General features: G+C 46.9%; 2 protein-coding genes and 2 non-coding genes across 4 annotated transcripts; 3 read left to right on the top strand and 1 right to left on the bottom strand.

Moving 5' to 3' along the window:
- Positions 1-14,211: 14,211 nt before the first annotated feature.
- On the top strand, positions 14,212-65,296 carry eif3s10 (eukaryotic translation initiation factor 3, subunit 10 (theta)). Its single transcript, XM_072479503.1, has 22 exons — positions 14,212-14,380; positions 19,916-20,106; positions 20,776-20,912; positions 26,265-26,428; positions 27,709-27,908; positions 29,260-29,468; positions 31,766-31,937; positions 33,622-33,726; positions 34,566-34,664; positions 39,622-39,738; positions 40,928-41,113; positions 41,672-42,019; positions 42,853-42,957; positions 43,702-43,815; positions 43,999-44,121; positions 44,349-44,502; positions 44,594-44,778; positions 52,089-52,189; positions 60,137-60,375; positions 60,765-60,891; positions 61,827-62,026; positions 64,312-65,296. Exons 1-22 carry the CDS (start codon positions 14,332-14,334, stop codon positions 64,503-64,505), a joined length of 3,519 nt encoding a protein of 1,172 aa, XP_072335604.1. The 5' UTR covers positions 14,212-14,331; the 3' UTR covers positions 64,506-65,296.
- LOC140393440 (small nucleolar RNA SNORA19) lies at positions 32,466-32,601 on the top strand. Its single transcript, XR_011935621.1, has one exon. It is a non-coding gene; the product is annotated as a small nucleolar RNA SNORA19 (small nucleolar RNA).
- On the top strand, positions 34,170-34,302 carry LOC140393439 (small nucleolar RNA SNORA19). The gene has a single exon (XR_011935620.1). It is a non-coding gene; the product is annotated as a small nucleolar RNA SNORA19 (small nucleolar RNA).
- Positions 65,297-70,920: 5,624 nt separating the features above from the next.
- LOC140393243 (nanos homolog 1-like) lies at positions 70,921-72,425 on the bottom strand. The gene has a single exon (XM_072479501.1). It carries the CDS (start codon positions 72,195-72,197, stop codon positions 71,442-71,444), a length of 756 nt encoding a protein of 251 aa, XP_072335602.1. The 5' UTR covers positions 72,198-72,425; the 3' UTR covers positions 70,921-71,441.
- Positions 72,426-135,018: the final 62,593 nt, after the last annotated feature.

Here is a 135,018-nt window from a genome sequence, read left to right as displayed (position 1 = left end):
ATCTCCTGTCCATGAAAATCCCAAGACCAGATAGCTCTCATTATACTGTCGCTGAACATTTCTTCCTTTTTCTCTTGGGGTTCAGATATTTCATCAATAACTCAATAAGCGGAGGAATCAAACATCCATTTCTTCTTAGATCAGGGAATGTAAAATAGATCCAGCAAAGAAATGTAGATACGGTCAATTTTGCTGCATCTGCCAGCTTGATTATAGAATCATAGAATTTTACAGTGCAGAAGGAGGCCATTCGGCCCATCGAGACTGCACCAGTCCTTGGAATGAGCACCCTACTTAAGTCCACACCTCCACCCTATGCCCATAACCCAGTAACCCTTTTGGAGACTAAGGGGCAATTTAGCATGACCAATCCACCTAACATGCACATCTTTGAGGAGCACCCAGAGGAACCCACGCAGACACGAGGAGAAAGTGCAAACTCCACACAGACAGTCATCCCAGGCCAGAATTGAACCAGGAACCCTGGAGCTGAGAGGAAGCAGTTCTAACCACTGTGATGCCCCATGTTTTGTCGTGTTTTACTATCAATAAAAATGCGCACAAACGCCATTACTTGGCTTCTATGGTGACTAGTAAAAACTATCACGTGATCTCAATTTCACCCTTTGGTTACCTGCATTTAGAATGTTCACGTTTTAGAATCGTAAGTTTGATAACTCATCTTTAAAGTATTTGATGATTAATATTCACGTGTTTTATGAGTTGTAATTTTGGTTGGATTGAATATTGTTTATGTTTTTTTACATACATAACTTTTGTACAAAATTTCAAAAGTTTTCATGGCACAACCGGTTGAAAACCACTGATATCGAAGGACAGGGGCAGCAGACTAATGGGAACACCACCACCAGGAAATTCCCCTCCAAACTACTCACCATCCTGATTTGGAAAATATATCAGCGTTCCTTCACCATCACTGGGTCAAAATCATGGAACTCCCTCCCTAACAGCACGGTGGATGTACCCACAGCACATGGACTGCAACGGTTCAAGAAGGCAGCTCACCACCATCTTCTCAAGGGCAATTAAAGATGAGCAATTGATGCTCCCTTGCCACCAATGTCCACATCTCATGAATTAATTTTAAAAGACATTAATATCATAATTTATTATTTACTGCCGAAAATCCTCATAGATAGTTCGAGATGTTTTGCTGTAATATTTGAGTATGTCCCCAGTGTGGGAATTACTTATGAACCAAGCAACAACAGTCTCTTGTGTATCTATTCCCTCTGAATCAAACTTTAACTAGTAGTGGCTAAAAGTACAGAAATCACATGTTATTTTAAAAAATGCAACAAAATTGCAATCCAAAATTAAAGACCTACTTCATACTACTCTGATAAAATTATTTAATATTGATACTATTTAAATTCAAGTCATAGATCATAATTTGAGAAAACAAACTACTGCACCTGTTGAAAATTGAAGCAATATATTACTGAAAATAAATATTTTGCAAATTTCTCTGCATTAAAAAAGATTTCTCATAATGTACATGACATTAACATTTATTGGCCAGTTACTCTGAAAGCTGGTGGTGTGGCTCTGTGAAACACTTAAGTCCATGTGGCATTCTTTATAGTTTGATACAGCTGAGTGCTTTACTAAACCACCTGTGCAGGTGAGACTGGAGTCATCTTTCTGCTAAATCAGGTAGGGACAGCAGGTGTCGTCACTGCCTACCCCTCCTCCCACAAAAAACATTGGTAAAACACAGTCCATATGGCCACCTTTGCTGAAACCAGCCTTTTATTTCCAAAGATAAAAAAATAAATTGAACTCATATTTCCACAGAGCCATGGCAGCATTTTAACCCATTCTCCAGGTTATCATTTCAGTAACATAACAAATGTTATATGGAATGGAACGAAACATTATTATTATTTGCCTGTGATGTCAAACATGATAAAATTATTTTATGCTCTTTTGTGATGTCCCTTAGCTATAAATCTAAAGTTTAAAATTATAACTTCAATAATTTGCGTGCAAGCTTTATTGATTTTTAATCCATAGTACTTTTCTGAATTTAAAATATATTTTGGTGTAAACAATTATATGCATAGGTCTGTTGCTTCAACGCACAAATGACGTGCAATGTCAGCTTTGATTCAGATGGTAGAATTCTTGCCTCATAACCTAGCCTGCACATAATAATAATAATCTTTATTGCCACAAGTAGGCTTAAATTACAATGAAGTTACTGTGAAAAGCCCCTAGTTGCCACATTCCGGCACCTGTTCGGGTACAGAGGGAGAATTCAGAATGTCCAAATTACTTAATAGCACGTCTTTCTGGACTTGTTGGAGGAAACCAGAGCCCTCAGAGGAAACCCACGCAGACACGGGTAGACCGTGAGTGACCCAGCCAGGAATCGAACCTGAAACCCTGGCGCTGTGAAGCCACGGTGCTAACCATTGTGCTGCCCTGAACACTAAGGGGCAATTTAGCATGATCAGTTCATCTTCATTTTCACCGACCCTCAAAAGAGCAACCTACCTAGGTCCAATCCCTATGCTGTAACCCCTCCTGGGGCAATTTAGCATGACCAATCCACCTAACCTGCACATCTTTGGGCTGTGAGAGGAAACCGGAGCACCCGGAGGAAACCCACGCAGACCCGGGGAGAATGTGCAGACTGCACAGCGACCCAAGCTCGGAATCGGACCCAGCTCCCTGGCGCTGTGAGGCAGCAGTGCAAACCACTGTGCTACCGTGCTGCCCCATCATAAACATCATATTTTTAAAAATCTGGCGATTATCTCCTTGCTGTTAATGATAGCTTGTTTCATAATTCCTGCCATTGGCTGTGTAGTGTTATTGACCCTGGGGTAACACGGACTGCAACAGGATGCAGTAAGACTGGAAAAGAGACACCAAACATAGACGTTGGTTCAATACGATTTATTGAACTTCTGCAACAAGGCACACAGCTTGCTGTGGGTTGATACTCTACTTCTCTATTATGCTAACTCTAACTAACTCAACCAGGCTATCCCTGAGCCACGTGTAGAATGTGCTAAATAATATATACACCCTGACAGTCACTACAGTTGTCACCACTGGAAAGAGGCGGAGGGCTGATGCCTCCTGTGTTTTATAGTAGGAAGCCCCCCTTTAGTGTTCTGTCTAGTGATTGGTTGTGTTCTGTCCTGTGTGTTGATTGGCTAACCTGTGTGTCTATCACTGCCTATCTTTACCTCATGATGTGCATGAGTGCATATTATGACATCCCCCCCTTTTTAAAAAAAATGTTGTTGGTTGCTTAGAGCATATATGACATATGTACATATATAACTATTTACAGCGAGTGAATGGATATGTACATGTAAGGTGTCTAGCATGCATATACAGAACAATATGTCCAAAAGAAATGTCTATAAGTCCAATCTCTGGGGCTGGCGCCGGATCCGTGTCGATCGCCGGAGTGGTGGAGGTGGGGACGACGGCGCCTTGACAGGCGGGATTGCAACCAGAGTGGTGGTCTCGTGGAGCGAGGTGTCCGGAAAAGGCATAACAACAGCTGGAAAAGTGAGGTTCGGTGATGGGCAGGCAAGTTTGCGTAGTGCCCTTCTGTTGCGCCTGACAATTGAGCCATCAGCCATGCGAACCACGAATGACCTGGGAGCAGCCTGTCGAACAACAACAGCTGGAGCTGACCAGCCTCCATCAGGTAACTTGATGCGAACAGAATCTTCCGGAGAGAGCACAGGCAAATCAGTAGCATGAGCATCGTATGTCAGCTTTTGCCGGTTTCCGAGTTGCTGCACTTTTTGCAGCACTGGGAGGTGATCCAGGTCTGTGATGCGCAATCAATTGCACAAAGACGCAGATTGGGTACAACTGTGGCTTTATTGCTGTCAGATGCGTGGCCTCCTGCTGCAGCTGGCGAAATGGCAGGGCAATGGAGGTCATGCATATTTATACAGTTCTTAGTGGGCGGAGCCAGCCGGCAGGGGCAACCGGTGAACCTGTAGTGCAGGTCCAACCTTACATCCCCTATTACAGTGGTTCACCCCCTGTTAAAAATGAGTCCGGCGGGGGTGATGTGAAACTATATACAAATAGTGCAATTATGTACAGAAGAACAAAAAGAAAAAGTCCATGTTGACAGTCCGGAGTCCGTCAAAGGTTCAGCCGGTCCGGTGCTTTGGTGCTTCATTGGGAGTGGTGTAACGGTGGCGGCGAAGTCGGTGCTGGAGATGGCACCGATGGCGGTGGTCGTGGTGCTGATGCTGGCCAGTCATCGGGGAACTCCGGGAGCGTGCCGAAGTCCTCTTCGTCCTCTAGCACGGAAAGGGGGGGGGTGTCCGGTGGGGTCAGTGTTGGCGGTGCGCTGGGAGGGGGGGGGGCGCATGGGTGGGGGAGTGTGTTGGGGTGGAACCTGACGGTGCCAGGTCCCTGAGTGAGACAGTATCTTGGCTGCCGTCGGGGAACTCAACATAGGCATATTGAGGGTTGGCGTGGAGCAGGTGAACCCTGTCCACCAAGGGGTCCGCCTTGTGGAGTCGGACGTGCCTACGGAGAAGGACCGGTCCTGGAGCAGCGAGCCAAGTCGGGATCGACACCCTGGATGTGGACTTCCTAGGGAATGTAAAAACACGCTCATGGGGTGTGTTATTAGTGGCGGTGCACAATAGTGACCGGATGGAATGCAGAGCGTCAGGGAGGACCTCCTGCCAGCGAGAGGCTGGGAGGTTCCTGGACCGTAGGTCCAGCTGGACGGCCCTCCAAACAGTCCCATTCTCCCGTTCTACTTGCCCGTTTCCCCGGAGGTTATAGCTGGTCGTCCTGCTGGAGGCGATACCCCTGCTGAGCAGGAACTGACGCAGCTCATCGCTCATGAATGAGGATCCCCTGTCACTGTGGATGTAAGCGGGAAAACCGAACAGAGCGAAGATGGTGTTGAGGGCTTCGATGACGGTGGCAGACGTCATATCAGGGCATGGGATGGCGAAGGGGAATCTGGAGTACTCATCGACCACTGAGGATGTACGTGTTACGGTCGGTGGAGGGGGGGGGCCCTTTGAAATCCACGCTGAGGCGTTCAAAGGGGCGGGAAGCCTTCACCAGGCGCGCACGGTCCGACCGGTAGAAGTGCGGCTTGCACTCCGCTCAGACCTGGCAGTCCCTGGTGACTGTCCTTACTTCCTCGACGGAGTAGGGCAGATTGCGAGCTTTGACTAGATGGTACAATTGAGTGACCCTCGGGTGACATAGGCTGTCGTGTAGGGCCCGGAGTTGGTCCACTTGTGCGCTGGCACATGTACCTCGGGAGAGGGCGTCTGTGGGCTCGTTGAGTTTACCGGGTCGATACAAAATCTCGTAATTATAGGTGGAGAGCTCGATCCTCCACCGCAAGATTTTATCATTTTTGATCTTTTGCCGCTGTGTGTTATTGAACATGAAGGCTACCGGCCGTTGGTCAGTGAGGAGAGTGAATCTCTTACCGGCCAGGTAATGCCTCCAATGCCGCACAGCTCAAACGCTAGCTCGGGCCTCCTTTTCGATGGATGAGTGTCGAATTTCAGAGGCATGAAGGGTGCGGGTAAAGAATGCCACGGGTCTGCCTGCCTGGTTTAGAGTGGCGGCAAGGGTGACGTCTGAAGCGTCGCTTTCTATTTGAAAAGGCAGTGACTCGTCCACTGCACGCATCCCGGCCTTGGCGATGTCTGCTCTGATGCGGGCGAAAGCGTGTTGTGCCTCGGTCGCGAGAGGGAATTGGGTGGACTGAATAAGTGGGCGGGCCTTGTCCGCATAGTTTTGGACCCACTTGGCATAGTAGGAAAAGAACCCCAGGCAGCGTTTGAGGGCCTTGGGGCAGTGAGGGAGGGGAAGTTCCATGCGTTTGGGGTCGGGCCCGAGAAGTCCGTTTTGGACTACATAGCCGAGAATGGCTAACCGGGTCGTGCTGAACACACGCTTCTCTTTGTTATAGGTGAGGTTGAGAAGAGTGGCAGTGCGGAGGAATTTATCGAGGTTGGCATCGTGGTCCTGCTTGTCATTGCCGCAGATGGTGACATTATCTAAGTACGGAAATGTGGCCCGCAAACCGTACTGGTCGACCATTCGGTTCATCTCCCTTTGGTAGACCGAGACCCCATTTGTGACGCTGAAATGGACACTAAGGATGTGGTAGAGGCGACCGTCCGCCTCGAAGGCCGTGTATGGACGGTCCGACTTCCGGATGGGGGGCTGGTGGTAGGCGGATTTCAGGTCAATTGTTGAGAAGACCCAGTACTGCGCAATCTGATTGACCATATCAGATATGCGTGGGAGGGTGTACGCGTTGAGCTGCGTGGACCGATTGATGGTCTGGCTGTAGTCCAGGACCATCCTGTGTTTCTCCCCAGTTTTAAACACTACCACTTGGGCTCTCCAGGGGCTGTTGCTGGCCTCGATAATACCCTCCTTAAGCAGCCGCTGGACTTCGGACCTGATGAAGGTCTTGTCCTGGGTGCTGTACAATCTGCTCCTGGTGGCAACGGGCTTGCAATCTGCAGTTAGATTGGCAAAAAGGGAGGGGGGATCGACCTTGAGGGTCGCGAGGCCGCAAACGGTAAGGGGGGGTAAGGGCCCGCCGAATTTGAGGGTGAGGCTCTGCGAGATTGCACTGGAAGTCCAGGCCCAACAGGAGTGCAGCGCAGAGATTAGGAAGGACATAAAGGCGGAAGTTACTAAATTCTATGCCCTGGACAGTGAGGGTGACTGTACAGAAGCCTCGGATCGGGATGGAGTGGGATCCGGAGGCTAGGGAGATCCTTTGATTGGCAGGATTGACCGCGAGGGAGCAGCGCCTTACCGTATCTGGGTGTACGAAGCTTTCGGTGCTCCCGGAGTCCAGCAGGCACGAGGTCACGTGACCGTTGATTTTCACCGTCGTCGACGCGGTGGCCAGGTTGTGCGGGCGAAATTGGTCCAGCGTCATCGAAGCGAGCTGCGGGTAGTCGTCGGTTGCTTCGGGTGGCGAGAGTGTGCGGTTTCGATCTCGGGATGTCTGGAGACCCTGTGGGGGACAAGATGGCGGCGCCCATTGTGCGCACCTTGCGGGGTCGGGACAAGATGGCGGCGCCCATGGTGCGCACATTGCGGGGCCGGGACAAGATGGCGGCGCCCATGGGGCACACGTGGCTGAAGGGGGACAAGATGGCGGCGCCCATTGGTCGCACATGGCCCTGGGAGGAGAAGATGGCGGCTCCCATTGTGCGTTTGGGAGGGGGCGATAGCGGGCGCGATCGCAGCGACTGCGCGGGCCTGGTACACAGTGCTGCTAACGTTTGGTTGGCTCTTAAAATGTTGCTCGTTGTGTCAATACTTAATTTGCTCTGTTTCTATAATCTTTGCTCTAGGGTCACCAGGTATCTTTATGATACCACCACGAGGTTCAAGTCCAAGTGCTGATCAATAACTCAATACACCAGTTAGTACGTTTCAAATCAAAACACATTTGTTTATACACAGTCAATCACTAGTCATGTATAAAACTCTACTTACTAGACTATCTCTAACACTAAAAGGCCTATACTTAGCTTTGGAACTGGCCCACCAGGTCAGGGGAACAAATGGCCTATCGTTCGATTCTGAGTCTGCAGGCTTCAAAGCTGGTATAGACTGGTAGCTAGGAGCACCTATCTCGTAGCGTGTGTTGACTGGAGACTTACTTGGTTGGTGCAGCTACTAGGCAGGTCACTGTCAAGGGTTGTTTCGAGCTGTTGAGAGAAGGACAAATTGAACTTGGGGACTCTATTTTATAGACCCCAGGGGCTTTGCACCCTTTTGGGCGGACCCCGTACCTGGTTCCAAGTGATTGGACTAAGTTCTGATCACTTGGATCGATTTCTCCAATACTGGAGCTGTTCCCTGATCGCTGGACGGTTCCTAAGTGTCCGTTGGCCTTCCTTTGTCTTGGCTCCTGTTGGCGCCGAGGAATCTGGCTTGGCTTTGTTTACCTTAACTGTTTCCAATTGTTCATGGGGATCGCTCATCGATATGTAGATGGTTGTTAGTTTCAGTGCTGTCTGGGTTCCTGCAAGTTCTAATACACAGGAAACTTTGCACTTGCTTGTTTTCCTGCGTTGGCTGAATTTCCCTGCATTCTTAGCGGATCTTCATTTTAAGTCGGGAAGTGGCCAACCCAGGTGGCTACAACAGCCACAAAGTATCCCTTCTTACTACAGGATTTACAAACGGCAGTGCGGGCCAGGCTGTTTTGGCAGGGGTGCTTCTGCTGACCGCAGAAGGAGCAGCGAGGACCCCCCGGGGTGCGCGGATCAGCGGGCGGTCCAGGCATATTGGGAAGGCATGGCACCAGCTGAGGAGGTCGTCGGCGGGGTCCAGGAAGGGTAGGAAGGGGTAGAAGGGTGGGCAGCGCGGCGGGGGGGGGGGGGGGGGGGTGTAAGATTGTACATTACGGGATGCGACCGTCATGGAGAGCGCCAAGGTTTTTGTCTCCGCCAGTTTGAGTGTGGCCCCTTCCAGTAATCGTTCTCGGATGCGGTCCGACACAATCCCCATCACGAAAGCATCGCGAATGAGGTGTTCAGCGGCCGTAATGGCCTGACAGTCAAATGCCCGGACGAGTGGAATTACGGCACGCGAGAAGTCTTCGATGGACTCACCAGATAGTTGTGAGCGGGTGGCGAGTACATGCCTGGTGAAGAGCGTGTTCGCCTTCTGAGCATAGTGTTCTTTAAGGAGTTCCATTGCTTTTGCGTAATTCGTGGCGTCTTGGATCAACGGAAACACGCTGGAGCTCAGTCTGGAGTACAGGACGCTTATCTTCTGAGCCTCCGTTGGTGCGGGGTCTGCAGCGTTGATGTAGGCCTCAAAACATGCTAGCCAGTGAGTAAAGTCTTTTCTGGAGTCGGGCGAGTCCGGATCCAGCTGCAGGCGATTGGGTTTGATTCTGATATCCATTCTGTGGAAAAATCTGACTGCAATAAATTGATGCGCAATCAAAGAACAAGAACAAAGAACAAAGAAATGTACAGCACAGGAACAGGCCCTTCGGCCCTCCAAGCCCGTGCCGACCATGCTGCCCGACTAAACTACAATCTTCTATACTTCCTGGGTCCGTATCCCTCTATTCCCATCCTATTCATGTATTTGTCAAGATGCCCCTTAAATGTCACTATCGTCCCTGCTTCCACCACCTCCTCCGGTAGCGAGTTCCAGGCACCCACTACCATCTGCGTAAAAAACTTGCCTCGTACATCTCCTCTAAACCTTGCCCCTCGCACCTTAAACCTATGCCCCCTAGTAATTGACCCCTCTACCCTGGGGAAAAGCCTCTGACTATCCATTGCACAATCAATTGCACAAAGACGCAGATTGGGTACAACTGTGGCTTTATTACAGTCAGATGAGTGGCCTCCTGCTGCAGCTGGCGAAATGGCAGGGCAATGGAGGTCATGCATATTTATACAGTTCTTAGTGGGCGGAGCCAGCCGACAGGGGCTACCGGCGAACCTGTAGTGCAGGTCCTACCTTACATCCCCTAATACAGTGGTTCACCAGTCTGGTAAATGAATGGCCGGAACAGTCGTCCGCAGGTCTCGATTCATAAGGAGTTGTGCTGGAGACATACCGGTGGACAGAGACGTTGCCCTGTACGCCAACAGCGCAAGGTTAAAGTCATACGCTGAGTCCGCAGCCTTGCAGAGCAATTGCTTCATGATATGGACCCTTTTTCGACCTTCCCGCTAGATTGCGGGTAATGCGGGCTGGAGGTAATATGCTGGAACTGATACAGCTTTGCGAAGTTGGACCACTCTTGGCTGTGGAAGCAGGAACCGTTGTCGCTCACGACAGTGAGCGGAGTACAATGCCTGGCAAATGTCTCCTTGCAGGCCTTGATGACTATCCTTGATGTGAGGTCGGACAGTTTCACCACTTCCGGGTAGCTCGAAAAGTAATCGATGATGAGCACCTAGTCACACCCATTGGTTTGAAAAAGGTCGATTCCCACCTTAGACCACGGAGAGGTCACAATTTTGTGTTGCTGGAGTGTTTCTTTGGGCTGAGCAGGCTGGAAACATTGGCAAGTTGCACAATTGAGGACCATGTTGGATATGTCCTGGTTGATTCCAGGCCAATAGACATACTTCCGGGCCCTACGCCTGCATTTCTCGACACCGAGGTATCCCTCTTGCATCTGTTTGAGCACTAAGCTCTGGAGGCTACGAGGAATAACGATACGATCTAGCTTGAGGAGGATCCCCTCGACAACTGTTAGATCGTCCTTGACACTAAAGAACTGGGGGCATTGTCCTTTCTGCCAATCATTTGCAAGGTGATGCATGACCCGTTGCAGAAGAGGGTCCTTGGCAGTCTCTTCTTGAATGTTGACCACTCTTGCGTCTGAGGCTGGGAGGTTGCTGGCACACAGTTGCACCTGTGCTTCAATTTGGCGGATGAAGTCAATCTGTTCACAGGGCGAGATGATGGCGCGCAACCGGGTGTCCGCAATGATTAGCTCCTTGCCCGGTGTGTAAACCAACTTGAAATCATACCTGCGAAGATGAAGAAGAATGCGCTGAAGCCTGGGAGTCATGTCATTCAAGTCCTTATGAATGATATGGACTAGGGGTCTGCGGTCAGTCTCTACTGTGAAGGTTGGTAGACCGTAGACGTAGTCATGGAACTTTACAATGCCAGTTAGGAGGCCAAGGCACTCTTTCTCTATCTGAGCATACCTCTGCTCAGTGGGAGTCATGGCCCTTAACGCATCGGCCACTGGCGCCCAGGACGAGGAGTCATCCTTCTGGAGGAGCACCGCACCAATGCCGTCCCGGCTGGCATCCGTGGAGATTTTTGTCTCCCTCTCCGGGTCAAAGAACGCTAGTACCGGAGTAGTGGTGAGCTTTGCCTTTAACTCGAGCCACTCTGCTTGATATGTGGGTAGCCATGGAAGGCCGTTGACTTCTTCACCAGATGCCTGAGAGCCGTGGTGTTAGATGCGAGGGTGGGAATGAACTTTCCCAAAAAGTTAACCATACTGAGGAAGTAGTACCGCCTTCTTGTCTTCCGGGGTCTTCATGGTGTTGGTGGCCTTGACTTTGTCCGATTCTGGTTGCACACCCTGCTGGGATATTTGATCGCCCGGTAACGTGATTAATGACATGCCAAAGGAGCACTTGGCCTTGTCTAACTTGAGGCCCTTGGCATGGATGCATTGAAAGACTTGTTTGAGACGCGATGTGTGTTCCTCGGGGGTCGTGGACCATATGATTACATCATCTACGTCGATCCGCACACCCTCAATGCCCTCCAGCATCTGTTCCATGATCCTGTGAAAGATTTCAGAGGCTGAAACAATACCGAACGGCATGCGGTTGTAATAGTACCTTCCGAAAGGTGTATTAAACGTGCAGAGCTTCCTGCTGGACTCGTCCAGTTGTATCTGCCAGAAACCACGCGATGCATCTAGCTTTGTAAAAATTTGGCATGTGCCATCTCACTGGTTAGCTCCTCCTGCTTTGGGATCGGGTAGTGTCCCCGCATTATGTTCCGGTTAAGATCTTTGGGATCTATACATATGCGCAACTCTCCTGAGGGCTTCTTCACACAGACCATCGAGCTGACCCAGTCAGTTGGTCCCGTCACTTTAGAGATTATACCCTGGTCTTGGAGTTCCTGCAGCTGCGCCTTTAAACGTTCCTTCAGAGGAGCCGGCACCCGGCGTGGTGCATGGATCACAGGCGTGGCATCAGGCCTGAATAAGATTTTATAGTGGTACAGCAGTGTACCCATCCCACTGAACACATTCGGTTATTGTGACAGGATTTCGTCAATGTCAGCCTGAAGATTCACATTGGCAGAGGACATGGCATGGATGCGCTGCACAAGATTGAGTAGCTTGCATGCATGGGCACCAAGCAGGGAAGCCTTGTCAGGCTTGACGATTTCGAATCGCAGTGTGGCATTGATGGTCTTGTTGGAGACATGCAGGTGACAAGACCCTATCGCAGTAATGGCATTGCCATTATAATCAAGCAGCTGGCAGGCCGGCGGAAGAATTTTTGGTCGCCTTTTGATGCGATCAAGATCTGCTTGTGATATGAGATTGTCTGAAGCACCAGTGTCCAGCTTGAACCGGATGCTGCATTGGTTAACGTGAACGACAGCACGCCATTTGTCCGCAGAATCCACGTTGAGGATAGATAGGCGTGTTGCTAAATTTGAGGAGGCCTTGTCACATGTAGTAATGATGCCCGCACGATATGGGGACTCCAGGCAGTCGTCCTCTGGATCCGTGGTGCTACCAGGATCAGAATCCAGCAGCCCGTGCAGCACACATCTAACGCGTTTGCATTGGAACTGGGATCTCCGGGCCTCAACCGGTGGTGCAGACCTGCACAAGGCTGCATAATGTCCAGGCTTTCCACAATTTAAACATCGTCTGCCTCTTGCAGGGCATTGCCGCTTTAAGTGGACGGTGCCGCTGTTTGGGCACGTCATGACGTTGACGTCATCATGCTCTGTGCGTCGTCGCACATGCGCACTGCGGTCAGTCACCGTTCGCACCTGCGCAGTGTGGTCTTCGGCCGCTTCGTTCTCCCGTCCGTGGTGCACATGCGTGGGACTCCGGGAAAAGCGTGCAAAATGGCCGCCTTCATCGATGCTAAGGCGCCGCATCCGGGCGATGGCCTGTACACTCTCTGCCTCGTGGGAGGCAAGTTGGTCCTGGTCTGCCGACTTAAGGCGGGAGTAACAACTTTTCGCCTGTTCATGCACTTTGCACGTCTCGATAGTGACTGGCAGGGTCATGTTCTTTATTTTTAGTAGCTGCTCCCACAGGTCGTTGGAGTGGACCCCAAACACGATCTGATCCCTGATGAGGGAATCAGCAGTGTCACCATAGTTGCAGGACTGCGCTAATATGCGGAGATGAGTTAGAAAGGATTGGAAAGGCTCATCCTTACCCTGAAGACATTGCTGGAAGACATAGTGCTCAAAACTCTCGTTCGTTTTGACTTCACAGTGACTGTCGGATTTGGCTAGAACAGTCTTGAACTTGGTCTTGTCCTCGCAGTCGGCAAAAGTAAGTGAGTTGAAGATTTGGATGGCTTGGTCCCCCGCAGTCGATAGGAGCAGCGCAATCTTTCTGGCATCGGACGCATCCTCGAGGCCTGAGGCCCCAATGTAGAGACTGAACTTCTGCTTGAAGACCCGTCAGTTGGCGCCAAGATTGCCAGAGATCTGGAGCTGTGGAGGGGCCTGGATCTTCTCCATACCGCTGGAAGGCACTTGCTGACCGAATCTGAATTATTCAAGGTAAATTACTTAGATGAAATAAGCACTCCTGGTATCATGTCGTGTTATTGACCCTGGGGTAACACGGGCTGCAACAGGATGCAGTAAGACTGGAAAAGAGACACCAAACTTAGACGTTGGTTCAATACCATTTATTGAACTTTTGTAACAAGGCACACAGCTTGCTGTGGGTTGACACTTTACTACTACAAGCATGCTAATTCTAACTAACTTGACCAGGCTAGCCCTGAGCCACGTGTAGAAGGTGCTAACTAATATATACACCCTGACTGTCACTACAGTTGTCACCACTGGAAAGAGGCGGAGTGCTGATGCCTCCTGTGTTTTATAGTAGGAAGCCCTTTTTAGCGTTCTGTCTAGTGATTGGTTGTGTTCTGTCCTGTGTGTTGATTGGCTAACCTGGGTGTCTATCACTGCCTGTCTTTACCTCATGATGTCTGAGTGCATATTATGACAGGCTGATGCTTCCTAAATGTCAGTGATTAAACTTCAAAAGTACTTCATTGACTGTCAAGCACTTTGGGACGTTCTGAGGTCGTGAAAGGCGGTACAGAAATGCAGGTTTTATTTCATTAACTCCCTCATTACACAGGGTGCTCAGGAGTAGGAGCAGCTGAGCTGAGCATGCGCCCAGCTGCAGCCTGGTCGGAGTGTTCCTGCGCCGGAGCCAGGTCGGAACTTGTGTGCGTCAGATCCGGCGGGGTCAGCGCCGGGCAGGGGAGTCGGAGTGCGCGTGCGCCTAATCTGGGCCCTTTGGGTCGGAGTGCGCAAGCGCCGAATCGAGGCATTGTGGGTGGGAGTGCGCGTGCGACGGAACCGGCGGGGCAGGACGCCGGGCAGCGCGGTCGGAGTGCGCATGCGCCAAACCAGGCGGGGCAGGACGCCGGGCAGCGATGTCGGAGTGCGCGTGCGCGGGATCCGGCGGGCGCCGGGGCGGGTCACGTGGCACCGGTCTCCATTTTGAAGGGTCTGTCGAGCGCCGAGTAGCTCCGCTGGGGGAGGCCAGGTTGCGGCGGGAGTCCGGAGCCTGAAACCATGCCGGCGTATTTCCAGAGACCGGAGAACGCCCTTAAAAGGGCCAACGGTGAGCGAGTCGGTTGAAGGGAAAGATCCGGCTTGAGCTACGGGGCCCCCTCTGCCATATGGCTGAGGTGGCGCTGGCCTGGCAAAGGGAGAGGCTGCAGCCTCTCACCAGGCCTGTAGCCTGCACATGTTGTTAGATCTCTTAACTTAATGGCGGCTCCTCATTTTTGTAATACAAATATAACTTGGCAAATGAAGACAGTCGCCAAATAAACTCTGCTGAAGGCATCTGGTTTGGAGCGAGAATTCTGTCCCTCCTTAATCGGGAGCTTAAATTATATTTTTTGATTTAAATCTAGATTCAGGCATCAGCAAATTAGGTGGAACATATGTTGGCAATTTTTAAATATTTGATCCTGTCTTTGTAATTTTTTTTCCGATTTAATTCGAAAAGCTGATTCTTGGTGCTTGAATCTTTAACCCTTATTCCTAGTCCTCCGACCCAAAATGTAGTTTCCTTCGATGCGCACATCCCTTTTTCTAAATTAGTTTTTTAAAGTAACTATTTTTGTTCATCAATCTGATGTGTTTAAAATATATTCTACTTCAGTCTCACCCATCTATTCTGTGGAAATTTTGCTGGGAGATATTTTGTCAATGATAAGTCATAGTGTACATCGGCTGTGTGTAGTGCACCTTTAGTTTGAGATACGTATTTTAAGCAGGTCTTGTTAATAGAGTTGAAAATTTGAAGGATTATTGAAATAAGTAAAACCAAATGTTCATTAAGGATAACTGGGACTGTGAAGAGGGCTTGTAACCAGTATAGGGGGGGGGGGGGGGGGAGAGCAGGAGATTCTTTGTGGCAATAATGTAAAAGGGGGGGGGGGGGGGGAAAGAGGAGAATTGATAAAGATTGCATAAAGGTTATCGGGGGTGGCAGGGGACACAGTTTCAGTTTAACAACAGTCCTGGTAAAGTTCTGATGTCTATAGTGGGGCCAATGTGAATAAGCACAATGACCTGTGTAAACTTGTCAATGTGAATCAGCATGAATCTGTCAAGGGGAGATATGCCTGACTTACCCAGTTGAAATTTTTAAGCAGGTCTTTACTTCAAGAGAGCATTTGCTGAGATTCTGCAGAGCAGATTATTAGCTAAATGGAGTGCATGGGATTGGAGTTAACCTTTTAATAGATATAAGATAGTTCTGAATAAATCCATTTGGGACAGATTTTCTTTTACCTAGAAATGGAGCCTGGTATGACAGGAACTGGATTACAGTGAATATCTTGGATGTTTTCTGAGGGGAAACTATACAAGTACATGGGTGAAAAATCAATTAAAATGTGGGTTGAAAGGCTGTTGTGAGGCATCGAGTGTAAAGAGTAGCACAGACTAATTGGACTGAGTGGCCTACTCATGTGGTGCATATTCAATATCACTCAATATAAAGTTGTAAGGAGGTTGGAGGCCGAGTAGAACTAAAGGGAATGTACTCTAGTGCTACAGGCTATGTAGTGTTGGTTTTTAATCTGTACCTGGGCTTCAGCTCTTAACCATGTCAGTGAAAAAGGGAATGTGGAGTTGAGTATCTTGAGCTTGGAAGGCACAATAAGTTGTTTAGGTAAGAACCGTATACAAAGGGTCATAGACAGATTTCATGGTTGTAATTATAGCAAATGCTCTTCAATATGGAAAAGTGGTGAGGTCATCCACTCTGGATCCAAGATTGACAATCTGAAAATTTGCCCAATGCTGAAACCTGAAGAGTGGCAGCGGAAAGTAATTTGAGTGTTGGTGTATACAAAACAATCTGAAAGGAAATCAAAACGGTTATTGGAATCTTGGCACTGGTATACCAAGGGAAGGAAGTTCTGCTTCATTGTACTGAACCTTGGTCAGATTCTCGGGCACACTGCTTTCAGTTTTGAGCACTAGACTTTGGGAAGAGACTGATGACAAACTTTCAGAATGATACTGGAGCTTTATGGTTGCATAAACTGGCTTGAGTTTCGATGGCTGCGGGTTTGATTTAACTGAGGTGTTTAAAATAAGAGAAATGGTAGGGTAGCTACACGGGAACTATTTCCCCTGCTGGAATTAATCTAAAACAAGGGCACAATCTTCAAATTAGAGCAAGACCACTAACGAATGATATCGGAAAGCACAGTTCTCACTGTTAATATTTTCAAAACTGCGAGACCAATGTGTGTGGGAGAACCTTATAGGACTGCAGGGATCAATAATTGCTGTCCAGTAATCCATGATTGTAGTCTAGGAGTTTTTAGATGCTGGATCTCAAATACTCTTCCTCAGTCAGCTGAAGGCTGATTGGATGCATCGGAGGAACTGATGAATTTTGACGTAGGTGGATATAGGATGACAACAGGAGAACCCAAGATACAGAAAAAGGTTTACAATTTTCAGTGTCTCACCGGAGGGGAAAGATATTCTGTTATTGGAGTTAGTTAGAAAAGGACCTTAGTTTTCTTCGTGTTTCATGAAAGGCCCATTTTCCTGTGTGCTTTGGAGGAGTCGTCCGTGACCCAGAGCTGTTTGAGTGAGTACACACCAGTGTCTTCTGCGGACTGAGGCTGTAGGACTGAGGTTGCAGTGGTTTTGTCATTAATTGAAGGTGGCATAGGTCGAACAGTTTTCCATCTGTGTAGGTTATCTCTACATCTGTGGGTAATTTAATGGAGGTAGTGTGCAGTATTGCAATGAGGAAGATTGTGGTTAAAATGACACATCCTTCTTTGACCCCAGTTTTCACTGAAAGAGGGTCTATGGTGATTCTGTTGGTCAGATTTATGGTCTGCAAGTCATGTTCAGTGGGCAGAGGATGGGTGAGAAATTTAAACGCAACCAAATTTGAAGAGGGCACTCTGTTAGCCATCACCATTGACAGAATCAAAGGCTTTTTTAAAGAGGCTTAAAGAGGTGATTTATGTTGGTTGGTATTGTTCCTTGCATTTTTTCTTGAATTTCCTGTTTACTGGGCAGCAGTGATCTCTACACTCATACGTGTTGTAGACTTGCACAATCTATAGCAGGCATCTCAAAGCACTGAAGAAGTAGCACCAGCAGTACCTTCACAAAATCCTCCAAATCCAATGGCAACAATGGTCGTCCAACAGCAGTGTCCTCTCCTTCCCCAGCATCAAGGCACTAATCACTCAAAACCAGCTTCAATGGGCAGGACATGTCGTTTATATGCATGGCACCAGATTACCAAAACAACTGCTCTACATGGAACTTAGTCACGGCAGGGCACTCCCAAGAGGACAGTGGAAATGCTTCAGGGATGTCGTCAATCATCGCTGAGGAGGTCAACCCTATCAACCAATTCTTGGGAGACCCTGGCTTGTGACCAGCCAAAATGGAGAAGGTTAATTTGGGATGGCACCGAGCACAAAGAGATACTTAGTCAGAAACGTGCAAAGGCAAGGCTTCGGCGGGAGCGCAGAAATCTCTAAACAACCCATCCACCAACTCTTCAAACACCACTTGCCCCACGTGTGGCAGAGCCTCCAGGTCGTGCATTGGTCTTCTCAGCCATTTCAGAACACACTGAATTGGAGTGGAAGCGAGTCATCCTCTATCCTGGGGCATGGCTAAGAAGAAGATTAGCCGAACAGTCTTGGGGTGCTGAATGACCTACTTGTGCACCAATGTCCATTCAAGTGTTGTTAGAAGTAAATCACTAAATATTTTTGATAAAGCTAAAATATATTTGAATTGTGCTAAATACACACTAGTTGGAAGTGCTGGTAATGCATGACATGATATAGACAATGAATTGGCTTCTACAACAGAAATGTGACATTGTTTAACCTACGCTACTTTTGACAATGTTCTTTTCATTCATTACACTGAACATTCCACATTAATTTTCTCATTTGCTTTCCCTTCCCCTCTTTCCCCCTCACCCCCCACCAGCCCACAATTAACATGGTGACCAGTTATGAGCAAAGGTCACCAATGGCAGTCCTTTTCTGTTTCTTGGCCAGGAGGACATCATTATGTACCAACACACTGATTGGATGTCCAAAAAATCCAGTGCTCAGCTGATGACCTTGTCAACTTTACAACAAGTTTATTTATATTATAATGGACCTACCTACAATAATATTTGTATCACATTAAAACACCAAGCCCCTGAGTTGATTATTGATTTAGTGTATGCAGGTTGATACATGTGTATCATCTGGAAGTGTCTTTTTTGGGAGGGAAACATCTCTTGTGCATATGTTCCATTCCTAGTTTGTATTTTGGCACCCACCTATGAGGCCTGATGAACTGATAGGCTTACCGTTACAATTAACACAGTACTGCAGCCACAAATGGTAATGGACTTGTTATATGTTGAAACAACTTCTAAGATATAATCTTCTGTTGGCTTTAGAAGTGTACAATTGACAGTAACATTAAAGGGAATATTGATTTATGACAAAAAGCTTGAGAGGTGGGATTTAAGACGAGTCTTGAAGGAAGAAATTAGGGATTTAAAGAGAATTTGAGCATATTGCCTGAAGGAATGGCCACCAATGATGCGCAGATGGGGGTACCACTAAGTCCGAGTTGAAGCAACTGAAAGAGTCTGGGAATAATGGAAAGTTAGCCAAGAGAACATTGTAGCATCAGAGTCTGGAAATAACAAATGCATGGACGAAGATTTCTGCTGTAAATGGGTTGAGTCAGTGAAAGCTGGTGGTCTTTGAGGGGCAACCTGAGATGGGGGTGAGAATCACTCAGTGCAGAGGGTAAGGGGAAATGTCTGGATGAGAAACAAGAGTTGCAGTTTGGGACAGTCGGTGGTATGGATTTTAAATAAGATAGGATGGGGCTGGAGATTGAGGTGCTTAAAACGTGAGAATCTGCCAGAGGAGTAATGGGCGCAACTCAAGATGTGACTTAGTAATGTGGAACACAATGATGTGATGATTTCGGGGAAACAGATGATGGAATGTCTACCCAAAGGGAGTCTTCAATAAGGTACCGGTTGCTGCCACCATTAAGTCGAGGCCCAGTCAAAGCCTGGATGCCAGTGCAGTGATGCAGAATAAAGTTGTGATAGCAGGGTCTTAATCACAGGTAAGGACACTCTAGAGAGAGATGCTGACAACAGTGGTGACGTATCTGGCAGAATCGAAAGATGTAGGTGGAATGAACAGGATAGGGAAAGTGGTGACGTTTGCCACAGTAGATACGATGGGCAGCAACCTCTGGAGGCGAATGTGGCTGTCACGATTTTTGATTGCAAGGAGCCAGTAATATCGGGTTTATTTTAAGGGACACAGAGTAGCGACATATTGGAAATGAGGTCCAAGTTATTTCAGTGGGGAAAGAGTTTGATTTTGCTACAAGTAATTTAGACAATTATGATATTTGGGGAAAATGCTGATCTTTTTGTTAGAATAAAAACTGTAGTTGAACTCATCCACAATTGGTGTGTTGAGTAAGTCAGAATGGGAGGATTCTGTTGTCTTGCATTATTGCTTGGTTACACAACTGTTTAAAATTTGTGGTGTTTTTATGTCAAATGTGCAGTTTGAGCATCCTTTGAATTAACAACGTGCCTGTTTAATTGCAGAGTTCTTGGAAGTTGGCAAGAAGCAACCTGCTCTTGATGTGTTGTACGATGTTATTAAAAGCAAAAAGCATCGAACATGGCAGAAAATACACGAGCCTATTATGCTCAAATACCTAGAGCTATGTGTGGATCTTCGTAAAAGCCACCTAGCAAAGGAAGGATTGTATCAGTACAAGAACATCTGCCAGCAGGTATGTTGAACTTTGCTTGTTGGCTTATTTCTATCAATAAATGACCACATCCATTGTGTTGACAAACTATTGATTGTTGCTTGGCAGGGAGTGTAGCAGCTCCACCCTCTTCAACTACAAGATATAAAACAAAAACCCAGGCAGGTAAACCGGGCTCATGCAAAAGCTGCAAAGACTGCAAATATAAAAAGTATGCAATGAGGCAGTCAACGGTTGGAGTGCAGGAGAGAATAGTCAAAAATTCTGTTTAAATCAAGTAAGGCACATAGTGTGGAGAAGTGCAGCATACATGCCGTTGTACAATTAAAAACTGTATGCTGTATTGTATGCTGTATTGTTAATCAGTACAATTCTTATGATACAAAAAAAACAGATCAAAGTTTACAAATGCAGGTACATCTAGACTGCCTGTAACAAAGAAGCACATGGACTCATTAAACAAAGACGACTAGTCCTCACATTCCAATTTAGATTCCGTTATTATTTTTCCGCACCTTCCTATGCTAAGCTCAAACTAATCATTTCCAAATCCCAATTTATATACTTTGATGGATGAAAAGATTCTTAAATGTGACATTGATGTATTTTCTGATAGGCCTGTATTGTAGTAGATTAGAGTTTGGCTTTGTCGCTGCAAGAATACCGTATGTTGCCTTTTTTTTTAAACAGGTAAATATCAAATCCTTGGAGGATGTGGTTAGGGCTTACCTTAAGTTAGCTGAGGAAAAGACTGAGTCTGCTAAAGGAGAGTCTCATCAAATGGTTCTTGATATTGAAGACTTGGACAATATTCAAACTCCAGAAAGGTAAGCTGTCATTGAGGGCTTTGGTTCCAATCTCTTGTGTATTTGGAGCCTGAAAGAATTTACATTTCTCACAATTTTCTACATGTAGGTAAATTGGGTGGTGTACTGTGAGCAAATGTAGTTTACCATGTAATGTATCTATTATTAATCATGTATACATATTATTAATCTGCCATGGTGGTGTTTTGATAAGGCCAGAAAATAGTATTGCGATAAATAAGGACAACAACCTGAGGTCATTGAGTTTTTACTTGATCAAGAAATGTGGAAATTTGAATGTGCTGGTCAGTTGTATGCTCTAGGTGGGAAGTGAATGTATTTAAGATTATTTCACATTTGTTCGTGTAATTTCTGAACCATACTCTAAATTATAAATTTCTTTGATCAAATAAAGGTTTAAAAAGTGAATGGTCTGAGGCTCTGGTGACTTAGTTTTGTGGCCTTAAGTGACCTTCACTGTCCCAACAAAATTATATGTTGTGTATTGATTGGCATGACAGATTACAAGTGGTTCTTTATATTAAAAAATAGTTTTGCACAGCTGTACTGTTTCAACGCATGGTTGTTTTGCCAATTCTGTTTTTAAAAAATATTAAAGTAGTACATTGCGCACACACCAGACATCCATCGAATGAATTGTATCGTATTCTAGTGCCACATTTTTGTTACAGGTGTGACATAATCTCACTAGTCTGACCTATTAACCACTAGTTTCTTTTGCAATTAGACTTTGTAACTTTTCGGGGACATGGCTCCACTGTGCCAGAATAATGCATTATGGTAGAATGGTTACAGCACAGAGCTATTCAGCCCGCCAAATCTGTGCTGGCTGTCTGTAAGAACAATCTAGCTAGTCCCACTCTGTGCCTTTCCCCATAATTTCTCTCCACATACTTATCCAAATTCCCTTTTGCCAGTCACAGGAGTTTGCCATCCTTTCCGCCAGTGCATTCCAGATCATGTCACATCATATAATGTGATAAATTACATGATGCAATACATTTTCTTATTTTGAGCCTGAATGTATATTTAATGCTGATGAAATTCTCAAATTTTGTTGTAGAAGTTGGTTTAATCATTCCATTGGGGGAAGGAAGAATGTTTGGAAATTGGGGCGTGTGTGGCAAATTCTGGAGCAGTGAACATTTTTGAGGACATGATTACTGGCAGCAAGATAAAGCTCATGTAGTTTGAATCCAAGTCAGTGAGAAGGAAGTCCAGATATGCAAGTTTGCTGATGCTGTGGGAGAATACTGTTAATCGAATAAGGAAGAAACCCAATTCAACAGAAGCAAAAGAGCCAGTCCCCACTCACTTTGTGCAGTTGCTGAGAAAATGACTAAAATGGTTACTAAGCCAGATATCCTGATGAAACTGTTTTTTGTGCATAGTACTTGTTTTTGCCAGTAATTACTTTCCCACCTCAGTATTTTTTTGCAAGATGACTTTTAATGTAAGGAGCTTGACAAACAAGGCAGATAAATTGAGGACACAAATTAAAACATGTCATTGCTGTCACTGAGACATGGTTGATCGAGGGGCAGATTGGCAGCTCAATATTCCAGGATCTTTAGGCAAGGTAGGGGAGGAGCGAGTGTTGCAGTTTTGATCAGAGAATCGACTACAGCAGTAAGGAGGGACAACATCTTGGGTTCTTCAACTGAAGCTATCTGGAGCGATCTTAAATACCAAAAAGGACGAATCACATTGCTGGGAGTGCTCTATAGGCCCTCTAACAGTCCGAGAGAAATAGAAGAGCAGACATGTAGGCAAATTTTCGCAAAGTGTAAAAGTAATAGGATTGCGGTAATGGGGTGTTCAACTTCCCCAACATTAACTGGGGTAGCCATAGTGTAAAAGGTTTAGAGGGAGTGCAGTTCTTAAAATGCATCCAGGAGAACTTTTTAAGCCTGTGCGTAGAATATCCAATAAGAGAGGTCCTGGACTTACTAAAGAACAGAACAAAGAAAAGTACAGCACAGGAACAGGCCCTTCGGCCCTCCAAGCCCGTGCCGACCATGCTGCCCTTCTAAACTAAAATCTTCTACACTTCCTGGGTCCGCATCCCTCTATTCCCATCCTATTCATGTAAAACTTTCAACCACTTGCCTGTAAAATTACCAGTGGGGGAGAATTTTGCAGACCGTGATCGTAACTCCGTTAAATTCAAGATTGTTCTGGAAAAGGACAAGGGTGGGCCTGAGATCAAAATTCTAAACTAGGACAAGGCTGATTTATAAAAAAAAAAAGATCAGATATAATTTGGCCAGTGTGGACTAGGAGTAAATTTTTGAGAAAATCTGAGACAGAAAAGTGGGACGCATTCAAGAAGGCAAACGGGAAAGTACATGTTAGAATCAAGAAAAAGGGCAGGACCACCAAATCCAGTGAACCCTGGATATCGAGGGATATACAGCATTGGATAAGGAGAATATGGGAGGTTTTTGCAGATATCGAGGGCTCAAAACAGCAGAAGCCCGAAATGTGTATAAAATGTGCGAAATGGAACTTATAAAGGAAATTAGGAGAGCGAGAAGGGAGCGTGAAAGGTTATTGGCAGGTAAAATAACAGAAGTTATTTTACAAGTACATTAAGGGTAAAAGGATAACTAGGGAAAGAGTAGGGCCCATTTAAGGACCACTCTGGTAATTTGTGTGTGGAGCCGGAGGACCTAGGCAGGTTCTGAATGAATAATTAAAGAGATTAACATAGACAGAGAGGAGGTTCTGAGTGGTTTAGCAGGTTTAAAGGTAAACAAATCTTTAGGGCCAGATGAAATGTATCCCAGATTGTTGAGTGAGGCAAGGGAGGAAATAGGGGTGCTGGTAATTTTAAATTCCCCTCTGCCGGAGAACTGGAGGATAACCATTATGGTACCATCATTCAAGAAGGGAGGAAAGGATAAACCAGGAAACGACAAGCCAGTCAGTTTAACCTCAGTGGTGGGGAAACTATTAGAAGCCATTCTGACAGAAATAATCTGCATTTGGAGAGATGGGGATTAATTGAGAACAGTCAGCATGATTTTGTTAAGGGGAGATCATGTCTGACTAACTTGATTGAATTTTTCAAAGAGTTGACCAGGTGTGTAGATGAGGGCAATGCATTTAATGTAGTCTACTTGGACTTCGGCAAGACTTTTGACACATGGGAGATTGAGTCTCCCAAGAGTCCCTGGGATCCAAGGAAATTTGGCAAATTGGATCCAGAATTGGCTGAATGGCAGGAGGTAGAGGGTGATAGTTGAGGGTATTTTTCTGCCTGGAAGCCTGTGAACAGTGGGGTCATACAGGGATCAGTGTCGAGGCCTTGTTGGTTGTGGTTTATATAAATGATTTAGACATGAATGTAAGAGAGTTGATCAATAAGTTCACGGATGATACGAAAATTGGTGGGGTGGTAAATAGTGAGGCAGGCAGCCTTCGATTACAGAAGGATACAGATGGGCTGATCAGTGTCAAATTGAAGTCAATCCAGATAAGTGTGAAGTGATGCACTTAGGCAGGACAACAAGGCAAGAGAATACATGATAAACGGCAGGACCGTGGAAGTACCACGGATCAGATCGATCTTGGTGTGCATGTGCACCAATCCTTTGAGGTAACACAGCAGGTGGATACAGTGTTTAAGAAGGCATATGGTATACCTGCCTTTATGAAATGAAAAATGAAATGAAAATCGCTTATTGTCACAATGTTACAAAGCCTCTGCCTCCACTACCCTTTCAGGCAGCGAGTTCCAAACTCCCGCCATCCTCTGGGTGAAAAGGTTTTTCCACACATCTGCTCTAAACCTCCTGCCCCTTATCTTAAATCTTTGTCTCCTGATCATTGATCCCTCCACCAAGGGGAAAGGTTTCTTCCCGTTTACTCTATTTATGCCCCTCAGAATTTTATACATCTCAATCATGTTCCCCCAGTCGTCTCTGCTCCAAGGAAAACAATCCCAGTCTTTCAAATCTCTCTTCATAACTAAAACTCTACAGCCCAGGCAACATTCTGGTAAATCTCCTCTGCATCCTTCCCAGTGCTATCATATCCCTCCTACAATGTGGATTCCAGAACTGCACACGATACATAGTTTTGGCCTAACCAATGCTTTATACAGTTCCAGCATAACCTCCCTGATCTTAAACTGATCTTCCCTGATCAAATGAAGTTACTGTGAAAATCCCCTAGTCGCCACATTCCGGCGCCTGTTCGGGGAGGCTGATCCGGGAATTGAACCGTGCTGCTGGCCTGCCTTGGTCTGCTTTCAAAGCCAGCGATTTAGCCCTGTGTTAAACAGCCCCTTATTAGCTGAGGCATAGAGTTTAAGATCAGATCCCCTTATATATAAGATATATATATAAGATCCCCTTATTTTGAGGCTATGCCCCCTAGTTCTGCTTTCCCCGACCAGTGGAAACAACCTGCCCGCATCTATCCTATCTACTCCCTTCATAATTTTATATGTCTCAATAAGATCCCCCCGCATCCTTCTAAACTCCAATGAGTACAGTCCCAGTCTACTCAACCTCTCGTCATAATCTAATCCCCTCAACTCTGGGATCAACCTAGTGAATCTCCTCTGCACTCCCTCCAGTGCCAATATCTCCTTTCTCAGGTAAGGAGACCAAAACTGACACAATGACTGAACTTTGTATATTTTTAAATATAAATTTAGAGTATCCAATTAAGGGGCAATTTAGCATGGCCAATCCCCTACCCTGGACATCTTTTGGGTTGTGGGGGTGAAACCCATGCAGACACGGGAGAATGTGAAACTCCACACCGACAGTGACCCACAGCCGGGATCAAACCTGGGACCTTGGCGCCGTGAGGCAGCAGCGCTAGCCACTATGCAGCCCATGACAACTCTGTATTGAGCTTGTACAGCACTCCAGCATTGAATCACAGACATGGCATAAATTGCACTGATGAGTTGTGGTATGTTTTGTGTTCTCTGCAGTGTTTTGCTGTGCTGTTTTCTTATTAATTCTGTGCAGGTCGGTGTGGAAGGGGGTTCATCTAAATGATCTGGAATTAGGCTTTATAGTAATAATAATATTTATTGTCACAAGTAGGCTTACATTAACACTACAATTAAGTTACTGTGAAAATCCCCTAGTCACCACATTCCGGCGCATGTTCAGGTACACTGAGGAAGAATTCAGAATGTTAGTTGCTTCCATAATAAAAGTTTGTTCAGGTTTTCTATATTACACTAATTTTAGACTTTTTAGAAGGTGATGCAGTGCCACCGTCCTCTGCATCATTAAATGTTGTTGAAGTTGCACAGAAGCTTTTGGATTGGATAAACTTGAGGCAGAAAAAAAATGTATTTAAGCTTTTTATGTTGAATATTTGCAGTGTGCTGCTTAGTGCTGTTAGTGGTGAGGATACACAAGATCGTACAGATCGTCTGCTGCTAACTCCATGGGTTAAATTTCTTTGGGAGTCGTACAGACAATGTTTGGATCTATTGCGTAACAACTCTAAAGTGGAGCGCCTTTATCATGACATTGCTCAGCAAGGTAGAGTTTCTTTGGTGAACTTGATTTCCTATCGAACCTGTTTCCCCCCCCCCCCACCCCTCCCTGTTTCCCTTTTCTTTAACTATCTTCTTAAATGGTGACATGATTTTGGCTTCAATTGTGAATTGCATAGTGCTTTCCACTGATTCAACCCCGTTGAAGTTTCTTCTGATTTTTGTCCTAAGTCTTGTGAACTTAATGTTACGCCTATATCCCCTCATTCTAAATCCATCACTGAATTTTTAAATCTACCTTGCCTGATCCCATTTATAGCGTAAAACCCAAAAGTGCATAGTATTCGAACTATGGTCTGAATAAAGTTGTATATTCAGGTTACCATTGCATTTGGGGTTTGATATTTTACATCTACTATTAGCTTATTTTATGCCAATCAGTTTGAGGTAGTTTTGATAACCATGACATCCAAAATATGCTATCCACTTTTCGCCCATTTCGGCGTTTTATCAATGTCTCATTGCAACTTTCTTTGAATTTTCAGAACAATTTATTATGCTTCCTGTTTTAGTATTGTCTGAATTTTGATATTTCCTGTTGGAATATACAAATTGTTGATGTACGTAGTGAACGGAAGCAGTCCCACCAGTCTGTGGGGCATTACTATCCCCGTCCAATCACCGAGAAACTGCCCTTAATGCCACTGTTTCCTCCCTTTCAACCTAAGAGGTTGGGAAAGGGTGCTATGAATAAACGTATAGCCACCTTGTTAAGTAAATAGTATTTGTGAACTGTGATCAATTTTTTTGTAATTTTACTTGCGCAGTTTTCTTGCTACCACCGTGGTACACCTGTTTTTTTTTAGTAGTTTTTCTTTGAAGGATTCCACAATTGAATGGATCCTTGAGAACACTCTAGGCACAATGGCACAGTGCCTCACAGCGCCAGGGAACCGGGTTTCAATTCTGGACTTGGGTGACTGCGTGGAGTTTGCATTTTCTCCGGGTGCTCCAGTTTCCTCCCACAGTCCAAAGATGTACAGGTTAGGTGGATTGGCCATGCTAAATTGCTCTTTAGTGCCCAAGGATGTGCAGGTTGGGTATGTTTATGGGGATGGGGCCTGGGTAGAGTGCTCACGGTGCAGATTTGATGGGACGAATGGCCTCCGACACCGTAGGGATTCTATGATTCTAACTGTCCCATTCTCATTTGTGGGCGACCCCTAATGCTATTTATTGCTATTTTTGTTCAGCCATTGAAGTATAATCTGTTCCTTTTTGGTGTTGGAAAATTACGTCGATATTATCAATTTGTCTTTTTTGCAGCTTTTAAGTTCTGCCTGCAGTATACTCGTAAGGCTGAATTCCGCAAATTATGTGACAACCTGCGTATGCACTTGGGACAAATCCAGCGTCACCATAACCAAAGCACTGCGATCAACCTTAATAATCCTGAGAGCCAATCCATGCATCTGGAGACTCGCCTTGTACAATTAGACAGTGCAATTAGTATGGAGCTTTGGCAGGTAATACTTGAACTTTATTAAGTACAATTGGCTTGTCCATAATGCGTTGTTGCCTAAGGCATAGCTTATAAACTTGCTGCTTAGAGTTAAACAGTACCGTTATTCAAATTGCTGTTACTCTGTTGGGACCCATAATAATAAAAGGAGTCAGGTTGCGACAGGCTCATTCCCCACTTAACTTCTATCTCTTGCATGAAGTACTACAGAATGAACATACCACGTCACAAAGGACATTCTAGATGACCACTTGATATATCCTATTTTACAGCTGATACTCTGGACTGATTTTGGATGGGGGTGTATTTTGTGTTCTGTCTTGTTGGTGTCAGATCCTTGCCCATTGGCCATGTGCTGCTGAAGGCAAACCTGGAAGAGAAGAATATTCTTGAGTTTTGAGTGACTGAACCACTCTTTACTGGCTGTGTTGATATATTTCTTTCCTGACTCTATCCATAATCACCGGCCAAATGTGCAGAATGATTTACAGACTATGGTTATTTTAGGGGAACCATTAGGAAGCTAATACTATAATTGCTTTATTATGTGGATTTAAAGAGAGAAAGTGTCCTAATTCTTAAAAAATCTCATTAAAAAAGACACATTTTGCTAACATTTGACTGTAGAACTAGGTGTTCTGTCTGCTTCAGGTCAGAGGTCAGTAACTTACTTTATTCTTCATTTTGAAATAATTTCAGAACCTTTACGTTTCAGTTTATGTAAAACTGAGGAGGTTAGTCAATCAATCTTGCAGTCGTAGCATAGCGGTCAGCTTTCCAACACTTAGCATTGGAGTTCGAATAAAGTGTTCATCATTTGAAAGAGTGCATGTTGACACATGAACCATAGTATGTCCTCTGCTCACCAATGCAAAGTGCATTTAAACTTGAAGGCACTGGCTGTTTCAAGATAAAATGCCTAGATTAGAGTTTTTCAAAGTGCAGCACCCAAGAGATCTAAAAGAATGATTTGATACCAAAAGCAGCTGACACCTATTAGTTTTATTGATCAGCTATGTTGAAACTAATTTCAGTATTTATTTAGAACAGTTTATTTGCTACTGACCTTAGTTTGCAGTAATTGTCTGCCGTGTGGGCACATGTAATAAGTGGAGCTAACTTTAGATCTAATTGCCAGTTCCAACAACATGGATGGATCCATAAAGAGATTGTCAAACTTGCCTAGTAAGGAACACTTGGTTGAAATATGGACTAGAATAATATCTCCTAATTCCAATCCATTAGTCTTTTAACCTACTCCTAAAAATATTTAACTGTGGGAATTAAAATTTTACATACGTTTTTGGATTAATGAGGATTCTGCTGTTTGTTTATAAAGCATATTTATTTTATAGGAAGCTTTCAAGGCAGTAGAAGACATTCATGGGCTGTTCTCTTTGTCGAAGAAGCCTCCCAAACCCCAGCTGATGGCTAACTACTACAATAAAGTATCCACAGTATTCTGGAAATCAGGAAACGCTCTGTTTCATGCATCCACTCTTCACCGGCTGTACCATTTGTCCAGGGAGATGAGAAAAAATCTTTCTCAAGAGGAGATGCAGAGGTGCAAAAATATTTAATTGCATAACTAGTGATGAACACTGAAGTGTTTTAGATTATAATAAAACACTAGGGAGAAGACACATACTGATTGGGTGGAGCGCAGCCAATTTGGTACACTAATACCCTGCGCCATAGACTGGCAAGTAGTAGGTTCCAGTTTCCCCTTGAGGGTGTGAATACTTGATCACGAGGTCCTGATCTCAACTTGCTTCCCAGTGTTCAAGCGAGACGAATAACCTGGAGATTCCAGGTCAGTCACACCTGGTAGTTGCAGATGAGGCTACCTGTTCAGGTTTTTGAAGGCGGTGTTATGTAGAAATAATTGGAGAAAGACTATAAGAGAAAGGTGACCTTAATGACAAAAGCAACGTTCTAAGGATGCTGGAAATTGAAGAATAAGATGCTGAATACACTTAGTAGGTCAGGCAGTAGAGTTTATGGGCCGTAATGTCCGGGTTCCATAGCATCGAATTGGGATGGTATTTCAAAGATACGCTGGGGAATCCTGCTGAGGTTCCGTATTCTTGAGGTTTTAGGGCAGCACGATAGCACAAGTGGATAGCACTGGCTTCACAGCACCAGGGTCCCAGGTTCAATTCCCGCTGGGTCACTGTCTGTGCGGAGTCTGCCCGATCTCCCCGTGTCTGTGTGGGTTTCCTCCGGGGGTGCTCCCACAGTCCAAAGACGTGCAGGTTAGGTGGATTGGCCATGATAAATTGACCTTAATGACCATAAAAGGTTAGATGGGGTTGCGGGGATAGGGTGGAAGTGAGGGCTTAAGTGGGTCTGCAGACTCGATGGGCCGAATGGCCCCCTGCACTGTATGTTCTATGTTCCCAGGTAAGCATTTGCATAGCAATTGTCGAGGCATGCTAGCTTTCTCTGGTGCTGGGAACCATCTGAAAAAATGATTTAAATTGCTAACTTCATTGTTTCACCAGGGGTATGCTGATGGTTACTCACGAAAACGTTAGAAGAAATAAAATCTCTTCTAACTTCTGCGTAATTACTTTAAAGGCACAGACTGATCCCCACATGTGATTCTCATTGGATTTCCTGCCACTCCACACACTCACCCAAACTTGAGCCCAACTTGCCAGCTCCCCGCCCCCAATCTTCTTCACCCACCGCAGAAGCCTACTGTCTCCTTGGCATGTCAGTTTTAATGGGACCTTTAAACTTAACTGCTATAAGGCAGCTAGAGCAGTAAAAAAGAGGCCTGTCCTCCACCCCAACTCTGTTAGACTTAGATGCTGAGCCCCGGTGAAAGCCGCGCTGCCTGGACTGTGCCTGCCTGAGTCAGGAAGGTCAGGCAAACGGGCACGGAAGAAATCTGATGCAGCTAAGTGGGTACGGGGTAAGAATCCAAAACTGATTGTCAATCCGCGGAAGTTACAATCCACTGTTTCAGGTGGAACTGGACAGGGTTAAAGGAATGACAGGTTTTAAACAAGTGGGAGAAAGTGAAGAACAAAAGAGAAGGTCTGTTATATGGTGGGAGGCAGGAGACATTAGATGACAAAAGGATCTAGTAATGAGACAAGGACAGGAAATAAAGATGGCCTAAGGGGAGGTAAGCTGCATCAAAAAGGGAAAACATGGGGTCAGAGGTTCTCTGAAATTGAACTCCATAAATATTGAGTCTGAAAGGCAGTAATAGTACTTCATCCTACGTTTGAGATGCTGGTCTTTGTGCTTAAATTGAGCTTCATTGGAACGATTATAGGAGGCCGTGGAATGGAGAATTAAAATGAAACATTAATTCTCTGGTGAGAGGAAAGGGAATTTTTAAAACACTGTTTAACTTAGAATTTTAAATGATAAGTTAAATAAACAATCATGATGGGCAGTGTAGATGCATTCTAGAATGCATTTAATGGTATCAATTGATATGGAGGCAATTCTTGCCTATTTAGATTGTAAGCTAGCAGGTCTAACCGTATCCAGAGTTTCCAATTTTATTCTTTTATGTAAAAAATAACAGTTACATTAGCAATGTTTTATGAGTTTGCTATTTCTTCAGAAATGAAGACGAGCTGTTATTTGTGAAACAAAACTAGAGTATGCCGAATGCAACTATTGCATGTGTGTAAAACCAGTTATACTGAAATATTTTGCAGTCACAACATGTATTACCCAGTGCATTGAATTTATAGTTAAAATCGTTTTTGTTTAAATAACTGCACTGCCTGCCATTAATAACGTGTTTTGACAACAGTCACATTAAATGTGTGTTTATTTTTATTATAGCAAGGGCTCTCTGGTTTCATGCAACCATTTGTTTTACTATATTCACAGGATGTCTACCAGAGTGCTTTTGGCTACTTTATCAATTCCTATTACTCCTGAAAGGACAGACATTGCCCGATTGCTCGACATGGATGGCATTATTGTCGAGAAGCACCGACGGCTGGCTACGCTGTTAGGATTACAGGCACCTCCAACTAGACAAAGTCTAATTAATGACATGGTATGATTTGTAGGGTACCCAAATTGTCATTCCAATGAGCAAACCTTAATTTTCACAAGTTTTGTTATTCGTTCTCTAGATATGACACGAGCAAAGGCCAGCATTTATTGCCCCACTGGTGTTGCATATATAGACAGACCAGATGAGATAAACACTGTAGGTTTCCCTCCGTAAAGGATGTCAGTGACGCGGGTGTTGGGAAAATACAACCACTTTCTAATTTTTTTTCCAACCATCCTTTATTTCCCGATCTTGTTAATTGAAGTTCAGTTCTGAGTACCATGGTGGGATTTGAACTTGCATTCTATAAAAATAACCATTATTATACTGGGGTGCCCCATTCGAGTGTAAAAAATTGATAATAAGTAGAGGGCTGGGGAATTGGAGAGAGTCTGTCCTTTCTTCATGTCATGGTAGAAATGCATTCATTGTCCAGAATACATTTTATTTTCTAAAGCATTTTCACTCAAGCTGAAAGTTGTTAATGTGCAGATTTACCATTATGGCAGAGTGGAATGAGTTGTAATAAAGCATGTTTCATTATCTCATTCTCAACCTTCGTGAGCTTTGTGATATTTCTTACGTGCCAGAGAAAAAGTTGAAGGTTAATTAGCAGCATGACCAATTCAGACGTATCATTGCTGCCAGTCACCTTCAGACAAGATGGATTATATAGGGAATCCTAGCTGTTTGTAAAATACAGCAGGCCAGCTTTATTAACATTCAAAATTAGGTTGATGGAGTGCGTAATAATTAATAAATGGTCTCTACAGTAAGTTATTTCCATGAATTAAATTACATCTTTAGGATGCATTTTATTTTAATTGTTTTTCTGATTTAGCATTGGCAAGGTGTTTATGGATATGTCGCAGAAAAACCTGTGTAGTAAATCGACTGCAGATATGTACGATGGTCTCCTAAGAATTAATTTCATCATCTGCTGACCAGAATCTTCACTATCAGCTTCAGAGAAATCTGTTATACTTTCAAGATGAGAAGGCAGTGGTATTGTTGTAGGGCTAGTAATCCAAAGGTCCAGAATAATGCTCTGGGGACCTAATCCCGCCATGGTAGGTGGTGACATTTGATTCAATAAAATGTGGAATTAAAAGTCCAACGGTGACCATGAAACCTGTGTTGATTGTCATAAAAACCCATCTGGTTCATAAATGCCCTTTAGGGAAGGAAATCTGTCGTCTTTGCCTGGTTGGGCATACATGTGACTCCAGATCCACAACAATATGGTTGACTCTTAAATGCCCTCGGGGATGGGCAGTAAATACTGGCCCATCGCATGAATTAATTTTTTTAAAAATGTGACAAATATTCAGGCAGTGCTGGTAGCTCTGTATTTTGCAGAGATCTGTTGAAAATCTTAGGATTTCATATGGCTAATAACATTCAATGCGACTTGAACAAAATCGGATTAAGCTTCAGTTATCCCAGTTAAATGAGATATCTTCTGGATTCTTGGTATAATGAGGTCCTTCAATGTCTACAAGGTGTGGTACATTCACATTAAAGTAGGAATATGAAAAAAATTATCAATTAAAGCTGAACTTTCAGCCATTTTTTGTTCATCGACCTTGTAGATAAATTGTTCAGAGACTGTTAAATACCTTTGAGAATGATTATAACTCCAGTCTCCTTGCTGAGCCATTATTTCTTTTTTTTTAAAAAACAGGTCCGATTCAATGTGATGCAGTACGCTGTGCCTGAAGTGAAGGGTGTGTATAATTGGTTAGAAATGGAGTTCCATCCACTCAAGCTTTGTGGGCGTGTTACTAAGGTAACAAATTACATTTGGCTTCCATGTTCTGTAGTTGAACAGTTTTACAGGGATAAATCGAATGTCTAAGATGTACTATTTGTATTACAAGATTTGCCAGGGTTTAAGAAGTTGGGGGCGATCTAATCCAGGAAACACAGATAAACAAATGCTACAGGGGAGAAGCCTTTTGGCAGGTGAATTCAGAACAAGGCCTAGGCTTCAATTTTCAGATTGAGATCTGGAAGCATTTTTGTACTTGGGTGATTGAAGTTTTCAAGGTGGAGGCCAAGATTTTTATTGGAAAGAGTATAAAAGGATATGGAACAATGACAGGAAAATGGAATTCAGGTATGATTTGATAAAATGGTGGAACCGATATGGGGGGAGGGGGCAAGAGAGTAGTGGCCTGCTCTCTTCTATCTTCCTGTTTTTAGCCTTGTAAATTTCTGTAATGTTGCTGTCAGCACCTTTCATTGTCTTGTTCTCTGTTGTCCGGAGATCAATGATATTTCTAATGTGCTAGAGTAAAACTGGAGGTTAATTAGCAGATGGTCTAACCAAGTAACCACAGCTGCCAGTCCCCTCCACACATTTTGCTTAGTACAGTCTCAAGTTTTATTTCCCATATTGTAATGAGATGATATCCTGATACATGCTTAGGTCATATACAGATTTTCTTGTTAAGTACCTACCAAAAATCAGTCAGCCCTTTATTGCTGGAAATTGCATTATTTTGTATACTTTTTCAATCATTGTATTATGTATAACAGCCAAATCATACATGGATAAACTCTTCAAATGCTTACTGAGTTGACATTGTGTCAGCCATAAATTTGCCTTTCTCAATTCTCTTTAAGGTTCTCAATTGGATCCGAGATCAATCAGAAAAGGAACCTGACCTTCAGCATTACGTGCCTCATTTGCAGAATAACACTATCCTTCGACTCCTACAGCAGGTGAGTACATATTTGAAGGATCAATGGTAGAAATTCAGTTCATTTTTGAATAATCTAATGCAAAGACCTAGGCTTCAAACTTAACTGGTGTGGCGCTGTCATTTTAAAAATGGTCATTCCTGCCACCTTGGACAGCAGAATGTTGCTGCTCCTCAGTTTGTGCCTTTATTCTCAAGAATCCTACATTTATTTTTGTTGTTCCTACTCTCATCTATTTGCTTTTCATTCAGGAACCCTTAATCAAGATTTACATCAGTAGCATGCAACTAAGGGACTAGATGTACGCTGCAGTGCTAGATGATTGCAATTTACAAGATCTATATGCTAAAATGTCGATCTTATCACTTATATTCATTTCACAATCGAATTTGATACTCATCCGTTTTCTTTTTTTTGTTTTATGCCCAACGTAAACCATTATAAACTGAAGGTAATGAGCATATTTTTAGCCTTTGGTAAAGTATTATCAGCACTTTTCTTTAGATGCATTTTTTAAGAACCCGAACAAGTGCCGGAATGTGGCGACTAGGGACTTTTCACAATAACTCATTGCAGTGTTAATGTAAGCCTACTTGTGACAATAAAGATTAGTATTATTATTTTTTTAAATAAATGTTTTATTAAAGTTTTCCAATCAGCGTTTTTAACATAACAAAAATAGAAATACAGTTAGTAATAAAAAATAACAATATAAACAGCCTAAAGCTTACAATGAAACTACTTACAAAACAGATTAAAATTTTTTTTTAAAAACAGAACAAGGTGGGTTTTGTCTCCATGCCCAACTCACATTATATCAACAGTACCCCCCCCCCCCCCCCCCCCCCAAAAAAATGCTGCTGCTGCTGACACCTACTGCTCCCCTAGAAAGTCCAGGAAAGGTTGCCACCGCCGGGAGAACCCCATCAAGGACCCCCTCAAGACAAATTTTATTCGCTCCAGGCTGAGGAACCCCGCCATATCGCTAACCCAGGTCTCCACGCTCGGGGGTTTCGAGTCCCTCCACATTAACAAGATCCGTCTCCGGGCTACCAGGGAGGCAAAGGCCAGTACCTTGGCCTCTTTTGCTTCCTGCACTCGCGGATCCTCCGCCACCCCAAATATCGCTACCGCTGGACTCGCCTTCACCCGAGCGTCCAAAACCCTGGACATCACCCTTGCAAACCCCTGCCAGGATACTTTAAGCGCCGGGCATGCCCAAAACATATGGGCGTGATTCGCCGGACTCCCCGCACACCTCGGGCACCTGTCCTCCACCCCAAAAAACCTACTCATTCTTGCTGCCGTTATATGCGCCCGATGCACCACCTTAAACTGGATTAACCCGAGCCTGGCACATGAGGAGTTCACCCTGCCCAGGGCATCGGCCCACAGGCCCTCATCCAGATCCCCGCCCAGCTCCTCCTCCCACTTATCATTCAACTCCCCCACTGAGGCTTCCTCTACCTCCTGCAGCTCCTGATATACGTCCAACATCTTCCCCATCCCTACCCAGACGCCAGACACCACCGTATCCTGGATCCTACGTGGGGCAGCCGCGGGAATGTCCCCACCTGTTTTCTAAGGAAGTCCCGAACCTGAAGGTACCTGAATGCATTCCCGGGGGGCAGGTCGAACCTCTCCTCCATGCGCCTGCATGCTGGGGAAAACCCCGTCTATAAACGGGTCCCCCATCCTCCTAATACCTGCCCTATACCAGCCTTGGTATCCCCCATCCAACCTACCCGGAGCAAATCTGTGGTTATTCCATATTGGGGTCCACACCGAGGCCCCCTCCTCTCCCCGGTGTCTCCTCCACTGCCCCCAGATCCTCAGTGCCGCCGTCACCACCGGACTAGTGGTGCATCGCGCCGGCGAGAACGGCAGCGGTGCCCCTAGACTGGTGCCTCTAAGCGACGCGCGCACCACCCCCCCCTTTGCTACGCTCCAAGAATACCCTTTTGATTCGCGGGGTTTTATTCACCCACACAAATCCCGTAACAATCCTATTCACCCGCTTAAGGAAGGACTTGGGGATGAAAATGGGGAGGCACTGAAATACGAAGAGGAACCTGGAGAGAATCGTCATCTTCACAGTCTGCACCCGTCCCGCCAAGGAAAGCGGGAGCATATCCCACCTTTTAAACTCTCCCTCCATCTGCTCCACTAGCCGGGTTAAATTGAGCCTGTGCAGGGCATCCCAGTTCCTGGCCACTTGTATCCCCAAGTACCGAAAGCTCCTCTCCACTATCCTGAGTGGCAGCTCCCTCAGTCTCTCCTCCTGGCCCCTACCGTGGACCACGAACAGCTCACTCTTCCCCACGTTCAACTTATACCCCGAGTACCTCCTGAAGTCCCCCAGGATCCGCATGACCTCCCCCATCCCCTCTAACCGGTCCGAAATATACAACAGCAGGTCATCCGCGTAGAGGGAGACCCGGTGCTCCTCCCCTCTGCGCACCAGCCCCCTCCAATCCCCCGAAGTCCTGAGCGCAATGGCCAACGGCTCAATTGCCAGGGCAAACCGCAACGGGGACAGCGGACACCCCTGTCTCGTCCCCCAGTGCAGCTGAAATATTCCTACCTTAGTCGGTTTGTGGACACACTCGCTACAGGGGCCTGATACAGCAGCTTGACCCACCCTATAAACCCCTCCCCAAATCCAAACCTGCCTAGCACCTCCCACAGATACTCCCACTCCACCCTGTCAAAGGCCTTCTCCGTGTCCATCGCAGCCACCCCCCCCCCCAGGGCATCATGATAATATGATAATATTCAGGAGCCTCCTCACGTTCGTGTTCAGCTGCCTGCCCTTAATAAAACCCGTCTGGTCCTCCCCAATCACTCCCGGGACACAATCCTCTATTCTGGTGGCCAGAATTTTTGCCAACAGCTTGGCATCCACATTCAGGAGTGATATCGGCCTGTAGGACCCACACTGGAGCGGATCCTTCTTCTTCAGGATAAGCGAGATCAATGCCTGCAACATTGTCGTAGGGAGGGTCCCTTCCTCCCTTGCGGGCTCAGCAACTCCGAGAACTTCTTATAAAATTCTACGGGGAAGCCGTCCGGGCCCAGGGCCTTACACGTCTGCATGCCTGCCAGCCCCCTGACTACCTCTTCCAACTCAATCGGGGCCCCCAGTCCCTCCACCCGCTCTGCTTCCACCCGTGGGAACCTCAACTGGTCCATGAACCGCCTCATCCCTTCCCCCTCCCTGGGGGGTTCCGACTCGTATAACCTCCCGTAGAACTCCCTGAAGACTTCATTAACCCTCTTTGTGTTGAGTAGGGCGTTAATCCCGAGGGGGTAGAATACTCCGCCATTGCGGTCTCGGACCCATTGTCAGGTGACTTATCTCCAAGTCCAGGATCCTACCCAACATGCGGCTCATAAAATCCGCATCGTCCCAGTTTGGGGCATATACATTCACTAACACCACCCGGGCCCCCTGCAGCTTGCCACTCACCATTATATACCTGCCCCCCCTTGTCTGCCACGATGCACCCCGCCTCAAACGCCACTCGTTTACTGACCAAAATGGCCACCCCTCTAACCCCGAGTGAAACACCTGTCCCACCCATCCTTTCCTCAGCCTCGTCTGGTCCGCGAGCTTTAAGTACGTCTCTTGCAACATGACCACGTCCGCCTTCAACCCCATCAAATGCGAGAACACGCGGGACCGCTTGACCGGCCCATTCAGGCCTCACATTCCACGTGATCAGCCTGGTCGGGGGGTTGACCCCACCCCCCCATCCCGCCGACTAGCCATCTCCCTTTTTTGGCCAGCCGCATGCCCCCGGCGGCCCCCCCGCCCGACTCTCCATCCATACCCCTCACCTGGCTCCCCTTCAGTCAGCAAAGCAGCACCACCCGCCCCCGCCAAGCATCCAAGATTAGTATTATTGTGCTAGGGCAGTTAGCTAGTGAAGGCTAGTTAGCAAAATGACAGCACAAGTAGCCACTATTGCCAATCTTCTACCGAAATGTATGAATTAAACCAGGCTACATTATTCCAAACTAGTCTCCAATTTTATTGTGACACCAAGCATTTATAGGAAAACTTGGGGTTTTAAAATTCCTAAATCTCTGCCAGTTTTGAATTTGAGTTTATTTTGCAATATTCGTTTTTACTATCTGCATGCCTTTACGTTTGGGAGTACCAATTATTAATAGACACTAATTATGCTAGGTGTAAACAATGATCATATCCTAAGAAATAACACCAGAAAAATTACTAGGTTATAAATGTTAAAATTCAATTTTTGTATGGATTCACAGGATGAGGGTATAGTTGGCAAGATCAACATTTACTGCCCTTCCTTAATTACCCTTGTGGAGATGGTGGTGAACCACCTTCACTAACTGCTGCAATCTGTGAGATATAGGTGCTCCGATGGTGAAATTATTTAGGGAGCGCCAGGATTTTGACCCAGTGGCAATTAAGGAGCATAGATGTATTTCCATTTTCGATACTGTACCACTGATTCTCCCCTGCACTTGCCTCCGTTGTCTTTCTAGGCAACCGAGGCCTGAGTTTATTGTGCATCTTGTAAATGGTGCACACTGTAACCATAGTGTGATGGAGGGATTGAATGAAATGTATCCTCATTTGACATTTTTTTTGCTACAAGATTGTTACAAATTTTGGGTCTGGCTTTGATATTTTCTCAGGGACAGTGGTGCTAGCCAATTCCACGACTGATCTGAACTTGCATCCTAAAATTATTCCAGCATCAGTTCAAATTTGTTCTGATGTTTTAGCTTTCAGCCTCTGGAAGGGAACTATATGCTTGAATGCATATTAGCAAATGATGTAGGCATCAATTATCTGGTTAGTTTACTCTGGAGCACAAAGTCAATAGCCACAACCAGTTAAAATCTGGAGCATAAATATAAATCGGGTCTCTGAAAAGCGTGCAAAATAAAGCACTTGATCTAATCCGTAATTTATTTTATACCACTTTTATTTGCACAGGTGGCCCAGATTTATCAAAGTATAGAGTTTACCCGCTTGGCTTCCTTGGTTCCCTTTGTTGATGCCTTTCAACTGGAGCGTGCCATTGTTGATGCTGCCAGGCACTGTGATTTGCAGGTAATGCCAATAATCACAGATATTGATCCATGTGGTGATGTCAAAATTCTATTAGATTTCAAATACTGAGCTTAGTTATTGGGTTAAAGTTTAATAAATCAGTCTTAAATCATTAGTTTGTATTGGGAACAGATAGTTTTCTTACATCAAATGCAATCAGCTGAAATTACCCCTCCAAGACTCTGTAGGAACATAGGAGTAGGTTATTTGACTCTGAACCTGCTCCACCATTCAATAAGATCATGGATGATCTGGTTGTGGTCACAATTCCACTTTCCTGTCTGCCGGCCAGAACTCCTAACCCCCTTGCCTAATAAAAATCTTTACTCTTATCTTGAATAAATTTGAAGACCCAGCCTCCATTACATTCTAGGGAAGAGAATGCTACACACCAGCCACTCTCTTAACCTGTATATCCCTTTGCAGACGCTGCTTCCTCTTAACTTACTATGTATCCCTTTGCAGACCCTGCTTCCTCTTAACTTACTGTCCTACCTATATTAGTGTAATTGGCAAATTTGGCTGCCATACATTCGGTCCCTTTGACCAAGTATTGATATAGATTGGAAATAGTTGAGGACCCAGCACTGATCCATGTGGCACTCTATTACTAGTTACAGCTTGTCAATCTGAAAAAGCTGCATTTATCCCAACAAACTGATCGACAGCATGTATTCTTGACTCTGAATTTGACTGCTGAATTGTAGATAGGTCACAGAAGAGGAGAATTTTTGTCGGGTGTTCTCATTTTTAATTGGAAGGTCCAAAGTCTTTTGCTCATCATCAGTGCAGTTTTTCCATGGATTCTACCAATTCTTGTCCTGAAAATAACAAGATTACAAGAGCTCCCGTAAAAATTCTGCGTTGTCTTTAAAATTGTACATAGAATATTGGAGACCATTAAGCAAAAATTTTGGTACTACTGAATGCAAGCAGTAATTTCTACTAAATTTTAAACCGCGTTTTCTGGTAGCCTTATGGGAACTTTAATCCTGCCTCAACTAAGAGGTGGGCATTTGAAGCACAGGTCAAATATATTCATGTAAAATGTGGACATTTGACGGATCAACGATACTTCTCTTGGTTCCATATACGATTAGAGATTAATTTGGATAGTTTTGCACTTGATTGTTAATCATTTCAAATGGGAACAATGTATTGCTTACTGATTTTGTTGACTTTGTTTTAGGTTCGCATGGATCATTCTTCTCGTACTTTACGTTTTGGCTCAGACCTTAACTATTCTCCACGGGAAGATTCACCAGTGGGTCCTTACTTGCAGCCAATGCCTTCAGAGCAAATCAGAAGTCAGCTGACTGCTATGTCTACTGCATTAGCTAAGGCTATCCAAGTTGTCAAGCCAACACACTTGCTTGTAAGTTTTATACTGTAAAGATAAATATTTACCTTAAGTAAATAACCTTGAGTCAGTGCCCTAATGGGTACAGTGATCCCAAGTGGAGAAGCAATAGAAGTATTAGCAGTATGGTATGCTGGTGAACTATGTTAAACCTCAGCCTCGAACAGAGAATGTTGTCACACCATGACTTGTTGCCAACCTGTAACAAGGTTTTCTCAGCTAGTTAAAGTGGGTTGTATTCTTAAATGTGGATGATGCAGCCTTATCAAGCTTTCTCATTATTTGATGGTGAGTTTAAAAAAACGTTTTCATACAAGTAATATGCTCGCTGATATTTTATAAAGGAATGGCTAAACTCAGCAGAACTGTCTCGATAATCAGTCTCTACAGTTGCGCAAGGACTGAAAATTAACAAGGACCTGGCCCCTTGTGGCTCAGTTGTGTATAGCCTCAATTATCTGAGCTATGAGCGGAGCCCTACATATACATGAATTTAAATATGAGGAGATCCTGTTTTTTGAGAAGTTCACATTCATGAATACCTCCCTATGTTTCCCATATTTAATGCTTTAGAATGAGAAAGAAGAGCAGCACAAGCAAGCTGTCAATGCTTATTTGAAAAATGCCAGGAAGGAACACCAACGAATCCTTGCCCGTCGCCAGACTATTGAGGAGAGAAAGGAACGTCTGGAAAGCCTGAACGTTCAACGGGAGAAAGAAGAAATGGAGTTGCGAGAGGCAGAGCTTCAGAAGGTTCGCAAAGCTGAAGAGGAGCGTTTACGTCAAGAGGCACAGGAGAGGGAGAAAGAACGTCTTATGCAAGAGCATGAAAACATCAAACGGAAACATGTGCGAGAACGTCTGGAGCAGATCAAAAAAACTGAACTGGGAGCGAAGGCATTTCGGGATATTGATATTGAAGTAAGATACAGACAGTCCTGCGTACCTTTATTTGAAAGTTCATACCTATAAAATGCTTTCTTTTTTTGATAAGCAAATGATATTGCCATCAAATTTACAACAGGCGGGCCCATTCAGCCCACCTGTTTATGCCGTGTACAAGCCGTCTCCTATCCTTCCTCATCTAACTATCAGCACAAGCCTTTTTCCCAAACTTATCCTGCAGTAAGGGGTTGCATATTCTCACCAATTTTGGGGTAAAGTTTTGTCAAAGTTCTTCTTGATTTCTTGATAACCAGAGGCCATCCGTACAAGATCGGTTTGGTCTTCCCCACAAATGGAAATGGTTATCTACTCCATAAAACCTTTTTATAATTTTGAAGACGTCTTAGGTTATCTTCAGTAGCCCTGTTGTTCAGTAGCGTTTCTTTAAATCCAATAATCAAACAAGAATTGTGGTTAGCACCTTCTTTATCCAAAACCTTAAGTACTGAATCCTCACTACCTCATTTTAATCCTACATCAAATAAAACCTGTTTCTTCAGATCTCTGCATTGCTGTTGTACAGGGGTTTGGCCGACAATATGACTTCATGCTCGCATGTGCTCTGTAACTACCTTTTAAGTACATTTTTTAACATTATCTTCCCTACACTTGCTTTGCTGAGATGAGAGGACTTGATGCATTGGGTTTGAGGGCAAGAATTTGAACCACCATGTAAAGTGAGAACTTGATTCTTGTACAAGCTATGCCATATAAATTGAAAGAGGATACTGCATTTTTAGTTGTGGAAATTGCACAAACTTTGTTCTGGTGCACACTATTTGATTATGAACCTATGATATTTTTCAAAGAACCTTGAAGAACTGGATCCAGATTTTATCATGGCGAAGCAGGTTGAGCAATTGGAGAAAGAAAAGAGGGAACTTCAAGAACGTTTGAAAAATCAGGAAAAGAAGGTGAGCAGAGGGGTCATTCGATGAACCACGATCATAATGAAATAAAGTGGTGACATCTGCTTCTTGGTAAGATATGAAGCAGGAGTGTTGGTACTGATGTGATAACTAGATTAAAATGAGTAAAGATTCATTGAGACAAGTTGGCTGTGTGATATGGAGTCTGGTAACAATGGCAGTGCTAGTAAGAACACATTTCAAGCCAAGCGCTTTTCTATTTTAGAGTGAAGGACAGAATGAGCAGTAGAATCGCTAGTGGCTGTTCTATACACCATGTCCAATCTCCTGCCAGCCTTTGGTTTTTAGTCGATCAAGATTGGGCAGGTGGTGGATAATACATTAAAAATGCAGAATATTAATTACATTCCAGGGGAAGAGTAAACTCGAACAATATTTTGCCCATATTTTTGAGACAATCAGTGAGAAAGTAGCCTTTACCAAGACATGGATTAATTTGTCGTTTCCCTGTGCTTTCATTTTTGTATTAGTTTCTACTCCAACCAAAATATTTGAACTTGCTAGATTCTGTTCTTGTAACAGATTAAAAGCAGCACGCTGCATGCAATCAGGAGTAAGTTTCTGCCAAAGCTAACACCTAGAAGAAGTAACTAGCTTATTGAAATCTGCCATGACCGTGTACACGATTTAAAATCTACCAAATTTCTCTCGAACATTGTATAACATGGATTTGTTTTAAAGTAAGTGCTACTGGTAATTCTCCTTACTGTTGGTTGTTTCTTTGTGCAGATTGACTTTTACGAAAGAGCCAAGCGATTGGAAGAAATACCTTTGCTCAAAACTGCATTTGAAGAACAGAGAATAAAAGATATGGAATTGTGGGAGCTTCAAGAGGAGGAAAGGGTGAGTGATATAGTTTGTATACCGCTTTTCAGATCCGTTCTTTGCTTTCTGCTTAATGCAATCATTTCGAACATTGTTCTCAACGTCTCTTGATGTCGCAACCTGTATTAAGTTCTTTGATTTAAAATGGGGTTAAATTATATCTGTCTGTGAAGTTGAAGATTGTGACTTTCTTTTTTGCAGATCACTAATATGAAAGTCGAGCGTGAGAAGGCCCTGGAGCACAAGAATCGAATGTCTAGGATGATGGAGGATCAAGACCAGTTCCTAACCAAGCTGATGGCTTCACGACGTACTGTTTATGAGGTCTGCAATTTATTAAATAGCTTGTTAATAGTATCTTGGCGTGAAGATATTCTTAAACCATTGTTTCGGAAATCGCCCAGTATTTTTAGTTTCCATAAGATCAGTAGTTTGTCCATATAAATATTGCTCTGGTAGCAAGTTGGTTAAATCACCTCAGGGCAGCAGAGCTTGGCATAGGGGATATGGTTCTTTTTATTAAGTTGTCTTCTGTTTTGTTCTGAGAAAAGGAAAAACTGAAGAATTTCCAAGAGAGACTCAGTGAAGAACGGAAGATGCATTTAGACGAACGTAAGAAGCAACGCAAGGAGGAAAGACGCAGAATCTACTACATAGAAAAAGAGGAGGAAACTCAGCGATTGGAGGAAGAGAAGCTTAAGAAAGGTTTGACTGCAGTTGCTGCATTTTCAGAATAAAATAGACGCGTGAACAGTTGCAGTGCAAGGATTCTTATTTTTGGGGTTTCTTGGTGCAGAGCGCGAAGAGAAGGAACGCGGTGAACGTGAAAAACGGGAAGCTGAGGAGCGCGAGTACCAGGAAAAACTGAGGAAATTGGAAGAAATTGAAAAGAAACGACGCCAACGAGAGATGGAAATTGAAGAACGAGAACGTCGTAAAGAAGAAGAAAGGAAATCTGCTGACGACCAGTTTCGTAGAACGGTAATTTCTTTTTTGGTATCTTTTCTTCATTGTTATGCTTCAAATGGCCAAAGCATCAAATTTCTTTAAAAAAAAAAAAAAAAATTTTTATTAAAGTTGTTCATAAAATATCAACAACAAAATGAGATCATCTCAGCAAAGCAAAGAACCCAACAGGGTTAAGTACAAAACACAATCCAGAAAAGCAATCCCCCATACCCCTCCCCCCTGTACATTAATAATAAATTAACATTAACACCCCGACTTAACACAACTGGTATATACATCCCCCCCCATGACCCTCCAGTGCAAATAACAAAAACAGAAATAGAAATAAAGTAAACCCCCCCCCTGAGTTGCTGCTGCCATTGACCAATGTCTACCGTTCTGCCAGGAAGTCTAAGAACGGTTGCCACCGCCTGAAGAACCCTTGTACCGACCCTCTCAAGGCGAATTTCACCCTCTCCAATTTAATGAACCCCGCCATATCGTTGATCCAGGATTCCAAGCTTGGGGCCTCGCATCCTTCCACTGAAGAAGAATCCTTCGCCGGGCTACCAGGGACGCAAAGGCCAGAATACCGGCCTCTTTCGTCTCCTGCACTCCCGGCTCCTCTGCCACCCCAAATATTGCGAGCCCCCAGCCCAGTTTGACCCTGGATCCTACCACCCTCGACACCGTCCTCGCTACGCCCTTCCAAAATTCCTCCAGCACTGGGCATGCCCAGAACATATGGGTGTGATTTGCTGAGCTCCCTGAGCACCTAACACACCTGTCCTCCCCCCGCCCCCCCAACTGACTCATCCTTGTCCCGGTCATATGTGCCCTGTGCAGCACCTTAAACTGCCTGAGGCTGAGCCTCTCGCACGATGAGGAAGAGTTCACCCTCCCCAAGGCACCTGCCCACGTCCCTTCCTCAATTTCCTCTCCTAACTCCTCCTCCCACTTACCATTTACCTCCACCACCGAGGCCTCCTCCTGCATCACCTGGTAGGTTTCCGAGATCTTCCCCATTCCCACCCCCCCGAGAGCACCCTGTCCTGTACTGTGTGTGGCAGTAGCCGCGGGAATTCCGCCACTTGCCGTCTGGCACACGCCCTTACCTGTAAATACCTGAAGGTGTTCCCCGGGGGGAGCCCGTACTTCTCCTCCAGCTCACCCAAGCTTGCGAACTTCCCATCTACAAACAGGTCCCCCAACTTTCGTATCCCTGCCCCGTGCCACCCCGAAAACCCTCCACCTGTTTTTCCTGGGGTGAACCGGTGGTTTCCCCCGTATTGGGGTCCACGCCGAGGCCCCAACTTTCTCTCTCCCCCCCCCCCCCCCCCCCCCCCCCCCATGTCGCCTCCACTGCCCCCAAATTTTGAGGGCAGCCACCACCACCGGGCTCGTGGTATATCTCTTTGGAGGGAGCGGCGCCGTTGCCAGCGCCCTCAGACTCATACCCACACAAGACGCCGTCTCCAGCCTCTTTCTTGCAGCCCCCTCCATCACCCACTTGCGCACCATCGTCGCATTAGCGGCCCAGTAATACCGACAGAGGTTGGGCTGCGCCAATCCCCCCCTGTCTCTACTTCGCTCCAGGAACACCCTTCTCACCCTCGGAGTCCCTCGCGCCCACCCAAACCCCATTATACTCCTGTTTACCCGCCTGAAAAAAAGCCTTCGGGATAAACACGGGGAGGCACTGGAACAGGAACAAAATCCTTGGGAGCACCGTCATTTTAATTGACTGCACCCTACCCGCCAAGGACAGCGGCAACGCGTCCCACCTCTTGAACTCCTCCTCCATTTACTCCACCAGCCTTGTAAAGTTAAGCCTATGCAGAGCCCCTCAGCTCCTGGCCACCTGGACCCCCAAATACCTGAAGCTCCTCTCCGCCCTTTTTAGTGGGAGCTCGCCAATCCCCCTCTCCTGGTCCCCTGAATGAACTACGAACAGCTCGCTCTTCCCCATATTGAGCTTGTACCCCGAAAGGTCCCCGAATTCCCTAAGGATCCTCATTACCCCTGGCATTCGTCCCACCGGGTCCGCCACATACAGCAGCAGGTCGTCCGGATAAAGCGACACCCTATGCTCCTCCCCATCCCGCACCAACCCCCTCCAGTCCCTTGACTCCCTCAGTGCCATAGCCAGGGGTTCAATCGCCAGTGCAAAGAGCAGGGGGGACAGGGGACACCCCTGTCTCGTCCCTCGGTGCAACTAAAAGTACTCTGACCTCCTCCTGTTTGTGGCCACACTTGCCATCGGGACCTCATACAACAGCCTAACCCACCTGACAAACCCCTCCCCAAACCCGAACCTCTTCAGCACCTCCCACAGGTACCCCCACTCTACCCTGTCAAAGGCTTTCTCAGCATCCATCGCCACCAGTATCTCCGCCTCCCCCTCCTTCTCCGGCACCATGATAACGTTCAAAAGCCTCCGCACATTCGCGTTCAACTGTCTCCCCTTCACAAACCCCGTCTGGTCCTCATGGATGATCTGTGGCACACAATCCTCAATCCTCATGGCTAAGACCTTAGCCAGCACCTTAGCATCTACATTTAACAAGGAAATCGGTCTGTAAGATCCACATTGCAGGGGATCCTTGTCTTGCTTCAGGATCAAGGAGATCAGTGCCCGGGACATTGTCGGGGGCAAAGCCCCCCCCCCTCCCATGCCTCATTAAAGGTCCTGACTAGCAGCAGGCCCAACAGGTCCATATATTTTTTATAGAATTCGACCGGGAAACCGTCGGGCCCGGTGCCTTCCCCGCCTGCATGCTTCCTATCCCTTTAATCAGCTCCTCCAGCCCAATCGGGGCCCCCAATCCCGCCACCAGTCCCTCTTCCACCTTTCGAAACCTCAATTGGTCCAGGAAGTGGCCCATTCCTCCCTCCTCACGTGGGGGCTCGGATCGGTACAATTCCTCGTAAAAGTCCCTGAAGACCCCATTGATGCCAACCCCACTCCGCACCACTCTCCCTCCCCTGTCCTTTACTCCCCCGATCTCCCTAGCTGCGTCCCGCTTCCGAAGCTGATGTGCCAGCATCCGGCTTGCCTTTTCCCCATACTCGTAGATCGCCCCCTGGGCCTTCCTCCACTGCGCCTCCGCCTTTCTGGTGGTCACCAGGTCGAATTCGGCCTGGAGGCTACGCCTCTTCCTCAACAATCCTTCCTCAGGCTCCTCCGCAACCTGCTGTCTACCCTCACCATCTCCCACACCAGCCTCTCCCGCTCCCTCTGCTCCTTGTGGGCCCTAATGGAGATCAGCTCTCCCCTCACCACCGCCTTCAGTGCCTCCCATACCATCCCCACTCGGACATCCCCGTTATCGTTGGTCTCCAAATACCTCTCTATACTTCCTCGGACCCGCTCGCTCACCTCCTCGTCCGCCAACAGCCCCACCTCCAAGCGCCACAGCGGGCGCTGGTCCCTCTCCTCCCCATCTCCCAAGTCCACCCAATGTGGGGCGTGGTCCGAAATGGCTATTGCTGAATACTCAGTATCCTCTACACTCGCTATCAGCGCCCTACTCAAAATGAAAAAGTCGATTCGGGAATAAGCCTTATGGACATGTGAGAAGAATGAAAATTCCCTAGCCCCCGGCCTTGCAAATCTCCAAGGGTCCACCCCTCCCATCTGGTCCATAAACCCCCTCAGCACTCTAGCTGCCGCCGGCTTCCTACCCATCCTAGACCTGGAGCGATCCAGTGCCGGATCTAGCACCGTGTTAAAGTCTCCCCCCATTATCAGGCCCCCCACTTCCAAGTCTGGGATCCGACCCAACATACGCTGCATAAAACCTGCATCGTCCCAGTTCGGGACATACACATTGACCAGTACCACCCTCTCTCCCTGCAACTTACCACTTACCATTATGTACCTACCGCCATTATCTGCCACAATGCTCGACGCCTCGAATGGTACCTTCTTTCCCACCAAGATCGCCACCGCTCGATTTTTGGCATCCAGCTCCGAGTGGAACACCTGACCTACCCATCCTTTCCTCAATCTTACCTGGTCTGCCACCTTCAGGTGTGTCTCCTGGAGCATAACCACATTCGCCTTGAGCCCCTTCAGGTGCGCGAACACGTGGGCCCGTTCGGTCCCCTTACATTCCAGGTTATCAGCGGGATCAGGGGGTTACCCCCCCCTGATTTACTCCCCCCATTGCACTTACGCAACTGACTCCTGCTGACCCCGGCCACTCCCGCCTCTCCTTCGACTCCTCCCATTGTGTGGCACACCCTCCTCTCCCGTCCCCATCCATCGGCTCTCCCCCTTCCATTCTAAGCGTGGGAAACAACCCTCGCTTTTCCGCCCCCTCCAGTCTTCAGCGCGGGGAAAAGGCCGCGCTTTCCACCTACTAGGCCCCACTACCTCTGCCTCAGCTCCTTTTACAGGCCCAGTCCCCTCACCCCCGACTCGGGGCCCCATCCACCCTCACCTACCCGAAAGAGAAAAACACAGAGAAAAAGGAAACCTGGAGCAATACAAAGGCCCCCCCCCTCGAAGAAAAATAAACATAAACATAACATATCAACCGCAGTCCCCAATCGCCCATCCCGACCCTCAATCTGTGTCCAACTTCTCGGCCTGAGCAAAGGCCCACGCCTCCTCCGGAGACTCAAAATAATGGTGCCGGTCCTTGTAGGTGACCCACTGTCGCGCCGGCTGCAACATGCCAAACCCCCCCCCTTCCTGTGCAGCACTGCCTTCGCTTGATTGTACCCGGCCCCCCTCTTCGCCACCTCCGCACTCCAGTCCTGGTATATTCAAACCTCCGCGTTCTCCCACCCGCTGCTCCTCTCCTTCTTGGCCCACCTGAGCACACACTCCCGATCGACAAACCGGTGGACCTCACCAGCACCGCCCGCGGAGGCTCGTTAGCCTTGAGCCTCCTCGCTAGCACTCTATGGGCCCCTTCCAGCTCCAGGGGCCCCTGGAAGGACCCCGCTCCCATCAGCGAGTTCAACATGGTGACCACATAGGCCCCCACGTCTGGCCCCTCCAGACCCTCCGGGAGGCCCAGAATTTGCAGATTCTTCCGCCTCGACCAATTCTCCATCTCGAACCGCTCCTGCCATTTCTTGTGGAGCACCTTGTGCGCCTCCACCTTTACCGCCAGGCCTAAAATTTCGTCCTCATTATCAGAGATCTTTTGTCGAGTCTCACGGATCGCCACCCCCTGGGCCGTCTGTGTCTCCAGCAGCTTATCAATAGAAGCCTTCATCGGCTCTAGCAGGTCCGTTTTAATCTCTCTGAAGCAGCGCTGGATAACCTCCTGCTGCTCCTCCGCCCACTGCATCCACGCTGCCTGGTCTCCACCCACCGCCATTTTGGTCTTCTTCCCTCGCACCTTCTTCGGGTCCACCACCACCTTTTTTGTCGCCCCGCTCCTAGTTGAAGCCATATACTGACGGGGAGCTGTTATAAACTCCTTCCCACACCGGGAAACGTCGATAAAGTGCCGTTGGGGGCCCTAAAAAGAGCCCAAAAGTCCGTTTTTGCAGGAGCCGCCGAATGTGCGACTTAGCTCCGCATAGCCGCAACCGGAAGTCCAGCATCAAATTTCTTGATGATTCTGATCAGCACTCTGATATCACAGCAAAAAAATTGAAGTCAAATAAGTCATGATGGGTGATATCCATTTTCCACCTTCACAATTGAATGCCTTGCTTCTATGCAATGATTTGCTGTACAATTCCAAAAGAAGGCAAAACATAATCTTACCGGAAGTGCATATTTTTGATGGGATAGGCTGCTTTGAGTAAGCGATAAATGTCATCCTCTGGACTGAAGAGGCTATTTTCACTGTTCATGTCCGAAAGCGCTGATACCGCCTCCAGGGTTCCGTAAAGAACGAGGTGGATATTAAACTTTCATACTAGGGTGGCATGAGGCGCAGTGGTTAGCACTGGCACTGGCGCTAAGGACCTAGGTTTGAATCCTGGCCCTGGGTCACTGTCCGTGTGGAGTTTGCATATTCTCCCCGTGTCAGCGTGGGTTTCACCCCCACAACCCAAATATGTGCAGGTTAGGTGGATTGGCCATGCTAAATTGCCCCTTAATTGGGAAAAAAAAAATTTTGGTATTCTAAAATTGGCCCTTAATTGGAGAAAAAAAAATAATTGGGTATTCTAAAATTTAAAAAAAAAAAAACTTTCTCACTGTTGTCCACTTAAACTGAGGAAATGAGTTGAGTAGTATGATTGTAGTAAGCAGCAACTTGAGTCGAGCAACAAATGAGAAGTGCACAAAAGCTATTGACAGCGAAATTTGTTATCAAACTGTTCCCAGTGACATCAGAAAGTCAAAATTTTTAAAGTTAACTGTCATGTGTTTATTGAATTCGACTGTTTTTTGCAAAAAAAAATTGTACTAGTACATGCGGCAATATTCATTTTAAGGTCCAGGAAGAGTAGCATGATGGATGATTTTTTAAAAAAGTATCTTTCTCCGGCATAATAATTTATAAATTTATAGAATTTACAGTGCTGAAGGGAGGCCATTCGGTCCTTGGAAAGAGCACCCACCCAAGCCCACACCTCCATCCTGTCCCAGTAAGCCAGGAACCCCACCTTTTGAAATGAAAAATGAAATGAAAATCACTTATTGTCACAAGTAGGCTTCAAATGAAGTTACTGTGCAAAAGCCCCTAGTCGCCACATTCCGGCGCCTGTTCGGGGAGGCTGGTACGGGCATTGAACCGTGCTGCTGGCCTGCCTTGGTCTGCTTTCAAAGCCAGTGATTTAGCCTTGTGCTAAACCAGCCCTGATTTGTTTTTGGACAATGGACATTTAGCGGGGCCAATCCACCTGGCCTGTGGGAGGAAACCGGAGCACCCGGAGGAAACCCACGCAGACATGGGGAAAACGTGCAGACTCCGCACAGACAGTGACCCAAGCCGGGAATCGAACCTGGGACCCTGGAACTGTGAAGCAACTGTGCTACCGTGCTGCCCCTTTTGTATTTAATGTTGCCACTTCAATTGTTTTTCACTGAAGTGTCTGCTAATTGGAAAAGTAAATTTTGTGTAATTCAATCTCATTGCAAACTGAATAAGGCCAAAAAGTAAAGTGAAAACTTTCCCTTTTCTCAGCTCGGGGAAGCTTTGCCAAATTAATCATTAGGTGAGTTTGTGTTTTGGGTAGATTGACCCGCAATTTTAAAAACTTGAAGAATTGTTTGAAGTTACTTTTGAGCTTACTTTGGGTTAATATTTGTATACAATAGGATTCATTTTATGGAAGAGTTACCGTTGAATTGTATTTGGATGTGAATTAAAAAGGAACAACTACATCAGCATTGACAGTTACATATTTAAATTTGTTTTCCTTGGCAGGACACTCCGCGCTGGAATGACAGAGACACTGATCGAGATGGTTGGAGGGATTCCCGTATTATAGAAAGGGATTCAGAATGGAGACGTGGTGGAACTGATGCGTATGTAGTTACAGTAAAATAGTGGTTAAATCTAAGTTAATGATTGTAAAATCAAATAGCACAATTTCAGGCCATATGGCCTAATTAATGTGTTGGTGCTTTGAAAGAGCTATGCAAGTATTCACACTCTTTCCCTGTAACCCTACGTGTTGTCCCTTTAAGTATATCTCCATCCCTTTTTGAAAATTGATAATTGAATCTGCTACTACAAACATAGAGTCATAAGAGTTTTTACAGCACAGAAAGAGGCCCTTCGGCCATTGTGCCCACACCAACCCTCAAGCACCTATCTTCCAGCACTTGATCGGTTGCCTTGTGTGCAATGGCAATTGTGAGGGTTCCCCCCTCTACCACCCTTGAGGCAGTGAGTTCCAGATTCCCACCACCCTCTGGGTGAAAAAGCTTTTCCTCACATCTCTAAACCTCCTGCCCATTACCGGAAATCTTTACCCCTGGTTTTTTGCCCCTCCACTAAGGTGAAATGTATCTTCCTATCCACACTATCTATGTCCCTCTTAATGTTACACACCTCAAATAGGTCGCCTTTCAGCCTTCTCTGCTCCAGGGAAAACAACCCTAGCCTATCCAGTCTCTTTAGGTAGCTGAAACGATCCAGCCCAGGCAACATCCTAGTGAATCTCTTCTGTACTTTCTCCAGTGCAATGACTTGCTTCTATAGTGTGTTGACCAGAACTTGTACACACTACTCCAGCTGAGGCCTAATGAGCATTTTATACAGCTCCAACGTAACCTCCCTGTTCTTGTATTCAATGCCTTGGTTGATAAAGGCAAGGATCCTATAGGCCGCCTTAACCACCTTATCTACCTGTCCTGTTGTCTTCCGAGATCTGTGAACCTGCACACCAAGGCCCCTTTGATGCTTCCTAGAGTCTGACCATCCAGTATATATTCTCTTACCTTGTTAGTCCGCCCAAAATGCATTAACTCTCACTTTTCACTGTTAATTTTTCACTCCTGCCCATCTATATCATCCTGTAATCTTTTTATATAAATTTAAAGTACCCAATTCATTTTTTTCTAATTAAGGGGCAATTTACGGTGGCCAATCCACCTACCCTGCACATTTTTGGGTTGTGGGAGTGAGACCCACGCTGACACGGGGAGAATATGTAAACTGCACGTGGACAGTGATCCGGGATCGAACCCGGGTCCTTGGCGCCGTGAGGCAGCAGTGCTAACCACTGCACCACCGTGCCGCCCTTCAACCTGTAATCTAAGGCCTTGCTCCTCATTATTTACCACACCACCAATTTATGTGTCATCTCCGAACTTACTTATAGCTCCTACATTCACACCCAGATCATTAGTATGTACCACAAACAACAAAGGACCCAGCACCAATCCCTGCGGAACACCACTGGACACAGGCCTCCAGTCACAAAAACAGCCATCACCCTCTGCCTCTTACCACTAAGCCAGTTTTGGATCAAGTTGGCCAAATTGCCCTGGATCCAATGGGGTCTTACTGTCTTCATCAGCCTCCCATGTGGGACCTGAAGTCCATATAGACCACATCAACCATACTTCCTTCATCCTCGGATCATAACTTTTGAGTTTATAAAATCACAAAATGGATATAACGGAAGCATTTTGGCTGTTAAAGCCAGAACAATTGAGCTAGTCCATCCTCCCTGCTCTTTTTCTGTAGCCCTGCATTTTTTCCCCTTTTCAGGTGTTTCCTTTTTGAATGTCACTCCAGGCAGTGTATTTCTGATCATCACCACTTTGCTTGATAGGATTTCCTCATGTTGCCATTAGTTCTTCTGGTAGTCACTTCAGATGTATATCCTCTGTTCTTGACACTTCAGCTAGTTTAGAACATACAGTGCAAAAGGAGGCAATTTGGTCCATCGGGTCTGCACTTAAGCCCTCACTTCCACCCTATCCCTGTAACCCAATAACCCCTCCTAACCTTTTGGTCACTAAAGGCAATTTACCATGGCCAATCCACCTAACCTGCACACCTTTGGACTGTGGGAGTAAACCGGAGCACCCGGAGGAAATCCACGCACACACTGGGAGAATGTGCAAACTCCTCACAGTTGGAATAGCTCTTCTCTCTCTACTCCATCCAGACTCCTTTCATCTCTCTCTAGACAAAATTGAGAGAGAAGAACAACCCCAACTTCTCCTTTCTGTCCATGTAATTGAGGTTCCTCAACCCTGGAACCATTCTCAAATCTTTTCAGCATGCTCCGTAAAGCCTTCCTCGTTTGTGCTGCCCAGAATTAGGCATAATCCTTGAGTTGAGGCCAAATAAAAGTTTATTGTGACTTTCTTGTTTTTGAACTCTACACCTCTATTTTTGAAGCTCAGGATACTGTACGTTTTAGTGGCCAATTTCTCGATCTGCTGTGCCATCTTCAGCAATTTATGCTTGGAATTTTACCAAAATATATCTTCTCTACCATGTGCAAGTGTGCTCTGGCCTCTTCTCCTTGACTGCCTAATGGAGCTCTCGGCTTCTTGGATACACACAGTAATTCCAACTGCTGCTAGAGTTCCTCCAGCTGATGTCATTTCCTGAATATGTGGTTGTCGTGGAACAAGATGTGCATTACTCTGTACTCGAGTGCCCTGTCATGCCCTATTTATTTGAACTGAACAGAAATAAACAAATTTAAAAGCTTTAACAGCTTTATCAACTTGGCATGGCAATTTCAAAGATTTCTTTTTTTTTAAAAAAATATATTTTATTCAAAATTTTTGGCCAACCATAACAGTACATTGTGTATCTTTTACACAGTAATATAACAATATAAATAACAATGGCCAGTTTTTTAAACAAGAAATAAATAATATATAAACAACATCAAAATTAAAAAACAAAACTAAATGGCAACTGCCTTGTCCCAAATAAATACTCTCCAAAAATACAATTCAGCAGTCCAGTATACAATTACCTATAACAACAACCTATACATATTATACTTATACACTAACATCCCTGAGAGTCCTTCTGGTTCCCCCCCCCCCCCCCCCCCCCCGGGTTGCTGCTGCTGTCTTCTTCTTTTCCATTCCCTCTATCTTTCTATGAGGTATTCGACGAACGGTTGCCACCGCCTGGTGAACCCTTGAGCCGATCCCCTTAGGACGAACTTAATCCGTTCCAGCTTTATAAACCCTGCCATGTCATTTATCCAGGTCTCCACACCCGGGGGCTTGGCTTCCTTCCACATCAACAGTATCCTGCGCCGGGCTACTAGGGACGCAAAGGCCAAAACATCAGCCTCTTTCGCCTCCTGCACTCCCGGCTCTTCTGCAACCCCGAATATAGCCAACCCCCAGCTTGGTTCGACCTGGACCCCCACCACCTTCGAAAGCACCTTTGTCACCCCCACCCAAAACCCCTGTAGTGCCGGACATGACCAGAACATGTGGGTGTGATTCGCTGGGCCTCTCGAGCATCTCTCACACCTATCCTCTACTCCAAAAAATTTACTGAGCCGTGCTCCAGTCATATGCGCCCTGTGTAACACCTTAAATTGTATCAGGCTTAGCCTGGCACATGAGGACGATGCGATTACCCTACTTAGGGCATCAGCCCACAGCCCCTCCTCAATCTCCACCCCAGCTCTTCTTCCCATTTCCCTTTCAGCTCATCTACTATAATCTCCCCCTCGTCCCTCATTTCCCTATATATGTCTGATACCTTACCGTCCCCCACCCATGTCTTTGAGATCACTCTGTCCTGCACCTCCTGCGTCGGGAGCTGCGGGAATTCCCTCACCTGTTGCCTCGCAAAAGCCCTCAGTTGCATATACCGGAATGCATTCCCTTGGGGCAACCCATATTTTTCGGTCAGCGCTCCCAGACTTGCAAACATCCCATCTACAAACAGATCTCTCAATTGTGTTACTCCTGCTCTTTGCCATGTTCCAAATCCCCCATCCATTCTCCCCGGAGCAAACCTATGGTTATTTCTTATCGGGGACCACACCGAGGCTCCCGTCTTTCCCCTATGCCGTCTCCACTGCCCCCAAATTTTCAGAGTAGCCACCACCACCGGGCTTGTGGTGTATTTCTTCGGTGAGAATGGCAACGGCGCCATCACCATAGCTTGTAGGCTAGTCCCCCTGCAGGACGCCCTCTCCAATCTCTTCCACGCCGCTCCCTCCTCTTCTCCCATCCACTTACATACCATTGAGATATTGGCGGCCCAGTAGTACTCACTTACACCAGGTGTTCTTCTCCTCCCCTGAGTACTCCCCTCCACTTCCTGGAACCCCTCAATGCTATTGCCAGGGACTCAATCGCCAGTGCAAACAATAATGGGGACAGAGGACATCCCTGCCTTGTCCCTCTATGGAACCGAAAATACGCAGACCCCCGTCCATTCGTGACCACGCTCGCCATCGGGGCCCTATACAGCAGCTGTACCCATCTAATATACTCCTCTCCAAAGCCAAATCTCCTCAACACCTCCCACAAATAATCCCACTCCACTCTATCAAATGCTTTCTCGGCATCCATCGCCACCACTATCTCCGCTTCCCCCTCTGGTGGGGGCATCATCATTACCCCTAGCAGCCTCCGTATATTCGTATTCAGCTGTCTCCCCTTCACAAACCCAGTTTGGTCCTCATGGACCACCCCCGGGACACAATCCTCTATCCTCATTGCCATTACCTTGGCCAGAATCTTAGCGTCCACGTTCAGGAGGGAAATAGGCCTATAGGACCCGCATTGCAGCGGGTCTTTTTCCTTCTTTAGGAGAAGCTGTCCCCTTTCCCTCGCCTCATTAAAGGTCCTCATCAGTAGCGGGGCGAGCAAGTCCACATATTTCCTGTAAAATTCAACTGGGAATCCATCCGGTCCCGGGGCCTTTCCCGCCTGCATGCTCCTAATTCCTTTCACTACTTCCTCTATTTCGATCTGTGCTCCCAGTCCCACCCTCTCCTGCTCCTCCACCTTAGGAAATTCCAGCTGGTCCAGAAAACACATCATTCTCTCCTTCCCATCCGGGGGCTGAGCTTCATATAATCTTTCATAGAATGCCTTGAACACTCCATTCACTCTCTCCGCTCCCCGCTCCATCTCTCCCTCCTCATCCCTCACTCCCCCTATTTCCCTCGTTGCTCCCCTTTTCCTCAATTGGTGGGCCAGCAACCTGCTCGCCTTCTCCCCATATTCGTACTGTACACCCTGTGCCTTCCTCCACTGTGCCTCTGCAGTACCCGTTGTCAGCAAATCAAATTCTACGTGTAGCCTTTGCCTTTCCCTGTACAGTCCCTCCTCCAGTGCCTCCGCATATTGCCTGTCCACCCTCAGAAGTTCTTGCAGCAACCGCTCCCGTTCCCTACTCTCCTGTTTTCCTTTATGTGCCCTGATTGATATCAGCTCCCCTCTAACCACTGCCTTCAGCGCCTCCCAGACCACTCCCACCTGGACCTCCCCATTATCATTGAGTTCCAAGTACTTTTCAATACACCCCCTCACCCTTAGACACACCCCCTCATCCGCCATTAGTCCCATGTCCATTCTCCAGGGTGGACGCCGTTCTTTTTCCTCCCCAAGTCCACCCAGTGTGGAGCGTGATCCGAAATAGCTATAGCCGTATACTCCGTCCCCCTCACCTTCGGGATCAACGACCTTCCCAAAACAAAAAAGTCTATTGGCGAATAAACTTTGTGGACATAGGAGAAAAACGAAAACTCCTTACTCCTAGGTCTGCTAAATCTCCATGGGTCTACTCCTCCCATCTGCTCCATAAAGTCTTTAAGCACCTTGGCTGCTGCCGGCCCTCTTCCAGTCCTGGACCTCGATCTGTCCAGCCCTGGTTCCAGCACCGTGTTAAAATCTCCACCCATTACCAACTTCCCCACCTTTAGGTCCGGGATACGTCCTAACATGCGCCTCATAAAGTTGGCATCATCCCAGTTCGGGGCAGATACGTTCACTAAGACCACCGCCTCCCCCTGTAATTTGCCACTCACCATCACGTATCTGCCCCCACTATCCGCCACTATGGTCTTTGCCTCAAAATTACCCGCTTCCCCACTAATATAGCCACCCCCCTGTTTTTTGCGTCTAGCCCCGAATGAAACACCTGCCCCACCCATCCTTTGCGTAGTCTAACCTGGTCTATCAGTTTCAGATGCGTCTCCTGTAACATAACCACATCTGCCTTAAGTTTCTTATGGTGTGCGAGTACCCGTGCCCTCTTTATCGGCCCGTTCAGCCCCCTCACATTCCACGTGATCAGCCGGGTTGGGGGGGCTCTTTACCCCCCCCTTGTCGATTAGCCATCCCCTTTTATCCAGCTCCTCACCCGGTTCCCACGCAGCTGTGCCCCCCCAGGCCCAGGCGGTGCCCTCCCACCCACCCCACCCCATACCAGCTCCCCCTTCTCCCCAGCAGCAGCAACCCTGTAAATCCCCCCCCCCCCCCCCCCCCCCCCCCTCCCCGCAAGATCCCCCACTAGCGTAGTTACACCCCCCATGTTGCTCCCAGAAGTCAGCAACCTCTGGCCGACCTCGGCTTCCCCCGGTGACCTCGGATCGCACCGTGCGACGCCCCCTCCTTCCTGCTTCCCTATTCCCGCCATAATTATCATAGCGCGGGAACAAAGCCCGTGCTTCCCTTTTGGCCCCGCCCCCAATGGCCAACGCCCCCAGCTCCTCCACCTCCCTTCCTCCCTCCCCCACAACCTGTGGAAGAGAGAAAAGTTACCGGGTCGCAGGATTAACAACATAAAAATCATCTCTTCCCCCCCTCTTCGCCCCCCATATTTGCCCCACCACTTTGTCTCAAACGTTCTTTTTTAATAACCCGCTTATTCCAATTTCTCTTCAACAATAAATGTCCACGCCTCATCCGCCGTTTCAAAGTAGTGGTGCTTCCCTTGATATGTGACCCACAGTCTTGCCGGCTGCAGCATTCCAAATTTAATCTTCTTTTTATGAAGCACCGCCTTGGCCCGATTAAAGCTCGCCCTCCTTCTCGCCACCTCCGCACTCCAGTCTTGATATACGCGGATCACCGCGTTCTCCCACCTACTGCTCCGAGTTTTCTTTGCCCATCTGAGGACCATCTCTCTGTCCTTAAAACGGAGGAATCTCACCACTATGGCTCTGGGAATTTCTCCTGCTCTCGGTCCTCGCGCCATCACTCAGTATGCTCCCTCCACCTCCAACGGACCCGTCGGGGCCTCCGCTCCCATTAACGAGTGCAGCATCGTGCTCACATATGCCCCGACGTCCGCCCCTTCTGCACCTTCAGGAAGACCGAGAATCCTTAAATTCTTCTTCCTCGCATTATTCTCCAGCACCTCCAGCCTTTCCACACATCGTTTATGGTGTGCCTCGTGCATCTCCGTCTTCACCACCAGGCCCTGTATATCGTCCTCGTTCTCGGCAGCCTTTGCCTTCATGACCCGAAGCTCCCGCTCCTGGGTCATGCTGGGGTCTGCAGCTTGGAACCTGGGGACACCCTTGACTCACCTGAGCTGGATTCAGCCCAGCTCGAGTCCCAAGTCCAGTATCAGCAGTGGCTACCATTCCTGTTGGCTGGAGAGCTGCAGGCTTCTGATTGGCCAGCAGATTTCTAAGGCAAGACCTTTTGATCCAGAAGGGCAGATGGTATCATCTTCAGTCTATTAACAGAAAATTTCTCTTAAAGTGGGTGTGTGATAGCTGGTGTTCCTTTTGGCTGTCCCTAAACCCACATTTTAGCTTGATATGGGTGGGAAGTCCATCACTTTGTATAATTTAGCCCCTTGTTTTCCTTCAGAAATATATCAGTTCATATTTTTCCTTATTACACTTGCCCGCCCACGTCTCTCTTTCATCTAAGTTCCTGAATTCATCTGCTGTCCTTTTTGCTGATCAAACGTTGAAAATTATGCCCTCTATACCAAAAGCCACCTCTTACATCTTTTCATAACTATATCCCAAGAGTTTTGTGGCTTGTGTTTGTTTTTCTTAGAGAGTGGCGGCGAGGGGAAAGTCGTGGCTTTGATGATGATAGGCCGGCATTCCGCCGTGGGGAAGACAGAATTCGACGGGATGAAGATCGGGAGCCGCTGTTCAGGAGAGGAGATGATGATCGTGGTCCGTTGTTCAGAAGAGGTGATGAAGATCGGGGATCTTGGCGCGATGATGAGAGAGGACCTCGGCGTGTTGATGATTCAAGACCTAGCCCATGGAGACCACTTGATAAACCTGGTACAAGGAATCCTTTAAACTTTTCTGGGTGCTGTCTTGCTTAACTGATGCAAGTGGGTTATAGTGCAACTTAAACTATATGGTTGGATGCACAAACTCGAACAGCTTTTAGTTTTAGATTTTTCCCTAGATTGTCCATTCAGAGTTGTTTTGGCAAGATGTGGATGGGCCACCTACTTGAATAATTGTACTACTTCTACCTATTATGTTAGGGTATTCTTTGAAATGGAACTCAGTAAAACTAATTTACAGCAAGTGTTTTGCTGCTTTGCATATACAAACTCTGATAGTGGCCTGAACATGGTGTATTTTGCAATAATAATGCCAGAAGTGTATCGTAAGAATGTTTTAAAAAAGCTTCTATATTTATTTCCTTTTGTATCCTTAAGGTGGTGGATGGAGAGAAAGGGAAAAAGCGCGTGAAGAAAGCTGGGCCCCACCCAGAGAGAGCAGGTCTTCAGAAGAGAACAGGGATCGTGAGTCAGATAGAGATCAAGATCGCCGTACAACATTTAGGTTTGTAGTTCAAGGATTATGAACAAACTGTCTTTCTTTCAGGTAATTCTGTTGATGGCAATTCCACTAAGTGTGGTAGATTGCTTCCATGTAAATACAGAGCACTGGGTTTGCTTTCACACTGTGGTTTTTTTTTCGTAAAAGGGGAATTACGTAATAGTCTCATTTTCACTGCTTGGCAAAGTTACTCTTCATCCCTGCCTCAGAACTTAAAATCCTGGTTTAAAATATTGTAACCAGACAGTGAAATTAAATATTCTACTTTTTTTTCTTGAGTTTTCTCCATTTGTTAAAATGGTTGCTAGGATACGGATGAGCGCTCTCTGGTTCCATGCCCCAGTAGCCATAATTTTTGTATTTGCCTTGATGGTGAATGTTGGCAGAAATCCCACATTCTTAAATGCTTCCAGATAGGTAGCAACCAGAACTGGGAACTCTGACCTTAATTCTTCTGCCATATAACCTGAGACATCAAAGCCTGGGGTTAAATTCTCACATTTCTGCTGTTCAAGCTCAATGTACATAACTTGGCACAGATTGGAGATCAAACCTGTGTAGTGGATGACTTGCTGAGCTGTGGAGAGAACTGTTCTTGTTTGTTTCCAAGACTTATTAATTTCTATGACTACTTTGGTCAGGATTCCAATTATATTTGCAGAAGTGATCCTCCATCTGTGTAATGAAAAGTGCTGTAGTACAAGACCTTACAACCAGATGGCGGTAGTTTAATTCTCAATCTCCTTCAGCCAGATGCTAAGGCTGATTAAGGTGCTAGCTAGATGCTGAGACAGTGTTGCTTATTTTGTAGGGTGGAGCAAAAGGGGGAAGCAAACACCTGACACTGGAAAAGACGAAGTAGAACTTGAGATGCTAGGGTAGCAAATGGACCTGTTTGTATCTCACGAACATGAATAATGAACTTGTTCTTTATACAGAGATAAAGATGATGGCCCTTGGAGGCGTGGTGGTGGTGGCGGCGGCTCTGAAGAGACTAGTAGCTGGAGAGAAGCTACACGGCGTGATGACCGGGATGGTGATCGAGATCGTAGAGACTTGCGTGAACGTCGAGACATCAAGGATCGTAAAGATGAGCCAGAGCGCCGCCCTGCACCTGTTAGAAGTGATCGAGATGATGGTAATAGAACAGATACCTTTGCTTCAAATAATGCTGTTCTTTTCAAGTAAAATGAAACCACTTCGCATTTGTTTGAGAATGTTCTCACTAGAATTTCTTGGTAATGCTTGTGTATCATAATATCGATCAGTACAATAACCATGTAAATGTTAAAGCCATAAAAAGTGATTTCACCTCAGTCATTATTGTTTTTGAAGTATGGTGTGTGAGACAAATCTGGTTTTGAGGCTTTCAAACAACAATTGAGAATGAGAAAGGTAGAATGCAAGGAGATGCTCTAGTAGTAATGTGTATATTTATTGCTCACTCAACAGTGATGGGCAAAAAAATGTCTGATTGTTAAGAACCCCGCTGATGTTATCTGCGAGTGTCTCTCAAAACCCTGAAGGTTAACTTGAAACACTGTTTTTTTAATGGTGTATATTTGTTTGGAATGATGTGAGGAACAATGTACAACCCAGTGAGGAACCAGACCAGTCGTTGTGTAACCAATTAATAAAAATTATTTATTAAAATTTAAACAAAAAAAAGATTAATATACACTATGACACAAGTATGGTAAACATGCCGTTTTATATGAAGTTATCTCTTGTTCCCAAAATATACCCACATTCCCTTAACCCGCTGATACACCTTTTACCAAGCAACATCCAATTTTATTAAAGCTGTATAGGTCAAATCCAGCTAATAGTTACCACATAATATCACTTGGGTGACCAAGTCTGGGAAAACTTTGCTTCCTGGTTCAGCGAAGGCACGAAGCTGCGTCTTTTAGAGGAGAATATCTGCAATCTGTCGTGGCTCTAAATGTTAGATGGAACAGGCCTCCGTGGCTCGGATCAAAGATGGAACTGGCTTGTCTGACTGTTGGATGGAGAACTAGCCTCCTTCCCCAATGAGGATGCTAGCAGTTATAACGTTCAGTCTCTTTGATATTCCACCCTGTGGACTTGGCTATCCAGATCTCTTAAATTCCTTGCCTTTTTTTTCCAATTAAGGGGCAATTTAGTGTGGCCGATTCACCTACCCTGCACATTTTGAGTTGTGGGGGTGAAACCCACGCAAACACTGGGAGAATGTGCAAACTCCACACAGACAATGACCCAGAGCCGGGATCGAACCTGGGACCTCAGCGCCGTGAGGCAGCAGGGCTAACTAACCCACTGTGCCACCGTACTGCCCCAATTCCTTACCTTTTTGAAGTTGTCATTTGTATAGCCCCAATGATCTCTGGTAAACAATGTTTCTGATATGACCATTCGCACATCAATGCCCGAAGCCTGCCACTTTTGTTACTGAGCAGATCGTATCTTCTTTTTCTGCTAGATGCCTGCTGGTGGTCTGTCTTGTCTGTTATTTTGTTTACATCTCAAATTCACTATTAACCTTGCTAATTTCCCAAATTCCTAACCATGATCCATGTTGCAATCTCAGTTTTGTGCTCTCAATTATCCCTGCAAGTCTGTGAAATACATTCATGACTGACCTTGTTCTTGCCCATAGCTTGGGGAAACCCTGTAATGCCCAGCTGCATCTGTGGAAAGAAGAGTTAATGTTTTAGGTTGCTGACGTTACATCAGAATACACGTTTCTGGTGACAGATCATCGACCTGGAAGGTTAAATTGTTTCTTCCCCCACAGTTACTGCCGATCTGAGTATTTGCAGCATTTTCTGTCTTTATTTCAGATTTCCAAGATTGTGTTTTGCTTCTGTAATGCCTAATTTCGGTTTGTTAACTGTGTACATACAGGTTTGGACACCTAGTTTTGTCAGAGCCAGTACAGATATGATGGGCCAAATAACCACCTGTGTTGTAAAATGTTATGATTCTTTGGTGTAAAATGAAATATGAGTGCAACAATGTAACTTGAGGGCTAGTCATATTTTTAGTCTTTTGAAAGGTTATAAACAGCTTAGCATTTTATCAGTGAAAATCCAATCTCCTCAACCCAGCCATATTCAACTGCATCGTCAATGAGGTTCCCTCATAAGGTCAAAAGTTGAGATGTTCACTGCACAATGTTCATTCCATTCATAACACAGATAATGAAGTAGCTTGTGCCCACATGTCGCAAGATCTGGTCAACATTATTCAGGTTTGGGTAAATAATTGGCGAATAAGATTCACAGCACGCAAGTGCCAGGCATTGATGGAAGCAAATTGTAAGATGTTCTTACCACACAATTAAAATCCATGGAGGAGAGAACTTGTGTTTAACTCTCAGTAATTTAGTTTCCAAGTCTTGTTTTCAAATCATCGGTATATAATTGAATTGGTTTGCAGGTGTGTGGCGGCGTGGTGGCGAGGATCGACAAGATGAAGGCCAGGGCAACCCAAATGTGCAGGATACTCCCCTGAAAGGTCCACCACTTGACAGTGACCAAGAAAAATCAGCCTGGAGAACTGACAAGGATAAAGATGCATCTCATCGTATCAATGAAATTGATGAAGAAGGCTGGACTACTGTTCGCCGCTAAATTTACCTTCATACCCAATTTACCGAGACCAACTAGCCAAATTCTTTTGAATCTGAATAACAGTAATTTCATGGCAAACTCTTAAATTTTTTTGAAACTAACCAGTAAAATTGACATTTGTTAAACTGTACGCATGTACCTATTTTAGTACAGCAAATTTAATACAAGTCGATCATGCAGCTAAAATAATAAGAAGCCTGCTAAATGAAACACCTGTTGCATGTCAAAGCCTTGCCTTTACTCTCTCGGCATTTCACTTGTTGGTCTAAAGATGACAACTGCCTACCTTGAATTTAAGATTGCCCAGTTTTCTTAAGTTATGGCAACTTTGATAGTAAACGGAACACAGTTAGCATCTAGGTGCAGCAGTAAATGTGAAACAGAAATATACACCAGCCTACTCTTCAAATCTTATCAGCTAATTCGGACAAAGCCTTTCTGTATGATGTAGACACGATGAAGGCTTTCATTTTCCAACTATTTGGTACCGGTACATGTATTGCCAGTTTGTCTGCTACCTTCACAAATAATACACTGTGGATTATTGTGTGAGCGTATTTTTAAAGTCGCATACTCATTATTTAAACCTTTGCAGTTCAGAGTATTTTTTGGTCAGGTTTGCTACCCGTTTCTCATTTGGATTATTAACTTGATTCGGACCTAATTTTCTTCCCATCTTTAGAATAAAGGTTTTCCTCATCAAATCGGTCTTTGTGGTAATGATTGTTACATATTATATTGGTAAGCTAGTTCAAGGAAAAGAAATGGTCAAATAAAACAAACTTCAATGATTGGCTGTCTGTTTTGTTCATTTGGAAAATATCTTAAATATTGTAGGTGAATGTGAATTTAGTTTGTTCCTATGTTATGGCTGGTAGGACTCTGAGATACCACCGAATACCCAACCGCTGAGATATACTTGGGAACCAATAGTGACTTGTTCCAGTTTATCTCTCTGCTACTTGTGGCAGATGTCTGTTTTGCTCCCTTCCACAAAACAGCAAAGATTGGAAACTTGAGTGCTGGATAAGCTAGTTAAGAATGTCCAAATTTAGGTAACTAAATTCCTCGAGAACTGCTTAGTGTTGCAATTAAACTAATTCCATCAGATATTTCAGCATTTTCTTCATGGCTCACTGGCATGCTCACTGTGCCATTCAAATATAGTTATTAAACCACTGCTGCTCGTTACCTCCGTAGGAGAAAGTCGACTCCTCATTTGAAGCTTCCTTTTTCGTACCAGTTTCACTATTTCATTTGCACTTGCAACTACGGTGCCTAGGCTATTGCTTATCTTTTTTGCATAATTGTTTCTGGGGCTGTGCGTGGCCAAGGCACTCTTGCCTACATTGTGCTATACGTTTCTGTTTGTGTGTGAGCCAGTGAATTTGCTAAACTTGACAGATAATTTATTGTCTTAGGTGGTTGCACTAATTGAGGAATGCTTGAGAATTAACCCCCATTTTTCCTTAATGCCTTTGACGTGAGCTGTTGCCAAGCTCGAATTAGAAGATCGACCATACAACAGAAGCTGAGAACAACATAGGTTAGAATAAATTAATTCCTGTGTGATGGAAAGCAATATTGCAATATCCTTTTGTGTTGCCTGCAGAGGGAGCAGTGAAGCAGGTGTAAATGGAAGCATTAGTATAGAAATTTGGCCAGGTTTTAAATATAGAGGGTAAACCAAGCACCGAGGCTGCTTAAAGGTGTTGAATGTAGCAGAGGAATTTGCAAAAGGTAATAAATATGAAACGTTTACTTTTTTTGAAGCAGCAACCAAACATTTTGTCCTAACTTTGGATTTTGTCTGTCATCAGTATCTTGGAGAGCAGTAATGTTAGGTTAATAATCTAGAGAATGTAAATTAAATCATGTCAGTTTGAGAATTAAGTAAAAAGCAGGCACCAGGAAAAGTGATCATGAAGCTGTTGGATTGTCTTTGAGGGAAAAATATCTTCTGTTGTGGCCGAGGAAACTGCTGAAAGAAATAGAAATAACTGACCCTGTGCAAGAAAACTTACTGTTTATTACTTTCTGCTCTCTGCCTGTTAAAAATTATTTGGAGGAAACACTAAACCCATCAATGGTGCAGAATATAGTGGTGGTTGTGGAAGGCTGATCATATCTGGTTCACTGCAGGAATTCCTCTGGATTGTGTCCTTGGCCCAACCATCTTACTACTGTTTCAGTATTGACCCAAGTCGTAAGTGGCCGTGTTTGCTGTTGATTGCACAACCATTCACAGCCCCTTGGACACTGAAGCAGGCCGTGTACATATGCAGCAAGACCTGGACAACATTCGAGCTTGGGCAGATAAGTGGCAAGTATCGTCTGTGCCACGAGTGGCAGGCAATGGTCATCTCCAATAGGAGAAAACATAACCATGTACATTTGGTATTCAATGGTATGAACATAGATGAATCCAGAGCTACCAATGTTTTTTTGGGGGGAAGGGTGTTCCATTCACCAGGAACTGAACTGCCCAGCCATATAAATATAGCTACAAGAGCAGATCAGAGGCTGTGAATTCTGTAGAGTAGCTCCCCTCCTGACTTCCCAAAGCCAGTCTTCAAAGGACAGGCCAGGAGTGTAATAAATGCCTGTGGTGTCACATTCCATGAAATAGTAATAAAGATGTGGGGCTGGATTCTCCAATTTTGATGTCCCCACTCTGGCGTAGGAATGATGGTGTTTTACAACCAGACATTCGGTGTAAACTGGCCACCGATCCTCCGTTTGGGTGGGGGCTATCGGCGTAGAGCACCCAGCTCTAGCTGCCAATACGGCCTGGAGAATTGCCGGGTCCATGGCCATGCAAGCGGACGGTGGCGGCCACGCTGTGCAACATGGTGCCAGCTGCTCGCAGACCCAGCCTGCAAAATAGTGCCCCCCTTTGGCTGACACGTGAGCCCTGGCCACCCCCAACAGTACCCTAAGGGCCTGTAGATCGGCCCTCCCCCAACTCGCGGCGCTGGATTGAAAGGAATAGAGTATAATGGTAAGGAAGTGTTGCAACTATGCAAGGCATTGGTGAGACCACACCTGGAGTATTGTGCACAGTTTTGGTCCCCTTATTTAAGGAAAGATGTAGTGCCATTGGAGGCAGTTCAGAGAAGGTTCACTAGGTTGATTCCAGAGTCGAAGGGTTTGTCGTATACTCGAGTTTAGAAGAATGAGGGGAGATCAAATGAGGGATACAAGATGGTAAACGGTATGGATAAAAGTAGACGTGGAGCGGATGCTTCCTCTGGGGCATCCTAGTACAAGGGGTCATAGCCTTAGGATAAGAGATAGCAAATTTAAAACGAGTTGAGAATCTACTCCCAAAGGGTTGTGAATCGATGAAATTCACTACCCCAGAGTGCAGTGGTTGGGGCAGTGAGTAAATATAGACCGACAGATTTTTAATTGGTAATGGGTTGAAGAGTTATGGAGGACGGAGGAGTTGAGGTCAGCCCTGATCGAATGGTGGAACAGGCTCGACAGGCCAAATTCTGCCCCTATACTTTATGAATGTATTACAGCAGGTCTGGCAGCATCTGTGGAGAGAAGGGAGCTAACGTTTGACAGGGTCATCCAGACTCTAGAAACGTTAGCTCCCTTCTCCACAGATTGTCAGACCTGGCCGAGATTGTCCAGCATTTTCTGTTTTTGTTTCAGATTCCAGCATCCACAGTAACTTGCTTGTTGGTGAGATTAATAGTATTTGAGCGAGCAGAGATAACTCCTTGACTAGCCTATTTTGTTTAATGAATTCTTGGGGTATAGGTCTCACTGGCACTTAATGTCCAGCCTTACCTATCCTTGAGAAGATAGTGGACCATCATCTTAGACTGCAACAGTCTATATGGTGAAAGTGTTCTGGCTCGGATATTAAACGGACGGTGATTTAACAACAGCAATAATGTTCAACTCCGGGGGGGGGTGTGGAAAGAGATCCTGGCAGTTCTCTCTAGATAGAACATGCTGGAGCCACGATGCACTCGATGGAGGGGGTTAGGGGCCAACCTTGCAGGCTGCTATATCCTGGATGGTGCTGGGCTTCGGTGTAGCTGCACCCATCCAGGCAAGCAGGGGATATTTAATCACACCCCTGATCTCTTTCAGTTTCACACTCTGCAATTAAACTACCAATTCCCAACAAAAGTTCAAACAGATGGAGGAGCAGCACTGCTAACATAGCTTCAAACAAGCTTAATTTGCAAACAAGAAAACGGCATTTATTCGCGCTGAAGCACGATATATCCTGTTGTGCCAACGGATTTGCAAAGACCACGTACCTTCTTCCCAGGGTCACCCAGTCACAGGGCTGTAGCTGCTTTTGATGGCCTATGGAGAAGGGGCACAATGATTTACGTGTCATCTTCTCAGGCCATACCAAAAGCAATTCATTAGCAGTGACAAAGAACCAAAGAACAAAGAAATGTACAGCACAGGAACAGGCCCTTCGGCCCTCCATGCTGCCGACTACAATCCAAGGGGAGGGGAGGGGGGGGGGGGCGTAGAGATGACAGGTAATTTTTTTTGTTCTGCATACAGCAGCAATGAAAGAAATAATAAGGACGAAATATTGGCTTTGGCAAGATAAATCCTGCGCACTGCTAATATTGTCACAGGAGCGTTTACAACCAACCACCGGAATAAGGCCCTCCGTTTGCACCTCCTCAGTAGCGCAATGGGGTTTGATTTGGTGGGAATGCCAGCACTGAGGCACATTGATATTTTAAGGAATTGGAGGTGAGAGATGTGGCATCATCCCCGACGTCAGTTGTTGCTGATTATCGGGCTCCTTTTCACTCCACTTCAAAATCTCAATTCTTCACAAGATAGCAACGGATAAGGAAAGCCATTCACCTCAATGCACGCAAAAATATAAGGAAAGCCATTCACCTCAATGCACGCAAAAATATCCTCAAATCCTCCCATTGCAGCATCACATGGTTCGTTGAACGTTTCCAATATTTTCTCCATTCTCTCCGGCAGGCGTTCATTTATTTGTCACCTTTTAAACTGAGTTCAGTCTATTGGCTTTCTTGCATAGGTCAAACGTAGGAGTGAGTATTCCCAGCCTCTAAACTTCAGCCAGAGAGTGTGCATGTCGACCGTTCCACCTTTGTGCAATACTTTACGTTTGTTTACATGGTATTCCAGCTTCTCTGCATGCCCACTTACACATATGTTGTCCAATTTATTTTATCCGAATTGCCTCTTCCATAACCCCATTGCAATTTGACGATCTGGTCAAATTTGACCAGTTCCGCGTTTCAATGGTATAACATGGAATTGACGCTGGTCCCGACACTCATACTGTGCTTCAATGGGCAGCACCCTGGCCTTTTGGGAGTCACAAAGTTCCAGTTCAAGTACCAGCCCAGGACTTTAGCGCACACGATCAATCCTGATGCTCTGTAACAATGGAGTAAGGTAAAGTTGCCATCGTCCCAGATGACCAAAGGAATGCTGCATTGTTGGAGGTGCGGTTTTGCCGATGTGGTGTTCAACGTGTTAAAACATCCGCACGACACTGTCTTGGTGGAAATTTCCAGAATTCTGTAATTATGAACCTTCAAGAAAATGCACTCCATTTCACTTGGAAGTGCTAATTCAAATCATAAATATTTAAACCCACAATCGGTGGAGATCTCGAAATCTCCAGAACAGTTGACACAATGAAAAAAATGAAATGAAAATCGCTCGTCACAAGTAGGCTTCAAATGAAGTTACTGTGAAAAGCCCCTAGTCGCCACATTCCAGCGCCTGTTCGGGGAGGCTGTTACGGGAATTGAACCGTGCTGCTGGCCTGCCTTGGTCTGCTTTAAAAGCCAGCGATTTAGCATTCCAGCACCTGTTCGGAGAGGCTGGAACGGGAATTGAACCCGTGCTGCTGGTCTTGTTCTGCATTACAAGCCAGCTGTCTTAGCCCACTGTGCCAAACCCAGCCTCCTAATAATCACTTACTGTCACAAGTAGGCTTCGATGAAGTTACTGTGAAAAGCCCCTAGTCGCCACATTCCGGCCCCTGTTCGGGGAGGCTGGTACAGGAATTGAACCCACGCTGCTGCCTTGTTCCGCATTACAAGCCAGCTATTTAGCCCAGTGTGCTAAACCAGCCCCCTCAATATGCACATACCTTTACTAGATAGCAGGTTCCAGTGGAATACGATTGAATTTAAAGCTAGCCACCTATGGTTTTCTTTAAAAAGTGTCATCATGGTAACATCAAGTATACACTAACCACTTTCCAGAAGGGGGAGCCTTCTTTCCACGATGGTTAACAAGGGTTTAAAGTGTGTTCTGCATCTCAACTGTTGCCCACAGGAAGGCGCTGCAGGACTGAGAGTCGCATTAATTGCCCTTTTCCTACCATGGTTTGTGAAAAACACACACCCAAAAAAAAAGCCACAAAAGGAGCTGCTAAAACGTGAAAATTTATTGGCTCCCCGCACTGTTGTTAACGCAGTTTGCTCATTAGTAAATCTTTAGATCTGTTTTACATTTCACTTTTTAAAAAATAACAAACATTACATTTATTAAAAAAAAATCTAAATACATCTCCTACAATATATCGCCGTTAAAGTTACCTTAAATTTTCCGAAGACGAAATGCACACAGTGGATTTGGAAACAACAACAAAAAAAGCGATTATGGCGTTCGCTTAATTCCATAAACTATATATTTATATAACTGAGGTAGATTCCTGGGTTAGATATTCCACCAGAAAAAACTTTATAGATTGTAAACAAATTTAGACAAAGAGTATACATTCAGTCACTATAAAACGTTTACTCCCAGACTCAAAATATAGTCTCAATAAATGTCCACGTAGTTATTATTAAGTCGACAATCCAGGGTTGGGTGGTGGAGTGATGGCAATTGGCCTCACAATAATGTCTCCCTTGGTTTATTGCAGGGGGGGGGAGGAGGGGGTCTTCATTAACGCACCCTCTTGCTAACGTAGTTCCTGGTCTTCAGTTTGGGGATGCTGGGCTGCAGTTTGGAGAGTGGGCAGTATTTGATGGTGTGCGCGTTGTCCCCATTGGCACCGCACAAAGGGCACGTGTACCGCCTCAAGATTGGGCACAGCACCCTGCCGTCTGGGCTCTTGAGGACGTGGGTGGTGTACAGGGTGACCGACTCGTTGTTGTTCCGGCAGAAGACGCAGATCTGCAGCTCTGCCTTGCCCCGGGTGGCTCGCTGCTGAGCAGGAGGTGGAGGTTGCTGCTGCTGGTGTAGCTGCCGCTGGTAATGCCGCGAGTGAGCAAGTTGCAGGTGGCTCTTGTTGTCCATCATGATCACATCCAGCCGGCTCCAGTGGCCAGGCTCTCTCTCCGGGCGCCGCTGCTGCTCACCGCCCACCGCCGGGGAACCCGAGAAGGGGCTGAACTGAGCGAACCTCCCTTCCAGGTCGGAGGCCAGCAGCGCGGCGTCGTGGTGGGAGCAGAGCCCCAGCTGCAGGGAGCGGGCGATGCAGGGCGCCCCGGGCCGCAGCTGGAGCTCGGCGCCCGGGTGCAGAGCGCTCTTGCCCCCCTGGCTGACAGCCTTGCTCACCAGGGTGCTCAACCCCAAGTAGTCGTTCCACGAGTTGAAAGTGTTCTCGTAAGAACAGGCGTATCTCTGGCGCAGGTAATCCACCGAGCTGCTGTGATTCTCCAATTGAACCTGGCTGTCTAGTGACCCGAAAGTTTCCATTTCTTATTTACAGCCCCCCCTCCTCTCCCGAACCCCAAGAATTCTTCTTGTTTCAGGAGTGAAAGATCCTCCGGGTTCCCCTTGGCCACATCAATGCAGACGAGGGAAGCCGGGCCGCCCGGTCACAACCCTTTAAATCCCCCTCGTTCCCAGCCCAGCCCGTCTCTGCAGCGCCATTCCCTCTTTCTCACTCCAAGCCGGCCCGCTTATCTCTTTGGAAATTGTAACACTCTCTGTCTCCCGCTCCCGGGCCCGCCCCCCGCCGCTGCTGGTTGGACGGCTCATCCTCCAATCCTGGCCGAGGGCTGGGGAGTAAGTGTATCAAACGTTACATACCCAGGAAAAACGTGCAGGTTAACTTCCGTACCCAATCTGAAAGGTTATAACACAACTACAAGGGGGAGAGAGAGGGAAATCAGTTTTTAAGAGTACCGTGAGCAGTCTGGGCACCACATCTTAAGAAGTCCATAAGAATCCCTACAGTGCAGAAGGAGACCATTTGGCCCATCAAGTCTACACCGACCCTTCGAAAGACCACCTTACCTAAGCCCACCCTATTCCTGCGACTCCACCCTACAGGGCAATTTAGCATGGCCCAGCCATCTAACGTGCACATCTTTGGACTGTGGGAGGAAACCGGAGCACCCGGAGGAAACCCGCGCAGACAAGGGGAGAGTGTACAAACACAACACAGAAAGTTACCCGAGGTCATAATCAAACCCGGGTCCCAGGTGCTGGGAGGTAGCAGTGCTGACCACCGTGGCACCCCATATACTAGAGCCGGTGCAGACTCAATGGGCCAAATGGTCTCCTTCTGCTTTGTAAATTCTATGATATTTGCTTTGGAAAGTGTAATGTTTTTGTCAGATGGCCTGATTTATATTGTAAGAACACTTGTAGCTAAAGCTATACACAGTTTACTAACATTAACTGTAGGTAAACTACATACAAAACAACGGATGAATAACGATCAGATCAAGCACAAGCACCCTTTCTCCAGCTTCCTCCAGCCAGTCTGAGGTCAGCTGACTTTAACATTCACTTATATACTAGTGAGACTCCTAGTTGTCCATATACTAGTGAGACTCCTAGTCGTCCATCAGTGAATTACAACACAACTATGACATCGCTACATCTCCTTTCCTTTGAAAGAATAACTTAATACATCATCATTCATTTCATTTCATTTCAATATATTTACACGCGATGAGCCTATGAGTCTAACAGTATTAATTGTATAAACAAATAACAAATATACATACATAAGAACAGCAAGAATAGTATGTACAAATAGTCCAAATCTCAAATTGAGTCGATCAGGTTTTCTTCTGACTCTTTGGTGGATTCAACGCTTCCATGCTGTTAATTCTGCAGTCTGCAAAATCTTCAAATCTCTGTGGCAGGCTGAAAGTTTCTTTTCAGTGTTTAATACTATTCAACCCTGGTACCATGTAATGTTCTTGTCGGGTGGCCTGATTTATATTACAAGACCACTTGGAGCTAAAGCTATAAACAATTCATTAACATTAACTGTGCATAAGCTATATACAGAATAACAGTAAGCTCAAGGGGCTTTTCACAGTGACAATGAAGATTATTATAATATAAGCACAATCAACCTCTCTCCAGCTTCCTCCAGACAGTCTGAGGTCAGCTGTCTTTAACATTCGCTTATATTACTAGTGGTCAGTCAGTGAATTACAACACAACCATGATACCACTACAGAAAGAGCACAACGTAGGTTTGCAAAAATGATACCTGGACTACAGGGGTTATGTTACGAGGAGAGATTACACAAATTATGCCTGTTTTCACTGGAATTTAGACGGTTAAGGGGTGATCTGATCGAAGTTTTCAAGAAAGTAACAGGGAAAGACAGGGTAGATAAAGATAAACTTTCCACTGGTTGGAGAATTTAAAACTAGGGGGCACAGTCTAAAAATTAAGGCCAGGCGCTTCAGGAGAGATGTTTGGAAGCACTTCTTCACGCAAAGGGTGGTAGAGGTTTGGAACTCTCCCTCCCACAAACAGCAGTTGAAGCTAGAACAGTTGGTATGAGATAAGAAGGTTTTTGTTGAGGGATAAGGGATATGGGCCCCAAGGCAGGTATATGGAGTTAGGTCACAGATCAGCCATGATCTCATTGATAGGCGGGACACGTTCGAGGGGCTGAATGGCCTACTCCTGTTCCTATGTTCCTAGGTTACCAGCAGTTTCAGACACCGTTGGCTACTGACGCTATATGTAGGGACAAATCTTATTACAGTATGATTTTGTTTTGATTCCTTATGTTATATGTCCTCCAGATTAACAACTCCACTATCTTCATTTTTATTGCCACTTTTAGATACACAGTTCTGGGCGCCGCACCACAGAGGGGATGTGAATTTATTGGAGAGAGTGCAGACGAGGTTTGCAAGAACGGTTCCAGGGATGAGAAGCTTCAGTTATGAGGATAGATTGGAGAGATGGGGACTGTTCCCCTCAGAGTGGAGATTTGATCGAGATGTTCAAAACCATGAGAAGGCTGGGCCGAGCAGATAGGGAGAAACTGTTCCTGCTTGGAAAAGGATCGAGAATGAGAGGGCAAATGTGATTTTGAGAAAAAAACGTGTTCATGCAGTGAGTGGTTGGGGTCTGGAATGCATTGCCTGGCAGTGTGGTGGAGGCAGGTTTAATTGAGGCATCCAAGAGGGTATTAGATGATTATTTGAATAGAAGCAATGTGCAGGGGTGCAGGGAAATAGCACTGAGTCATGCTCATTCGGAGAGCTGCTACAGACACGATTGGCCCAAATGGCCTCCTTCTGCACTGTAGCAGTTCCGTGATTGTGACTCGCTAGTTGGGCTGGGATCCACAGTATATTGGTCAGAACAGTTAATTTATTGGCGACAGAGGGAAGGGAGGAGCAGGAAAACAGGAATAAATATAATTCATTGGCTGGGTTGACAATTAGTATGAGAAACTAATAATGCTTTAAATTGAGGTGGGGAATGATGCGACGAGATTTCTTTTTTTCTTGGAAGAAGTTTTTATATTCTGAAATGTATTGCTTGAAAAGGTGCTGGATACAGATTCAACAGTAACTTTCAAAGGGGGATTGGTTAGGCATTTTGAAAAGGGCTTTGGGGAAAGAGCAAGGGAGCAGGTCTAATTTGATAACTCTTTCAGAGTGCTAGCACAGGCCCGATGGACTGAGTGGCCACCCTTTGTGCTGTATGATTCTACGTAGTACTTGAGGTGGGCTGCATGGTAGCACAGTGATTAGTACTGTTGCTTCTCAGCGCCAGGGTCCTCGGTTCGATTCCCGACTTGGGCCACTATCTGTGTGGAGTCTGCACGTTCTTCCCTTGTCTGCGTGGGTTTCCTCCGGGTGCTCTGGTTTCCTCCCACAAGTCCCGAAAGATGTGCTGTTAGGTGAATTGGACATTCTGAATTCTCCCTCTGTGTACCTGAACAGGTGCTGGAATGAGGCGACGAGGGGCTTTTCACAGTAATTTCATTGCAGTGTTAATGTAAGCCTACTTGCGACAATAAAGATTATTTTAAACTTCCAGACGACTTTAATCTTTTTTTCTTAATCGCAATTGAGACAAAGTATGAATAGGTGCCTTTCAGTGTTTTATTTGAGTTCTTATTTCTAATTTGATTTGTTCTGTAAAATGGAAGGTAATCGTGACATCGGTGAATGAACTTAACCAGATAAATAATTAAATGGGAAGGCAGCAGGCAGTAAGATAATCACGGTCATACCTAACACTGGCTTTTTACTGTTGCATTTACAAATAATATTGAGAAATTTCTTGGCCAGTTTATATTTTGTTAGGATCCCAAATTTGCATTTGGCTATTTTAATTCGTGGAGCATGATTTCTAATACCTTGATCAGCTCTAGAAACCTCCTTTTCTTCTCACACTGGCAACAAAATATGCAATCTTTATCACCATCTGTTTCCAGGAAACACAAATCTAGCAAAAGTAGTTTGGGACAGGGATGTTGATTAAACTCCTAACTGTGAATGAAGGTGAGTCCAACGGTGCACGGAAAACTGATGTGCCAGGAAAACAAATTGGAATTAACTTCTGACCATGTCGCACCTGCTTCCATCTGTACAAAATTAACCCCCGCGTTCCAGTGTGAAGATGCAGTGGTAGGAGAAGGCAAAATTGTCAAAAGATGCAGGCAGAAATCAAACCTCCTTGAAAAATATGCAGACGAGGTCAAAATAAATTCAACACAATAACTGATGGCTTAAAGCAAACTAACAGTGGGGCCATCCCCAAGTTATCCTGCCCAGATCTAAATACGAGCAAGCTCCTGGATTTTGAAGGTTAATAGCATCAAATAACTCGGAGGGCAGGACAGTGGCACAGTGGGTTAGCACTGAGGCCTCACGACGCTGAGGTCCCAGGTTCGATCCCGGCTCTGGATCACTGTCCGTGTGGAGTTTGCACATTCTCCCCGTGTTTGCGTGGGTTTCGCCCCCACAACCCAAAAATGTGCAAGCTAGGTGGATTGGCCACGCTAAAATTGCCCCTTAATTGGAAAAAATGAATTGGGTACTCTTAAAAAAAAATTTCAAATATAAAAGAAAAATAACTCGGAAAGATTCTGCGAGATGCTTCACTGGCCAAAAAGGTTTCTGCATCGGGTTGCTTTTATCCACCCTGCAGCCCTTATCTTTTCACCTAGCCGATTTGGGTTAAGTCACTGCCAACAAATGAACACAAACTAATTGGGCCACGTGATCTGTTTCTGTGCTGGGTATTCTATGTAACTCTATGCATGCATCAATGCTCATTGGTAGCCTTTAATGTTCTTTCAAAGAAATACATTAAAGGAGAGGAACATAAAGGTTCATTTCAAGGATTGTAATTTTATTGATTGAGCCTTAATCTCTGCGCATTGTTACATCAAGTCAGATATGCCAGCATATCTTCCTACATCAAATGCTATACAATAATTCTACAGAATATACACATGAATTTGAAAAGAAAATTCAAACTTAAGAAACGGATGTACTTCCTAATATTGTATGTTATTTACGTCAATGTATTATATGATTCCAACTTTAGCTGGACATATATGTATATATATATTTTTTTTAATTTAAAGTACCCAATTCATTTTTTTTCCAATTAAGGAGCAATTTAGCGTGGCCAATCCACTTACCCTGCACATCTTTGGGTTGTGGGGGTGAGATCCACGCAGATACGAGGAGAATATGCAAACTCCACACGGACAGTGACCCAGGGCCGGGATTGAACCCGGGCCCCCGGCGCCGTGAGGCAGCAATGCTAACGACTGCGCCACCCCGACATATATGTATATAAATCATGACCTTTTTTCTTTTTCTATTCAAATGAAATGGAAAACCAACAGTATAACATTTTAAACCAAGACGTTCATCATAGCTATGGTAGTTCTCCAGTAAGATAATTCTCTTTTCACCTGTGGGACCTTGGTTGATGGCTTTCAAATACTCTCTTTTCCTCTGGTTGTAATGAATGCTTTTGGGCAAGTATCAACCCATTTGCTACTGAGCAGGATTTTACAGTACAAAGCTGCCCGTAACTTGCAAAATTGGCTGACTCATTCAGGCCACAAGGGTAGTTGGTGTGGAAAATGGAAATGGCAGCACTAGTTTAATTAGACTGTCCTCTTCTGAAATTAGGAATGGGACAGAGAATTAACGTAGAGCAGGAGGCACCTTACCATTCATTTTCACACATGCTATAAGTGGCGTAGGAAGGCTTGAGTGATTTTGAAAGCATTAAATTGACCCCCCCCAAAAATCATAGGGAGCACCTGATACTGATGTAACTATGATGTAATATCACGAGACTAAGAGACTGCAATCTGATGGGAAGCAGAAATACAACCTCGTGTAGAGTACTGAGTTGTACATAGGTCTGTGAATGAAGAATGGGTTTTATGGATAACAGTGAATGGTAGCATTCTTATGGTAACAGGCAAACCCCCATCCAAACTCTGCACCTATGACAGCGGACAGAGAATAAAGACCCAGGAAAGCTCCAAAAGAAGAGTGCAGACCTGAAAGGCTTGCAAATCCTTGGGAAAAGGACAAGAAGAAAAGCGATTGCATCTGTATCACTCACGATGTAAGCAGACACACAGAGCCAGGATCCAGATGGTTGTGAGTACAGAGCATCCAAATTGCTGAAACAGCAACAGATCCAGAGCTTAAATTAAGCATGGGGCCTAGCAGCTGGTTTCTCCTCCGCTGGTAGCAGAGTTCCCGATACGCCGGAGGATCAAGCGTCGGGGGAAAGATCCAGCGTTGGGGAAAAAAACGGGACCAGCACCCAATGTTCTGGTCCCCTGTTGGCGGCGTCATTGAGGTTCACACCCCGCACGAGTGGGAGGATGCAAATAGGTCAAAGTGACCCAGTTGCATCCTATCAATGGGCTGGTCACTGAATTCTCCACACCTCTATTAATCTCCAACCCTCTGGGCCGGGATGCATGCAGACGTGGATTGGTACAAGTATTTGCCAGTGCGGTCCTGACGTGTTGGATCTCGCGGTGGGCCAAGGGGATAAATATTCAAGGTAAGTGACCCCCAAATCATCTCAAATCCAGGCGTTCCTCAGGGTAGTGTCCTAGGCCCAACCATCTTCAGCTGCTTCATCAATGACATCCCTTCCATCATAAGGTCAGAAGTGGGGATGTTTGCTGATACCTGCACAATGTTCAGCACCATTCGCGACTCCTCAGATAATGAAGCAGTCCATGTCCAAAAGCAGCAAGACCTGGACAATATCCAGGCTGGGCCGACAAGTGGCAAGTTACATTCTCCCCACCCAAGTGCCAGGCAATGACCATCTCCTACAAGAGAGGATCTAATCACCGCCCCATGACATTCAATGGCGTTACCATCGCTGAATCCCCCACAGTCAACATCCTGAGGGTTACCATTGATCAGAAATTGAACTGGGACCAGTCATATTAATACTGTGGCGACCAGGGAAGGTCAAAGACTAGGAATCCTACCTCCTGACCCCCAAAGCCTGTCCACCATCTACAAGGCACAAGCCAGGAGTATAATGGAATACTCTCCACTTGTCTGGATGAGTGCAGCTTCAACAACACTCAAGAAGCTCGACACCATCCACGTCAAAGCAGCCCGCTTGATTATTCCCCCTTCCATAAACATTCAAACCTTCCACCACCGATGACAGCCATGTGCACCATCGATAAGATGCACTGCAGTAACTCACTAAGGTTCGTTAGGGAGCACCTTCCAAACCCACGGCTACTACCGCCTAGAAGGACAAGCGCAGCAGATACCTGGGAACACCACCCACCTGGCCACTCACCACCCTGACTTGGAAATATATCACCGTTCCTTCTCAGTCGCTGGGGCAAAATCCTGGAACTCCCTCCCTAACAGCACAGTGGGTGTACCTACACCTCAAAGACTACAGTGGTTCAAGAAGGCAACTCACCACCACCTTCTGAAGGGCAACTAGCAATGGGCAATAAATGCCGGCCTAACCAGTGACGCCCACATCCTGTCAATTAATTTTTAAAAATCTATCGTAGGGCCCCCCACCAACCCCTCCCACCCGAGACCCCATACAATGCAAATCCTGGCTGCGCCCCCACCAGAGAACCCCCACCCCCCCATCAGAGACCCCCCATCAGAGACCCCTCCATAACAGGGAACCCTCCCTAACAGGGACCCCCCCCAGAGACCCCCCATAGCAGGGAACCCCTTAAAACAGAGAATTCCCCCCCCACCTTCCATCTGTCAACCCTGCCTGGAAGCTGAAAGCAGTGCATGCAGAAAGTGACAGAGACAGATGTTTAGAAAGCAGCAGCAGTAACTTAATAAAACCACATCACAAGGCTTTAAATCTCCGATCAGTTGATCTGCAAGGCTTCAAAGAAAAAGAGCTTTTTGTAACCTGTGATTGACAGCTTCCAAGCAGCCAGATATCTGGATTGTTTAATTCCATTTCCCTTCATGCTTGAATAGATATCAAGTACCCTGCTGTGAAGCTAACTGCAATGTTTATAAACATTTAGCTACGATTGACAGCTCATGACCATATCAAAAGCAGCTAAGTGTTCTCTGATGAGAAAAAAGAGGAAGTAAATACACTTAACTCCTAGATGTTCATGAACATTGCAGTTAGTTTCACAGCAGGGTACTTGAGATCCATTCATGTGGTTTTGGCTTTCTATTAAGTTACAGCTGCTGCTTTCGAAACACCTGTCTGAGGCAGCAGGTGTAATGCACAGGTGGGTGAAAAAGCAGTGATTCTTTTCACTATTTTGTCTGGGCTGCTCTTTAACCTCCAGACATGGGTGACTGATGGGTTGGGGGGGTCTCTGATATGGGGCATTCCCTGTAATAGGAGATCTCTGGTGGGGATGTCCGATGGAGGTTTCTGGTGAAGGGTCTGATGGGAAGGGTCTGATGGGGGTCTTTGTTAGGGGGTCAGGTCGGGTCACCCTCATACATGTGGTCTGTGGAGGTGGAGGGGGAATGACTCAGCAATTCCGATGGTGGGGAGGGGGGAGGATGCCCCTACTTGTCCGGGTGACAGGATTTGAGCTCCAGGGGGAGGAAAGGCCAGCCGCCAAGCCTTGCTATTTGGCCACCTGTTTCAAATGACAGCCCGATAGTGGGATTTGGGACTGAATCCCTTGCGATCCCTGCCATGCATTAATTTGCATAGCGAGGGACACTGAACCGCTCATGGGCGCTGCTCCCAGCACCAGCATGAAACAGAAGTGATTCAGCTCCGGCAGAAGAACATAGGGCGGGAGTCTCTGTCCCACCACACCAGGGGCGAAATTCTCCAGTATCGGCGCGATGTCCACCGACCGGCGCCAAAAACGGCGCTAATCAGTCCGGCATCGCGCCACCCCAAAGGTGCGGAATCCTCCGCATCTTGGGGGGCTGAGCCCTAACCTTGAGGGGCTAGGCCAGCGCCGGACTGATTTCCGCCCCGCCAGCTGGCGGAAAAGGCCTTTGGTGCCCCGCCAGCTGGCACGGAAATGACATCTCCGGGCGGTGCATGCGCGGGAGCGTTAGCGGCCGCTCACGGCATCCCCGCGCATGCGCTGTGGAGGGAGTCTCTTCCTCCTCCGCCATGGTGGAGACCGTGGCGAAGACGGAAGGAAAAGAGTGCCCCCACGGCACAGGCCCGCCCGCGGATCGGTGGGCCCCGATCGCGGGCCAGGCCACCGCGGGGGCACCCCCCGGGGCCAGATCGCCCAGCGACCCCCCCCCCCCCCCAGGACCCCGGAGCCCGCCCGCGCCGCCTTGTCCCGCCGGTAAGAGAGGTGGTTTAGTCCACGCCGGCGGGACAGGCATTCTAGCAGCGGGACTTCGGCCCATCCGGGCCGGAGAATCGCGGGGGGGAGGGCCGCCAACCGGCGCGGCACGATTCCCGCCCCCGCCGAATCTCCGGTGCCGGAGAATTCGGCAACCGGCGGGGGCGGGATTCATGCCAGCCCCCGGCGATTCTCCGACCCGGCGGGCAGTCGGAGAATCTCGCCCCAGATTTCTGGCGCGACACGTCATTGGGATTCTCCGTTTCGCCAACTGGCCAATGGGGTTTCCCATTGTTGGGCAACCCCACACCGTCGGGAAACCCCAGGGCTACCGGCACAATGTAGAATCCCAACAGCGGAGAATTCCCTGGAGTGGAGAATCCTGCCCTACATTGCTACTCCATGCTGAAGCAGAAGGCTCACAAGAGGCTCAAAAACAAGACAATCGGAGGAAGCGATTCTTCGGATACTAAACGACTTCAAGTTTGCATATGAAGGACCGTGAGTTTAGCCACTCTGTAGAGGGATTCCCACTCCACATACCCCTCCCCAAAGTGGAAGCCTAACAGCTTAATCTTTTTTACATTTAAAATTGACCAAAGTTGGTGAAAGGGCATTTCCATGTTGAAGAACCCCCTCAGTTACCTACCATCCAGTGTATGTTGCTGCCCCTCTCAGGCTGGAAGCCCTTGGTCAGACAGGAAGCTCATCCATCGCCCTTAACAGAACAAGGAAAAAAATCTCCATCCAAATTAATGTATCAACCCCAACAAAATCCCAATGAATGACTGTGTCCCTCTAATGAAGGGTTTGGGTCTCAGAAACAGTCCTGACTTCTGTTTCCTTGCACCCTTATGGAAAATCCCACCCATGAACTGGGCAACTAGGTTCAGTGGTTAAAACTGAAGCAAAGATCATGAGGTATTCGAGAAATAAGTGGCATTTCCGGCCTATCATTCCATTCCCCCATTGAACTGAGGAGATGATCGTGAGTCTTCTCCTAGAACCGTTGTAGCTTTTGTGGTGGTTTGGCTCTGGGGGTCACGTTAGATAGACGGATCTAGGACTTCGACCCAGCAAAGTTGAAGGAATAACGAGAAGCGTATGTTCTCTTGCCAGCTGGTTAGAAAATAAAACGTAAAATCCACATGTAGAAATAATTGTATTACTGCTATTCAGTCGCCCAAGACAGGATGGTACATGTCTTGAAGGTAACGTGAAGGTGATAATTCCCATGATAATGTTGCAGTAGAAGAGACAGTGCTGCGAAGTGTTGTTGAAATAAGTTTGGTGAGTTATTGCCGTGCAAGCTGTAGATAATGCATACAACCGTCGCATTGAGTCGCTGAGTAGGAGGAGTGTGAATTGGGTTTCGTGGCAGAGATGCCATTCACACCAACTGCCTTTTCCAGAGTGCCATTGATCATCTTTCATGTTTGTCCAACCACATCCATTAAGGAGAGTGGTGATTTATTCTGTCACACTCTTGACTTGAGCTTTGAGGGGTCAGGATCATCTTGTAACAAGTGTGTAGCCTTTCCCCTTGCACCCCAGGTATTGCTACGGTTGGTACATTTAAACATGTCAGGGTTAAACAGTTAAACCGTCTTTAGGGTTTTGGCAAAGGTTAGTATCACGACCGGTACAGGTGTGGAGGGCCGAAGGGCCTGTTCTTGTTCTTTGTTCTTTGTGTATGTGAGGAAGACCCTCAAGATATTTCTAATGCAACATTTGGCAGTTGTCACGAGGCTGAAGTTCAAGGTGAGGTGGTAAGAATTTCCTTACTGGAGATGGTCATTACCCGGCACAGTGGTTAGCACTGCTGCCTCACAGCGCCAGGGACCCGGGTTCAATTCCAGCATTGGGTCACTGTCTGTGTGGAGCTTGTACATTCTCCCTGTGTCTGCGTGGGTTTCCTCTGGGTGCTCCAGTTTCCCCCCACCGTCCAAATTCCAAAGATGTGCATGTAAGGTGGATTGGCCATGCTAAATTGTCCCTTTGTGTCCAGAGGTTAGGTGGGGTTACGGGGATAGAAAGGGGGCTCTTTCAGAGGATCGATGTGAACCTGATTGGTCGAATGGCCTCCCTCTGCACTGTAGTGATTCAATAATTCTATAAATGTTACCTGCTACCAGCTGTCAGCCCAAACATGGATGATATTCAAGTAGATGGCCTGGTCTGCCTCCTTAGGAGATTTGTGAATGGAATCAAACTTTGTCAAATCATTAGCGCACATTCTTACTCCTAACCGTAATGTAGTGATCTGTATATCTGCTGGTATGTAAAGGGTTAAAATCTGTATTAAAGTGCTAGACAACCACTAGATGGCAGCACCAGATCCATTTATATAAACTGCACTCAGAGGTGATTCCCGCCTCGTCGTATCAGGAGTGACTAGTGAGCAGAGTGTTAGCGAGATAGCTTAGTTGTTACGTGTAGTTCAACATTATTTATACTTGAGACTTCCGGTTGTGGCTATGCAGAGCTAAGTCGCACGTTCGGCAGCTCCCGCTAGAAACGGGCTTTTGGGCTCTTTTTAGAGCCCGTAACGGCGCTTGCTCGACGTTTCCCGGTGTGGGAAGGGGACAGCAACATTCCCCCAATAGTGTATGGCTTGGACGAGGGGTGGGGCGACCAAAAAAGTGGCAGTGAAGCAAAAGAAGGTGCGAGGGAGGAAGACCAAGATGGCGGCGGGTGGAGACCAGGCAGCGTGGATGCAGTGGGCGCAGGAGCAGCAGGAGTTTCTCCAGCGCTGCTTCAGGGAGATGAAAGCAGATCTGCTGGAGCCGATGAAGGCATCAATCGATAAGCTGCTGGAGACCCAGACGGCCCAAGGGGTGGCGATCCGGGAGGTCCGGCAAAAGGTCTCTGAGAACGAAGATGAGATCCTAGGCCTAGCAGTGAAGGTGGAGGCGCACGAGGCGCTCCATATAAAATGGCAGGAGAGGTTCGAGGAGATGGAGAACCGGTCGAGGCGGAAGAATCTGTGGATCCTGGGCCTCCCGGAGGGGCTGGAGGGGTCGGACGTGGGGGCCTATGTGGTCACCATGCTGAATTCGCTGATGGGAGCGGGGTCCTTCCAGGGGCCCCTGGAGCTGGAGGGGGCCAACCGAGTGCTGACAAGGAGGCCCAGGCCCAACAAGCCACCGCGGGCGGTGCTGGTGCGGTTCCACCGGTTTGCTGATCGGGAGTGCGTGCTAAGGTGGGCCAAGAAGGAGCGGAGCAGCAGGTGGGAGAACGCGGAGGTCCGGATCTACCAAGATTGGATCGCGGAGGTGGCGAAGAAGAGGGCCGGCTACAATCGGGCGAAGGCGGTGCTGCACAGGAAGGGGGTGAAGTTCGGCATGCTGCAGCCGGCGCATCTGTGGGTCACCTATAAGGACCAACATCATTCTTTTGAGTTCCCGGAGGAGGCATGGGCCTTTGTCCAGGCCGAAAAATTGGACTTGGACTGAGGGTCAGGGGCGGGAGGGGGGCGCGGTGAAAGGATGGTTGGGGATTGCTGTGTTGTATTTTGAGGGAGGTTTCTTTGTTCATTAATCTAGGACAAAGGTTCGGCACAACATCGTGGGCCGAAGGGCCTGTTCTGTGCTGTATTTTCTATGTTCATTGTTGGATCTTTGTTTTTCGGGGGTTGGTTGGGCACTGTTTTGGTTGGGTCCGCCGGGTGGGCTCGTGGAGGGAGGCGGGTAAATGGCTTGGGGGTTGATGGCTAGCAGGGGGGATGGGGCCCCATGGGGGGGCGGGGGGATGAAGCCTGGGTTGGGGGCAAGGGGACCGGGCCTGAAAAGGGAGCTGCGCCAGAAGAGGCGGGGCCAGGCGAGTGGAAAGCGCAGGCTTTTTCCTGCGCTAAGGGCTGAAGGGAGCAGGGCCAGAGCTGGGAAGCGCGGGTTTTTTCCCACACTGGGAGTGGAAGGGGGAGGGGGTGAGCCTGCTGGTGGGCAATGGGGGTGGAGGGGAAGTTCCACACTTGGAGGGGTCGAGGGAGTGGCGGGAGTGGCTGGGGTCAGCAGGAGTCGACTGACTTACGGGAGTGCAATGGGGGGAGCAATGCAGCTAGCAGGGGGGGGAACCGGGTTGCTGCTGGAATAACCAAGGGGGAGCTGGAGTCGGTAGAGGAGGTCAGGGCAGGGGTCTGCCGCTGTGGGGAACGGGCCGTGCAGGGGGCGCGGGCACGTGGCTGGTCTAGGAGGGGATATGGCTAGTCGGTGGGGGAGGGGGGTGGGTAGCCCCCTGATCCGGCTGAAAACCTGGAACGTAAGGGGACTGAACGGGCCGGTCAAGCGGGCCCAGGTGTTCGCGCACCTGAAGGGGCTGAAGGCGGATGTGGCTATGCTTCAGGAGACGCACCTGAGGGTGGTGGATCAGGTAAGGTTGAGAAAGGGGTGGGTAGGCCAGGTGTTTCATTCGGGGTTGGATGCAAAAAATCGGGGAGGTGGCGATCTTGGTGGGGAAGAGAGTGTCGTTTGAGGCGCTGATCATCGTGGCAGACAATGGCGGTAGGTATGAGATGGTAAGTGGCAAGCTGCAGGGGGAGCGGGTGGTGTTGGTCAATGTATATGCCCCAAATTGGGACGATGCGGGGTTCATGCGCCGTACGCTGGGCCGGATTCTGGACCTGGAGACCGGGAGCCTGATAATGGGGGGGGGGATTTCAATAAGGTGTAGATCGATCCAGGTCTAGGACGGGTAGGAGGCCGACGGCGGCCAAGGTGCTGAGGGGGTTCATGGACCAGATGGGAGGGGTGGACCCATGGAGGTTTGCGAGACCAGGGGCCAGTGAATTCTCATTCTTCTCCCATGTCCACAAGGCCTATTCCCAGATTGACTTCTTTGTTGTGAGTAGGGCGCTGATTCCGAGAGTGGAAGATACTGAGTACTCGGCGATACCCATTTCCGATCACGCTCCGCATTGGGTAGACCTCGAGCTGGGGGAGGAGAGGGACCAGCGCCCGCTGTGGCGCTTAGAGGTGGGGTTGCTGGCGGGCGAGGAGGTGAGCGGGCGGGTCCGAGGGTGCATAGAGAGGTACCTGGAGGCTAATGACAATGGGGAGGTCCAAGTGGGGGGTGGTCTGGGAGGCACTGAAAGCGGTGGTCAGGGGAGAGCTGATCTCCATTAGGGCCCATAAGGAGAGGAGAGAGAAGAGAGAGAGGGAGAGGCTGGTGGGGGAGATGGTGAGGGTGGACAGGAGGTACGCGGAGGTCCCGGAGGATGGATTGCTTAGGGAGCGGCGCAGCCTCCAGGCCGAATTCGATCTGTTGACCACCAGGAAGGTGGAGGCGCAGTGGAGGAAGGCGCAGGGGGCAGTATATGAATATGGAGAAAAGGCGAGTCGGATGCTGGCGCACCAGCTTCGGAAGCGAGAGGCAGCAAGGGAGATCAGGGGAGTTAAGGATGGGGGCGGGAGCATGGTGCGAAGTGGGGTGGGTATCAATGGGGTTTTCAGGGACTTCTACGAGGAACTGTATCGGTCTGAGCCCCTACTGGAGGAGGGAGGGATGGGTCGCTTTCTGGACCGGTTGAGAATCCCGAGAGTGGAGGAGGGGCAGGTGGCGGGGTTGGGGCGTTGGTTGGGTTGGAGGAGTTGGTCAAAGGGATAGGAAGCATGCAGGCGGGGAAGGCACCGGCGCCAGATGGGTTCCCAGTCAAATTTTAGAAGAAGTATGCAGACCTGCTGGGTCCTCTGTTGGTAAGGACGTTTAACGAGGCAAGGGAAGGAGGGGCTTTGCCCCCGACGATGTCTCGGGCGCTGATCTCCTTGATCCTGAAGTGGAACAAGGATCCTCTACAATGTGGGTCATACAGGCCGATCTCACTCCTAAATGCAAATGCAAAGTTGTCGGCGAAGGTTTTAGCCACGAGGATAGAGGACTGTGTGCCGCAGGTCATTCACGAGGATCAGACGGGGTTCGTGAAAGGGAGACAGCTGAATACGAATGTACGGAAGCTCTTGAATGTTATAATGATGCCGGCGGTGGAAGAGGAAGCGGAGATAGTGGCGGCGATGGATGCGAAGAAGGCCTTTGATAGGGTAGAGTGGGGGTACCTGTGGGAGGTGCTGAAAAGGTTCGGGTTTGGGGAGGGGTTTGTCAGGTGGGTGAGGCTGCTGTATGAGGCCCCGGTGGCGAGTGTGGCCACGAACAGAAGAGCGAGTTGTTTGTTGTTATATGTGGCGGACCCGGTAGGGAGAATGCCGGAGGTGATGAGTATTATCAGGGAGTTTGGGGATTTCTCCGGGTAAATGTACAATATGGGGAAGAGCGCATTGTTTGTTGTTCACCTAGGAGACCAGGAGAGGGGGATTGGTGAGCTCCCACTAAAAAGGGCGGAGAGGAGTTTCAGGTACCTGGGGGTCCAGGTGGCTAAGAGTTGGGGGGCCCTGCATAAGTTTAACTTCACGAGGCTGGTGGAGCAAATGGAGGAGGGGTTTAAGAGGTGGGACGTGCTGCCCTGGCGGGTAGGGTGCAGTCAGTTAAAATGACTGTGCTCCCGAGATTTTTGCTCCTGTTCCAGTGCCTCCCCATCCTGATCCCTAAGGCCTTCTTCAGGCGGGTTAATAGGAGCATTATGGGGTTTGTGTGGGTGCAGAAGACCCCGAGGGTGAGAAGGGTGTTCCTGGATCAGTGCAGGGATCAGTGCGCTGCCTAACCTCTGTGGGTATTATTGGGCCGCCAATGTGGTGATGGTGCGTAAGTGGGTGATGGAGGGGGATGGGGCGGCATAGAAGAGGCTGTAGATGGCGTCCTGTGTGGGCACGAGCCTGGAGGCGCTGATGACGGCGCCGCTGCCGCTTCCTCCAATGAGGTATACCATGAGCCCGGTGGTGGCGGCTACCCTCAAAATATGGGGGCAATGGAGACGTCACAGGGGGGAGGTGGGGGCATCGGTCTGGCATCGAATGTGGGCCATCCAATCGTCCGAAGGAGTAGCGAGCCTGTGGCTGGGCTTTGGAGCTTCGGGAGGTCCCGGCGGGCCCCGGACTGATTCACTTTTTGATGGACTCTCTTTCCTCGGTTGTCCCTGTTAACGATTGTGACTTTTGTACGTGGTTATAGGAAAATGTATTCAGGGACGTAAGGGGAAGTGATGTGGTAGCGTGGCCCTTTCAAAGGGGCGAGCTCCAGTGACCATATGACCGAGCGAACCCCGGCCAATGGGAAGTTTGCGCAGGGACCTGGGGGTAGGCCCCGGGCAGTGTGGACAAGGGAGCTGAAGTGTCATTTTTTAATGCGCTATTTCTCCTTGAGAAAACCACTTAATATTTCAATTTCCCATCCCTTAACGTTGTTATATTGGTTTGATTAGTTTCACAACAGAGTGCACGGGCATTCACTTCTATTATTGAATGTGTTTCTCTATGCCATGTATTTGGTTCCTCATGTGTGTACAGTGCGTCTTTCGAACAATGATTGATGCATTTCATTATACATTAGAAGTCAGTAAATCAGGTGCACACGGACAATGTTTCAAATCCCCCAAATCCTTTCTAGTCTTTTTTTTAAATTTCCACTACAACAACTCCCTTTGATGCTTCTTCAGAAGAGGTCAGACCTGTTCTATGCCATTATCACATAAGCCTGTGTATTGGAACAAGAAAGGATTCTGAATATAGCGCATGGAAAGAAAGATAGGGCAGCCAAGCAGAGAAACAACCTCAGATTTTAACTGAAAGGGTTGGATTTATTTGTATGCCGGTGCTCATGGCCGCCCACTGTGAAACGGCTGAATCGCCTATTTTCGTGGTAGCTTGAATTGCTCCATATTCGCAAAGTGAAGTTGCTTGTTTGAATGCACAGAATGCCTGCCATAGCTTTGCACTATAGTGTTCCAGAATCTTCACCTTAGATGTATCCTTTCTTATTTTTGTAATGTTTCCGATAAAAAATAAGTTACATTTATTTTAAAGCCTAATCAATCAAGATAAAAAAAAGGGAGGGGGGAGGAATTTGTTCTTTTTGGCCACGGAGTTCACTTCTCCATGGAATATGATTAATTCCAGTGGTCGCTTGTAGGTGCCACACTTGAAACCCAATAAAATGTGAAGGGGTGAAGCACCTCGGGCATTGCAATAATGTAATCTCCTCTTTTGCTGAATGCTACAGCTTTAATTGAGCGGCCGAAGAGGAAGAATGCAGAAAATTATACCAAATTTAATACAATGTTTCTGCTGCGTTGCAAAATAAACGCAATACTACCCACATTTAAATTTTTTGCCTACACCATGCCAATTTACCAGGCTGCAATGTCTCAGAGATGAAAATGGTCGACTAGAAAAGGAAACTCTGGGGTAAATAGTGGTCGGAAGTGTCCTTGGGGAACCTCTAACCCTTTTGGAAATTGTCACCCAGGCATTACGCCACTGAGATAATTCTATTTCCAAAGGTTACATTTTAAATTTACAGCACATAGTTGTTGAAATTACCTTTTGCCTTTGCAGGCAAATTTCATTGAACAGGCCCAGCTAACAGTCACAGATATAAGGCTTGACAATCAACAGTAAACTAATCTGAAATGCATCACATTTAAGTACAAATTGTGTCATAAACCTTTTGTTTGAAGAGTTTATTGAAAGGAAACTGTTGGAGATTAATATCTGCGTCACAGATGTGGTTTCTTAGACATCCTCATCGTGTATAGTTGGGTGGGGAGAGGGGGGGGATCATATCCATGGCCTGATCTTTGCATTGCAAGATAGAAACTCACTCCTGAGACCAGTATCCATTGGATTGGATTTGTTTATTGTCACGTGTACCGAGGTACAGTGAAAAGTATTTTTCTGCGAGCAGCTCAACAGATCATTAAGTACATGAGAAGAAAAGGGAATAAAAGAAAATACATAATAGGGCAACTCAACATATACAATGTAACTGCATAAGCACTGGCATCGGATGAAGCATACAGGGTGTAGTGTTAATGAGGTCAGTCCATAAGAGGGTCATTTAGGAGTCTGGTGACAGCGGGGAAGAAGCTGTTTTTGAGTCTGTTCGTGCGTGTTCTCAGACTTCTGTATCTCCTGCCCGATGGAAGAAGTTGGAAGAGTGAGTAAGCCGGGTGGGAGGGATCTTTGATTATGCTGCCCGCTTTCCCCAGGCAGCGGGAGGTGTAGATGGAGTCAATGGATGGGAGGCAGGTTTGTGTGATGGACTGGGCGGTGTTCACGACTCTCTGAAGTTTCTTGCAGTATTGGGCCGAGCAGTTGCCATACCAGGCTGTGATGCAGCCCGATAGGATGCTTTCTGTGGTGCATCTGTAAAAGTTGGTAAGGGTTAATGTGGACATGCTAAATTACATTCTGTCACTTAAGTATAACAGATAAGTGGAAAATTAATCTTTTCATCTTCTTCTCTGTCCCAGCTACCATAAAGAATGCAAAACTTTCTTAAATGCATTCGGTATATTTTGTACCATATAGTTTATATGCATTTAGAAGTTAAACCTGTCATTCTATTTGTAGAACTGGGTGGAAGTTTGCAATATTAAGTGAAAGAATTTGGCATCTATAAATCGAAGACTGACAAACGTCTTTGGTGCCCTGTAATGCAATCATTGATTTATACATTTCTGACGGTAGTCGGATTTTCCGACTCCACCTCGGCAGTGGGATGGTGAGCCTGCAAAACATGGTAAACATCGGCGGGACCGGAAGATAATGCGGGGGCCACTGGTGAGCCGCATCAGCTGCTGGAAAATATGCCGTGGGTTGGGGGGAGGGGATCGGGATCCTGTCCCTAGTGAATAGGTTAAGGGCTAAAACCTTTTCATTCCTTTAACTTGTTTTAAGTGACTGAAATGGTAAATCAAACACTTGTAGTCAAATATAATGCAGAATCTGCAGTTCACGGTTCACTGGCCAAGCATTCTCCACAACATTACTAAGGCTCCCTTAATAGCTTAATAGGTAAATGGTCTGGTTTGTTACTGAGCCACACAGACCAGTAAATCTCAGACGTGACCTGTGATCTGCGTTGGGTTACCAGATCTCTCAGCTGGGGTGACGGTAAGATTGCTACAATAGGTCATCGAGCCCTTGGGCCAAGGAAGGGAAAACAAAGTCAGGCAAAGTTTCCACTAATCACTAATCTGTGATGGATGCTGGGAACTGCATGCATGTGAGTGTCAGCTGAGGTGAATACTGGGCCCTATAGTTAAAGCAAACAAAGCTACTGATTTAGAATTACCACCTAAATATGCGCAGCATTATGGATTTTGAGGTCATAAATACCTCCAGCAGTCCCACATTGCTCTGTAAAATTAGATGAAGTCAACACACTAACTGAACAACACCAGAAGAGACTCACAGGTAATAAAATAAAATATGTGCATGTATTCTATTCATCATATCACATTCCTGTGTCACTCTTTCCTAACCCATTTGACCCTATCCAGGATTGTTGTAAGCAGGTTTTTTACAGTTGTTTTACGTACTTGCAAGATTCTTTCCACAAACTTTCAGAAAAGATCGAGATGAAGCCGGTGATTTGGGATATGCGCAGGAACTGCTTCAGCATCCACAAGTAGTTATAAACGATGACCAAAAGAAAAATAAAGCCAGCTCGCATGCCTCAATGAGTGCATCTCCAACAAAACCCAAGAAGCTCAACACCACCAGGACAAAGCAGCCCGCTTGATTACTCTCTCTTCCACAAATAGTCAAACCCTCCACCACCGCCGAACAGTGCCAGCTATGTGTACCGTCTATAAGATGCACTGCAGTAAGGTTCCTCAGACAGTTCCTGTGACCGCGACCATCTAGAAGGACAAAAGCAGCAAATACCTGGGAACCCCACCACCTGGAGGTTCCCCTCCAAGTCACTCACCACCCTGACCTGGGACTACATCACCGTTCCTTCACTGTCGCTGGGGGAAAAAAATCCTGGAACTCCTTCCCTAACAGCACAGTGGGTGTACCTACACCTGAAGGACTGCAGCGGTTCAAAAAGGCAACTCACCACTCACTTCTGAAGGGCAACTCGGGATGGGCAATAAATGTTGGCACGGCCAGCGACACCCACATCCCGTAAAGTAATTAAAGAAAAAACCCATATTGGGTTCTGATTTGTCACCTCAGGAGTGACAAAACTTAAATTGACCTCAACCTGTACTCATCTTATTAACTCAACTCTGATCCATTTGAGGTGGCATTTAGTTAATAACAAATGGACTTTGTGATATTGAAGGGACAGCGGCACCTTCCGGCAGTGGGGAAAAAATAAAATTGGCATTTGGGTAGCATTTTTCAGAACAATTGGATGTCTGAAAATGGTTCTGAATCAGTGAAGTACTTGTATTGAAGTTTAGTCACTGTTGTAACATAGGAAATGTGGCTGCCAATTTTCACTCAGCAAACTTCCACACACAGCGGGGTAATAATGGCCAGATCATCTGTTTTTGGGATGAGAATTGAGGAATAATTATTGGCCCTGGCCCTGGCCCTGGAAATAGCTGCCATTTTCTTCTCCTTTTAGTTAAAGCCACTGGATCTCTTCTGTCCACCTGAGAGAGCAGATGGGGCCTTGGCCTTATCCGAAAGGTGGCAGCTCCTTCAGAGGGCAGCACCCCTGCCCTCAGGAGCCCCGTCGTGGCATGGCAGTCTCTGCCACATTAGCTGCAGTTGAAGACTGTGCTGGGCCCATTCACTAGGCCCTCTTTTTGGTCAACCCATCTTCTTCCTTTCTGCTTACCTCTTCCAATGCTCTTCCGGGCAGTCAGCTTACAGAGGTCACAGCTGTCAGTGTCAATGTCCACTGTCTTCATATCATGATTGCAGCTGCCCTTGTAGAAGAGGCATGAATGCCAGGAGGTTGTGTCAACGCCGATGGCCAATTCACGGTACAGATGGTCTTCAAGAGTATATGACCATCATCCATCTGTTGTGCATGGATGAGCCAGATGCAGCCGCCATCAGCTTAGTGAGTGTATGCTGTGGGCATTAGCATGCTTCACGGTTGCCTGTTGCCCTTTGAGGGAAGAATTAGTGTTGGTGCTTCGAGGATTTGTTTTGATCTTGGACATGGGGCTGGAAAATGGGTTTGTGAGGGCTCGGTTTCTCACTCTTGGCTCTTGTTCTCTTTTTACTTCTTCAATGAGAGACCCTTGTCATAATATACACCAGTATATCATGGTGCAGACACACACAGATGGACACACAGTGGGACCAATCAACACACACAACACCGCAGCCAATCACCAGTGAGAACACACGTACTATAAAGACAGGGGCATCAGAGTTCCTGCTCATTTGGAGTTGCAGCTAGCTAGGAGGACAGAGCTCACAGCCTGCAACACAGACATTCACCATGTGCTGAGTGCATCGACTGGTTAGGACAAGGCAAAGGTCTTTAGTTAAAGCTAGCATTGTATTAACCCACAGTCTGAGTATGTTTAAACAGTTAACGATTCAATAAAATAGTGTTTCACTATTTCAAGTGTTGGTGACCTGTATGTGATCCAGAACACCCAACACATCATGATACCAGGAGTGGTGGGATATTAGCACTTCTTGGACCTACCTGCAAGTGATCTGCCTTCCGCCAGCATTCCGTCATCCTGCACCATGGACAACATCAGCCCGCCGCTACCGCTCCGCATCGCCGGCAACCTCAGGGCCAACTGGAAGACTTTCAAACAGCGCTTCCAGCTCTTCCTCGAAGCCACGGACAGGGAGAGCACCTCGGCCACCAGGAAGATTGCTCTTCTTGTCTCCACGGCCGGGGACCATGCCATCCACATTTTCAATTCTCTCACCTTTGCAGATGACGAAGATAAGACGAAGTTCAAGACAGTCCTCCTCAAGTTTGACACTCACTGCAATGTAGAGGTGAATGAAAGTTTTGAACGCTAAGTGTTCCAGCAACGTTTGCAGGGTAAGGATGAACCTTTCCAATCCTTTCTCACGCACCTCCGCATCCTTGCGCAATCTTGCAGCTACGGGCCCACCTCCGACTCCATGATACGCGACCAGATCGTTTTCGGTGTTCAGTCGGACCCCCTTACGTCAGCAGCTCCTCAAAGTAAAGCAACTCACCCTAGTGACCGCCATCGAGACCTGTGTCTTACATGAAAACGCCACTAGTCGGTATTCCCATATACAAGTGGCTGAAATGGCGCGGCAAGGTCCCCACGAGGCGGAAGGTGTCCAAGTGATTGAGCATCTCCAGGGCCTCAGCCTGGATGAGGGTGGCCATTTTGCGCGCTTTTCGCAGACTCCCGCGCTTGTACGCACCAGACGAGGGGACGACGACGTTGAGGAACGTAATGTGCAGGCGCGCACCACGCACGACCACACCGCGCATGCGCGGTGGCGCAACGAACGTGCTGACATCACGACGTGCGGCAACTGTGGCTCCGCCCACTTAAAGTGGCAATGCCCCACAAAATCTCGACAGTGCCTACGATGTGGAAGACTTGGCCACTATGCTGCCTTCTATCGAGCAGCTCAGCCTGCCAATTCATATCGCTTCAGCCAGCCTCGCAGGAATGTTCGGGCAATTCAACCCACGGTCACCGAGTTCGATGCGGACCTCCCACACAGCAGTGACACCGAGGACCCGAAGGCGCCTTTTCGAGTCGGTGTCGTAACGAAAAGTAAAGACACCAGCTGCTGTCGGTATACAGCATCGATCCAGACGATGAGTGGTGTGCCACCCTGACGGTCAACCGGTCCCAAATACCATTCCGCTTGGACACTGGTGCCTCCGCCAATCTCATGGCGTGGTCTGCTTTCCAAAGCCTTCGTGTCAAACCAGCCATCCTTCCATCGGCCTGCCAGCTATTGGACTACAATGGCAACATCATTCCTGCTACCGGCTCGTGCCAACTTGAAGTGACGCACAAGTCACAGAAAGCGATCCTTCCTTTCGAGATTGTGGGCTCCTCAAAGGACTCCCTGCTTGGTGCACAGGCGTGCAAGCTGTTGAACCTCGTTCAAAGAGTTCAGTCTCTCGCTCCAGATGACACGTCTGCCTTCCAGGATGCTGACTTCAGGGCGCATCTTGACGCCATCATCGACCAGCACCGCGACGTCTTCGAAGGCATGGGCACGCTCCCATATACGTACAAGATCCTACTGAAACAGAACGCCACTCCTGTGGTGCATGCACCTCGCAGAGTCCCAGCGCCCCTCAAGGACCGCCTCAAGCAGCAGCTGCAGGACCTTCAAGACCAAGGAGTGATCTTCCAGAGTTACGGAACCAACCGACTGGGTCAGTTCCATGGTGTGCGTAAAAAAGCTTTCCAGCGAGCTGAGAATTTGCATTGATCCCAAGGATCTGAATCGCAATATCATGAGGGAGCATTATCCGATTCCCAAGCGCGAAGAGATCACATGCGAGATGGCTTGCGCCAAGCTTTCACCAAACTTGATGCCTCGAAAGGTTTCTGGCAAATCCAGCTCGACAAATGCAGCAGGAAACTGTGTACCTTTAACACCCCCTTTGGCAGATATTGTTACAACAAAATGCCGTTTGGGATCATATCTGCTTCAGAAGTGTTCCACAGGTTCATGGAACAAATGATGGAAGGCATTGAAGGTGTTCGCGTCTAAGTCGATGACATAATCATTTGGTCCACCACCCCGCAGGAGCATGTCAGTCGCCTCCAGCGCGTGTTCAAACGAATACGGTGGCAGGGCCAATGCCTCAACAGAGCCAAATGCTCCTTTGGTCAGACGGAACTCAAGTTCCCAGGGGACCACATCTCCCAGTTGGGTGTGCGGCTGGATGCGGACAAGGTGGCTGCTATCACAGCCATGAAAACGCCAGAGGACAAGAAGGCGGTCCTACGATTTCTGGGCATGGTCAACTTCCTAGGGAAGTTCATCCCTAACCTCGCCTCTCATACCACGGCTCTCAGGAACCTGGTCAGGAAGACGACAGACTTCCAATGGCTTCCTGCCCACGAGCGCGAATGGAGAGAACTCAAAACCAAACTCACCACGGCCCCGGTCTTAGCTTTTTTTGATCCAGCGAAAGAGACAAAAAATTCGACCGATGCCAGCCAGTCTGGCATTGGGGCAGTGCTCCTGCAACGCGATGAGGCCTCATCATGGGCCCCCATTGCATATGCGCCACATGCCATGACGCCCACGGAACAGCGCTATGCGCAGATAGAAAAGGATCGCCTGGGCCTTTTGACCGGTGTTGTCAAGTTTCATGACTATGTGTACGGCCTTCCCCAATTCACCGTTGAGACCGACCATTGCCCGCTGGTCAATATAATACAGAAAGACTTGAACGACATGACACCGCGCCTCCAGCGTATTCTATTCAAGCTCCGGCGATACGACTTTCAGCTCGTATACACCCCGGGCAAAGACCTAATCATTGCCGATGCTCTCTCTAGGGCAGTCAACACTCCGTGTGACCCAGCGGGATTCGTCTGTCAGGGTGACGCCCATTGGCCTTCGCGGCCTCCAATCTACCTGCCACGGATGAACGCCTTGTCCAAATTCGCCGCGAGACAGCGGCTGACCCTTTGCTACAGCGTGTCATGCGCTACCTAACAGACGGGTGGCTCAAGGGCCAATGTCCGCAGTTCCACAACATCAGGGATGATCTGACGGTAGTCGATGGTGCTCTCCTGAAACTGGACCGCATTGTCATCCCGCACAGCATGCGCCAGATCGTCTTGGAACAGCTACACGAGGGCCATCTTGGCGTGGAAAAGTGCCACTGACGGGCCCGAGAGGCTGTGTACTGACCCGGCATCAATGGCGACATCGCCAACACAGTACTCAACTGCCCCACTTGTCAGCGCTTCCAGCCGGCCCAACCAGTGAGACCTTACAGCCCCATGAGTTGGTCACGTCCCCTTGGTCCAAGGTCGACATCGACCTGTTCCACGTGCTGGGCAGGGGCTATGTTCCGATTGTAGACTACTTTTCAAACTACCCGGAGGTGGTACGTTTACACGACATCACATCGTCTGCAGTCATCCGTGCCTGTAAGGACACCTTTGCTCAACACGGCATCCCACTCACTGTGATGTCGGACAATGGCCCCTGCTTCGCAAGCCAGGAATGGTCCAACTTTGCCAGGAGGTACAACTTTGTGCATGTGACATCCAGTCCACTGTACCCCCAATCCAACGGCAAAGTGGAGAAGGGCGTCCACATAGTCAAACTGCTCCTCTGCAAGGCTGCCGATGCTGGATCCGATTTCTACCTTGCACTGTTGGCCTATCGCTCGGCCCCACTGTCCACTGGCCTGTCGCCAGCGCAGCTGCTCATGGGTCGTACCCTGAGGACGACGGTGCCGTCCATTCATGTCCCAGACCTCGACCACGTTCCGGTCCTTCAACGACTGCAACTGTCTCGTGCACAGCACAAGGCGGCTCATGACTCCAGTGCAGCTGATCTCCCTGCTCTGGCTCCAGATGACAACGTCCGTATCCATCTTCCGGATGGTGGCTGGTCTGCAACCGCTGTGGTTCTTCGGCAGGTGGCTCCCCACTCGTTCCTCGTTCGTCTACTGGATGGCTCCATTCTGCGCCGCAATCGACGTGCCCTTCATCTCGTTCCGCGCTCGCTACGTGATCCTCCACCATTGCCTCGCCCTCCTGTTGATCCTGACCTGGACTATGCAGAGATTCCGGTCACTCTGCATCCTCCTCACTCTGACGCAGTCCAGCCCGCTCCTCAGCCGGCGGCTCCCAACCCACCCTTGAGGCGGTCAACCAGAATTCGTCGCCCGCCTCAGAGACTTAATTTGTGAACTTTGTGGACTTATGGACTTTCTGATTTGTTCTGTTCTTCCGTTTAATTGTTCAAGTGGTTTGTATATAGTGTTCATCTCATTATTCTTGTGACACACTGTTTTTCTGCACCAGGCACCTTCCCATGTAAATAGCTTAGTTTTTATGTACATAGTCCTGTAAATATTTCGCACACACGTAGTCAGGAACATTCACCATACACTATTTATTGCCACACAGGTACATTTTTTATAAAAGGGGGGATACACCAGTATATCATGGTGCAGACACACACTGATGGACACACAGTGGGACCAATCAACATACACAACACCGCAGCCAACCACCAGTGAGAGCACACGCACTATAAAGACAGGGGACATCAGAGTTCTCGCTCATTCGGAGTTGCAGCTAGCTAGGAGGACGGAGCTCACAGCCTGCAACACAGACATTCACCATGTGCTGAGTGCATTGACTGGTTAGGTCAAGGCAAAGGTCTTTAGTTAAAGCTAGTATCGTATTAACCCACAGTCTGAGTATGTTTAAACAGTTAATGATTCAATAAAATAGTGTTGCCCTATTTCAAGTGTTGGTGACCTGTATGTGATCCAGAACACCCAACACATCAACCCTGGATTGTTAACATGGGCCTGTTATGCTCAGTCCTCTCCTTGAATATGTTTTTGTCTTTTGCCAATTCGTAGGTGAGGGTGGCTTCCCGGCCTGGCCTGGATCTATTTACTTTTGGAGACGTGCTAACTGTTGTATATTTTATATATCTCCGAGCAGGGCAGAGCTGATACTAGTTTCTAAGTTTGCAACAGCACAGAACCACGATGAGACAGACCCTCTGGGGGCTGTATTGGAGGGTTCCACCTGACCGGCCCAGACACCAACCATTACGTCAGGTCTCTGCTGCATTCTGTAGCCTCTGCACAGGCGTCATTAACCACATCCTGAAGTGTAATTTTGTCCCTAAGGAGCCACCCCTGTCGCAACATTGTTCCCTCAAATACCTCTCGTATCTGTGAGTGGCTAAGGATTCCCGCTTATGCGAATCAAATGAATCCTAATGAGGTTCTTGACCTGTCTGGGTCGGAACTGTGTTATGTCAATGGTGGGATTGGGGGTGTGGGGTGTGGTGGGGGGAATCACCACGGGTAACCTCGCCGTCGGAAACGCCATTGTCTGGCACTTACGATATTTGTGCCCCCGACGCCATTTCGGCCCGTGGGGAGGTAAAATCCTATTCAATATTTTTCCTGAGCCATGTTGTGTTTCTTATCATTGTTGCGGAACACAAGAAATGTTGTCATGAATATACATTTCATAGCCTTGCAAAATAAACACAGGAGACGCGGGATAAACATTTTTACTTCTCTGCATTTAGGATCGACCTGAACACCTTAATCCAAAATCTGATCACCTCCACAAAAGAAAAACACGTCTGTAAGCTTTTGAGGATGAGTCTCCAGTTAAATGGCAATTGTACATCAGGGCACCTGTTTATGGTGCCATTTTAAAGCACAGAAATCGTTTCTGGGACAAATTTACCACAACTTCTGAGTCTGACTTTTTACTTCCCTTCCTCCCCCCCCCCCCCCCCACCTTTTATTCTACCTGTGGACATTCTGCATTCCTCAGAGAGCTCGGATTAACCGTCTGTATGGCTGCTGTTACAGTCCTTTATCTGTTTCTGAATGCGAGAGTTTGAAAGACCCTTGTGTTTTACAAAAGCTGGTGCAAAATGACACACCCAGTGACACTTTATCCTTCTGCAAGGATACCTGACTGACAAGAAGGGAAATCCTACAGATGATTTGTATTGACTGGGTACTGATCATTTTATTTAACACTGTACTTAAGAGAAGGCCTGTCTGACAACAGGAAAATCAAAAAGGTTCAGAGGGAAGCTTCTTGTCTTATTTCATCATACACATAATATAAAGAATTCTGTGAGCTGAGGCAATCAGTTCTCAATTGACTGGGCTGATGTATCGTACATTGTGATATATGTTACTTGTGACACTAAAGACTGCTTTCTGAGTATTTTTATTCGCTTGCCAAGGAGAATGCATACTTTCTAGGTCTGTACCTCATAACATACCGCAATGGCAATACGGATATTGGTTAACCAGTATTAGGTAGAGGGATATGTGGACTCGTCCTTCTATCAATGTACCCATAGAAATAATAATGCATCGAAACATCAACTGAGCATTGAGGGGAGATTGAATTTTCCTCCTGTTTGTTGACAATGGATGAACGGTTGTGAGTGTGTGATGTTAGTGATGGGTTAGTAAGCGATTCCCAGACCAGTTTAATCTGTTGCCACACCCCCAGCAGGTAGTGAATGAAATGGACATTTGATCTCTGACATTTCTTTGAGAGAATTTATCAACCCCTGAATCCCATATCCCTGAGTTAATAAGGACATCAAAGAAACTGGTGTCTTTAAAGGCCGTGTAGGATTTCAGGGATCATTCTTACTCTCAGAAATATACTTTATATTGTGCATTCATGTGTTTACTTGTATTGCTGTGTTGTGAGCAATGCTCTTATGATCACTAGTCGTGTCACGTTCTGTGCTGTGATAGCTCACCAAATCCACGTGACAACGTGTTGCATGTCACAGGGACATGCTGTGGTTAGCATAGCGTTCAATTTATCTGTGCTTGATTATATAAGTCTGGTAATTGATCTATACTCACTGTGTCCGAATGGCTAAGTCTGGGTGATGACTCAGAGCAAAGTAAACAAACAGCATAGAAGCTACTAGAAACTGAGCTGGGTTAAACATGAGTCCACATATTTTTTGAATCTCTTGTAAAAGAGCTGTTCACACTTAGAAACTAATATCAGCTCTGCACTGCTCTGAGATACAGCAAATATACAACAGTTAGCACGTCTCCAAAATAGCAGAAACCTCTCCCAACTGCATATGGGAAAGAACTAGGCCACTGTCTTCTATCGTTGCAACAAACTTTGTTCCTAGCCACCAACTCCCGCCCTCTCCGTGACAACCGTCAGAGACTGAATCAGACTCTCTGCAACTTTGGTGTCATATTTGACACCAAGGTGAGCTTCCGACCACACACCCAGGCCATCACTAAGGCAGTCTATTTCCACCTCCATAACTTCGCCTGACTTTGCCTCTGTCTCCACTTGTCTATTGCTGAAACCCTCACCTATGTAGTAACCTACAGTATTAAGATTAAACTGACAACAAAATGTAACTGACTATCTAATACCCCTTCCCCAGCCCCCCCCCTTCCTAACTATCCACGCTCTACACACACATAGTGACACACACATAGATAAACAACCAACACAGGGAGGAAAGGGTGGTTGAGGGGCAAAGAGGTGAGAGTGAGTGCCAATAGTGAATAAATAGATAGGGAAGTGGGGAAGTGTCGAGACAAAGAAGGGTGGGTGTACCTCCCAAGTAAGTTGGTCTGAGGAGTGATGTGCAGGGGGACGCGTGCGGATGCAGAGTGGTGGGGGTTGGGGTAAGAAGCACCTCAGGATATATTTGAATATGCCATTGCCAATCACCTATCCTGAGTTGAGTCGCTCATTAAACTTGTACCTGCGTTGTATCCTGGAGGGTGGTATCACGCTCTAGCTGATCATCTCTTCTGCAGCCTCCAGACCCACCCCCTTGTTCTCACCGACAGGCCTCTTCCTCCCGTCGAAAGGGAACGGAATCTTCCTGCAGACCTTTAAACCCTGCAGCATCAGCTCCAGGGAGGGAGCAGCGATGGGAGTTGCTGAATTGCCACATTGCTAATCCATTGCTGCTGTTTCCGGCTCCGTTCAAACTGTAGCCACCTGGGATGGCCACGCCCCGATTACAAAAATGGACACTTGCAAAGACTGCAGGGAAAATTGGACAATGCTAAAAAACAAGCAGATGCAAGCTCTGTCTGTTGATATGAATTGCCCTGGGAAGGGCACCAAATCTTGCTATCATAGAACACTATCGATTCAGTTTCCGAAACAGAATCTCCCGCCGAGTGTCTTTCTGATGTTCAGATTTAGTTTCAGTACTTCTTCCTTCTCGGCTTCAGATGGTTTTCTTGGCAAGGTTGTCCACTTTCTCTGTAGATTCGGGATCAATTCAAGTTTACAGCAAAGATGTGCCAGGCACTCACTGCTTTAGAACGTTAAAGCAGTTCTTTACTTCAGAGGAGGGAGAGATCTCGCGCCTCAGATGCTCGCAGCTAACAAGAGCAGGGAGGCTGTGCTGGAACTGTATAAAACGTTGGTTAGGCCACAGCTAGAGTGTAGTGTGCAGTTCTGGAATCCACATTATAGGAAGGATGTGGTAGCATTGGAAGGGTGCACAGGAGATTTACCAGGATGTTGCCTGGGCAGGAGAGTTTTACTTATGAATAGAGATTGGATAGACTGGGCTTGTTGTCCGTGGAGCAGAGATGCCTGGGGGTACATGATTGAAATGTATAAAATTATGAGAGGCATAGGTACAGGAAGAACCTTTGCCCCTTGGTGGAGGGGTCAATGACCAGGGGGCATAGATTTAAGGTAAGGTTTAGAGGGGATGTGAGGAAACGCTTTTTCACCCAGAGGGTGGTGGGAGTTTGGAGCTCACTGCCTGAAAGGTGGTGGAGGCAGAGAGCCTCATAACATTTTAGAAGTATTTAGATGTGCTCTTGCGATTCCAAGGCATGCAAGGCTATGGGCCAAGCGCTGGAAAATGGGATTAGAATAGTTAGGTGATTGTTTTTGACCGTCGCAGACGTGATGGACCGAAGGGCCTTTTCTGTGCTGTAGGACTTTATGACTCTAATGGGGTGCATCATTTAAACAGCCCCTCAGCACTCACTCCCAGTCAAACCTGGAGGATGGCAGTGTGAAGGCCTGTTCCTCGATTTAGGGATGCCGACCTGGCCAGGCTTCTGGATGCTGTGGAGGAGAGGTGGGGCACCCTGTACCCCCGAGGCAGTAGGAGAAACAGCAGCATGGTGAGCAATACCACCTGGGAGGCAGTGGCAGCCGCAGTGTGTGCAGGCAGCATGACTGGGAGACCGTCCAATGATGGAAGAAGATGAAGAACCTCCTCCGAGCTGCAAGGAGAAGTTACCACCTCTCTCCTCCTGGCATCAGTTCCACCTGCCACATTTCACTTCTCACACTCCCTCCCCCCACCAACACCCCCGCCCAATCCACTGGCTGACACTTTGCACCCTCTCAACATTCAAGCTTGTTCCTCAGAATCCACTGGCAGCCACCATCACAGCCCCTTAATGTCTAGGCGCAGTGCCCACACATGCCACCTGCTATAGACCCACCTGAACCTATGAAGCTTACGGCTCCTCCCCGCAGGGGAAGATAGCCCATAATAAGAGGGAAAAGGTGAAGACGGGATTGGGGGAGGGGCGGAATCCCAGAGCTGCGGGTCCTCACCCACTATGAGGGACAGGCCCTGGAGATCGCTGGGTTGCCTGAGGAAAGGACAGTGAACGACAGGTTGGCCTGTGCCAGCAGAGTGAGGGTCCACTGCACCTTCATCCAGATGACCTGTCTCAAGTGAGCTGTTGATGTCCCACAAAATTACCCTTCCCTTTCACTGAACCCATGTTCATTGTCTTGCACGATCACCATCTGACAAGGCTGGCCATCTGGGGTAATTTAGCACCCCCCCCCCCCCCCCCCCCCCCCCAACACTCTCCCCGCCACACAGGAGACCACCTCAGAGGAGCGCTCTGAGGAGAATACCGGCAATGAGTTACATTACAGCTATCACCCGTACCTTCCCCCATCGCAGAGACACACATATTGATGGGCGACATCAGCAGACAGGCTACTGGGTCGCTATCTGATGAGCACCACACAGCTGCTGCTGCACATCAGGTGGAAGTAGGGACATCCGAGGGAGACAATAATTGGAGCTCTGCTGGATTGCAGGACTCAGCTGGGTCGCAGCCAGATCTCGAGCCTCTGGACAAGGTTCTCCCTAAGCTGCGACAGATGTTAAGCCATGAGATTTAGGAGGGGGTGTCAGCGACATTCCTACGACTGCATGGCCGATTGGAGGAGTCCCAAAGCCTTCAGGCACAGGAGATGGTTCCGACATTGCCTGGCACCCAGGCCAACGTTGCTAGCGTGGCGACTACAGTGGAAAATCTAGTGCATGACATTCGATCCATGCGTGCTTGTGTCCAAGGCATGGCTCAGTCTATGATGACCATGGCTGAGGGCCTTGACGTCATGGTCCAATGGTGGATATTGCCAGAGCTTGGCCCAGTGACTGAGGAGCATCACTGAGGGTGTCGACACCATGGTGCAGACAATGGGGGAGCCTCCAGGACTGGCAGAGCCAGATGATTCAGAGGCTTCTGGAGCTCACTCCAACTGCCCCTCCATCCTGTGGAGTCTCCCAGGGCCTTATGGGCACCCTCAGAGAGAAGGAAGAGCTGAAGCCCATCCGGGGCCTTCCACCAAGGAGACTCAGGCAGCTGCCAGTTCTGAATCCCCACAACCTGACACCGGTGCATCTCAAGGGCAGATGGCAGAACATCTGTGACACCGGAAAGTCACCCGGGTCCCAACTGCTCCAGGCCCTCCAGAGGAGGTCCGCCAAGAGCATTAAAGCCACAGAGCACGGAAAGCAGCCGGCTGCCTCCACCTCAGATGTGTAACCTGGGGACACACCTCAATGTAGCAGTAGACCACGGAGGATCAAGAACAGGGAGGAGCACTGAGTGGGCACTGGTCAGGTCACTATACGTAGCTCAGGGAATGGATAATTAACACTTTAAAATGTTCACAAGTAAAACATTTCACACCTGTAACACAGAAAGCCTCTTTCATTTTAATTTTCACAACAGGCCTGCCCCCTGTTCCCCTGCTTCCTCGCCCAAACACCCCTCCTCCTCCTCCTCCTTGAGCTGCATGCTGGTAAATGGAGAGGGTGTACCCGAACAGGCGCCGTGATGGCGACTAGGGGATTTTCACAATAACCTCATCACAGTGTTAATAGAATACAGTGACAATAATAAAGATTATTATGGGGAACAAATTCATGGTGAACATCTCCATGACAGGTCCCTAATAAAAATGAGAGAGTTGGTTTCGGGCAGCTAGCCCGTTCACACTACGGAAAATAATTAGTTAGTTTGTTGAGAGTCCGGTTAACCTCTCACGCTAAACCTTCTTTGCTTGCTGTATGTTCCATGGTTAGCAGCATCTTTGACATATATTTGTCTATCATGGTTATTTCAAGGGAAAGCTTCTGTTCTGGGGTTTGTTTGATTTCAATTGCGAGAGAGGAATAGAAGCCAGATGAGGCATACGTGCCTTCCAGGGCCCCATGGCAGTACATGTGACAACTGCTAATAATGATTCTGAATGTGTGCTGTGTTGTGCTCTCAGAGAGACTGTTACATGACTTATTTCTGAAGCTGTGCTCTGCAGCGATGCTAATCATCCGGTAGAACAGCACCATGTTTTAAACCGAGCCGTCCTGTGCTATAAGCAGAAGTCAGTGTCAGAATTCAACAATTAAGTATAGCCCAGCTTGATTTCGCCAGATAAAAGTCCACTGCCTTTGACTTTTTCTCTCTCATGGACTTAGTTTCACTTCTGCGGAGCGGAGCGATGCTTCAAAGTTAACAGTGGGTTTTTTTTTGCCTCTGGAGTGCATCTGCTGTCTTCAGATGATCTTTTAAGTTCAATCTGTGTCACTGGCGGTGCGGAGGTATCAGCACTAACTGCTGAGCAGCAGCGCCAAAGGCTAAAACCTGTTCTGGAGAACATCAGAGACACTCAACAGCTGGGTTGTGCGAGCGCCTTGCTCTCAGCAACTACCGCGACCACGTGGGAGCCCTGCCACCCACCCGCTTGCTGACACTCTGAAATGCTGATTATTTGCTGGTCGCATTGAGGCTAGTTGGCGAATATTGTACGAGGGAGGGCTGCATCAGAATTGGGGGAAAACAGAAGACCACAAATAAAATCACATAATTGCGAGGTTTGAGTTATTCCTTCTTGCTATATTCTCCAGAGCGTTTTTTTTAAAAACTTAAATTGTTGCATCTGCTCTGAAAGGTACATAATCCCTTTCCCTCCAGGTGTGGGAGTAGGCAGCAGATAAAACCACTAACATTTTACATGTCTGCTGTGGGAAATGATTCTTCATTGCACGGTAATTACAGACAAGCCAGGCTCCTTTCCTTCTTCCTGAAGTGTAATTAGTTCTTCAGGAGGCCAGACGGAAGATTAACAAACCTGTTAACTGGCAGCACACATGTCTGCCAGGCTGGAACCTTATTAATGTTTCTCAGGGTCCAGCGAGGTGCAGTAAATGCCCGCGCTGCTTCACTGGTCGTTTTCTGAACCAAAACCTGAAGTTGATGCAAAACATTAGGAGGAAAGATAAGTATCAGCATTCATATAGCAACCTCAGGAAAACCCAATGTGCTTTACAGTCAATGAAATTATTTTCTGAAGTGCAGCCATTATTGTGACCAAAAAGGGTAGATAAGGGTAACGTAGTAGATGTAATCCATTTGAATTTCCAAAAGGCCTTCAATAATGTGGTGCATAGTATGCTCATGACTAAGGTAAGAACATGTGGAGGGAGGAAACAATAAGTAGCAGAACGGATAGCAAGTTAGAAAACAGAATGAATAGGGTAGTTACTCAGATTGGCAAAAAATGGGAAATGCTATTAGACAAGGATCAATGCCGGGACCAATGTTATTCATCATTTACAACAATGGCTTGGACTTGGGAATTGAAAGTTAAGTTTCAAAATTTGCAGATGACACAAAATTGTGTGTGTGTGTCTGGGGGGGGGGGGGGGGGGGGGGGCGGGGGGGATTGGGGTGTCAAGTAGGATTGTGTCAGAGTACAGGAAGGTATTAGTGAACTTGCAGAATGGATGTGCAATTGGCAAATAAACTTTAATATAGTTAGGTGTGAGGTGGTACATTCTGGTAGGAAGAATAAGAGAGACACATACTACTTGGGAAATGCATCTCAATAGTTTACAAGAACAGAGGGGTCTGGAAGTCCAGATACACACATGACTAAAACACAATAAGGCCATAAAAATAGCAAACAAAGGGTGCTTTTCTGATTGGAGGGCTGTGACTAGTGGTGTTCCACAGGGATCAGTGCTGGGACCTTTGCTGTTCGTAGTATATATAAATGATTTGGAGGAAAATGTAACTGGTCTGATTAGTACGTTTGCAGACGACACAAAGGTTGGTGGAATTGTGGATAGTGATGAGGATGTCAGAGAATACAGCAGGATTTGGACCGTTTGGAGACTTGGGCAGAGAGATGGCAGATGGAGTTTAATCTGGACAAATGTGAGGTAATGCATTTTGGAAGGTCTAATACATGTAGAGAATATACAGTGAATGGTAGAACCCTCAAGAGTATTGACAGTCAGGGAGATCTAGGTGTAGAGGTCCACAGGTCACTGAAAGTGGCAACACAGGTGGAGAAGGTAGTCAAGAAGGCATACGGCATGCTTGCCTTCATTGGCTGGGGCATTGAGTATAAAAATTGGCAAATCATGTTGCAGCTGTATAGAACCTTAGTTAGGCCACACTTGGAGATAGTGTTCAATTCTGGTCGCCACACTACCAGAAGGATGTGGAGGCTTTGGAGAGGGTGCAGAAGAGATTTACCAGGATGTTGCCTGGTTTGGAGGGCATTAGCTATGAGGAGCGGTTGAATAAACTCGGTTTGTTCTCACTGGAACGACGGAGGTTGAGGGGCGACCTGATAGAGGTCTACAAAATTATGAGGGGCATAGACAGAGTGGATAGTCAGAGGCTTTTCCCCAGGGTAGAGAGGTCAATTACTACAGGGCATAGGTTTAAGGTGCGAGAGGCAAGGTTTAGAGGAGATGTATGAAGCAAATGTTATACACAGAAGGTCATGGGTGCCTGGAACTCGCTGCCGGAGGAAGTGGTGGAAGCAGGGATGATAGTGACATTTAAGGGGCATCTTGACAAATACATGAATAGGATGGGAACAGAGGGATACAGACCTCGGAAATGTGGAAGATTTTAGTTTAGACGGGCAGCATGGTCGGCGCAGGCTTGGAGGGCCGAAGGGCCTGTTCCTGTCTGTACTTTTCTTTGTTCTTTGTTCTTTGAAGCACATGGAGTTATTTCTAGAGGGATAGAATTGAAAAGCAGAGAAGTAATGCTGAACTTGTCTGGAGCACTTGGAGTATTGCAGATGATCCTGTTCTCCATATTATAAAGCATATCTGGAGGCACCAGGGATATAGGTCAAAAAAAGATTTACTCGAATAATACCAGGGGCGGCCGGTTGGCACAGTGGTTAGCACAGTTACTTCAGGTCCCAGGATCAATTCCCAGCTTGGGTCACTGTCCATGCGGAATCTGCACTTTCTCCCCGTGTGTGCGTGGGTTTCCTCCGGGTGCTCCCTCCCACATTCCAAAGATGTGCAGGTTAGGTGGATTGGCCATGCTAAATTGCCCTTCGGGTCCAAAAAAGGTGAGGTGGGGTTACTGGGTTGCAGGGACAGGGTGGAGGTATGGGCTTACGTAGGGTGCTCTTTCCAAGGGCCGGTGCAGACTTGATGGGCCAAATGGCCTCCTTCTGCAATGTAAATTCTATGATTCTATGATTCTATGAGCTGAAAGGTTGTACCTATCGAAAAAGATTGAACCGGCGAATGTTTTCTTCTCCAGAAAGGGGAAGACTGATGGGTGACCCAAGAACGTATTTAAGATTAGGAAAGGGGTTTATCGAGTGACACAAGCGAAGGTGTTTTCACCCATGGGTGAGAGCAGAACCAGGGTGCTTTAAATATAAGATGGCCATTAATTATTCTGGTCGGACTGAATTCCTAGTATGAGAGAAACCTCTAAAATTAATTTACTGTGATTCCGATACTCACCAGAGGGATTTGTTCCACTTCTAACATTAGGCTGACTGTTCTCACCACATACTAGACACAAAGATATGTTCTTGGATTTGTTTCGCTAAATATTGGAAACAATTCCTCATAGGTTTTCATGTGGAGATTTACACACATTGGAAACAAGTTTGTTCTGTTATTCGTGTGTCTGCAGGCTTTCAAGTGTTCACATTCTTAAATGCCACTCGTATTTCCTTTAATTGCCTTGATCTCTACCATCCTCCAAGCAGCTTTCGGAGAGTTCAGCACTCTTCTAAGCCTCTGTCACATGAGACTAGGGTTTCAAACAAACAAAGTAGTCTGAAAATAGCATTGCGAGGGAGGTTAGAAGAGAGATGTGGAGGAACAGCCACAGAAGTGTAAGAAAAAAGGAATCTAAAGATTTTCCTGCATCTTCTGTAAATTTCGACAAAGGCCCTCTTCAAAATGTAAGAATTGCCCCTTGGGGCAGTCACAGCTTTAGAAAATTAGACAATTCCCTTCCACCCCCTTCCATCCCCCCCTCCCAGGCCTGTTCAAGGTGTTATCTCTGTATATGAAGAATTTTAAGAATTTTAAATCTTGTTCAAAGTTCGAACAATGGGGCCACTTGCTAGGGTTTCATTGTGAGCCTTACCTCATCTCTTCCCGCCTCAAAATCTGACATTGGACGCAATTCACCGACCGCATTGTGCCCGGCACGGATTGGGGCACGCCGGGTGAATAGCGGGAGAGGGCAAAATCGAGACTCACACCAGGCGGAAACCATTTTGTGATTCACCCGACCTGCTCCCAATGGCGAGTTCCAATCTCGCCCCAAAATGGCGAGAAAGTCATTAACCCTCATTTGCATTCATTTCAATGTCATTAACGAGATTGAAGTCGAATGCAGCGGCCTCCTGTGAATTAACGACGCCCCAGCGGGAAGTCACGCAGTCTTTGTTTAGTACTCCTTTTTAAAAACATAAAGCTGCTGCAATAGCTACTGAGGCGAAGTGAGGAGGTGAGTAGCCCTCTCCATTTCCCGGCATGAAGCTCAAGGACACCGGGGCTGCTGCCCCAGTGCTCGGGAGGGAGGTAGGGGTCCCCTCAAGGGAGTTGGGCTTGATTGGGGGGCTGAAGTGTTCAAGGTCGGTGTCGTCCATGGGCCGGGGGAGTGGTGAGGCCTTGAAGCCATCTTTAAATATTGCAGAGACCCATAACAGGGGCAACCACAGCTGCAGCCTGTCTGTCCAACCAAACTCTCCCAGGACAGAGCCTGCTGAAGCTTATCTCCTGAAAGTCAATTTCACCCCCTTTGACTGTGAGCAGCCTCTAGCTTCACAGCTGAAGGCTATTTCAAATGAGGAATTAGCCTTGTTAGTCGTGATAGCACTTCACAGCTGCAGGTTGTGTTTGCTGCTTGCTCCTGCTGGTGGCTGCAAATGCCTGAAGGCTGCAGCTGCTGTTTCCTTCTTTTTCTGTAGCCGGAAAGAAGGACAACCTTGGTCCACCGAATCATGCCCATTTTCCCCTTCATTAAATCTTGTTTCCTGTCTGGTGTCTGAATTTGTTTCTGTCTCTTTCGTGTTGAGGCCCCTTGAACCATTCTGCTGCATTCAGGCTAGATTTAGATTTTAGATTCTCTAGGGTGAGGAGAAGCAGTTTCAGGGAGCACTGCTTGTGAGGCCACGGGCCTACGGCATCTACCTTCCCAACATTTAAATGAATGAATGAAAAATCAGGGGATGCAGCAATGTGATTTCCCGACTGGTCCTCCCTGCAGACAGTGGGGAAACAGCCACATTACCTGTAAAAGAATGTTCCAATACACATTTTGCAAATCATATCCTTTTTCTTTGCACATGAAACAGCAATCCTCTGTGCTGTTACTTTTACCATAGGCTCAGACTGAAGACGGTGAATAAAGTGGAAAAGTTTGGTTCTGTTGTATAAGACAGCTTTAGAGAGGAATGTGTCACTTCATATTACTGCTAACAAGAGCAAAGCACTCTGTAGCTACAAGGAATGTACAAATGCCTTGCACTTATAGGTTAAGCGATTTCAAAAAGTCGATTTTAACGAGAGGTCGTCTGCCAATGAATAAAAGATCAAAGATTATTTTGTTCTTTGTGTAACAGGGAAGCTTTAATGCAGCTCGGCATGACCATGTCAGAGAAAGTATCTGTGTCAACTGACTACACAGATTGTGTTGAAAACAAAAGACCGTTTCTTCTTTCAAAGAAAAAAGTCATTTTAGGTATGACCATTCACGAATGATCTGGGTTGCTGAAAACATCGCCGCATGAAAGGAAATTATGATTTCTAATTTAATTTCTGAAGCATTTGAATAGACTGTTAAAGCTGAAGTAATTTGAAAGCTCCTTGAAATCTTTTTGAATATCAGAGCATTCTTACTGTGATGAATTATGTTGGGTTTTTTATTATGACAGTAAAGGAACATGAACTGTCATAAGCTTCAGTTATCTAGCCAATTTATGTATGTATATTAATTCCACTCCACTACGCTATTAGATTTATTCAAAATTCACAGGAAGACTTGAAATACCTACATTTATATGACGCCTTTTATGACCTTCAGTTGTCTCAAAGCGTTTTCCAGCCGATGAGAAAGATTTGCATTGAGCTAGCACCTTTCATGACCACAGGACATCTCAAAGCATTGTACAGCCAGTCAGGTACTCTTTGAATTGTAGTCACGATTGCAATGTAGGAAACACAGCAGCCAATTTATGCTTGGCTGCGTTTGCTGCCAATGCTGTGCATGCACAGCTGTATGGTGATGATAGACCCAGGTTAGAGCAATATGCAGAAGGGTTGTAGCCATCTGGGATGGCCACGTCCCGATTACAAAATTGACACTTGCAAAGAATGCAGGGAAAATTGGACAATATCTGTTCACCTGGATCCTAGCGGGATCCCTTCAGTTGCACGCGGAGACTGCCCCCCTGACCCCTACCACACAAGCCATGAATGATTCCCACCCCCGTAATACACAGAACCCCGAGATAGCTAGCCCCGCGACAGCGAACAATACCCCGACCTGGTATGTAGTAGAAGCCCTCAGGAAATGGCGAAAAAGAGCCGACCTGTCTCGCACCCCGGTATACAGGATTAGGTCCCCCATTTTGGGATTCCACCAAACCCCCAAACCCCTTGACATGAATTAAAGTGCATCCATTCCTCTTTATGTAGTCTGTTAAATAAAGAAATGTAAACCTCTGTGTCTGACTGCCAGGCCAGAGAAATTTGTGTGCTGCTATTTTGTACAGTTTAAGATGTTAGAGATTATTTTTGATTGTTGGAGTAAGGATAGTTTATTGAGGATAGATAGAGGTTCCAGTTTTTTTATTTTTCTGTAATGCATGCATTAATGTCATAGCGCCCCGTAGAGTTTTATAATAATGTATGTATTTAAAATGATTTAGGTAAAATTGTGATTCATAGGATAGGGCAGAGTAGACTCTGATTATGGGTGCCCCGTTTGGTCAGAGGACGAAGACGATGCAGTAATGTTATCCTTCTCGTTGAGGATCACAAGGAGGGAGTGTAGTCATCTGGGATGGCCACGTCCCGATTACAAAATGGACACTTGCAAAGAATGCAGGGAAAATTGGACAATATCGAAAAAGCAAGCAGGTGCAAGGTCTGTCTGTTGATTAGAGCTGTCGCTCTCAGACAGGACCGGTACTGCAGAACCATCGACATACTAATGAGCCATCCCCGGGAACAAAAGGCAACATTTAGGTAAACAATGCTAAGACACCCCGGCGCCAGAGGAGACAAAAACAAAGCAGACCAACGGCCACCTAGGACACGCCCAGCAACCAGGGAACCCACCCCTCTATCGGAGGAAAATCGATAGGAACGATTGGGAAACGGTCCAATTAATTGAGGCCAAGTTCAAGGCCCGCCAAAAAGCGCGCAAAGCCCTTTTGTGTATAAAAAGGATTCCCCAAGAGAGAATCTCTCTCTTGGCCTTGGCTCTCAGCGAGGAGAGACCTGCCTAGCAGCTACGCCAGACCAAGTAAGTTCCAAGTCAACGCACGCTACAAGATAGATGCTCCTAATTGCTATCCTGTAAACAGCTCAACCCAGCAGCCTCAGAACCGAGCAACGGCCATTGTTCCTCTGACTGAGTGGGCACCCGAAGCTAAGTATAGGCTTTTAGTAATAGTGATAGTTTAGATTGTAGAGTTTTATGCATGAGTAGATTTGACTGTGTGTAAATAAATGAGCATTGCTGTTGAACTTACTAACTGGTGTATCGAGTCTTTGATCAGTATTCGGTTTTGAACCTTGTGGCTATATTGAAAGATACCTGGTGACTCTTGAGCAAACGTAATTAAACAGAGCCAAATTAAGAGACAACAGCAAGTTAGCAACATTTACTGGCGACATCTGACGGGATTCTATTTAAAAGTGGCCTAGTCACTCCTAGACAACCCAAATTTGAATTGAGAATCCAATTGGAAACAGAAAAGCCACAAGTGTAAAAACAGTACTGATCAAGCCTCTGAGATTCGGAAGTGCGTTAATGCATGCGTATTAACAGGGATATAAGGTAAACCTGAGAGATTTTATTGCGTAAACCTGTCGGGAGTTTTCTAGGCCGGAAATTAGCGTAAGCCGTACCCATGTTTACATCACCACTTTATCACTCCCTGTTCCAAATTCAGTAGAGAACCTAGATAGAGAAAATGGCAATGAAGGCAATGGAACGCCTTATGAACCCCCAGGAATTTGAGGTCGCAGCGACCAGTAGAGTAGGACAGTGTCCCGTTTGGGAAGATGAGATCAGGAAATATCTCAAAGGGAAATGATGGCCCCTTTGGAGTGAATTCTGTGCCAATGACGAAACAGGTCCCGGGAGTATAGGCCATACTTGGTGGAGGAACCTGTCAGAGATCGACAAGAAGAGCTTAGGGAAAGCTCGTAAGCCGATGGCAATAGTGTCCCGTTTGGCACAATTGCGAGGCACAGAGGAGGTCGTTACGATGCTCCATAGAGAGATAGAGGAGAGAGACAGAAGTAGTGAAGTAGACGTGAGCGAAGTAGAGAAGGAGAATAGAGATTTAAAAGAGCAGTTAGCAGCAAGGGACAGTGAGGTGGATGGTGCCAAGAGGGCACACCAGTCTTGTCTCGTGCATTTGAGTAGTTTCCAAACGCAATACGATAAGGCCTATCAGGACACGCAATGTGCGGTCTTGGTAAGACAAGAGACCGAGCAACAAGTTGAGAAATTGCAGAAACAGTGCAATGATTTGAAAGCAACCCTACGAGCACTCCATACTTCCACGACGGAACAAAGGCAGAGCTCCGTCGACCACGCAAAGTGCCGGAAGCAAATTGCAGAATTGCAATCTCTGCTTTCCATAAATGGGTTTCAAAGCACATTTGGACTCCAGTTAGATCAGGAAAACGGCCCCGATTGGCAGGAATTGAACAAGACTGCTCATAGATACGGACATGTACGCAGGAAAACCCCCAGAAAAGGAAAGCGCCCCAACCCCCGACTGAACACCCCCCCATGAACCCTGTAACCTCACACCGCAGGGCCGCAGCAGAAGGAGAAGCAGATTTCCTTTACACAACCCCGTTAACCATGACCCAATTAAGGGACGCGTGTGGAAAAATTGCACCGTTCCTTCCCACATCAGACCCCAACCAATTTTTCGCGAAAGTCAAACAGCAGGCTACCATGTACGGCCTGGACGAGAAGGAGCAAGTGAAGCTCACAGTTTTAAGCCTTGTCCTTTCAGTCGTGGCAGCCCTTCCCAACCCACAGACTGTAGGAGGAGGCACACTCCAAGAGATGCACACAGCGATCCTTGATGCGATCGGCTACAACAGAGGAGACCCCGTAGAAGGCCTAAACAAATGTAGGCAAAAGAATACAGCGCATCCCACAGCGTTTGCTGGATGCTTGTGGATACACTTCACAGTTTTCAGAGAGTTAGCCCACGCCCATTTGTCCCCAGATAATATGGCCAAATGGACTTGAATCCTAGTCTCTCACGTGACAGACGCAGGACAGAAAGCTTGCGCAAATGATGACCCCTCAGACGAGGCCCACAATGAAAAATGGGTTTTGAAGAGATTGTCCCGCGTTTGGGAGCAATCAGACCAAAGCAAAACCGCATTTGCAAAACCCGAGGAAGAGCAGGCAGACATGAATCCAGTTAAAGCGCACCAGAACCCCGCATGGGTAAATGAGGGCAGGAACAGCCCACCCCAGCCCAAAGCTCAAGAATGTTACAACTGTGGACAGTTAGGACACTTTGCACAAGAGTGCAACGCGCCCCAAAAGCAGCAGAGAAGCCAACAGACAGGCACCCTAAACAGGAATAGGGCAAAGCCGATCCATAGCGTTAGCGCCCGTTCAGAGAATGCAGACATGAACGGCACCGACTGACGGTGTTCGGGCTCCCCAACTTGGGTCTGCGACAGCCTTTGGGACAAGTCCGGTAGACCGGTAGTAGCAGGCAAAGTTCGGGGACACCCCGTAGAATTTCTTTGGGACACAGGAGGGTCCCGCACCACACTCAATTCCTCCACGATGTTTCAGCGAGACACATGGCCCACAACAGACACCATCACACTCAGCGGTTTTACATCACATCACAGCCCCTGTAGCGATACAAATAGGTAACATCACAACCAAGCACCCCGTAGTTTTGGTTGATCTGCCCCAGACAGCAGAATATATCCTTGGGATCGATTTCATGAGCTCCCATAACCTTTCTTTCGACCCAGTTAACAAGTGTGTTTGGAAAATGGCAAAGGCAGCATGAGCCCCTGCCACGCTCACAGTAGGAGAGTATGTAAACAGGGTTAGCTCAGTAGGAGACTTCTGGTTTGACCCTCGAGCCATTAGTGCAGACAAACAGGTTAGGGCAGTTCTGCAGGAACATAAAGCAGCATTTGCACAGCACAAGCACGACTGTGGCAAATTGGCTGGCTTTGTGAACATTACAGGTCCCGACCCTAAACCCCAGAAGCAGTACGGATTTCCCCAGGAAGCAGAGGGAGAAATCTCCAAAGTAATAGAGAGTTTGTTGGATCACGGCGTACTCAGATCAGTCGCCTCCACAAACAGCGCACCGATTTGGCCCGTCAGGAAACCGGATGGGTCATGGCGACTGACCATTGAATACCGGGAACTGAACAAAGTAACCCCAGCAGCAGCCCCCACTGTAGCCACGAGTCCCGAGACCATGCTCAAACAGGGACTCCAGTCAAAATTTTTTTCAGTTTTGGACATTAGCAACGGCTTTTGGTTCATTCCATTGGCTAAAGCGTGCCAGTACAAATTCGCCTTTACATCCCAAGGGCAACAGTATACGTGGACGTGCCTTCCACAAGGCTGCCACAACTCCCCCTCCATTTTCCACCGACAGCTGGCAAACGGATTAGCAAAATTTTCCCGCCCCGATTGTCCGGTCCAGTACGTAGACGATTTGTTACTACAGACAGACACAAAGGGAGAGCACATTTCGCTTCTCGCTGAACTCCTAGGACTCCTCAAAGACATTGGTTGTAAAGTCAACCCCAAGAAGGCCCAGATTTTGAAAGAGAAAGTGATTTACTTGGGAACATGGTAAACGCGAGATCGAGCAAAAGAGAATTGACTCATTCGTCAAATTGCCCCTTCCCCACAATGTCTCAGCCCTCCGGTCCTTTTTAAGACTGGTTGGCTATTGCTGAAACCATATTGACGGTTTCACCACTAAAGTAGCGCCCCTTTCCGAACTTCTCAAGAAGCAGGCACCTTGGGAATGGCTTCCACAGCATACAGATGCCATGGATGCTTTAAAAAGAGCACTCAGCACAGCCCCCGCACTACAGGTCCCAGATCCACTTTCCCCGTACGCTGTCGTAGTAGCAAGCACTGACCGAACCCTTTCGGCCGTGCTCCTCCAGGAACGCCGTGACCAATTACACCCCGTAGCATACGCCTCACCCGTGTTAGACCCCGTAGAGCAAAGATTTTCTGCCTGCGAAAGGCACCTGCTCGCAGTTTTTTGGGCAGTACAATACTTCGCCTACATTACGGGACTCAACCCCATCACCATCCTCACAGAACACACCCCAACACAGCTATTGTTAGACGGCCGACTTAAAGATGGCACAGTCAGCCAAATCCGCGCAGCCCGTTGGACCCTTCTTTTACAGGGACGGGACATTACAGTAAAAAGAACCAAGACCCACACCTTCCTTGCCGATAATTTGCAGGCACCCCTCATGAGTGTGAGATCATCACCACAAAACAGAACACAGGCCCATTTATTCCCAAAACACCTCCCAGGAAAACAGGTAGTACACCCCAGAGACCACAGCCCACAGACACGTGCGCACCCCTGAAGATTTATGTGGATGGCTTCTCCACAGTGCTAAATGGAAAGAGAATCACCGGTTGTGGTATTTACGTAGAGGATGTGCAGGGACACGCCCTAGATGAAATTGCATTAAAGTTGCCAGGATACTTAGGCTCGCAGGCAGCAGAACTGGCAGCGATCGCTTACATTGTAGACAACCCTGACTCGTTCCCGACCCCAGCAGACATCTATTCAGACAGCTTGTATGTATGCAATAGTTTGACAGAATTCCTACCCCTGTGGGAAACGAGAGGATTTGTTTCAGCGGACGGTAAAATCCTACCCTCAGCCCATTACTCCGCCATATCTGAGAGACAGCGAAGGATAGAAAATATGGAATAATTAAGGTTCGCAGTCATCACCGTTCTTCCCTCCCTGGTAACGTTAAAGCAGACGCCCTATGAAGGCAGGCTCCAGGCATGGTTATTTTTGGACCCCCCCCGAAAGCACCCCAGTACATGCAGTTCAGGTCTCACAGACCAATATTCAGGATCGAGCAAAGGCACAGAAAGAGGACGAGCAACTCAGGGAAGTTTTAAAGGGTAACTTCCCAGCCCCGTATGATAAATACAAGAATGCAATAACCACACATGACGGTGTGATTTTAAAGGATGGCATTTATATAGTTCCCAGCCGGGACAGGAACCAGATCATTTGTCAGTTCCATGACAATCATGGACACCCAGGTATTGAACCCACCCTAGCCCACCTCAGACCGCTCTGCTGGTGGCCTGATTTAAAAGCCGATGTTACCCACTACATAGAGAATTGCTTGATCTGTGCCCAGAACAATCCGGACAGATATGCGAAAAAGGCTCAACTTAGTCATACCCGCCCCGTTAATGGACCCTGGACAAATCTCCAGATAGATTATATAGGACCCCTACCCCCTTGCAGAAATGGTTACAAGTATGTGTTGGTGGTCATAGACACCTTCACAAAATGAGTGGAAGCATTTCCATCAAGAACTAATACGGCCAAGACAACAGCTAAAATACTAACACATCACATCTTTACAAGATCGGGACTCCCCCGCAGTATAAAATCCAATCAAGGCTCCCATTTCACCGGACGTGTAATGAAAAACGTCCTCACGATTTTCGGCATTCGACAAAAGTTTTACATTGCATACCACCCCCAGTCAAGTGGTATTGTAGAGAAGATGAATAGGACATTAAAAGCCACCCTCAGGAAAATGGTACAGCAGAATAACAGCACCTGGGATTCAGTTCTCCCATTTGCTTTAATGTTTATAAGGAACACGTATCCACGTCCACAGGATACACCCCCCACACCCTCATGACCGGACGCCCCATGAAAGGGACAGAGTATTTATTAGGACTGGATTTGGCCAACCCCGCAGTCACAGCCCTCACGCATGAAAATGCGGTTCAACAATTGATACAGAACATAAAGGCAGCCCAACTCGCAGCAGCTGTGAGACTTGGGACCAGGAAGAAACAGAGCAAGGCTTGTTTTGACAAAACAGTACACGCCACTGAGTTTGCAGTAGGGCAGCAAGTGATGCTTTCCCTATACAACCCCAGTTCATTCCTTTCCCCTAAATTCTCTGGACCGTACTCCATTTCGGACAAAGTCAGCCCCTCGGTATACAAGATTACATATCCCAATGGCAAGTCTGCGTGGTTTCACATAAACCAGCTCAAGGCTTATGGCTCGCAGAATAGCCACACACACCACATCCTGCTCGCAGCAGCAGATGAGCACGCCCCGCCCACAGATGACATTTTCCTACCCTCCCTCAACCAGTCCAGCCCGCCCTCAGACACGACTTCAACTCCACCCCCAGAGGCACGACTCCACCTGTCCCTTCCTTCAACCAGCAGCGACAGCGATAGTGATAGCGATCATGATGACGTTAGCCACAGCACACCACGTTACGATTATCCCCCTGTACCAGGCCCCACTCCCAGCGAATCCGAGCATGATTCCATTGACCCCTTCGAGATTACATATATCAAAGCCCCTGACCCAGACCCATCGCCCGACGATTACGGATTGAAATCTAGTAGCTCCAACCTCGACACACGATTCTGGCACCGAGATAATTCGTTCATCCGGAATGATGAGATGGATCCCAATTCGCCCCAAGCAGCTTTAGCACGATTACTACAGTCAAGAGTTTGGCAGCCGGGAGAAGATGATGACATAGAGTCTGACTCCAAACAAATCCCTTTGCGACCCTGTTCGCTATTGAGCAGTGAGGTGTCCAGGTGATGGAAAAAAAAAGGAACCGATGGAGAGATACGGTGTCCTTTCTGATGGAACCTGCACCATGTTTGTTGTATGTTTGTTCGTTAGTGTTAATGTTAAGTGTTGTTTGTAAACTTGAAACGTTTTCACGGCCCCACGTCACCACTCCTTTAACGCCCCCTGGCTGTTAATGGAACAAGTTTGTCCCCAGACAACAGTTCAGAGGAACTAGTTTGTCAACAGAAACCAGTTCAGAGGAACTAGTTTGTCAACAGAAACCAGTTTAGAGGTACAAGTTTGTCAGCAGACAACAAGGCAACCCCCACGATGACCACATTCTTTCCCATTCTCGCCAGTTGCTCAGGCAGTGGAGAAACGGCACTGGTCCCCGCCCTGCCTGAGGACCCCCTCTGGTCAGCTACTCTCGGGTAGAGCACATACGGCATTGAATCCCATCCTACCTGGAGATTCCACCCATTTCTTACCCGCCGTGGCCCATACGCACCCCATTTTGGCACTTTCAGTTCGAAATTTACATCCTAAAATACTAGGATGGTAGATCGCACAGGCTGCGAGACAGCTCGCACTATGTCAGTATTTTTCTCGGATGTCTTGTCCCAAATATTTGGTTTAAAAAAAAAAAAATGAGGGAGTCACAAATGGTGACCAATTATAAAGGGAAATTGGCAACAAAGGACAGACAGACAGGCATACGAGATCTTAAGCAAGATAATAACAGATACTATGCTTGTGTTCACAGAACTCCGGAGCCTCAGGAACCCCAGTGGAAGACAAAGAAGAAGACAGAAAGACGGAAAGATGAAGATGACCTCCATCTTGTTCACCTGGATCCTAGAGGGATCCCTTCATTTGCACGCGGAGACTACCCCCCTGACCCCTACCACACAAGCCATGAATGATTCCCACCCCCGTAATACACAGAACCCCGAGATAGCTAGCCCCGCGACAGCGAACAATACCCCGACCTGGTATGTAGTAGAAGCCCTCTTAGTACTGGCGATACTTTGCAGTGTCGTGCAGACACTTAGAGTCAGGAAATGGCGAAAAAGAGCCTACCGGTCTCGCACCCCGGTATACAGGATTAGGTCCCCCATTTTGGGATTCCACCAAACCCCCAAACCCCTTGACATGAATTAAAGTGCATCCATTCCTCTTTATGTATTCTGTTAAATAAAGAAATGTAAACCTCTGTGTCTGACTGCCAGGCCAGAGAAATTTGTGTGTTGCTATTTTGTACAGTTTAAGATGTTATAGATTATTTTTGATTGTTGGAGTAAGGATAGTTTATTGAGGATAGATAGAGGTTCCAGTTCTTTTATTTTTCTGTAATGCATGCATTAATGTCATAGCGCCCCGTAGAGTTTTATAATAATGTATGTATTTAAAATGATTTAGGTAAAATTGTGTTTCATAGGATAGGGCAGAGTAGACTCTGATTATGGGTGCCCCATTTGGTCAGAGGACGAAGACGACGCAGTAATGTTATCCTTCTCGTTGAGGATCACAAGGAGGGAGTGTAGCCATCTGGGATGGCCATGTCCCGATTACAAAATGGACACTTGCAAAGAATGCAGGGAAAATTGGACAATACCGAAAAAGCAAGCAGGTGCAAGGTCTGTCTGTTGATTAGAGCTGTAGCTCTCAGACAGGACCGGTACTGCAGAACCATCTACATACTAATGAGCCATCCCCGGGAACAAAAGGCAACATTTAGGAAAACAATGCTAAGACAGACACCCTGGCACCAGAGGAGACGAAAACAAAGCCGACCAACGGCCACCTAGGACACGCCCAGCAACCAGGGAACCCACCCCTCTATTGGAGGAAAATCGATAGGAACGATTGGGAAGCGGTCCAATTAATTGGGGCCAAGTTCAAGGCCCGCCCAAAAGCGCGCAAAGCCCTTTTGGGTATAAAAAGGATTCCCCAAGATAGAATTTCTCCCTTGGCCTTGGCTCTCAGCGGGGAGAGACCTACCTAGCAGCTACGCCAGACCAAGTAAGTTCCAAGTCAACGCACGCTACGAGATAGACGCTCCTAGTTGCTATCCTGTAAACAGCTCAACCCAGCAGCCTCAGAACCGAGCAACGGCCATTGTTCCTCTCTTTTCTTTTTCTTTTATCCGCAAGTTATAGCTTCAGATTTTCGGCGGGAGCAGTGGCCAGTGATCTGTCGCGAAGGTAAGTTTACCCTTTAAAAACTTACCTTGCAGGAGAAGCGGCCTTCAGATTTTCGGCGGGAGCAGTGGCCAGGGGTCTGTTGGGAAGGTAAGGAGCTGGGAGAAATTTAACTCTTCCTGGGTTGGTAAGTATTGTGATTGGTAAGTAAAATCCTTATTCCTTTCACTTATTCATTGTTTGATATTATATTTGTAATCAGTTAAGGTAAAGTGTAAAAATGGCAGGAGAGCCCTGACCCATGTTATGCTCCTCGTGCTCAATGTGGGAGTTCAGGGACGCTGCCGATGCCCCTGACCCCTTCATGTGCGGGAAGTGTGTCCAGCTGCAGCTCCTGTTAGACCGCATGACGGCTCTGGAGTTGCGGATGGACTCACTTTGGAGCATCCGCGATGCTGAGGAGGTCGTGGATAGCACGTTCAGTGAGTTGGTCACACCGCAGATTAGGGTTGGTGAGGGAGACAGGGAATGGGTGACCAAAAGGCAGAGAAAGAGCAGGAAGGCAGTGCAGGTATCCCCTGCAGCCATCTCCCTCCAAAACAGGTATACCGTTTTGGATACTGTTGGGGGAGGTGACTCACTAGGGGAAGGCATCGTGGCTGGCTCTGCTGCACAGAAGGGTGGGAAAAAGACTGGCAGGGCTATAGTCATAGGGGATTCAATCGTAAGGGGAGTAGACAGGCGTTTCTGTGGTCGAAAACGCGACTCCTGAATGGTATGTTGCCTCCCGGGTGCACTGGTCAGGGATGTCTCAGATCGGCTGCAGGACATACTGAAGGGGCAGGGTGAACAGCCAGTTGCCATGGTGCATATAGGCACCAACGATATAGGTAAAAAATGGGATGAGGTCCTACAATCAGAATTTAGGGAGTTAGGAGATAAGTTAAAAAGTAGGACTTCAAAGGTAGTAATCTCAGGATTGCTACCAGTGCCACGAGACAGTCAGAGTAGAAATTCAAGAATAGTCAGAATGAATACGTGGCTTGAGAGATGGTGCAGGAGGGAGGAATTCAGATCTTTGGGACATTGGAACCGGTTCTGGGGGTGGTGGGACCATTACAAATCGGATGGTCTACACCTGGGCAGGAATGGAACCAATGTCCTAGGGGGTGCTTTTGCTAACACTGTTGGGGAGGTTTTCAACTAATGTGGCAGGGGGATGGGAACCAGATTATGAAGTTAGAAGTCAGTAAAGAGGCAGCAACTAAAGCCAGTAAGGTACTAGATAATAAACTCAATGTGACTAAGGGGAAGAGTAGACAGGGAAGAGATGATGAACGCAAAGGGACAGGTGGTCTGAGGTGCATTTGTTTCAATGTGAGAAGTGTAGCAGGTAAAGCAGATTAATTTAGGGCTTGGGAATATGATGTTATTGGTATTATGGAGACTTGGTTGAGGGAAGGGCAAGACTGGCAACTAAATATCCCAGGGTATAGATGCTTCAGGAGGGATAGAGAGGGAGGCAAAAGGGGTGGAGGAGTTGCATTACTGGTCAGAGATGATATCACAGCTATGATTAAGGAGGGCACGATGGAGGATTTGAGCACTGAGGCAATATGGGTAGAGCTAAGAAATAGGAAGGGTGCAGTAACATTGTTGGGACTTTACTACAGGCCTCCCAAAAGCGACCGTGAAGTAGAGGTACAAATATGTAGACAGATTATAGAAAAATGTAGGAGCAATAGGGTGGTTGTGATGGGAGATTTTAACTTCCCCAGCATTGAATGGGACTCATGTAGTGTTGGAGGCGTAGATGGAGCAGAATTTGTAAGGAGCATCCAGGAGAGTTTTTTTTAGAGCAGTATGTAAATAGTCCAACTCGGGAAGGGGCCATACTGGACCTGGTATTGGGGAAGGTGGTTGAAGTTTCAGTCGGTGATTACTTTGGGAATAGCGATCACAATTCCGTAAGTTTTAGAATACTCATAGACAAAGACGAGAGTGGTCCTAAAGAAAGAGTGCTAAATTGGGGAAAGACCAAGTATAACAAAATTCGGCAGGAGCTAGGGAATGTGGATTGGGAGCAGCTCTTTAAGGGTAAATCCACATTTGAAATGTGGGAGTCTTTTAAGGAAAAGTTGATTAGCGTGCAGGACAGACATGTCGCTGTGAAAATGAGGGATAGAAATGGCAAGATTAGGGAACCATGGATGACGGGTAGAATTGTGAGACTAGCTAAGATGAAAAACGAAGCATACATAAGATCTAGGCGACTTAAATCTGATGAAACTTTGGAGGAATATCAGGAAAGTAGGACAAATCTCAAACGCGCAATAAAGAGGGCTAAAAAGGGTCCATGAAATATCTTTGGCTAACAGGGTTAAGGAAAATCCCAAAGCCTTTTATTCGTATACAAGGAGCAAGAGGGTAACTAGAGAAAGGATTGGCCCACTCAAAGACAAAAGAGGGATTTTATGCGTGGAGTCAGAGGAAATGGGTGAGATTCTTAATGAGTACTTTGCATCGGTATTCACCAAGGAGAGGGACATGATGGATGTTGAGACTAAGGATGGATGTTTAAGTACTCTAGGTCAAGTCAGCATAAGGAAGGGGGAAGTTTTGGGTATTCTAAAAGGCATTAAGGTGGACATGTCCCCAGGTCTGGATGGGATTTATCCCAGGTTACTGAGGGAAGCGAGGGAAGAAATAGCTGGGGCCTTAACAGATATCTTTGCAGCATCCTTGAGCACGGGTGAGGTCCCGGAGGACTGGAGAATTGCTAATGTTGTCCCTTTGTTTAAGAAAGGTAGCAGGGATAATCCAGGGAATTATAGACCTGTGAGCTTGACGTCAGTGGTAGGCAAACTGTTGGAGAAGATACTGAGGGATAGGATCTATTCACATTTGGAAGAAAATAGAATTATCAGTGATAGGCAGCATGGTTTTGTGCAGGGAAGGTCATGTCTTACAAACCTAATAGAATTCTTTGAGGAAGTGACAACGTTAATTGATGAGGGAAGGGCTGTAGATGTCATATACATGGACTTCAGTAAGGCGTTTGATAAAGTTTCCCATGGCACGTTGATGGAAAAAGTGAAGTCGTATGGGGTTCAGGGTGTACTAGCTAGATGGATAAAGAACTGGCTGGGCAACAGGAGACAGAGAGTAGTGGTGGAAGGGAGTGTCTCAAAATGGAGAAAGGTGACTAGTGGTGTTCCACAGGGATCCGTGCTCGAACCACTGTTGTTTGTGATATACATAAATGATCTGGACGAAGGTATAGGTGGCCTGATTAGCAAGTTTGCAGATGATACTAAGATTGTTGGAGTTGCAGATAGCAAGGAGGACTGTCAGAGAATACAGCAAAATATAAATAGATTGGAGAGTTGGGCAGAGAAATGGCAGATGGAGTTCAATCCAGGCAAATGCGAGGTGATGCATTTTGGAAGATCTAATTCAAGAGCGGACTATACGGTCAATGGAAGAGTCCTGGGGAAAATTGATGTACAGAGAGATCTGGGAGTTCAGGTCAATTGTACACTGAAGGTGGCAACGCAGGTCGATAGAGTGGTCAAGAAGGCATACAGCATGCTTGCCTTCATCGGATGGGGTATTGAGTACAAGAGTCGGCAGGTCATGTTACAGTTGTATAGGACTTTGGTTAGGCCACATTTGGAATACTGCGTGCAGTTCTGGTCGCCACATTACCAGAAGGATGTGGATGTTTTAGAGAGGGTGCAGAGGAGGTTCACCAGGATGTTGCCTGGTATGGAGGGTGCTAGCTATGAAGAAAGATTGAGTAGATTAGGATTGTTTTCTTTGGAAAGACGGAGGTTGAGGGGGGACCTGATTGAGGTCTACAAAATTATGAGAGGTATGGACAGGGTGGATAGCAACAAGCTTTTTCCAAGAGTGGGGGTGTCAATTACAAGGGGTCACGATTTCAAAGTGAGAGGGGGAAAGTTTAAGGGAGATGTGCATGGAACATTTTTTACGCAGAGGATGGTGGGTGCCTGGAACGCTTTGCCAGCGGAGGTGGTAGAGGCGGGCACGATAGCATCATTTAAGATGCATCTAGGCAGATATATGAACGGGCGGGGAACAGAGGGAAGTAGATCCTTGGAAAATAGGTGACAGGTTTAGATAAAGGATCTGGATCGGCGCAGGCTGGGAGGGCCGAAGGGTCTGTTCCTGTACTGTAATTTTCTTTGTTCTTTGTTCTTTGACTGAGTGGGCACCCGAAGCTATGTGTAGGCTTTTAGTAATAGTGATAGTTTAGGTTGTAGAGTTTTATGCATGAGTAGATTTGACTGTGTGTAAATAAATGAGCATTGCTCTTGAACTTACTAACTGGTATATCGAGTCTTTGATCAGTATTCGGTTTTGAACCTTGTGGCTATATTGAAAGATACCTGGTGACTCTTGAGCAAACGTAATTAAACAGAGCCAAATTAAGAGACAACAGCAAGTTAGCAACAGGGTGCAGGCATGGCTGCCATCTTTATAGGGGGCAATGTGCAGCAGGGTGCATGCGCTGCTGCCATCTTTATAGGGGGCAATCTGTAGCAGGGCTCATATGCGGTCACCACTGTCACTGTCAACAGGGTAAGAAGTCTTACAACACCAGGTTAAAGTCCAACAGGTTTATTTCAAATCACTAGCTTTCGGAGCACTGCTCCTTCCTCAGGTGAATTCCTCCCTGTCATCCTTGCTGTATTTCTTGTTAAGTGTGAGGGGATGTTTTCGTCCAGTTTTGTGCGCTAAATTCGGTTAATAGTGCCTATTATTCTGTCTTTTGGAGGAGAGCCACCTGATGTGCGACTGCTCAGCACATCCCATCACCAGACATCCCCCCCCCAGCTCCCCATTGCTCCCTGTACAAAACCAATATTCAATTGGGAATGCTGCACCCAGCCAAGCTCTGGGTAACATAGCAGGGCAAGGACCATTACTTCACTGCCCCTGCAGCAGCGGGCGTGTTCGTCCAAAAGAATGGTCTAGACAGACAGCAAGGAAGACGGCGATAAAGAAGGCACAGAGGAGACACACAAGAACCAATGGACTCAAGTCAATTTTGCGCGGGACTACATCGCCTCATTGTGAACAGGAGAACCAGTAGAAAGGAGGGGGAGAATGCAGCAGAGTGCAGGAGAGGGTGAGGAGGAGAGGGTGAGGAGGAAGGGAGGGGATACCAACTGAGCGGACCGACCCCAGGAGGGGGGCCACCACACTAGGGGGAAAGCTAGCGCCAGGAGGTATGAATGGGGGGGGGGGGGGGGGGTGCAGCGCACCTCCCACCAGGAAGAAAGCGTCTGCCAAGGGGGGGAGGGTTAATACCAAGGGGGGGAAAGCAAAGGGGTAAAGAGAAGGATGGTACAGGATGGGGAGGGGGCAAGGGGGGGGGGGGGGTAGGGGGAAGCAAGAGGGGAAACAGGGAGGGGGAAGTGCTCTAGACCGGCTTCAGCAGGTCACTTTCAGCAACATGGAACAAGATGGCACTGCAAGTAGCCACTTTGGAGGATCCCTGAACAAAGGGAAACCCCGGAGTGCAGGGGCTCACCCACATGGCGTACACACAGTTGGCGGCCATGTTGGGTGGCCCCCTAAAAAAGGGAAACCCCGGAGTGCAGGGGTGCATCCACAAGGATATCAGAGGACTTAACGGCCCAGTGAAATGATCCAGAATTTTCACCACCTGAAAAATATGAATGCTGACATAGTCTTCCTCTAAGTGTCACACCTGAGGGAGAAGGACAGACTGCGGGTAAGGAAGGGCTAGGTGGGACAGACATTCATGTTACGGGGGGTAGCCATACTGATAAGTAAGAGGACGATGTTCACTGCGACAAAGACGGTTATGGACCAAGGGGGATGGTACGTCATGGTCAGTGGTGTCCTAGGTGGGGCACCAGTGGTCCTAGTCAACGTGCCCAACTGGGACAACACAGAATTCATAACGAAGACCATGACAGAAATCACTGACATAGATACACTGATCATGGAGGGGGGACTTTAATTGTATACAGGACCCACAGACAGACAGGTCAAACCCCGGAACGGGGAAAATGGCAGGCATGGCTGGAGAACTGGGAATATTTTTGGAACAGATGAGGGTAGCGGACCCATGGTTGTTCATGCACCCAGGTAGGGAGTTTTCTTTCTTCTCGCAAGTACACAGGGTCTATACCCGTATTGATTTCATTGTAGTGGGGAAATTGGTGCTTCCAGAGATAGAAGAGTGGCACACTCCGCGACGGTAATTTCCGACCACGCTTCACACTACGTGGATGTGAGGTTGGAGATGGGCCGTGCCCAATGCCCCACTTGGAGATTGGACACAACACTCTTGGCCGACAAGATCTTCTGCCAGAAAACATCACAAGCCATAGACGAGTATATTACTAACAACTGGAACAGGGGGGTCTCACCCTCCACGTTATGGGAGGCACTAAAGGCAGTGATTAGGGGAGAGATTATAGCCGATAAGGCATGCAGAGACAGGGAAGAGAGGGCGGCTAGAGAGAAGCCCCATTACGTAAGAAATAGAAACAGGATTAGGCCATACAGCCCCTTGAGCATGCTCCAACATTCAATAAGATCATGCCTGAACTTTGACCTTATCTCTAATTTCCTGCCCAATCCCCAAATCCTTTGATTGCCTTAGAGTCCAAAAAAATCTGACAACCTCCAGTTTGAATATTCTCGATGCTGGAGTATCCACAGCCCCCAGGGACACATAGGTTCAAAAATTCACAACCCTGTGAGCGAACAAATGGCTTCTAATTTTAGCCCTGAATGGCCATCTGCTTATCCAGAGATGATGTCCGCTAGCTCTTCAGCCGGGGTAAATTGCATGGGAATTTCCCAGGAATTTATATTTCCGATGGGCAATTACTCCATTCTGGGTACCATCCGTTTGCGATTTAAATAAGAGACTTTGGATGGTTCCAACCCTCTTAGCAGAACACTTACCCCAGAAAGGTTAGGAGTAGAGACACTTCTCACTCCTGGGCAACTATAGCACTGACTTCCCGCTCCCCCCGCCCCCACCATACGTTGGACTCCCAACTATCCTCCGAACACCTAAATGACTACTATCCTACTCTTAACCCCTGGCTAACCCCCAATGCTCAACTACCCTCCCCACCTCCCCCGACAAGCCCCCATTACCCTTGAGCCTGGTAGCATTGTGGATAGCACAATTGCTTCACAGCTCCAGGGACCCAGGTTCGATTCCGGCTTGGGTCACTGTCTGTGCAGAGTCTGCACATCCTCCCCGTGTGTGCGTGGGTTTCCTCCGGGTGCTCCGGTTTCCTCCCACAATCCAAAGATGTGCAGGTGAGGTGGATTGGCCATGATAAATTGCCCTTAGTGTCCAAAATTGCCCTTAGTGTTGGGTGGGGTTACTGGGTTATGGGGATAGGGCGGAGGTGTTGACCTTGGGTAGGGTGCTCTTTCCAAGAGCCGGTGCAGACTCGATGGGCCGAATGGCCTCCTTCTGCACTGTAAATTCTATGATAATCTATGATTCTATGATTGACTAGACCCCACTCCCTTGGCTAGATCTCGCCCTCCAAACTACTCCCCATCCTCTACAACCTCCATTGACCACCCATCCAATAGAATGGAGGCACTTTCCACAGTTTGACATTTGTGGGTAGGACTTCACATGCCAATCAGGGCAGGTCAAAACGTTAGAGGTAACTTGTTGTTCCTGCAAGTGGCCTGGCATGTCAACAACCCATTGATTTTCAAGCATATGGGGGGATTTTTATTCATGGATTACCATTGTGCCTGAAAAATGGATACTCACCAGTTCAAAAATGGGGGGACCTTGGCTGTCCTTTGTCACCCAAGGACTGTTAGATACAAAATGCAGGCAGATCACTTGAAAAAATGCATAAGGCTGCTTAGGTATGCAAATTGGACCCTATGCCAATGTGGAACACCAATTACAGAATTCAGGCATAGATGGGAAATGTGTGCACTTTACCCAGGTGCGAGGGGAACTAAGATCTCATACTGTATATTTTTATAAAGTATATATAGATATTCTCATTGCTATTTCAAAAATTGTAAAACTGGACAAAAAATGTTTTAAATGGCTGAAGCTATGTCTGTCTGGGACTCTTGAACAAAAGGAGCTACCAGGCAGTCTGGAAGAAACTTGTATCTCGTTATCCCTGAAGAGACAGTAATGTCCTCCCTGTGGGCTGACCAGGCTAAATTGAAAGATAACTATACAAAACTCATCTGCATCTAATAACCCAGGCCGGCCAACTAGAGCTACTCATCCGCTAGGACAAAGGACCGCATAACGTTCCTTTCAAGTCTTAATGATTGGAAGTCAACAGTCTTGGGGACCTAGACAAAGAATACATGCCCCTTGTCAAAGGCAATGTGGAAAGGTGGGAATCATGTCACATGAACCTCTAGCTTGTGGAACCAGTTGTATTACCTTGCTGTACTGCAAATACAGTCTGTCATTTTACCATCTAACGAGTAGCATCACAGGATAGGAGCTCTGCCCAGATTGGATACCTGGCCTCATCTGCAGTGTTTTAGTCGGAACCTCTGTGCCTTGGTCTATAAGACTGATTCATCTCTGCGTGCCTATTTCATTGTGTGAAGTCAACACCACTGGGAAAGTAAATTATCCAGCATAGTTTTTCAACCTGCTGACCTCCATGAAGGAATACTTTGCTTCTGAAATCTGGACCCACATGAAACAATATATTTTTTCTCTGTGGTCTTTCTTTTCTCTATCCCTGTTTTACTGTATGAATGCAAAGGAGGCATTGTTGCTACCCTCCTGTGGTTTGAGTGTGCGCAAATAAACTAACCCTGTGAGTCCATCTTACCTCAAGTTTGCTGTGGGGTTATTAATCGAAATTGGAAAAGACCAAGACATAGGGATTAGAAATGCTGCATTATTTATGAAGGGGGAAGCAAATAATAAAAACATTTCTGTTTATAGACGGGTGGTGAGAGACAAAATTATTACTGTTTAGCTTCACTTCCCTCCTCTCTATTACACAGGCACTGAGCTGCCTAACCAATAATGCATAAAGGGATCTCTAAAGATTGCCTTAATCTTTAGGCAAAGAGAACCTCATGGGCTCACCAACAAACTGAAGCAAACTACCGGTTCGAGGTCCCTACTACATTGCATCACTTTCCAGCTAAATCCCTACCAAGGTACTGAACCTGTTTAAGTCAATGGTGACATCCATTTGGTGCTCATGAGCAGCAAGTAGAGGAGGCCTCAATATGTGACTTGGGCTCAAAGTCAGCATGTGCCAACGCATAGAACAACCATTTTGATTGCAAGTCATACTTCTCCTCCAGAGAATATTTTTCAGTTTTATTGCCCTGCCCCTTAGGTAAGCACAGGAGGCCATTCGGCCCATCAAACTTGCTCCACCTTCAATAAAATCATGGCTGATGTGACTGTGACCGTAAAGTCACTTTCTTGCCCATCCTTATAACCCTTGTCGTTCAAAATCTGTCTAACTCAGCCTTGAGTATATTCAATGAACCAGCCTCCACTGATATCTGTGGATGGAACACTTTCACATCTATCTCATTTTATGTTTTTGCTTTTGTCTAGATTTTTGCTTGTAGGTCAAATGCACGGAGAGGGGAGAATTCCCTGCTGTGTGAAAACAACCTTTACAAATTGCCACCTGCAGCTGGAGGATTCAGTCTGGGGGCACATGTTGGGTTGGAGGTTGGGCCTGCTGACCCTCGGCTGTGTAGGTGGACTGGCACAAAGTTTGTCTCTGTGCTCCGGCTCTTTGTTTAAATTGTTTTAAAGAGGATCCATACAAAAAACAGCTCTCCAGTCCTCACCCCTCACAACCCCACAAGTACCCCATGCTCCACTCATGCCACCCTATGCCACCTCATGACTCTCACGCTTCTCCATGGGCCTTAATATCCCAATGGAAACCCATGCCCCTCTACCTATCCCCATGGGCCCACATACGGCCATGCCATACAAATCCCCGTGGCTCTCTATAGCCCCTATGCCAATTTAGTGTCAACTCCTGCCCCCACCCGTAATGCTTTGCCTTACGCCTTCCATGGAAACCCACCTTGTGCACTTTGACAATTATTTGACAGTTTAACAGTTCCTTGAGAACTTTGAAAGTTCCTTGACAGCGTGACAGTTCTTTGACTGCTTGATAGTTCTTCGACAATTCCTTGACAGCCTGATAGGTCCCTGACAGGTTTGACTGTCCATTGACAGATTTCACATACCTTTGACTGCTTTGGAGTTCCTTGACAGTGTGACAGTCCCTTGACAACTTGGCAGTTCTTTGACAGCTTTGACAATTCCAAAGATGTGGTACACTTTGGATATCCAAAGGGTTATCCTTGATATCCAAATGATTCCACCAAGTCCAGACATTCTCTTAGCCGTTCTAATCTGCACATTTTGTATTTCACAGTCCCGGCGTACCAAAATCCAATGTCCCTGGGGGCAGCTGGTGATTTAAATGGCCAGCTGCCTCCCTAAACCAAGCATGCATGAACACCAGCCGACTTCCAGTCCCGTCCCCGCAAAAGTAGGAGATGCCGTGTTTGGGGGGGGAGCTAGAATTTACAGAATTTTTGTCACAACAGAGAAGCATTCTGCCATAACACAAATCTGGGCCTTTGAGTGTTTAGAACTGAGAGGATAATTCGGTTGTCTGACCAGCTGAACAATAATTTCTTTCACAGCTGTTTTTGAGAAAGTCAGATCAGATAAGTGTGTCTGCTTCCCTGTACAGTAGCTGTTTATTTTTGAGAATGACTTCATCTTGAGTTTGTAGAATTCATCAAAATGTATGTTAGCAAACAGAGGCAAAAATGAATGACAAGTAAATGGAAACAAAAACAAGTGAACTGTTTAAGCAGCATTTATATCATTGGTTCCAGTTTCTGCTGCTCATCAATGTTAATTATATATCAATTGTGTTCGATTTATGTGTAAGTGAAGGGCGTTGATTGGATTTTCATTTGTGCTTCAGCAGGATTTGGACAGGCTGAGTGAGTGGGCACATGCATGGCAGATGCAGTATAATGTGGATAAATGTGAGGTTGTTTGCAGATTATTATTTGAATGGGTGTAAATTGAGAGAGGTGGATACTCAGCGAGACCTTGGTGTCCTCGATTACGTTTACTTTAGTGATGGAAAGGGATAGGTATATGCCGCAGGGCAAGAGTTATATCTGGGGGAAAGGCAATTATGATGCAATGAGGCATGACTTAGGATGCATCGGATGGAGAGGAAAACTGCAGGGGATGGGCACAATGGAAATGTGGAGCTTGTTCAAGGAACAGCTACTGCGTGTCCTTGATAAGTATGTACCTGTCAGGCAGGGAGGAAGTGGTCGAGCAAGGGAACCGTGGTTTACTAAAGCAGTCGAAACACTTGTCAAGAGGAAGAAGGATGCTTATGTAAAGATGAGATATGAAGGTTCATTTAGGGCGTTCGAGAGTTACAAGTTAGCTAGGAAGGACCTAAAGAGAGAGCTAAGAAGAGCCAGGAGGGGACATGAGAAGTCTTTGGCAGGTAGGATCAAGGATAACCCTAAAGCTTTCTATAGATATGTTAGGAATAAATGAATGACTAGGTAAGAGTAGGGCCAGTCAAGGACAGTAGTGGGAAGTTGTGCGTGGAGTCCGAGGAGATAGGAGATGTGCTAAATGAATATTTTTCGTCAGTATTCACACAGGAAAAAGACAATGTTGCCGAGGAGAATACTGAGATTCAGGCTACTAGACTAGAAGGGCTTGAGGTTCATAAGGAGGAGGTGTTAGCAATTCTGGAAAGGGTGAAAATAGATAAGTCCCCTGGGCCGGATGGGATTTATCCTAGGATTCTCTGGGAAGCTAGGGAGGAGATTGCTGAGCCTTTGGCTTTGATCTTTAAGTCATCTTTGTCTATAGGAATAGTGCCAGAAGACTGGAGGATAGCAAATGTTGTCCCCTTGTTCAAGAAGGGGAGTAGAGACAACCACGGTAACTATAGACCAGTGAGCCTTACTTCTGTTGTGGGCAAAATCTTGGAGAGGTTTATAAGAGATAGGATGTATAATCATCTGGATTATATAAAGGAATAATTTGATTAGAGATAGTCAACACGGTTTTGTGAAGAGTAGGTCGTGCCTCACAAACCTTATTGAGTTCTTTGAGAAGGTGACCAAACAGGTGGATGAGGATAAAGCAGTTGATGTATATGGTGTATATGGATTTCAGTAAAGCGTTTGATAAGGTTCCCCACGGTAGGCTACTGCAGAAAATACGGAGGCATGGGATTTAGCAGTTTGGATCAGAAATTGGCTAGCTGGAAGAAGGCAAAGGGTGGTGGTTGATGGGAAATGTTCAGACTGGAGTCCAGTTATTAGTGGTGTACCACAAGGATCTGTTTTGGGGCCACTGCTGTTTGTCATTTTATAAATGACCTGGAGGAGGGCATAGAAGGATGGGTGAGTAAATTTGCAGATGACACTAAAGTCGGTGGAGTTGTGGACAGTGCGGAAGGATGTTACAGAGGGATATAGATAAGCTGCAGCGCTGGGCTGAGAGGTGGCAAATGGAGTTTAATGCAGAAAAGTGTGAGGTGATTCATTTTGGAAGGAATAACAGGAAGACAGAGTACTGGGCTAATGGTAAGATTCTTGGCAGTGTGGATGAGCAGAGAGATCTCGGTGTCCATGTACATAGATCCCTGAAAGTTGCCACCCAGGTTGAGAGGGTTGTTAAAAAGGCATACGGTGTGTTAGCTTTTATTGGTAGAGGGATTGAGTTTCGGAGCCATGAGGTCATGTTGCAGCTGTACAAAACTCTGGTGTGGCCGCATTTGGAGTATTGCGTACAATTCTGGTCGCTGCATTATAGGAAGGATGTGGAAGCATTGGAAAGGGTGCAGAGGAGATTTACCAGAATGTTGCCTGGTATGGAGGGAAGATCTTATGAGGAAAGGCTGAGGGACTTGAGGCTGTTTTCTTTAGAGAGAAGAAGGTTAAGAGGTGACTTAATTGAGGCATACAAGATGATCAGAGGATTGGATAGGGTGGACAGTGAGAGCCTTTTTCCTTGGATGGTGATGTCTAGCATGAGGGGACATAGCTTTAAATTGAGGGGAGATGGATATAAGACAGATTTCAGAGGTAGGTTCTTTACTCAG

The sequence above is a fragment of the Scyliorhinus torazame genome, chromosome 16 (genome assembly GCF_047496885.1).
Source record: "Scyliorhinus torazame isolate Kashiwa2021f chromosome 16, sScyTor2.1, whole genome shotgun sequence".
Taxonomy (NCBI): domain Eukaryota; kingdom Metazoa; phylum Chordata; class Chondrichthyes; order Carcharhiniformes; family Scyliorhinidae; genus Scyliorhinus; species Scyliorhinus torazame.
The sequence above is the reverse complement of the archived record's forward strand: the minus strand, read 5'-3'. Positions and strand labels throughout refer to the sequence as shown.

Coding starts and splice junctions, on each gene's coding strand:
- LOC140393243 (XM_072479501.1), bottom strand. CDS start 72,197: ATGGAAACTTTCGGGTCACTAGACAGCCAGGTTCAATTGGAGAATCAC.
- eif3s10 (XM_072479503.1), top strand. CDS start 14,332: ATGCCGGCGTATTTCCAGAGACCGGAGAACGCCCTTAAAAGGGCCAAC. Junction 34,665..39,621: donor TCCTTCGACTCCTACAGCAG/GTGAGTACATAT, acceptor TTATTTGCACAG/GTGGCCCAGATTTATCAAAG. Junction 44,503..44,593: donor GGAAGAGAAGCTTAAGAAAG/GTTTGACTGCAG, acceptor TTCTTGGTGCAG/AGCGCGAAGAGAAGGAACGC.